Here is a 144,179-nt window from a genome sequence, read left to right on the forward strand (position 1 = left end):
CCTATCGGTGTAGGGGAGTCCGAATGTATAATCGGACAGAAAAACAAACAAACCAAATCCATCCAGTGGAAAGCTCAGAACAGGCTGTCCAGGTCAAAGTTCTCCCCCTGAGTACAGCAACGAGAGGTTCGACCGGGAACTTAACCCACCAATATGTCTCTTGGATCCTGCTTCTGTACTGCACTACTGCCTGTGTACCAGTTCCCGGCTTGTTATTGGACTTCCCAACTGCATACTGATCTTGTACCTCGCTACTGCTAGTGTACCAGTCCTCACCTTGCTAACCTGCTTCTGGATTATCTTTCCTCCATCTCTGCTGTTTAAAGCCTAGTGGCTTTTCAGAGGGCTGCATCTTGCGGGTTCCCGGCTGCTAAGCCCATTCTGCCTTGCATCAGCTCTTGGTGAAGACTGGGGAATCAGGTAAACTCCGCGCCTTTGTTTGATCAGCGCTAAACCAGACTGACATATGTATCCATCACCACAGGACTCCCTTCCTGATAAACTCATTACAGCAGTCTGTCTGCTTCTCTTGTGTGCAGAGATGCCACATGGGTGTAATTTATTGACTAGTTGGACAAATGGAAAGGAACTGTAAATGCATAAAGTGTGTTTTGGCTTTCAGGAGGCATTTTTACCATAGCTGACTGTTGGGTCCCACATTCTCATTGCAGAGGCTCTAAAATGCCTGAACATTAAGAAAACACAATTACTCCATCTAGAAAAGTAGAACCGCAAGATATTTGTCTAGAGTAAGAGTGACAACGTTGAACTTTTGATTGTTTGCAGCTAGTTATTAAGTGTCACAAAATAAAAATAAAAATTTCACCATAAATGCTCTATTTCAGCCATGCATTTGAGACACACATCATCAGCTACTGAAGAAATACACATATCCCACCTTTGTACGGGGATGCCACATAATATGTGTATATATTCTCTGAGTATATTAGGGAGCATAAACAAACAAATGTGTACACTTTTAACATCTTTCTATTTATATTTCTACACATTTAAATTCCAGAAAAACTTCAACACACAGCAAACATCAAAATCCAGAATACACATAATTTTTTTCCCAGAATGTCAACCCAATAGCCCATGTTATTTATGCAGGATATTCTAAAATGTGTGCATAGTGTTATTTTGCTCTGTATTGTTGTAATGTTTTGCATTAATACTTTTTTTTCTTTAGTGCTACATTTCAATAGTGCAGTTCTTCTAAAGTAACATCTAAAATGAGTAAATCACTCTGCCTGCAATGTATTCATTGTCATCTTACATTTAGGAAGAAGCTTTTATGTGGAACAGTTATTTCAATCAGCAGACATTTACCCAGGAGCAGAGGATGCATATATATATATATACATATAAGACCCTACCTGTTTGTTATGGTCGTAGGACTCTACATCTGATATTTACCCAGTAAATGTAGATATTCATGCAAGTCAGACAAGCAAGGGTATTAGTTTGAGGGCATTTTGAAAGTTTTGAAAAAATGTTCAGCACAGACACTTAAATACAATTAAACAGTAATTTTTTCCTCACATTTGGCAATGGACCAATGGAGTTTTTCTTGTGTGACGGTGAATAAGTGATAGCAAGCTCAGACAGGAATTAATCCAGCTATTTCTTGAAATGAAATAAAGCTAATATTTTTGTGCTGCTGAGGAAGACCGCAATTATAACCAGGACCTTATGTTTGGCAGTTCTAAGCCAAACCAATAGTATAAAGATGGTTTAGAAATTCTGAAGCATTGTGTTATGTAGAGGCCAGGATATGAAGCATAGTTAGGGCTATGATAACTGCAGTCTTTTCTTATACTATTTTTGGTACAAACCCTGCATCTGTGTTGGGGCACTCTGCATTTCTGAAGGGGGGGATGAGATTTGGAAAATATCTTTCGTACAATATGCTGACTATATCTGATAATATTGACATGATTATATTTTATTGAGATTGCAGGAGGGTGCCCATCCTTCTTCAGAGTTTACATATGACATATCATCATCATCATCATTTATTTAAATAGCGCCAACATATTCCATAGCGCTTTACAATTGACATATGATATACACATATCCAATTCATGTATATGGATACTTTTATGAGATTATTTGAATCTGTGGATTCAAGTGTGACTTCAACATCTATTTACATTTACACCCTCCCATATACTTATTGTCCTCCTAGATACATATAGGTTTTTGATTCCCCTGGGTTCTCCCATGGCCCTCTACCACCACACTCTCTTTGTGGTTGGTTGTTAGCATACCCCTTTTGTTCTTATGTTTTAAGACATGAATTCTTGGCTGTAGAGACCAGATGACTTCCCTTTTTTGATTGACCAGATGCTATAGGCTACCTTTGTGGTTTTCCCTCATTGTTCCACAGGCAAGGTGTGATGGAAGCGGGGGTGCTAGCAACCAAGTTCGTTGGCCAACCGATGTCTGCTTCCTCTGTTGTCATTGCAATTGTGCTCTATTAATCTTCTCTCAAACTCTGTGTGGACACTGATTTCACTGGTCAGAGATGTGTTAGAAACAATGTTATGGGGTATAGGACTCATTGGGCCTGAGTCATTAACAAGAGCAAAGCAAAAAAATCAGTAACTTTGCACCTTGGCAAAACCATGTTGCATTGAAGCAGGACAGATATATAGTTTGGGTAGGGCATGTCCTAGATTAACTTTAAATTTCAGTGTAAAAATAAAGTTATCATGACAAAAAAGCCAGTATTTTCTTTATGTGCAAAAATAATAAATTAACTTGCACCCCTTGCATTGTAACATGGTTTGTCCAGGATCAATTTCGCTCCTTTTTTGCCTTTCTCTCCTTAATGACTCAATTATGAGTCAATGACTCAATTATGTTTAAATTATGTCAGGTGAATGACCCATAACAACATGGTGAAATAGACTTCAGTGACCGGAAGTATCTATGAGATTTTCTACTCATCTACAGTAACAAGCACTACTCGGATTAATGTTTAGCACAGCTGGTGGTAATCATGTGAAAACCCCATTAAGAGCCATTGTTTCATCCCCAATGGTGCAGAGGGATGTTAATTTTGGAAAGACTGACTTAAGAAGTAAAGCTCTGGTCAGGGTAAACTTGCTAGCTCTATTTGAACTTTTGGGAGTCGTTTACTTCGGAAAGTGTAACCTGCCATTTGTTACCCAATTGGTGATTGTATTTTTAAGCTGGTGTGTTCTGTTGATATTCCTGACTGTTAAGAATACTTTCAACACTTATTAAACACTTATTAAATAAATCTAATTTTATTTATATGTGGTGTCAGTCCAAGTGATATAAAGAACCCCATAACCTCACACATGGAATCCTCTTCATTTAGGTGTAATAATTGTTCACCTACATGTACCAACCATGGTTAACAGTGGGGAAATGTGGTCACAGACTATTTTATTAGTAGTGACCATGTAAGATGGGCACCCACTTCTCCGGGTTCATGGCCCAGTTTTCCATTTTGCCTAAATCTGTCTATAGCAAGTTGCTGTACTGATCTGTTAATAACTCTAGATAGTTTAGTGGCATCAGCAAATATGGACACCTTACTATCGAGACCATCTACAAGGTTATTAATAAAAATGATACACCACTAATAATGTTAGCCTTCCCTTTGTATTCTGTCTTTCAACCAGTTCTCAACATATGTACATAATTTTTACCCTAGACCTATAATACCTCATCTTATATGGAACAGTATAGAATGCCTTTGCAAAATCAATTGCACTACCAAGGTCCAGTTTAAAACATCCCATAAAATGAATCATATTTGTGAGGCATGACTGATTTACCATGCAACCTTGCTGACACTGTGTTATTAAATTGTTTTCTACAACATACAGTTTCAGAATCATATTCCTCAGCATCAGTTTAAATTAGTTACCCACAACAGAAGCCAGACTCACAGGTCTATAATTTATTGGTTATGATTTAGTTCCCAATCTTGTGGCACTGACCCGATTATGAGGGAGTCCATAAATATAAGAAATTGTAGTACACCAATGATTGAACTTAGTTCATTTAGCACATGTGAGTGGAAGCCACCTGGGTCAAGTAGTGTCTATCATAATCTTGTTTAGGTGTAACTGCACCTCTTCCTGTGTTAGACAAATAGCATTTAATATATTAACCTACACACTTCCTGGTATTGTTTCTTCTTTTGTCAATACAGAAAAAAGAAACATATTTAAAAAATCAGCTTTATTTTTATTTTCAACAATTATTGTTACTAATTTATCATTCGGTGGACCAATATTGAGACCTTTATTTTTCTTTCTGTTTATGTACCTCAAAAATATTTTGGGAATATAATGCTACCTTATCTCTAACACAAAATATCCAAAAACTGGGAAGAGTGGCCCTAACAACACCAACAATGCAGCCCCCCCCATTTACTAAGCTGCAGTGACCAGCAATAATGTGGTCACAGCAGTATTTCCTTTGGGAGTGCTAGAATCACTGCATGGTCCCTCAAGAACCATTGGAGGGCTGAGCAGATAAATGACCCTAAGACTAGTGCTACATGTGCTACCAGTGAGTTGGTGTACAGGGAAAAACATTGACCTCCTAGTACTGGGTGCAGTGGAGAAGAGGCCTTAAATGGCCTCTAGCCTAGTGTGACCCTATATAATGGGTGCTGAAAGAGCCAGTCAAATTCCAGGGTCTTATCTGCCCCTTGCTGGTGGCAGGTGAGGTTGGAGCTGTGAACAACATGGTTCTACCCATCCCTAATGCAAGCTCAAACTGTTTCTAGGTTTGCGGTGAAGCAAAAGTAAAGGTGCTCTTTGCTAAATTATAAATATCACATGAAAAGTCCAACCAACTATGACTTTAGAACCACTCCTTTCATTATAATATACTTTACAGTTTTGCTTTAAAAATACTGCTTAATTTAGTATTAGTTGGGGCTTAAATTAATCATGAAATGAGCAGAGTTTAGAAAATACTGACCTTGATCATTGTTTGTCTTTATTACTCCATAATGATGTACCCTCTGTTTTTTGGCTTGTAATAATGGCAGCTGTGAGATTTCTCAAACAATTTTCCCCACATGTATCCTGTATCCGATTGGTAAAAGTTTTATATAATCAGATACATATATTTGTATTAGCTATTAATCTACATCAGGAATATGGACTCTAGGAAAAGTAATATCCTAATGTAACTGAATGATAATGGCAAAAACCTGGACATATGAAAGCCCTGGACCTACATTGAGGAGAGTGTGTGAAAAGAACATTTTCACTTCCCTACCTTTTTATAATTGAAGAAGCTGTATTATTGAGTTTTACAAATTATCTAAACATTTTCTTTAGTAGAGCCTACTGCATAAATGAAGTATATCCATGACCTAGCCTGTGAAATTGGGACTCAGCACTCCTGTCAGTGTTTTCATTGAACAGTGTCTACAGTGTTGAGTGAAAATGTTGTGGGGCTCAGTTCTTGTATGGATACTAGGTGTTGTCAATATCTTTAGTCTGGTAGATAGAGAACCTCTGTATCTATCACTGTGGTTCAACCTAGGTAACCCTAGATGTAATCAAAGGGGAGGTACCCCACTTTGACCTTTCTTCTGAAATAGAGAGATTGGTGTGGTCATACCATTTTCCATTATAAAGTAGTGTCAGCATACTATTCTGTAAGTAGTTATGTTACATACAGTGACAAAATATTAATACAGTTACTACTACCTCTCTCCCAGAGGCGGAACTAGCAAACTGTGGGCCCCGGTGCAGTGAGGCGGGAAGAAGGGAATTGGGGTTCCCACAATCTACATCTGCCATGCAGCGGGCCCCATTATCTCCATGGGCCCTGATGCACCGCACCTGCTGCAGCAATGGTAGTTCCGCCACTGCTCTCTAGTATGTTATTTCTTTTTATACTAAAATGCATCATACCGTTATTGGCATGGTTATATGTTGTTGTGATTTTCCCATCTTTTATGGTTTCTGTGATATTTTCTTTGGTGTGTCTTTTGTGTTGTCTTTTAGTTTTTTAGTTCAAATGTTGCATTGATTTATTGCTGTGTGCTGCAGAAATATGGTTTTATGTAGTGTTATTGCAAAGCTGCACTTGGGTCTTTGCTGCATTTTCAATTTGCAGTACTTGTGCTTTGCTATTGTGGAGTTTTTCGTTGACATTGCCAGATTACATCTTTATGTTGTTGTTTTGCATTAATACGTTGTTTCTGTGACAGAATATAGAATGACTTTAATATGTGTTGTGTTCATTAAAAAATGCACAAGAATATGAATTTTATTGGACGTTACTATCACTGTAGTGTATGTTGAATGTCTTACAGGTATGTGAAGATAATGTTTACATACTTAAAATTTTTTTGGTAAAAATGTATTTTGACCCATGAACATGCATCTTCTTAACATGACTTCATATAGTTAAATTTTACCTGAGATGCTTAATGCATGTAAAAGAGAAATACCATTTATAAGTTATGTTAAAAGAGATTTACAGCTGTAATATAATATAAATGGACACGCATTTTCGTAGCACAACAGCAAGGGAGAGATAGAAATGAACACAATCTATCATTACCTAGTTGTCTGAAGTAAAATTTGTTTTCACTTAAGAGTTTAGAAAGCTTAAATAATGGGGAATATCACGGGGGACAGTCCCCTGCTGATAAGGAAATGAGTTGCCAAGATCTGACAAATTACCTTCAAACTCTGTCATTGAAGATACCTTTTTCCATGTCAAATTTTAACTTCTGTTGAATTTTTTTTCCTAGTAGCTTGCTGGGATCGGTTAAGTTGATTGCATGCCTGTTTTCTCTGTGAATATCTTAGGTATATGTTTTTCACCATCTTGTGAACTAAAGGTGATAGAGTGAATTTAAATCAGATAATAAAGTCCCTGCAATTTTCAGCAAATCGCCAGGAGGGGAATCTATCCTTATATCCCTGTGGGTTACAGCCACAGCATGTTCTCAAATTCTCTGCTATAATGTCGTTATCATGTTAAGATAAGCTATTGCTCTTTCTGAAATGAATCTCAATTAGATTATAAAGGAAAAGGAAAAAGATAAAAATCTATTTTTCTCATTCTACATGATTGAGATGATACTATTGACAAGAAGCAGCATGTTTATTAAAACCATTTAAGCATTATATAGTTCAGCACATTTATAGAACACCTTATTTATATGATCACGCCAGCATTTATTAAAGTACTGTAAATATTAACTAATACGGTATAATCAGTTATTCAACTTAAAGTTATATGTGAATTATAGAATAGAAAAACAGATTCAATTGAAGGATATTTCAAATTGTTTTACTCACCAAAATGTCTGAATGACTCCACTTGAGTATATAGGGACATATTTCAGAGCAGCAAGTGGCAGACCATTATGTTGGACCTGCCCGCAACTGTGTCATTTTTGTGTCAGTATGCAGGCAAGAAATGCCATGCTCAGACATAAATACATCAGTGGGCTGAAGTGGCAACATATTGGGATAGGAGGGAGACTCGACATTATGTAGAAAACCGTTCTCCAATAAGAAGATATAAGCATGAGAATGACAGCTGCTGCAGGGCTGGTGGAAGGTTTCTCGGTGGCCTAGGCATAGCTTTATCCCACCTTCTCTCCTCCCCCTGATTCTCAGTTCTCAGTCCCTCACACACTTTCCATTTGTAAAACAAAAATAGTAGGGCTTACCTTCTCCTGGCTGGCTGGTAAGGCTGCAGTCCATATACACTGATGTCCAGATGTATTGATGTCTGATGCAGAATGCTGTCCAGGATTCACTGTTGCGCAATGTTGCCAACCGGCTATTCTCACACATGCCCCCTGTCCACCAGCTATGCTTACACATGCCACTCATACCCATTAGCTTTTGTCACACGTGTCACCTTCATTCCACCAGCTTTTCTCACATGCATCCCTGCCCACTAGCTTTTCTTTCATATGCACCCTGCCCTCATCACCCAAGCCAGCTTTTTTTCACACAGCCCCCCTACCCACCAGCTTTTCTTAAGCATACTCCCCTGCCCACCAGCCTTTCTTAAGCATACTCCCCTGCCCACCAGCCTTTCTTAAGATTACCCCCTGCCAAACAGCTTTTTTTCTCACAAGCCTTCTTGCCCACAGGATTTTAATAAACAGCTTAATGCTATAAATATGTAATTTAGATTACCTTTGTTTATGTGTTAATGTATTCTGTAGATGTAAAATTAATTATATTAATATAGAACATGGGAGAGCCAAATTGAGCGTAAATATTAATAAAATAAATGGTTTCTCACACCTGAAGTTCCTTTAAATTAATATGTAGTGCATGGAGATTTCTGAACGTAACCCAACCCCTTTCCTGCCCCATTTTTTTTCTTTCTCACAAGGAGCTTTTTGCATTTGTGAAGATTTATGGTGTCAGTTAAAAATAAAGACTTTACATATGATTCAAACCTATGATTCAGCATAGTTGCCAAGATATAGTGAGCCAATTTCAAAATGCTGCAAACGCTTGGGTCCTGGCAAAGTGAATAAAGAACTTGAACTGAATTGCTAAGTTTCATCTTCTTCTTCAATTTCTCCAGCTGCTTTTCCAGTAGTATGTACTATGCTGAGAAGATGATGATGATGATGATGATGATGCAGCTAACTGCACTGTTGATGGTGATGGTGATGGTGACTTATCAGGAATTTGGTAGTGAGGACACATGACCTAAAATTGTCTGCTAAAGCCTTATGCATTTATGGCGGAAATTGAATGTACATTCACTGTAAACATAGCTGTCATGGCTTTAGTGATCTGCTGTGCAACAGGATGCTGGCTGTTATACTTATTTCCTCTTGAAGATACTTGCTTCACAGACAATTGTTGTTGTTTAAAACTATGCTTACTCTTCTTGGTCTCCTTCTGTACAGAACAAATAATAAAATTGTGAGAGTGCTGGCAGCAGATATAAATAAATATATTTATTAAAATCAATCATCAATCAATGCTCATTAATAACTTATATTTCAGAAATTAATTAATGACTACACACATTGGTATCAATAAATTGTATGTACCCTACTTAAAAAATAACTAACGTTCATAGGCACCCCAAACATGGGGTAATCAGTCCATATACATATTCGCCCTAAGGCAATTAGATGGTGTTCGGTAAGTAAATATAGTGGCATGCTTCACTCTTTGAGAAAGACAGTCCCAACAATACTTAACTGCAATAGACTTCCTCCACTGGTGTTTGGACAGAAACCCAGCATAGCTGAAATGATTTGTGGATCTGTACTATTGTATGTAGTACTATGTAGTGTCAGCAGCTTTGATAGTCTTGCTTCTTATCTGCACAACTCTGGAACGCAGAAACACAATCCAAACTGTTATTATATCTGTATTGGCCGGACAACTTAGAAGCCGTATGAAACCACGAAATTTGAGTAGCAATGTAAAGAGTCTCTTTTGACTGTAATGAGCAACTCATTCACAGTCAGCACGCCGGCATTGCCTGATATGGTTTACTATACTGCGGCTGGTCATATGTCTTTAACAGCCAATCAGTCTTCAGTAAACAAAGTGGTAAGCTAGTGACAACCTGCTCTGTCACTTATCATATGGGTAAGGTCTAACCAATACCATCATTTATTTATATTATATAGCCTTTTTGCTAATTCATTCATTTCAACCATACTTGCCAACTCTCCAGAAATGTGTGGGAACCTCCCGAATTCTGGGTTGGTCTCCCGGACTCCTGGGATAGCAGGCAATTCTCCCTCATCCTGCTTGCTTCCTAGTAAAGTAGGCAGGATAGGTACCTCCATGACGTGATTCGCGGTAAATCGTGTCATTTTGGCTCCGCTCCCCACGACAAAATGTCAATTCCATCACGTGTGCGAGAGAAAAATGATGCGATTGACTGCGCCCCACCTTCGCCCGCCATGCCCCCTGTTTGGCATCTTTCGGAGGCTCCCAACTAAAAGTAGGCAAGTATGATTTCAACTACGATAGATTCTAGCCTACACATCACATTAAAAATTATAATAATGAATAACTAGGTTAAACTATATAACACTAATGTAAATAATATAGAACAATAAATATAGTCATTGTTTCAACTATCCATTATGGAAAATGTATTATACAGAATTGAGATGTAGGCAGACATTGATTCCAGTACATAGGTTGTCAAACCCCCAAGTATAACCATTCACATAACAAATATTATTCATAATGGATGTTACATACACATAAATCCATTAACACGCATGTATACACGTATATAAATCAATAGACATTTACTAACATGTGTTGTCACATGGGCTGAGAAGGACACATACACAAGCGTACACGTAAATAAATATATATATATTTATATATTTGTCACAACTCTGAGACTAGAATAGCTGCTAACGTTGGTGCAGCTCTAGTAGAAGATGTGGAGTCTAACGCGCCCCCGGTCTTCCCCTGGAACCCCTGCAAGGAGGTATAGGTTTTGTCACAGGAGACACGCAGGTCGCAGTCCTTCCACTGAGCCGTTAGCGAGGTACGAGAGAGAGAGTAGTAGCTAGCCAAATCAGCAATGTGCAAGTGGAGATACACAGGGAAAAATATATGATAACTTCCAGGAGTATGCAGTTCACAGGGAGAATCCAAGAGAATGGTCACACAGGCTGGGTCAATAAGGAAGCACTGGAGAGCAGGTGAGAAGTCCGGAACAGCCAAATGGTGCACAGGAATAGGGCACAGGAACGCTGGAGCAGGGTGACCCAATAGTCTGTGTTAAATATCGCCAACCACCAATAGAAGTGTCGGCGGCGTGACGTCAGCGGCCGCTGGCAGAGATTTTGATAGTGTCCCATTGGCAACCAGATGTGACGGGGAAATGACAGACAACCGGAGGAGACAAGGAGCAGAGAGATGGCGCCTGAGTATATTACACACAAACCAGCCCACATAGCATACTATAATGTAATCTTAAAAATCTTAACAATTCTTGTTAATACATGTTACATGCTTACTCTCACACTGAATAGGTATGTGGTATGTATATCATGCATCCCAAATTGCTTCATGATCCTAAGAGAGTTTAAAAGGGCAATGCATAAACACCACATGCACATGCAATAGCAGTTAAACTTCTTGCTACAAATAATTAGATGATATCCATCTTCACACTACTACAATATATGCCATCAAACCCATCTTAACACTGCTACCGTCAAAACAAAATAAATATTATTCAACTCTATCATTTCATTAAGACAGTGATCTCCCCGTCTATTGGTCGTACATATATGTTCTATTGCTTTTATCTTTGGGTTCTTAAGATCTCCATTTTGATGCAAATTAATATGATGAGATAAGCTATAGCTTTTCACTTTCTTTAGGATATTACGTCGGTGGTCAAGAAATTATAAATATAGTGTACATCACAAAGTGGGACCGAAAATTCAAACACTTCTCAACTGGGAATTTCTCTTTTGAGATAAAAGAGGAAAATGTATTGCTTTTATAGTCTACAAAGAATTCTTGGGAGTAACAACTCTATTTTTAGTATTAAATTTCTAGCCCTCCTAAATACAGTATTCTTAATATGAGGACCTGTTAAATGAGCCAGCTCTAATATGGCAGATTGCTTGTTAATAGTTGTGCTAATGTCTGTGGCTCAAACATTATACTGAGCAACAAAGACCATTGATCAGTCTATCCTCCATCTCCTTATCACACTTGTCTTCTGTACAGTAGTATCACCCCCAGCAGCAGCAACAGCAGCTGTAGCGCGCAAGGCTGTCTCTTAGGTTTTATGGATTGCGTTTGGGGAGTCAGTTGAAATTGGAAAATTGCATGCTGGACTGCATACCAATAATGAGGAGGAGGATGATGAAGGTGTTGATGGTGAGGATTGCATGAGGTGTCTATCCTTTCAGCTGCTAGCTGATGCTGGGCTACACAATTTGCCACTTTTTCATAAACTACTTGAATGACAACTAATTTGCAATAAACAGTGATCTAAATCTCATTTGTAATAATTGAAACAGAGAGGACAGACAAAAAATAATAAACTCAAATGTAATTAGGTTCACATAACCATATAACACAATTGAAAAAAAATAATAATACTATAACTAATATATTACATAAAACAATTCATTCAAAGCAAATGGAAACCTTTCCACAGCATAGATATAAAAGTGATTACATAAGATTCCATTAATAATTTGCATAAACAGGAGCATCCTCCTAAATGCTCAAGGTCTCTTTTCTTAAAAAAAAAATAAAAATGTAATATCCTGTATAAGATCTAAATTCCTATGGAACTTCAAACTATTAGCAAATCGGCAGCAAGTTGTCAATCTTGGAACAGCTGCCAACTCTTTAATTCTTAATTATAACATAGTGACAATTCATCCTATTTTGATACTGTTGTTCAAAAGTCAATAGTATCCGATAGCACTCCACCAATTATAATGAAAAGTATCTTAGACTTACCAATTCAAAGAATTATTTATTTACCCAGGTCCTGGGAAAGAACGATCCAAAGAGCTGACATACACAATCAAATGCAAATTCACTGAAGTTTCGTAACAGTAGTCTCCGTGTTTCCACAGAGGTCTCAGCTGCTTATTTAGTTACCCAGACCCTGGGATTGAACTCTTAATGTAGCAGTACCAAAGGTCCTCCTTTGTATTGATACTGAAGGAAGGTGGCCACCGTATAAAAACCTCTCTGCTTTAAGCAAACACACACATGACTGTTATGAATTCCACATTCATAAGGATTCGAATGTTAGAATCATTAATGAAGCTAATCAGAGCGGCTACTCTTTTAGATCATTTAGTTTGCTTTTCTCTCCACTAGCAGTAGCTGATGCGATTTGTTCTGAAACAAACTTTTTCAAGGCATAGTGGATTTTTCTCACAGTCCTCCTTATATAGTGATAACCAGTGAATCCACATGTTCAATCACTTACTCAAATTAATTAAATACTTATTAAACAACATATTTCTCTCACTAAAGCGTCATGAATAAACTATCATACTAATGAAATAAAAGATCTTTCAAATTCAAGAATCTATATATACACCTATAATTTGATAATTTCAGTACATATCCACAACAAAAATAATAATGACAATACTAAAAATACATAAAAATGTATCAATAAATATATAGATATATAGATGTGTATTCACAATAAACACGTATTCTATGTTCTCCTTACAAACTATTATTTATAGTGGAAAATGAAAATCATTTCAATCATTATATGAAAGGTATACATTTTACAATCATATTTACTTATTTCATACTTACATAGAAATTACTAATATTACCAGTCCAATAAGGGTATTAATAATAACTCCATTCTGTAAACATATTACTACTAAATAAATTATCTAAAAATAATAAACCCCACAATTGTTCATTTATTCATTTGGTGTCTCACGTCCACATTGCTTTACTCTAGTTTATATTTTCCTTTTCTTTTCTTTTCAAGTCTAGGGACACTAATTTCCCTTATCAATGTTACAGACCATTAAAATAAAGGAAGATAAATGTTACTCAGTGGCTGTAGGTTGGACAAACATGACCTCTTTGCATACTTTCTTTTGTGGAAAGATCAAATATTTTACTGGTGGAAAATTAAGGAGATTTTCAAAGCACAAATTTAAGAAATTAAATTGAGAAATCCTAAACCAAATTACTGTTCTCTCCATGCAGGACAATCTAGGTGATCGAGAAATGTTCACATATGTCCAAAAACAGTTTAAGATTTTTTCAATAAGTGTAGAGCAACATTATAAAATTGAATCAACCATTAACATATCGCTGATCCAATGTCATTTGTCGTGTATTCTTATTTTATAATTTTCCATTTAAATATACGTTATGCAATAACATTACAATTTCCATAAGGTATTTTTACAGGGATGATTTTTTTTGTCCATTTCATACCTAATAATCTGGAAACTGATAATCCAGTAGTTAAATAAAGGCCAAAAGCTTTTTTCCACCATTTCTCTTAATTAAATGGTGCAATCCAGAAACTATTCGCCTCCTCCCCAGAGTATAGTGGGATATACAGCATGCAATACTATTTGATAAAACATAGTAACATATAATAACATATACAAATGTACATGTGTATATTATAATACACACAGGTGTCCAAAAAAACATAATCATATTATCTTGAATTGAACCTTTCATCAAATTCTAACTTTTCATTTACACCTTCTGAATATAAAGTTTGAAATTTAAACATCTAGAGTATCTCCTTTTGGCAGAGTTTCTGAAATCGATCCCCTCTAATCATATTCTTAATATGTACCACTTCTATCCTTTTCAGTCTCTTAGGATCACCTCCATGGACCATTGAAAAATGTCTTGCTACACTATGAGTCTGCACATGTCTCACAATATTCCTCCTATAGTCTCTAAATTGTTCTTTAAGGCCTCTGGTTGTTGTGCCCTCATACTGGAGTGAACATTGCCACTTCAAAACATAGCAATATACATCGATTTACAATTTATAAAATCTTTAATAAAGAATTGTTTTTTATTTGCAACAGAAACAATCAAATATACTTTATTTCCAATATAATTACATGTTAGACACACCGATTTTCCACACCTATAGCACATTATAGGTTTATTAGAGAACCAAATTTCCTTTGTACATGAGTCCTTTTTAATTTCTTCTCTCAATTTGCTAGGCGGTAAAATTGATCCTGAGTTAGCATTCTTCTTAACAATAATCTGTGGTCTATCTCCTATTATTTTGCCCAGTATAGGATCTTGTTTCAATATGTCAAAACTCTTATTTAATACATTCCTAATTTGATACAGTTTATCATTAAATTGTGATACAAAGGGGATCCAACTATTGCCTTTAGTTATATCATTCTCATTTTCTTTACTCCTACTTATAAGTCTAGGAACCAGAGCTTCTTTAAGTAATGCCTCTGGATATCCCCTATGTAAAAATGTAGACATCATAGTCTTAGCTTGATCTAGAAAGTCTAAGGGGTATATTTACTAAACTGCAGGTTTGAAAAAGTGGAGATGTTGCCTGTAGCAACCAATCAGATTCTAGTTATTAATTTAGTACATTCTATAAAATGACAGCTGGAATCTGATTGGTTGCTATAGGCAACATCTCCACTTTTTCAAACCTGCAGTTTAGTAAATATATCCCTAAGTCCTCAGAACAGTTTCTTCTAAGACTATTAAACTGTCCTTTAGGAATATAATGTATCCATGGACTATGATGGCTGCTATTAAAATAGAGGCAATTACAACTATCCACTGGTGTATTGTAATTCTTAAATACTATTCCCGTGCCCTGTGCTGAGAGAATAAGATCCAAAAAGTTAACAACAGTACTATTATACTGTGAGTGAACTTTAAATAATAATTATTACTATTTAAGAAACTATTAACAAAATCTTGTGCCTATTGTGAATCCCCATCCCAAATAATAAAAAAGTAATCTAGGTAATGGCCATACAGCATTAGGCATACTGTCTGCCACCTTTTGATAAACTACTTGAATTAACTCTCTGCAAATGACATAACAGGGAGGAGGTGCCTATATGATCAACGTCCCTACCTCTACTTATTGTGGCATCAGAAAGTCTACAGATGCCTTCACAAATGTTGTTTGGGTTGGGATAAAAATACTTCTAAACATAATGGGTCTGATTCATTAAGGAAAGTAAGGCAAAAAAATAAGTAAGTAAATAAGTAAGAGTGCAAATTAGTTTAATATTTTGCACATATGATAAATATCTGTCTGTTTTTTCATGTAGGACACAAATTCTTGATAGCTTTATTTTTACACTGATATTTGAAAATGATCTAGGACATGCTCTGCTCCAATAATAAATCTGCCATCACATTTTACATTTACCTCCCCCTACAATGCAACATGGTTTTGACAAGGTGAAAACTTACTACTTCACCTGCACTATTGACTATTATCTTCTGTTTCCATAATCCGTGACAAGCTGTGTTTCATCTTGGCTAGGTATGTCTGGACTTTGCTTATTCCTGTGCCTCAATTCTATTACTAGTAGAGACTTTGATTATTACATGTGCAGCCTGTATTATTGGATGTTGCTGACAATTACTACTCTTGCATGTCTTCATGATTATCGGTTGCAAATTACTCAAGTCTTCATTGAACTCTGTATTAATATTTTATAATAAATGGTAATCTTTGTTACCATCATTTGATGTCTGAATTGGATCCTTTTTCTGTTATGTAACTTGTTCTCTAACTGTCACTGGGAGCTTTCCTGGAGGGCCGCGACCTGCAAGGTGGAAGCCGCAGAAGTCCATATTCCCTTGCGGGAATCCCTGGTGAACACCTTCCATTTTGTTAAACTCCGCGCCTCCAGGGAAGTTCAGTCAATACTCATTGTGACAACGGGATCTCACTCATATATTTGTGAGCTAACCTGACACCAGGAAAGCATTCCTCAGTTGGATCTATTATGCTTGGTGGACCAGGCAATCCAGGAGGTCCATTTGATCCTTCTCTGCCCTTCTGTCCTGCAGAGATAACCCAGGTAAACCAGGTTCACCCTTTTAACCCCTATCTCCTGTAAAACCAGGTGCACCTGCTGGTCCAGAAACGAGTTGACCTGGTAGTCCGGGATTTCCAGGTATTACAGGTGCACCTTTAGCAGTGTCTCCTTTATTCCCAGTGACGGTTTCCTGGCCCTCATGTATTACGATTCCTGGAGGTATTTGTAGTTCAGGTTCCCCTTTACCCCCTTTTTGTCCATTTTGTCTAGGAACTCCATGAAATCCTGGGCTACCTGGTATTCCATCAAATCCATGTTCTCCATTTTCACCATCTTTCCTAGGTTTCCCTCTTGGTCCTGGTTTCCCAGACACTCCTTTTCACCTCTAATGCTTAATCCAGGATTTCTCTGACTTCCTTGATCACCTTTTTCTCCCACTATACCCTTTTCACTATACCATACTGAACCCTTTGACTTGTCAATGGATGCTGGACCTTGTGGACCTAGGGGGCCTAGAGGTTCTGGCTCACCCATCTCAACCTGTGGTCCATGGAAGCTTAGACCCATTGAACCATTTGCTCCTGGTAGGCAAGGTGGACCTGGTGATCCAGTATGATCTGGTGGTCCAGGTGGACCTATTGGACCTTCTAAACCTGGCAATCCAGGAGTACCTAGTAAACCATTACTTCCGGGAAAACCTTTCTCTCCTTTTATCTGCAGTCCTTGCATATCAATAACATCTCCAGGCTCTCCCTTCAGTCCTGCTCTTCCTGGAGGGCCTGGACAGCCAATTAGCCAGGAAGTCCAGGAGGTCCAATTGGTCCTCTTTCACCTTTTGTGCCATTGCAACCTGGGATTCCAAATATGCCAGAAGAGCAATTATGTCCAGGTATGTCAGGGAGACCAGGGTTTCCTGGAAATACAGCAGCTCTAGAAGGGCTCCTGTTTCTTTTAATACCTGACAGTCCTGGCTCACCTGTGTCACCCTTCTGAACCAGTGGTCCAGGTACCCCTTCTGGTCCTTGAAAACCTGGAAACCCAAATACACTAGGTCCACACCTACAGATCACTTTGTTGTCCTGAACATAACATATTTTAGTCCTTTTGCTCCAGTGCAATTACATTTGCTTGTTCCACATCCATTACACGCCTGTTATGCTAGTACTGACACTGATGGCCAGATTAACAATTAACACATTTATCATTTTAAGATCTTCAATTATCCCCCTCATCCTCTGGCACATTAGCAAGTTCCAAAGCAGCACCCTCAATTTCTATGTCTAATTCATCATCATTATTACTCATCACATTCTGAAATGGTTGAGAAATTTTGGAAGGACGCTGCTCTCTAATTAGAGTACCAGAATTTTAAATGTCAGACTTGCATAAATAGCACTTATGGATTCCTTTAGACTCTCCTCAGGATTCTGTGAGTGCCCAATTTGTTCTTCAGTTTCATTGTTCTTTTCATGCACTGATGGGGCTGTTTTGGAAGGGACAGACCTACACTCTGAGTGAGAAGGTGGTACATGGTAAATTAAGGAAGATGCATGACCATGTTGACCACTTTCTTTTGCAATGTTCATTATAGTATGTGGAACAGCAGTAGCAGGACCCCTTGTTAGGGCTCACAACCACCAAGATGAGCTTTTAGAACAGATTAGAGGTCTTCACCTTTAGCAGCCGCCTTTCCCATAGAGCTTTATATGCTCACAGGTACTTGGATGCCCCCAGGTCTTAAGCTCTGAGTAGTAAAAGCTCATCAATGATGGCCGTAGCGCAGATGGAACCAGAGGTCAGAGGTCTGTAGCAAAACAGGCAAAGTCCAGAATACAAGCAAAAGGGTCAGGGTCACAGGCAAACAGGCAAAGTCCAAGGTACAGTCAAAAGGTCACAATGGAAGATCAGGCAGATAGGAATCCAACAGTAGGTCAGCAACAGCACATGGCTGGAAACGCTATAACCAGCTGGGAGGTCCAGTCCTCCCTGCCTTAAATACCCAGAGCAGCCAATAATAACAGGGCAGCCCAGCCTGAGCTAATTAGCCTCAGGAGGCTGATAATAAATGATCTCCTAATGCCCACGCGCCCGGCTAATCTCCCCGCCGGGACGCAGCGTTTTGACAGCTCCGCGTCTGACTGTTACCCTAGCAATGGCCGGGCTGGAATCCGGAAGTGACGTCAAGGAGTGATTGTCAAGGAGATGGCAGGGGGCAGAGGAGAGTGAGTCATTAGCTATTATCATTTTTTTGGACAAATTTTCATGCTCATCAGAAACTTTTCCCTTAATTCTTATTTCAAGAGCTGATTTTTTGGGGGATTGACAAATACTGATTGGAAGTTGACGACACTTTATTATTACACTTTCTTCCTGCATGATTTTTTTTTACTTGTAGAAGTTGAAAAAGTACTACTGCTGCCAGTACTTGTACTGGGATAATCCTGGTCTGGAGACTGATCAGTAGTTGACAAAAGAAATAAAGCTACTTGACAGGAAAAGAAGCAATGTTACCTTACAATGCTTCTGACACTGCTCCACAATATAATTCAAATTTAGACAATTGGTTCTTTAACAAAATGTTTTGTATGTTCTCCTCAGTCACCCTATTTTTTGACCACTTACTAGTAAAGATGTCACTGATATTGCCATGAGCAAAATTGCATTCAAACTGAAACACTTGTGATTTTAAAAGCAAGAAATATATACATTTTTTGGGATGTCCTGCTCAGAGTCAAAGAACTCCTTTCTCCTCTAAATAGATAATTTTAAAAGCTAGAGAGAATATTTTTTTGCCCACTCCTAATTAGTTTTGGAGGTAGAGTAAAACATTTGTGCAGTAATGCACCTAGATTGATGATAAAGACTTATGTCTGACAATAGTTTAAAGTTTGGTTAACTTACATCTTTTGAAATGTTCTTCCTCAGCGCAAACAGACAGGGTGTGTCTGTCTTAGTGCAAACAGAACCACTGATGGGAGTTTCCTCTTAAAGGGAAGGTGGGTGTGTCACCTGCCCATCAAGCTAAGGTTGTGGGATGAGCATCATGTATAAAACCCTGCTTGTTTCATTTGTCCAGTGAGACCAATGCTGGAGAAGCTGGCTGGTCTTGAGAGAGCTGGTCTATGTCTAGCTAGCGTTTAGGGTCTCCAGAATTGCTGTGAAATCTGTACAGTGTCAAAACATTTACCATCCTGACAATAAAACTAAATAAAAAGGAAGAAGTTGTTCGCGTGTGCTTCAGCAGTAACGGGCTCTTGCCACAATATATATATATATATATATATATATATATATATATATATTAAAATCATATAACATTGGACAAAGACTTCAAGGAAAGACAGTATGATTGTTTCACTGATATATGTTTTTGTTTCTTCCCATTTGAAGTCTCAATGATTTGAGATAAATCAATACAGTGGGAATATGAAAGAGGTAGTTTGGTATAGCATCAGTTTCCTCTATCTCAATATTCGATGAACACATATAGCTTGTTATAATATAAAAATGAAGTAGCTTTGCCATGTTACATTATCAAAAATTTACAACATAACATATCACTTATGCACTTTTACATAAAATGTTCAATTATTGTGTTGAAATGTCTAATACATCCATTTAATAAAAATGTTTTAAACACATTCATTTATATATTAGTCTTTTGGGAGTGGAAACTTTTAATGTCATTTTATTTTAAATGAAATTGGCAAATATTCATGGTTACTTAAATGTTCATTGATTTTGGTAATGGTTTTGTAATATTTCTGTAAAATAGTTGACATACTGTAGGTAACTTTCAATTTAGATGGCAACTAAATGCAATCTTCATTATTCATGTGGCTTTTCCCATAACTAGATGGTCTCATAATTCAGGGAATTAACCTCTGCTCTTATAAAATGAAGGTTTTCATATACCTGTATTTTTAATAATCTGCAATTTTTGAGACCCCTGGAGCCGAAAGATATTTTTTAGACAGAAGGAGGTCTTGATTAGACTACAGACTTTGGGGAATATTATGGTTGTTTTATATAACTGGATATTGTAAAGTAATATAATATATATGCTGGGATATCCTCAATATCCTATTGAGGATATTCCAGCATATGTCAAGACTGTTCATCTTTACCTCACGGTGCGCATGTTAATACACCTGTTACCTATATATACCTGATTTACACTATGAGGCGCCCCGCCTGTCTTCTGTTGCAGTGATTATCTTCCTCTTTCTGGACTGACCATCTGGTTCCAGGCTTTCACTGCCTTCCACTCTTACAAGAGTGAAAGTGTTTTTTGGACTTTTTTACAATTAGAACTGATTTATGTACAATTATGTATATGGTGTTTAACAGTGATACTGTTTCCTCCTCCTTTTGACTATCATCGAGGTGGTAAATAGCACCAAAAATAGCTTTACATTTTGTATATAAGTAAACAAAGTAAATCCTTTGTAACTCTGGTGGCTGGCACAGCCTCCTTTTAGTAACAGAGTCTAGCGACCTTCTTGGTCTTTACCAGAAGACTGTGTAAGGTGACCAAGCACAACTTTGCCCTGGCTGCTTTAATAAACAACTGAGCATTGCAACACAAGCCTAAAATGATGGTCAGAAATATTCTTTTAATCACCTGACTCATAACAACAGATAGGTGATACTGGTCTTAACCCAGATAGTGGCTAAAGCTTACACTTTATTAAACTCCATAACTGAAAGCACTAGCATGGTTAAATCTATATATACAGTATATATATATATATATATATATATATATATATATATATATATATATATATGTATATATTTATATATATATAAGAAACGCCAAGCAAAGTGTATAAAAAATGGGGGGAGGGCAGCTCTGCTTCTATCTGGTATTGCGATGCACACGTTTCTGGAAACTATTTAAAGCAAGATTGTATTTTGCCTGTAAATCCTGAAGAAAGAATGCTCTGTCATTCAGAAATGTCAACTTCTACTATGTCTGCAATTTTGCACAAGTTTTGAAAGCAGAAATTTATTTGAATACAACAATGTTTGTAATCAACTATTTGTTGATATATTGTATGCTTAAAAATTTTGAATGTCACTAGGGTAAAAAAGATGGACTTTAGCATGAGTGTCAGTCCGTGCAAGTATTTTTTATAATATTGGGATTTTTTTTTTGGTTTCCTTATTGTGACAAGGCACCTACATTAAACTGTAGGTGTATGAGATCATCTGCCAACAAGGGAATCACTTGACCCATAGAACAAACATTGTCATTTACTGAGGATGAGGCATATTGCATACTATTTAAGGATGGTGTGGACAGCATTGATTATCTTCATCACAGTCTTTTAGAATTAAAGAAAAAATGAGAAATAGAATATGTCTTACATGGTATTACACTTTTGGATTATTTCTGAGAAAAAAGATTGCAATGTGAATTCACATTAAAAATGTGCTAACAATAGACAGATTTCGTCAACAATTTAGCAGGTGGTGGGTCGCAGTACTTAACAAGTGTTAATTTGACTTGATGTTGTTGGTTATCGAGGTGACAATAAAAGAGTCAATCAGAGCACAATTTGAAGACATACACAAGTCTATGCTGGAAAATGTTACTACTACAAATTGGATGACAAAAATCCACACAAAATGTGAAGCATACACATAAGACTTTAAGGGGCATATTCAATTAGGTTTTCCTGCGCAGTGTTGATGGTACTACGGTTAAACAATAACAAGGATTTTCCTACGCAACCCTAAGGGGTGCACACGAAAATCTACGTTATTGCGGTACCATGGATTGACTTGGGAAACCAGAAACCTAATTGAATATGCCCCCAAGTAATAGAAAATCCAACATTGAAAGGTCAATTAGGAAAACAAATGGATTTCAAGAATGGAGGCTGACAAAGAAATTAAAAGATACCATGAAGGGCGGTACAGGAGATTCTTCAGGAAGGTGAGGCTCTAACAGTGAGGTCCAGATATTTCACAGTAACAGTGACCTCAATGTGACAGAATCTGATGACCCCTTAAAAAGTAAAAACAACCCTTTGGGGGACAGGACAAAGGCACAAGAAGAAACTATAGGAGGACTTACACGAGAGAGGAACCAATTTAAGAGGCTACAGAAAACCTCCACTGACAAATTTCCATGTAAATTTTGATTACAAGAATATTATAAGCATGAGACAAATATGTTTTAGTTCAACATTTCATCCACAATCATTAAACCCATGAATAAAAACTTTACCGGCTGTTAGATGACTTTGTAATACGATTCCGTCAAACATCTATAGTCATTCACTATAATTTGTCTGTGAAAGAAAGAAGAGCATTGGAAAATCAGCATCAATCATAAGGAAGGGATTATTACTTGTATTGCGGATAGAGGGGGCACTATTGTTATACAGAATAACTCAAATTACATACAAGAAATCATTAGGCAACTGGCTGAAACACAAGTATAAAATAAACTGTCTGGAAAACCAACAGTACAATATAAAAGGAATTGGATGAACGATTATATTCTGTGAAACAGAAAGATTTCTTGGAAGAAAAGACAAAGCACTTAAACGGGAGTTTCCCATCAGGGCTATATGCTATTCTGTACCAGCAAAACAGGATAATGAAACTTGAAGCAAGTCCACCCTACATGTTTCGTGCAAAGCACTTCATTCACCCCTGATGAAGTGCTGGACACAAAACATGTAGGATGGTCTTGCTGCAAGTTGCATTATCCAGTTTTGCTGGTTGCTCCGGACCTGTAACAGCACTTTAGGTGACAATACAGATAAGATACTATTTTTATTTATTATTGCAAGTGTTTTTAACCGTTGCGATAATAAAATCTTTTTGCAACTACCCCACACATGTATGGCTTTTTCTCTGCTCTTCATAGAAATTTACTGTTCCTTGGACTCATATCCTGATGTGGGATGACTTCAGGAGCAGTACAGATAAGCCTTTTGAATTTTATTAATTGTAAACAGTTTATATGAGAACTATACACATTTTATTTGTGTTGGAAAATTACTGCATTATAAGCGCTCTCTGGTTCTATTTTTATTTCTATTTCTAGATTGCTCCTTTGCTGGTTGGTGTGTGTTGAGCTGAAGTAGCTGTTATTAAAATGCACTTTTAACCAGGGCCATCTTAACAACATTATGGGCCCCCGGGCAAAGCAGTGCAGCGGGGCCCCTAGATATAGATATATAGATGTATACAGATACAGATATAGATATATAGAGATAGAGATAGATGTACTTGCTCAGTGACCCTTGTAGGTTTTTTCTGCAGGTTTTTTTCTTTTACAGGATTATTTATTCTCATTAAGAGCTGTGCCTATGGGGCCCCCTTGCCCGTGGGGCCCCCGGGCAGCTGCCCATCATGCCCAATGGAAAAGATGGCCCTGCTTTTAACATTGGAGCAGTGATATCAGAACTTTTTGTTTATATATATATCTATATATATATTTTTCATTTTTTATAGATTTCTTTTTCAATTAACCTATCAATTAAGAAGTCCTTCATCAGTATGGTCCATACAAATTTTGCAAAGAGGAAATCAACTATTCGGATGTTATAATACAATGCAAAGGAATCACATCAATGCCTCTGTATTTCACAAGTAAACTGATAGGAATACATTAGTTACAGTGTCAAGTCATCATCTGGATGCCTTAAAACCTGGATTGCTTATTCACAGATGGCCAGAGTGGCTAGGATCACTAATGAAAACAGCACACTAAGTACTCAATTGGATGAGATTATAATTTATTTATTTTTTATTAGTGGGTATTCATTGACGGAACCTCGATAAGCAAAGGAAAATGTTTTAAGTATGGAGAGGGAAAATATACTCTTGGGTAAAAAATGCCAGGAAAAGAAATCCAAACAGTATAAATTCACAACGGCTAGCCTAGTAGTACAGAGTGCTACAAGAGTATTGTGGCACATTGTAAGTCGGAAAAGAAATTCCAGTACTTCAAAGGAAAAACATTCATGATATGTTTTGAATTGGTAAGAACATACGAGTTTGTTTAGTGCTCACAGATATTACAGCTTTTGACCAACTAAGGGACAGTAATTTTATTATTAAAAAAGCACTGGGATGCTACAAATGTCCAAATTATGTACATGTAGGTAGAAGACCTGAACTTTAAACACCCTCATACATGTAAAGTTTATATAATCAAACATCTAGTTACCTGTAGTGCCTGATTTGTCATTTATGGTTTTATATGCCCACGTAGTTTATTCTACATGGAAGAGAAAAACAGACAAATTAAAGAATGTATGGTGATGCACAGCTTGTGCATTAGAGTGGCTATCGAGGATAAAACAAATGAACAACCAATGGCCAAGCATTTTAAAGAAGCAGACCATAGTTTGGTGAATCCTTGACCACATACTGTCCTTACAGAGAGGGGTGATAGAGCAAAGTTTCTATTATATTTGTATTCCTGATAGATTCACCATTTGAATACAATAGCTCCTAATGGACTTAATAAGAAAATGACATGGAAGAGGTCTCTTTGGCAACATGGATACCCCTCATTATATGTAACAGCCAAAATGTGGAGAATTAACTGATGGTTGTCCACAACTTACTTGAAGATCTACTTCCTGATTGAACATCAATGAACATTGAATATTCAGCAATGTCACTGATTGACTAAACTATTCTTGGATGTCACTGATTGTGTTGAATTATACTCATTGTGATTCTATATGCTCTAGTTTAAAAATAGCATTAATCTGAGCAAGTTACTACAAGAATTTAGTCATTCATCATTTGTGACAAGTATATGCCTTTTGAGGCATGCTGATTGGAGTGCATTTGTGGAAAATCAGTGCATGTTGGGACATGCTTCCACTAACAAAGGATCCTTTTTTAGAAAGAGCATTTGTTTTGTCTAGGTGGACAGGATGGCCCTGCTGTATTAAAGAACATAAATGCTGATACGTGCCATATTTTGTGTTAAATTGCTCTGCTCTTGCCCAGAAATGGACTATATGCCAGAGAATTCAAGTGTATGCAATTCATCTAGAGCACAAAGTCTCGACTCTTATGACAGCCTACGATTTCATAAGCGGAATGGGGAGGGGAAGGTTTTTGTGCACGTAATCAATGTACAGTAAGAACGTGTCAAGCTAGAGTTCAATCAGCTTCCAATTTAAGCTTTGGGCATCTCTAAGGTACATGTTTTTCAGTCATATCATTTGCATCAGCTATAGGGCAGATATAAGTGCTGAGTGATAGTGATGACAGTCGGGTATGCATGCTAGAACATGTATTTGCAAATAATAATTTTCATCACTCACCTATTTAATGAAAAGATTTTACGCTATATTTGGCACTTCTATTTTTTTCTTTATTGGAGATTTTATATATAAACATAATTCCACACAGAAATGCAAAGCAAAGGGGTCACTGGCAGGTTAACCTGCTTCTCTCATATGAATGCTGTATAAACATAAAATAAAGAAGGAATTGGTTGAACGATTAGCGTCTGTGAAACAGAAAGATTTTTTGGAAGAAAAGTCAAAGCACTTAAACAGGAGTTTCCCATCAGGGCTATATGCTATTCTGTACCAGTGAAACAGGATAATGAAATTTATAGCAAGACCACCCTACATGTTTCATGTAATATGGTCTTGCTGCAAATTGCATTATCCAGTTTCGCTGGTTGCTCCGGACCTGTGACAGCACTTTATGTGATAATACAGATAAGATACTATTTTTATTTATTATTGTAAGTGTTTTTAATCGCTGCGATAATACAATATTTTTCAAACTATTCCACATGTATGGGCACTTGTTGTGGCTTTTTCCTCTGTTCTTCATAGGAATTTACTGTTCCTCGGACTCATATCCTGATGTGGGACGACTTTAGGAGTAATACAGATAAGCAAGCCTTTTGAATTTTATTAATTGTATACCGTTTATATAAGAACTATACATATTTTATTTGTGTTGGAAAATTACTGCATTATGAGCGCTCTCTGGATTTATTTATATCTTTACTTCCAGCTGGTTGGGGTGTGTTCAGCTGGAGTAGCTGTTATCAAAATGCATTTTTTACATTGGAGCACTGATATCAGAACTCTCTCCCTCTTTTTTTTTTTTTTTTATAGATTTCTTTTTCAATGAGCCAAGCAAATGAGAAGTCCTTCATCAGTATGATACATACAAATTTTGAAGAGAGGAATCAACTATTTGGATGTTATAATACAGTGCAAAAAGATTCACATCAATACCCCTGTGTTTCACAAACAAACTGTTAGGAATACATTAATTACAGTGTCCAGTCATCATCCGGAGGCTTTAAAACCTGGATTGCTTATTCACAGATGGCCAGAGTGGCTAGGATCACTAGTGAAAATAGCACACCAAGTACTCAATTGGATGAGATTATAATTTATTTTTTAGCATCAGTGGATATTCATTGACGGAACCTCGATAAGCTAAGGAAAAAGTTTTAAGAATGCAGAGGGAAAATATTGGCTAAAAGATGCCAGGAAAATAAATCCAAACAGTATAAATTCACAACGGCTAGCCTAGTAGTACAAAGTGCTACAAAAGTAGCGTGGCACATTGTAAGTTCGGAAAAGAAATTCCAGTACTTCAAAAGTAAAACATTCATGGTATGTTTTTCAATTGGTAAGAACATAGGAGTTTGTTTAGTGCTCACAAATATTACAGGTTTTGACCAACTAAGGGACAGTAATTTTATCATTAAAAAAGCACTGGGATGCTACAAATGTCCAAATTGTGGACATGTAGGTAGAAGACCTGAGGGGAAAATGTATCAATATGCGGGTTCTTCAACACCCGCGTGTTCAGCCTCTTCCGCGATTAAATTTCAAGCGGCGCTGCATTGTAAAGGGTTAACTTCCCTTTACAATGCAGCGCGGCTTGAAATTTAATCGCGGAAGAGGCTGAACACGCGGGTGTTGAAGAACCCGCATATTGATACATTTACCCCCTGAACTTTAAACACCCTCACACATGTAAAGTTTATAAATCCAAAAAAAGTTCCACACAGAAACGCAAAGCAAAGGGGTCACTGACAGGTTAACCTGTGTCTCTCATATGAATGCTGTATAAACATAAATACTAGTAACTGTACTTATTTTGATCAATAAATAGTTAAAATTAACTTGCGCTATAGATAATTCTACTTGTCAGCATTCTCCACTCTGAATCCAACCTTTAATAGTAGACACACATATATATATATATAAATAAATGAGGACCATAGTTAAAAAGATATCATGAAAGTCCATTTGTAAGACTTAAATAAAGTTTCTAAAATGTAAAAACATCCATAGCGTGCCCTTTATTAAACACACTACTTTTCTTTTCTTCTTTTACCATACAATTGGCCATTTGTTCTGCAGTCTGAAGGGATCAGGCGCTATTTATTTTACTTACTTGGGTTGCCGATCGAAGGGTGTTCAGTCTGTGACTGTCCTCTGGCTGGTTGGCTGCCTGTCCTCTGGCTGGCTGTCTTCTGGTTGGCTGTCCTCTGGCTTGCTATTTAGCTTGGAAGCAGGACATTGTAAATGGAATGAAAAGAGGTAGCCAGTTCCTCTTTCTACTTCCACTTCCTATAAGGGTGCTGCAATGGTAAAAACTTAATTTTAGTGTACTGCCCAGGTGAAACACATCCACTGAAATGTGCAACATGCAGGGGAATACTTATCTCGATGGCCAGGCCGACCTCAGGTATACCAGCTAGCACCTTGTGCAATAATGTTTGGAAGGCTTTCCCCCAACGAAGTTTAGAAATTATACTTTTATTAGTAACTGGAAAAAAAATAGCTAAAAAATACATTTTCAGTAAAGAGAAAAAAAAAATACCAGGGCATTTCCAGGATGTAATTAAAATAATGCAATGTAATTTATTATTACTATATATATATATATATATATATTACACACACACACACACACACACACACACACTGCTATATGGACAAAAGTATTTGGATGCTTGACCATTACACCAACAGGGACTATAATATAATGGCATTGTATTCAAATACATATAGTTTAATGTGAAGTTGGTCCCCCTTTTGCAGCGATAACAGCTTCCACTCTTCTTGGAAGGCTTTCCACAAGATGTTGGAGTGTTCCTGTAGGAATTTGTGGCCATTCATTCTGTATAGCTTTTATGAGGTTAAGCACTGATGGTGGATGAGAAGCCCTGGCTTGCAATCTCCATTTCAGTTCATCCCAAAGGTGTTCGATGGGGTTGAGGTCAGGGCTCTGTGCCGGCCAGTCAAGTTTTTCCCCACCGACCTCATCAAACCATGTCTTTGTAGTCCTTGCTTTGTGCACTGGGGTACAGTCATGTTGGAATAGAAAAGGGCCTTCCCCAAACTATTGCCACAAAGTTGGAATCATAGCATTGTCCAAAATGACTTGGCATGCTGAAGCATTAAGAATATCCTTCACTGGAGATAAGGGACCTGGCCCAAACCCTGAAAAACAGCCCTATACCATTATCCCTCTTCCACCAAACTTCACAGTTGGCATAATGCAGTCAGACAGGTAACGTTCTCCCGGTATCTGCCAAACCCAGACTCACAATCAGAGAAGTGTGGGAGACTAGAAGGCTTTAAGAAAAAGGTGGGTTTTTAAAGCCAGTTTGAAACTGGACAGATTAGGGGAAGTTCTGATGGAGGGAGGGAGCTTGTTCCAGTGGAGGGGGGCAGCGCGGGCGAAGTCTTGGATACGCGCATGGGAGGAGGTGATCAGGGGGGGAAGATGCTCCTCTCAGTGCAGCTCCTCACTGATAGCATCGGAATGTAAAATAAAGAACTAGGTACTTGTATCAAACACGGCTCTGACATTAAGTTTTAAAAATAGTTGTAGAGTATAAAAGAATCACCCATCATATGCATAAAGTATAATAACATCAGGCATAAAGCAATATTTTAATAAATGACACAGTCAAGACGCTATTCTCTTTTGTGTTCATTACGTTATTATATTGTGTAAATAGAAAATAATGCAACTTTAGCATTTACCATCAGCACTGTCAAGTCTCATCTCCTCACTATCTCTGCGTTTTTGTGAGGCACATAAACACTTGCTAAGACTGACGTATGCCTGGCGCAAATACTACTGTTTTTGAGCTGGATGCATCTTCAGATACATCCTACTCAACATATGCATGTATTATGGAAGTATGAATTAGCAAAAATCTATATTACCAATTGCACAGCCTATATGAATTAACTAATGAACTTGAATTTTATGTTTCTGTGCTTGTAAGAGAATGGAAAAACACATATTGCACAATAATAAGACAAAAACACTTTAGATAACACAAGATAAGAACCAGGGGCCTGATTCATTAAGGATCTTAAATTAAAAAAATTCTTATTTCAGTCTCCTGGACAAAACCATGTTACAATGCAAGGGGTGCAAATTAGTATTCTGTTTTGCGCATAAGTTAAATGCTGACTGTTTTTCATGTATCAAGTATTTGTGTGCTAGCTTATTTGTACACTGAAATTTAAAGTTGATATTTGTGTGCTACATGAAAAAACAGTCAGTATTTAACTTATGTGCAAAACAGAATACTAATTTGCACCCTTTGCATTGTAACATGGTTTTGTCCAGGAGACTGAAATAAGAAGTTTCTTAAGTTAAAATCCTTAATGAATCAGGCCCCCGGTGTTTAGTAAATTTCCAGGACCTTTTAGATGAGATAATTGCAACAATAAGGGACAAAATAATGGCCAATTATCTATCAATTTAATGAAAATGAATGATAGAGGCTTTGAGTGTCAGCATTGACAGAAGTTGAGAGGGTTTGGTATTGGCAACGATGGGTAACATTTTCTATAAAAAAAAGTGCTAATTCCACTCTTTAATAATAAATTTCCACCTGGCTGTATATCAACATCATTTGAATTTTGGAAGAAGGCTGGTATTTGATATCTTAATGATATCACTAAAGATCTATCCTTTTCTTCATTTGATGACCTAAAAACTAAATTTACTATCCCCAATAAATATTTCATTCAATACCTGCAATTGTGAAACTTTCATTCTACTAATAAGTTATCTTTATGTATCTGACCATTAACCCTTTTTTGAATCACTCTCCCTAAAACAATCTTCAAGTAAAGGTCTCATATCCTTACTATATTAGGAGCTTAAAGTCCAAAACACAGAAGATAGAGATTCACATGAACGGGCATGGGAGGAAGATTTGGGGGAGACTCTGGATAAATAGAATTAGGAGGAAATAAGAACTAACACTGCCTCCAGTTCTATTTGTGTAAAAATAAAAGAAAATGCATATAAACTTTTATATTGAAGGTACTTAGTTCCTACTAAATTAAATAAAATGTTACCTGACTTATCTAATAGATGCTGGAGAGGTTGTGCAATAGAAGGATCCTTCCTCCACATAAAGTGGCAATGCCCCAAATTAACCCCGTTCTGGCTGGAGCTCCGAGACTTTCTGTCCCAAATATTGCAAATTGACATCCCCTCTCCCCCAGGTTTTTCCTCTTATCACTTCCATCTGCTACTGTCCGTCGAAAAAAAATATTCAGACATATCGCTACAGCTGCCTTGTGTCAAATAGCTACTGATTGGAAACAAACTAACACTCCGACATTACAAAAGATTATTTATAGAATTTGATGCACATATAAAATGGAATATATGACCAGCTTTCTTAACAATATGTCTAAATCGTTAAACAAAATATGGGCACCATGGGCTTCCTACTTCCATATCCAAAAGCCCTTGTCACGGCTAAGGATAGTTTATGGATCCCTTTTGCCACTACTTGGATGTTATTAGCAGTGGATGGTGGAGGTTGAACAAAACACAGAAGATGTTAGTAGCGTTGCAATATAGTATATTGATAGATGGTATAACAGCAACATTGAAAGATATGTACAACTCAGCAAGCTGAGTACACGACAGTTCACAAAATACAATGAAATCACGAAAGAAGTTCAGTTGGTAACCAATAGCAATGGCATGAAGATTGAATGCACATAACTTGAATAACTGAACTGGCAACTAGCTTGGCAATATATTCTTAATAACAGTCCAGCAACTAATAATCAGCAGAGTAATAATAATAGCTTTGCCAAACATAGAATCACAGATGACAAGGTAACTTGATTGTAGTTCAGTAAAGAATACAGGCAGCCGAGCAGAGAGGTAGTTGAGCCAATCAATATGAGTGCAGATGTAATAGGCAACTCACGAGACAGTTCAGTGTGCAAATGTAAAAGTCCAATACACAGGTAACAGCAGTAGCAGATTCAGTAAGCAGTGTGGAACTACAAATCCCAGGTATGGTGAGGTAAATTGCAGGAGTCCAGCCAGCAGGTAACAGCAGTAGTAAATTCAGCATACAGCGTGGAACTACAGGTACCAGATGAAATGAAGTAATTTGGCAGGAGTCCAGCCAGCAGGTAACAGCAGTAGATTTAGCCTAGACCAAGGTAGACTGAGTAACACGAAGATCAGGCAATGAGTCCATAACCTTGGGAGGTTCATATAGTGCTCCAGGACCAATGAGGTTAAGGGAGTGGTTCAGATCACAGTAGCTAGGAGCACCTGTGAAAGTAATGTCTCTGAAAGAGAAGCAAGCAGAATCATGGTTCTTAAAGGGAAAGTCACAGAGCCGGGACCTGACTATAGGACCGGCGTTTGACACTTGTCCAGGTGCAGATAAGATACGAGGTAGCGTGGAGCGGTCTGCGGCTGACAGGTATTACCACTGGCGTGGAGTAGAGACTTGTCCAGGTGCAGGTAAGCGACCACAGCAAACAGGAACCACGAACAGGAACAGAGAACTCCTTAGTACCTCAGAGGAATGAGGACCAAGAACAGGCAAAGGTAGTAGGGCAGCAGGTGCTTTAAATAGTGAGAAGTAATTAATCATCCAATGAGGAGAGGAACAAGGTTTTAGCAGTCTGTAGGTCTGCACATGCACAGACCCCTGGTTAAGATGTCGGACGGCGGCGGCACAAGACAGGCGCCGGCAAGGCGGAGAAAGACCTAGGTCTTGAGCCAGAGGAACTAACAGTCCGGTGAGTGACATTACTATTATATTTGAATGCTTATATATTTAATGTCTTGATAACGTCATTATCTGATATTACCTGCTGAACTTTGAATAAATAGAATTGATACACAAAAAGCCCTAATTAAGGTGCGTTATCTATTGTCATCGAGACCCTAAGCATGCTGCTTTGCTTAAAATTTTAATTTGAGCTGTTCATCATTTTATTGTATAAAAAAGAACGGAGAAATTATATTGTAAATCTGTTCATCTCAATCATTATGTAAGGGAAGATTAGGAAATCTTACTCGGTATGTTCTGAGTGCATATGCATCCAACTCTAAATGAGCTCCTTATGGTACTCACTTTCTTTTTTCCTTTATGAACTTTTTACTTGAACATGAAATATATAATATGCACTGAAACTCCACTGCAATGTTCCTTAAATCTGATAATTACATTATAGTAGAGGAATATTTATTGAATTGCAGCCTCCTGCATTCCTTAAGGTCACACCACATAGGTTCTAATTTGTGGTGAAACCTTTACCTGTGACAAAATAAATCAGGACTGACAGCACTCTAACACAAATCTCCACATTTCTACATAGGTGGATGCTTTAAAAGGTAATCCTGCTGTAACCCTGAAGCAAGTGTCAACAATGATAGAAACCAAAACTGATTTCCATAGTTACATTGTAAAATTTAAAAAAAAAAAAAAAAAGCACAGGTCCTTCATCTTCAATCTTTCATAAATTCTAATTGTGATGACCCACAGAAAGACAAAACATTAGAACGACGGTTGTCAATTTTTCCTCATAATGGAAAAATACATTTCTTTCTGAGCTAAAAAAGTCAATAGAATAAATTATGTGGATCAATTTCCCTCATTTTCTCCTAATTAGAGCAACTGATACCACTTTTTAAATGACCTCATGATGTAAGGTGTTTCGCAGCTTTACTGCTCTTACAGTAATGTACTTCTTCCTATACCCGATGGTGCTTGGTTCAAAAAGTTTCAAACCTTTGTATAGACCTGAGATATATTTAGATGTACTAGTCAGATCACCTGCAATTTACTTTTTTTCCAAGGTAAATAAACCTAGTTTTTCTATCAATTTATTTAGTGTTTTTGTGAATAGGAGCATTGTCATCCTGGAAGACAGCCCTCCCATCAGGAAAGAAATATTGCAATATGGGGTGAAGATGATAAGTAAATCTTTCACAGTTGTTTATAGAAGTATTTACACCATACATGTATCATAATTTTGACTTCTGGTTTTCACTGTTAATATTTTGGGGAATGCAATGTTTATTATTCCTGTTTTAATTGTGTTTCAGTGTTAATCAACTAAATTTAAAAAATTATGAATGCATGTTATATAATTTGGTGTTTATATGGCATTTGTTTTAATTTAAACAAGTCATAGAAGAGAGGAGAGGGCGGACAGTGAGAAGAGAGGATGCCAGAGGAAAGAGGAGTGGGTGCCAGGGGACAGGGTCCCAGAGGAAGGAACATGGTGTCAGTAGACATGATTTCAGGAGAGTAGGTACGAAGGGAGTGCTGTCAAGGAACAGGGAATTATCTCAGCAGAGAGGGAGAGTATACCAGGAAAGAGGGACCCAGGAGATGGGATAAGGTGTTCCATGGTGTCCAGGGAGATAGTGCCAAGGAGTGGGATGGGGTGCCAGCAGAGAGGGTGAAATAGTTGTGTTAAAAAAAATGTTTATTTACTATTGTTATTTTCCAACTTCTGTGTCTTTTTGCCCTTTATTTCTATGTTTCATTTTCTCTTCCTGTCTCACTTACCTGTCTTATTCATCTCCATGTGGATCTGTTTCCTCTCACCCTTTCCATGAAAGTTACAGATTTGCTTAGATACTTCATTATGCTGCCCTGCAAACCCTATAAAACTACTGCACTGGTGTGGGCAGGAGTCTGGGAAAATTCACTTGTTGATCTACCACTCACACAGGCTCTTTTAAAATCCACTGGGAAATGAGCTTTTGGGTTTTTAAGATTCAGATCAAATTTTGTGGTTTTAACCATTAACATAAGTAAAATGCCTTCAATAGGTTGTTTTGGGCTTCTTTGATTAAAAAAACCCCAAAAACAGAATTCCTATCTGTTATATTTTTTATTCAGTGACTTGTATACAAGTTTTCAAGTAGGAATATTTTCCAGATTTGAGTGTAGCATGTTATTTTATTGCATAAACATGAGGAGCCTGAATCATTAAGGAACGTAAATGACAATCTGTGCCGTCATTTTTTTATGCGCATTCCCAGAAATGAACCATAAGCCAGAGAACACCGCAACGTTCAATTAATCTTTGAGCACAAAGGACTCTTACTACAGCCTACGATTTCAGGGGCAGAAAGGGGAAGGGACATGGCGTATGCACGCTGTCAATGCACCGTAAGGGTGTGCCAAGATCGAGCACACACAGCAGCATCCAATTCAAGCTTTGGATACCTCAAAGGTATATGATTGTCAATTGTATCACCTTCATCAACTACAGGTCTGGAGTAAGTGCCAACTACTAGTGATGACGGCTGTGTATGCAAGTTAGAACATGTATTTGCAATCAGGGGCAACTGCTAAGATGTATTTTATGTACAGTAGACGTTCATAACATCCTAATGTATTTTATGGAAGCAAAATTACAAAAAAGTAACTTTTTTTATTTTTTAATGTTTTGTCATTAATGTTTATATTATTAACAGGGGGCATTAATTGAATTGTTTTTTTTTCTGTGCTTTGTTTTGGGACTTCATATTCCACATATGTATTGAACGTATCCTGCAGTGTCTTGTCTGTTAGAGTAGAGCGGACCAAACCCATATTCATCAGCAGACATATCTTCAGATCTGCTTCTTGTTGCATACGGATGTGCGTATATATAATGTAAGTGTGCGATTTTTGCGTTTCTTGATGAATGAGGCCTGATAAGTTCTTCCAATTTATCCTATAGATATAAACCAAAGATTTATAAAGGTAAACTAACTAAAAGATATCTATTGCCATATGTATAAACCTTTAACTTTAGAGCAAGATGAAACCTGTCTGTTTTGTTACTAGCTCCAATGAAGCATGTTCTCTAGGAAAAAAAAACCTAATTTGCAATTCTGCATTAAATAGTCTAGTTTAGAAAGAACATCAATTTACACAGTTCACAGACTTTTATGTGAAATTTATGGATTGACTATATTTTAGTAATGGTGTCTGACATTTCAAGGGTAACATTCTTAGTCTTTTATAAAAATAACTAAAGTATCCATATAGAAGGAAATAGCAGGTTTTAGCATTAATCATCTCTGAAGAAAATATATGTTCATGACTTGAATATGCTGTAGATTATTATTAACATTATTTTTTACATTTATTTCTATAGCACCATCATATTCTGTAGTGCTTTACAATAGAAAACAAACATAGTAATAAACCAGACAGACAAAGAGGTAAGTGGGCCCTGTTCACATTCTTACAATCTATATTTTTATAGGAGTTTGTTACCTGAGGTTAAGTGCCACATATTGCATATTCATTCAGGACTGGAGCATCATATTGGAAGATACATGGTTTCTCTCCAAGGGACACCATGGAAGTCAAATGAACAGGTAAATTTTTCTTCAAAATATTACAATTTAGAGTGTAATTAGTAGGTGGATAACTTAAATCTCACATGGGAATCCTTTGCCAGCTCTTTTCACTCTGAAATCTAATTCCTTCAAACTATTGTCATACATGGAGGTGACTAATTCCTTCCTATCTGCTAAAGGATACATTTATATTCAAAGGACTAAGTTTCAGGAACCAGGGTTATTCACCATAAGGTGGCCAACTCCCCTATAGCAAACTCTTCACTCTTCATAAAAAATGTTTGGTTAGCCCCAAAAACGTGTTCTGGAGGTAAACTACGTTCAAAGAAGATATAAATAAAATATTAAAGGCTTGTAAGTATGTTTGTTTTGCAGTGTTCAGAGCATTTCAATAGGAGTGGTAGATGGTAGATAGCAGTATATGTGAGGAAATCATTAGAGGTACGAGATTTACGCCTGAGAAAGCTTTTGAAGATTTCGTGTTACTTTAGTGTGCCATGGCTGTTCAAGGGCTGATGCTGAATGTGTTGGAGAGAGTTTGGAAACTGTTGAAGAATGGTAGATTTTGACAGCAGAGTGGTTAATGAACTGTGGGTGAGCGTGTAGATGATAAGGTGATGATCCAGGAGTGGTAAAGGAGTGATAAGGAAATCAGAAACTGAGCATAGTCTAGAGAAAACAAGATCAAAGCAGTGACCATCTCGATAATTAGAAGATTCAACCACTAGGAGAGGCCCAGGGAGGAGGTTAGAGAGAGTAGTTTGGAAGCAGCACTGGAACATGGATTAGCAATGGGGATGTTGAAATCACCCATGATGGTGGTGGAGATGTAGAAATATAAGCCCTGCAGTGAAATTTTAAAGCAATTATTGGTGTGGTCCAGGGGGAGGGGGGGGGGGGGGGTGATAGATTACAGCAACATGTATAGAGAATCGATTAAAGAAATGTGAGTGATGGGACATTTGGTAGAACTGTGAATGTGCACTGTGGGAAGAGAAATAGTCCAACCCCACCTTCTTGTTTGCCTCTAGGTCTGGAGGTATAGGTAAAATGGAGGCTACCATATGAAAGGGCTGCAGGTGAGGCAGTGTCTGTTTGTGTGAGCCATGTTTCTGTTCTTTTCAGAAGGTTGAGGATGAATCACCTATAATATCACCTGGAATAGGTGATATATCACCAGCTAATAAATATAAATATACAGTTCTAAAAGTATGACCAGTCAATCAATCAATCCATCAATCAATCGAGCTTAATTTAGAGTTAGGAGCAAATCCAGCTAAATGGTGTAACTCTGAACCTAGACAAACCATGCTGCGGTGAGGTGGGGAGACAAGCCCCAAACAGACTCTCATTTCTGTCTCCAAGCGCCCACAACACTCCTCGAGTTGTTTAGGAACCAAACCACCTGGCTAAAAATGTGAGACATAGTGAGACTCATTTAGAGGCAGATATATTTGAACCCTGTATGTATGTATAAAAAGATGGATGGGAAAAAATTGTATTTACATGCATATGTTGAGTCGGACATATCTCAATATGTGTCTAGCTCATGGTAACATAAAAGAAGCGTAGAGATATCATAGAAATGTGGTTGACATGTTACTATTAAATGCAAAATTTGCATTACCCTATTTGTACATAATGTAATAATATAATAAAGTGTACACAAGAGAGAATAGTATCTGGGTATTTTCAGTATAAGATATAATTAAATACAAACACAAATTAAATAAAATATGAATGTTGTTTTCCCCTTTTAAAAATTCAACGGGAATCTTCCTTCAGAAGTCCAATTGGAGACAACAATTAATTAATGCGAATAGTTGCGATGCTAATATTGTAAGTACTATCAGCTGGAGGAGTCAATATGCAATTATCCAAGCAGCTATGTAGTGCTGCTGAACATCATTATTTCATACCTTTATGTCAGCCCTCCAGCATGCCAGTCAATGATACCAAAAATGAATATACAGATGTATGCGAACACACATATGCAGTAGTAAAATACATATCTTATCCTCAAAAAAATACACACGTCCAACTCTAAATGAGCCCCCTTATCTTCAGAATGACTTTTGAAGTAGTATATCAAACAGTTAAAGTAACTCGACAAGTAGGAGAATGATTAACTACTGAGACCCAGGAAAACCTATATGAACCTATATGAAAGAAGGGAGAAAATGGAACTATATCTTTCAAAATTCTATACGACTTATATTTGAACTTGTGGACCGGCATTTTTTGTTCAGATCATGTTTATATGAAAAATATTTTATACTTTGAAGCTGTGTAATTGTTTCCTTTATAGGTGTCCTATAACATTGAATTGGAAGGTATTTCCCAGTAAATATTGAGTTTTTTTGTACCTTTTTGAGTTTATATTTATTATTTTATTTCATCACTTTACTCAGACATTGTTTATTTTATTTTAATGAAATACCATGCATTCCTATCAACTTTTGGAATAAAATTCTGTTCTTTTATTCTTAAATGCATTCACAAAATCATGACAAGGGTCAATATATTCTGGATGTGTTTGCTTGTTGTTGGTTTATTTCAATTAATAGTTCCCCATATCATGCATTCTCTCTCTCATGGGCTGTTTGCTACATGCTGTCTTAAATGTAATCACAAAAAAAAAAAAATTTTGTGTATATGACCATGCTCAAGAAACGTTTGGTTTTAAACTTTTACTACAAAAAATAATCAAAATAATTTAGCATGGTATTAGAACAAAATATCCTGCTTGTTTTAACATTGTCTAATTTTAATTTGTGTTTCAAGATAACCTGACCATTGTGTGGATTACATTTTACAAATCAGAATTTTTACCACCGTAACATTTGCTGCACTTTGAGAAACTTAACAGTGAGAGAAATGGAAAATTAACATTTTATTGTTGTAACATTGATGATATATACTCTATAATTAAAAGCATTAGATATATAAAAAAAAATATTCATGTTGTCCCTTTAACAGCAGGTATTTGTATTTAAGCATTATATTATCTATGCTTAAAATTAATGTCCATTTTTGTTTTCTATCCAGTGGAATTCAACAACTTGTTCCTCAAATAATATTAATCTTTCATATTTTATACAAAACTAATTGTACTGAGCATCTGGCATTTAAATCTAAAAATAAGTTGTAGAAATGGGAATATCATTACTCCCACACTACACTAGAAAAAGTACAAATTGAATGACAATGTGAGGGAAAATAGAAGGATTTGATGATATAGTATGAGAGAAGCAACACCCTATCCCTAGGTACTCACAAGTGTAAAGACTTTGATCAAACAGTGTCTGGAAAATTCCATCTACAGTGTGCCTGAATCATCTTGTCATGAAGGAAACTGCTAGCTCTTAAAGTTAGTTTAGGATAATGGAATTGAACTTGTTATTTGAGCCCAGAGGTGCAATCTTTATTTTCCAAGATAGTTTTATAGCATAACGCAATTAATCTGACAGATTTAACATTATAAATCCTTGGAAATCCAAATTTTAAAAAAAGAACATAAGCAGCTTCATATTCTGTAATATTGTGAAAGTGCCTATCATTTAAATATGAATTTAATTTTACATTTAAATATACTAACATCGGCAATCAGGCATTTATTCACAGTATATAGTGGAAAATAATGGCAGCTTGGTGAGTTGCTTGTACACATATAATTACATTACAAAATTTGAAATATACAAAAACTAACAATGACATCAATAAAATCAAGTATACAATATGAAACATGTCATTAAAATAAAAAAGTCAATTATATAACACATTTAGAGTTTATAATCTGAATTCACTAAATGATCAATTGTGTTTCATGCAATACATGTTTTATGTTGAGCATTTATTTCAAATCATTTTGCTAGATTGGTTTGAGTATTCTGCACAATTTTACAATACATGCTAAAATGTTGTTCCAATGAGTGGGTGATTGCTAAGGATGCTTATCTTTCCCTAACTGTATGGTTTCTACTGCATAAGCACATATTTTAATATTTAACTAGGTGTTAAGGGCATGGTAGTTTTCATGTTTAAAGTAATAACGAATGTGCAGAGAACTGGAGGTGTAATCTGGGATTCTATGCTAGCTGAAGTTTTATTTTAGATACAGAATATAATTACTGTTTTTATGGTATAGAATGCCAAGCTCAGCAATGCTACTTAAGGGACTATCCTCTTTTACACTCATGAGTGCTGCATAAGATCACACATGTACCTTCTATCTCATCTTCTTTCCTCAGATGCGCAGCTACACATTGAGGGTCATGCCTCCTGAATTCAGCAGCCACCAGATTTTAAAGGAAAACTCAGTTCACACTGTAGTTACTGAGTAACAGGTATTGTGATTTGTTGTCTAGCTACCTATTTGTCTATTGACTACTGATAACTGACCTGACTTATTCCTGAATATTCATGTGCATGCTAACTGACTGTCACTACGATTTTCTGTTACCATTGTATACTGTCTTTGCCTATCTTCTTAGAATGCTTGCCTGTGTCATGCTTTGAATTCTTTGTAGACAAATCATTGATTCAAAGGTTCACATGTAAATGAAGTTCTGATAGGTGAACCCTGCCCACTTCATATACCCCCCTCTAGGGAGAACTTAAACATTATCAACTGCATTACAGAGTTTACAGCTACTGCTCCTGTATTGTCAATGTACTGAAATATCTCAGTGGATCAGTAGTGAGACCACAGAAAAAAAAGTAATGATCAAAAAATAATGTATGAGACACTATGAAAATATATTCATCAATCTTAGTCATTTATCTGACAATCTGTGTATAACAGTCCAATATAATTAATATATAAGATAGCCAGAATAAAATAACTGCATACTTTGTTGATGACTGTATATAGCAAAATAGTTTCACAACAGAGCATAAATGCACCATGGACGGTCACAGAATTCTAAAAACATAAATGTGAAGAAAAGCAAAAATAACACAAAAAATATCACAGAAATCCAAAAAACAGAAAAGGCAGAATTCTTGTATTCCTTTTTTATTTATTTTTATTTAAATAAAGATATTATCCCCAATTAGCAAAGCAGAACTTGACCCTGTACCCCTTGAATTCCAAACATTCCAGATAATATTGTTCACTTTATTTTTCAGGCTTTAAAACTTAATGAAATGTGAATGAAAGTGGGAATGGGCCAGGTTTTCAAAGTCATGTCAGCAATTCAATCTTTGATAACCTGGCCCATTCAGCCTTTGATATCCTAGCTCAACACTCATATTTATGTCTGGCATAGACCTTGCTTCTGGCTAACGATTTAGTACTCCTGTGTTACAGCTAGTGGTTATTGACATGAACTTGCAGAACAGATGACAAGGGTCTAACCTATAGCAGCCGCCTTTCCCATAGAGCTTGGTGAGCTTACAGATACCTGGATGCTCCCAGGACTTAACTCTTGCTTAGCGTAAGCTTATGGGCAATACCGCAGCTGGAAGATAGGAGGCAGTAGCAAAGATGGAGCAGATGGTCAAAAGAAGGCCGAGGATCAGAAGTCCATAGCGGACAAAATGGTCAGGTACAGGCAAAAGGGTCACAGCTGGCATCAATCATGATTATCCGAAGAAACAGGTCCAAAGGTCAGGGCAACCAAAATACGAGCAGAGTCCAATATCAAGCCAGGGTTCACAGCAGAGGGTCAATTAAAGATACTGTAGTGTCCACAGAAAAAAATGACAGAGCTTGTCAGCAACTGACAGAATCCATACTATAACCAGCAGGGAGCCTAAGCCCTCCCTGCCTTAAATATTCAATCTGACCAATAAGATGTCAGGGTTCCAGCATGCATAATTACCCCCCAGGAGGCTGCTAATTAATATGCACTGAATGCGCACGTGTCCAGCTGCCCATGTTTATCGGGATGCGGCGCTGATTAGAGAAGCGTCTTGGACGTCACCAGGAGAAAAGTATAGTGATGTCCTGGTTGTCATAGTGATCTCCGGAACACGGCTGGAGTGTAAATACTGATCGATTTTCATAGGTGTTCTCTGTATATTGTGTTTTTCTATATCTGAGCAGTTTCTTTCTTCAATATAGAAAATGATCATAAAAAATTACATTGAAATAATTTCCGATATATATAATGATCACGTAAAATTATATTGCTTAGGGTAGTATTCAATTATACTACAGAAAGAAAAAAATCCTAGTTTTGTAGCTGTGAAGTTTCATAACATTATCTTTAAATAAAACTAACTTGTGTTCTCAGTTGATTTTTCTTTGGCTTCCTGTAATTTAGGATGAAATGTTTTACAAAATATTGTGTTCAATTACTTCCAACATGAAATCATTTATGAGTGACATTTCTTTGGCAAAACAAGCCATTTAAATCTGGGTGCAATGTTCTGAGGTTTGAAATTGCTCAGTTTACATAATCTTGTTAGAATTTTGTTTGTACATTCTAACACAAAGAAATCTACAGAAAAATAGTCTTTTACACTGTAAAATATGTCTATCTATCAAACGATCGATCGAGTGATCGATCTATCGATCTGTCGATCAATTTATCTATCTATATTAAACAAAAGTTCTGTAATCAGCGCTCCAAATGCTAATTCCTTAAACCAGATAGCAGCTACTCCAGCCCATTCTCCTCAACCAGAAAAGGAGTAATCTAAAAATGCAAAAACAAACAGAGCCAGAGAGCATTCCTAGTAGGGATGTGCACCGGCCACTTTTGGTGTCTCGTGTTTTGTGTTTTGGGTTCGGATTTGCTTGAGGTTTTGGGTTCAGATTTGTTTCACAAAACACCTGACGAAAGGTTTTGGTTCGGATTTAAGGTTTTGGATTCGGATTTATTTTGAAAAAAGCATAAAAAGTGTTAAAATCAAGTTTTTTTTGTTTATTTTCACTCCTACGCTATTATTAACCTCGATAACATTCAATAACAATCATTTCCACTAATTTCTAGTCTATTCTGAACACCTCACAATATTGTTTTTAGTCCAAAACGTTTCACCGAGGTAGCTTTCTGGACTGCAAAGTGGAGTGGTCCCGGTACCCAATTTGGTACTAGGGCCACAATACCTCCTCCGACTTTCAAGTGTAGTGTTTCTAAGTTATAAACCCTACAGTAGTTCGGGCACGTCAATACCTCTTGTTTTAGACGACCATGGTACTGAGCATTCATCATTGAGATCCCATCAAGTATGTGAAAGACAGACAGGGTCGAAGTGTTATTTGTTGACTTTGTTAACCAAAAAACTGTCCCTGTTGCAAATGTTCGTGCAATGAAGAGTGACTTTTTCATTTAAAGGCTCAAGCTTTCCAGTGTAGTGTTTCTAAGTTATAATCAGTACAGTAGTTCGAGGACGTCAATACCTCTTTTTTTTTTTATTATGACTGGGCATTTAACTTTTGGTTTAATTTGTTTAATTGGTTTTAATTTTGTTTTACTTTGTGCTCATGGCAAACGACTGTTGAACTGTCACATAATGCCAAAAAATGAATTGCAAGACGGAATTGTCCTTGGGCCCTCCCACCCACCCTTATGTTGTTGAAATAGGACATGCACACTTTAACAAACCAATCATTTCAGCGACAGGGCCTACCAAACAACTGTGGCTGAAATGATTGGTTTGTTTGGGCCCCCACACCAAAAAAGCTATTCATCTCTTCCTGTACAAACTCAACTGGCTCTACTGAGGCAAGATGTCGTCCTCATCCTCAGATTCCTCGCCCCCTTCAGTGTGTACTTCCTCATCCTCACATATTATCAATTCGTCCCCGCTGGACTCCACAACCACAGGTCCCTCTGTAGTATCTGGAGGCCAGTGCTGTACTTGATTGAGTAATTGATAATTCATTTTTATGAACATAATTTTTTCAACGTTCTGAGGAAGCCACCTCCTTCGCCGCTCACTGACCAGGTTCCCCGCTGCACTAAAAACTCTTTCCGAGTACACACTGGAGGGGGGACAACTCAGGTAAAATAGAGCCAGTTTGTACAGGGGCTTCCAAACTGCCTTTTTTCCTGCCAGTAACAATATGGACTGTCTGACATGTGTATTTGGATGGTGTCAGCAAAATAATTCTCCACCATTTTTTCTATTGTGACAGCATCCAATGCAGCGACAGTAGACATGTGTGCAATGGTTGGCAGGTCCTTCAGTCTGGACCAGATGTTCTCAGCATCCCCGCCAGCGGGTCTTTTATGAAAACTGAGCTTTTTCCTCGCAGCCACAGGTGTGGAAGAAAATTAAGGTGGAGCTGTTGGCATGTCACGGTCCTCTTCAGAGTACAATCTCCTGACCAGCAGGTCTTTGCACCGCTGTAGACTTGTGTCCGCCGGAAACAGAGACACAACATACACTTTAAACCGAGGATCGAGAACGGTGGCCAGAATGTATTCCTCTGACTTTAAAAGAGTGACCACCCTAGGATCCTGGCAAAGCGTACGAAGGGCTTCATCCACAAGAGCTACATGCTTTGTGGAATCGCTATGGTGTACCAGCTCCTCCCTCACTTTCTCCAGCTGCTTCTGCAAAAGCCTGATCAGGGGAATCACCTGACTCAAGCTGGCAGTGTTGGAACTGACTTCTCGTGTGGCAAGTTCAAATGGCTGCAGAACCTTGCACAACACGGAAATCAGTCTCCAGTGCGCTTGACTCAGGCGCATCCTCACTCCTTTGCCTATGTCGTAGGTGGCTGTGTAGGCTTGAATGGCCTTTTCCTCCATCCTCTGCAGCATATAGAGGGTGGAGTTCCAGCACGTTACAACCTCTTGTTTGAGGTGATGGCAGGGCAGTTTCAGACTTTTTTGATGGTGCTCCAGTCTGCGGTAGGCACTGGCAGAATGCCGAAAGTGTCCAGCAATTTTGCGCGCCACCGCAAGCATCTCCTGCACACCCCTGTCACTCTTGAGGTAATGCTGCACCACGAAATTAACAGTGTGTGCAAAACATGGGACGTACAATGTTACTGCCATTGTCTGACACCACAAATCCCCATGAGAGTCTAAGTGGGGTAAGCCACTGGGAGATAATTTCCCTCAGTTTCTCTAATATGTTGTCAGCGTTGTGCCTCTTATTAAAGCCTGTAATACACAATGTTGCCTGCCTTTGCACGAGCAGCCGTTGTGTAGATGCTGCTACTGATGCAGCTGCTGCTGTTGCTGCGGAAGGCGATGCATTTACCCAGTGAGCTGTCACAGTCATATAGTCCTTAGTTTGCCCTGAACCACTTGTCCACATGTCCGTGGTTAAGTGTACAGTGGGTGCAACCGCATTTTTAAGAGCACTGAGGACACTTGCTCGTACTTCTCTGTACATCTTTGGTATCGCCTGCCTAGTGAAGTGGAATCTCGACGGGATTTGGTACCGGGGACACAATACCTCCATCAACCCTCTGAATCCCACTCCACTGATGGCGGACACCGGGCGCACGTCTAACGCCAACATAGCAGTTACAGCCGCAGTTATACGCTTTGCAATAGGGTGACTACTATCGTATTTTGTGGTCATGGCAAACGACTGTTGGACGGTCAATTGTTTTGTGAAAGACGTAGCGCTATTACGACGTCCCCTCTTGGAAGATGACCGACTAACAGCAGCAACAGCAGCAGTGGCAGTAGTAGGCGTACCGCTGCAGGATTCCTTGGATGAATCCCGTATTGAAGAGGACTCAGTCTGGCTGGTGACTTTGGCTGCAGGACTGAATCTGATGGAGATCGTGGAGGAAGTTGACAAGGAGGGTGTTGCTGGTGTGTATCCAACAGGACCAAGGGATTTAGGTGTCCCTGTACCGATGACGGTCCTAGCCCCAGTTCCTGAACTAACCACTGAACTATGAAGGTTATTCAAGTGACGTATAAGGGAGGATGTCCCTAGGTGGGCAAGATCCTTACCCCTGCTTATTTGAGCTTTACATAAGCTACATATGGCCATACATTGGTTGGCCGGATTTGGATAAAAATAACTCCAGACCGAAGAGGTGCATTTTTTGGTCTTCTGACCAGGCATGACAATGGGCTTTTTAATCCCATGGACATCAGCTGTTTCCCCCCCTGGTGCCTCATTTACAATAACCACATCAGCATCCTCATCATCAAGTTCCTCCACAGCGCCAGCTACATCAATAGCCTCCTCCCGAGCCACCTCTTCCCGTACAGTGATGGGAAGGTCAGGCTTGACAACTACCAACACCCTTGGACTCGCCTTGGGGATTTGTGATAATTTCTCTTTAGAAGGCAGAGTTGTTTGCTGTTTTGTTGCTGACAGCATAACTCTCTTCAATTTTTTGTAGGGGGGGAAGGAGGAGGAGGGCTAAGATTCTTGGGTGAAGCTGAACCACTAGTCATGAACACGGGCAAGGGCCTAAGCAGTTCCTTCCCACTCCGTGTCGTAAATGGCATATTGGCAACTTTACGTTTCTCCTCAGATGATTTTAAGTTTCTCTTTTTGCTACTTTTACTGAACTTGGGCTTTTTGGATTTTACATGCCCTGTACTAGGAGATTGGGCATCGGGCTTGCCAGACGACGTTGATGGCATTTCATCATCTATGTCATGACTAGTGGCAGCAGCTTCAGCATTAGGAGGAAGTGGGTCTTGATCTTTCCCTACTTTATCCTCCAAATTTTTGTTCTGCATTATATGTAGCACAAGAGAGTGTACCCCTAAGCCACACACACTCGGCAAAGCCTTTAAAAATGATATGCGGCACAGGAGAGTACCACTGGACTGGAGTTATACAGCAGTACCACTGGACTTATACTGCTGAATCAGTGAACTTTGTAATATTGCAGTACCACTGGACTTATACTGTAGAATCAGTGAAATTTGTAATATGGCAGTAACAATGGACTTATACTGCAAAATCAGTGAACTTTGTAATATTGCAGTACCAATAGACTTATACTGCAGAATGTGTGAACTTTGTAATATTGCAGTACCACTGGACTTATACTGCAGAATGAGTGAACTTTGTAATATTGCAGTACCAATGGACTTATACTGCAGAATGAGTGAACTTTGTAATATAGCAGTACCACTAGACTTATACTGCTGAATCAGTGAACTTTGTAATATAGCAGTACCAATGGACTTATACTGCAGGATTGTTTTGGGATATTTATTTATTTTTTTTTATAATTTTTTTGTAATTTTTTTTATAACTATTTTTGAAATTTTTTATAATTTGGGAATAATGGGGAAATAACAATGCCCTTAGAAGGACAGAGCACAGGACACAGCACCACTGGACTGAACAGGACACAGCACAGGACCCAGCAGCACCACTGAACTCAGAGGGACAGAGCACAGGACACAGCACCACTGGACTGAACAGGACACAGCACAGGACCCAGCAGCACCACTGAACTCAGAAGGACAGAGCACAGGACACAGCACCACTGGACTGAGCAGAACACAGAGCACAGCACAGCACAGCACAGAACTGAACAGCACGAGATATAGCAGGACAGAGGACCACCTAACACACTCTCCTTCTACCCTGATCAATGCCCGAGTGAAGATGGCGACGACTAGCGGGGAATTTATAGGATCCGAGTATCGCGAGATCCGACAGCGGGATTATGACTCAGAGCCTCGGTTTCAGTTTTGCAGTTGGCGGGAATACCCGGATCTGTCTCGGATCCGTCTCGGATCCGCAACGTTCGGGTGGGCTCGGATTTCAGAAATCCGAGTGCGCTCATCTCTAATTCCTAGTATAATACTTAATACTCAAATATCATATAATATGTAAAATTTCATGGGTAAATTGCATACAATTAGTAATAACAAACAAAGCTTACCAGAGTAGATCACTTGCTTATCTCTCTCAGGTCTGCTTGGACTTAATCGCATAGAGCCTGACTCATTAAGGAGACCAAAGCAAAATGAAAAAGAGTTACTTTGCACCTTGGCAAAACCATGTTGCATTGGAGGGGAAGGTAAATTTAAAATGTGATTAATAGTTGGGGTAGAACATGTCCTAGATCAACTTTATATTTCAGTGTAAAAATACAGTTATCAAGTATTTGTGTGCTACATGACAAAAAAAACTGATTTTTCTTTATGTGCAAAATAATAAACTAATTTTCACCACTTGTATTGTAACATGGTTTGTCCAGGATCACATTTACTCCCTTGTTTTGCCTAGCTCACCCTAATAACTCGGGTTCATAATCTGCAATCCAGTACTAAATGACCTGGAGAAAAAACAACAAGCCACAAAAAGTGGCCTCACATGTATGGAATCTTCTAAAGAACATTTAATTAATCATGTCACCCCTAATTTAAGGTGCCACTCCTGACAAACTTGTTTAACAAAATGCATAGGGTTGATTCCCGCACCCTGTATTTTTACATTATTTGGATGGGCAATTTACCTGTTGGCCCTCCGGTGACATCATTTCTGGTCTGGTCCTGGTGAGTTGCTCCATATCGGACAGCTTGCAGCTTTCAGCATGTATACAGGTAAGCAATGACATTTTTGTAAAGCTTAATGTAAGGGTTTTTAACAGTTTGTGCAATTAGTCGCTTTTTGAAAAATTCCACACATGTGGCCACTTTTTTTGGCTTGCTATTTTTTCTCCAGGGCTTTCATTACTGGATTAGAGATTATGTGATTTAAGTCCAAGCAGGTCTGAGAGAGATAATCAAGTGTTCTTTACTTATAAAATATATTCCATATTATATGGTGTTTGAAAGTTTTATACTATGAGCACTAGGGATGTGCACCGGCCACTTTTGGGGTTTTGGGTTCTGATTACCTTAAGGTTTTGGGTTCTAATGGGTTTTGCCAAAAAACACCCCCCTCAAGGTTTTGGGTTCTGATTTTTTTTAAAAAAAGCATAAAAACTACTAAAATCCTGTTGTTTGGTTTGCTTTCACTCCTACGCTATTATTAACCTCAATAACATTAATTTTCACTCATTTCCAGTCTATTCTGAACACCTCACACCTCACAATATTGTTTTTAGGCCAAAAGGTTGCACAGAGGTAGCTGGATGACTAAGCTAAGCGACACAAGTGGGCGGCACAAACACGTGGCCCATCTAGGAGTAGCACTGCAGTGGCAGACAGGATGGCAGTTTGAAAAACTAGGCCCCAAAGAGCACATAATGGCAAAAAAAGAGGAGCAAGATGGAATTGTCCTTGGGCCCTCCCACCCATCCTTATGTTGGGGAAATAGGACATGCGCACTTTAACAAACCAATAATTTCAGCGACAGGGCCTACAAAACTGTGGCTGAAATGATTGGTTCGTTTGGACCCCCACAAAACGAGCTGGCAAAGAAAAAAAAAAGAGGTGCAAGATGGAATTGTCCTTGGGCCCTCCCACCCACCCTTATGTTGTTGAAAAAGGACATGCACACTTTAACAAACCAATCATTTCAGCGACAGGACCTACCAAACTACTGTGGCTGAAATGATTGGTTTGTTTGGGCCCCCACACAAAAAAAGCTATTCATCTCTCCCTGTACAAAGTAAACTGGCTCTACTGAGGCAAGATGTCGTCCTCATCCTCATCCTGCAGGATCAGTGAACGTAGTTATTATATTGCAGTACCAATGGACTTATAGTCTTATACTGCAGGATCAGTGAACGTAGTTATTATATTGCAGTACCAATGGACTTATACTGCAGGATCAGTGAACGTAGTTATTATAATGCAGTACCAATGGATTTATACTGCAGGATCAGTGAACGTAGTTATTATATTGCAGTACCAATGGACTTATACCACAGGATCAGTGAACGTAGTTATTATATTGCAGTACCAATGGACTTATATACTGCAGGAACAGTGAAGGTAGTTATATTGCAGTACCACTGGACTTATATACTGCAGGAACAATGAACGTAGTTATATTGCAGTACCAATGGACTTATACTGCAGGATCAGTGAACGTAGTTATTATAATGCAGTACCAATGGATTTATACTGCAGGATCAGTGAACGTAGTTATTATATTGCAGTACCAATGGACTTATACTGCAGGATCAGTGAACATAGTTATTATATTGCAGTACCAATGGACTTATATACTGCAGGAACAGTGAACGTAGTTATATTGCAGTACCAATGGACTTATACTGCAGGATCAGTGAACGTAGTTATTATAATGCAGTACCAATGGATTTATACTGCAGGATCAGTGAACGTAGTTATTATATTGCAGTACCAATGGACTTATACTGCAGGATCAGTGAACGTAGTTATTATATTGCAGTACCAATGGACTTATATACTGCAGGAACAGTGAACGTAGTTATATTGCAGTACCACTGGACTTATATACTGCAGGAACAATGAACATAGTTATATTGCAGTACCAATGGACTTATATACTGCAGGAACAGTGAACGTAGTTATATAGCAGTACCAGTGGACTTATATACTGCAGGAACAGTGAACGTAGTTATATTGCAGTACCAATGGACTTATATACTGCAGGAACAGTGAACGTAGTTATATTGCAGTACCACTGGACTTAGCAGGACAGAGCATAGGACAGAGCACCACTGGACTCAGCAGGACAGAGCACAGGACACAGCACCACTGGACTCAGCAGGACAGAGCACAGGATACAGCACCACTGGTCTCAGCAGGACATAGCACAGGACACAGCACCACTAGACTCAGCAGGACAGAGCACAGGACACAGCACCACTGGACTCAGCAGGACAGAGCACAGGACACAGCACCACTGAACTCAGCAGGACAGAGCACAGGACACAGCACCACTGAACTCAGCAGGACACAGCACAGGACACAGCACCACTGGACTGAGCAGGACACAGCACAGCACAGCACAGTACCACGAGAAAGAGCAGGACAGAGGACACCTAACACACCCTCCCTCTTCCCTGATCAATGCCCGAGTGAAGATGGCAGTGGCAAGCGGGAAATATAAAGAATCCGGATCTCGCAAGATCCGATGGCGCGGTCCTGACGTTAAGCCTCATTTTCAGTTCTGCGATCGGCGGGATTACCTGAACAGTGCTCGGATTGGGCTCGGATCCGCACTGTTCGGTGGTGTTCGGATTGCGAGAATCCGAGCCCGCTCATCCCTAATGAGCATTCTCCGGCTCTGTTTGTTTTTACATATACTGTATATAGTCACACTGACACCCGGCAGAAGACGGACACAATAACTGTTTAGGTGCTTTTTCTTATACGCATCACCAATAATACGCAGGACACTCTTGTCAAGATGACACCATGCAAGCCTAGCTCTGGCTAGACATAGACCTCCTGTCTAGTAACCAGTCAAATCACTCGGCATGTGTCGCACCGCACATTCCAACAATACAGGTTTAAATACAATCAACCCCTCCAAATGGTCTAATTACCTCATTAGACCCTGTCTTCCACCTGTGTAAGTTCAACCGACGAATATCACTTTTGCAGAATTTAACCCTATCTGACAATCTATCCTGCAGATTGAACTATGGCAGCCTACCACATATGCCACCCCTAGCATCACCAACATTGGTGCAGTGGTCCTCACAAGGAGTTCATATTTCCTAACCAGGGATCTGCATTCTGATGAAAAATTCCTGGCCTATGCTCGGTCACAAATTTGAAATGCAGCAATGCTAAAAACCAAGTAACTTTGGCATTCACCTCTCTGTAACTTTGCACCCATCACAATGGTGCATGGTCTGTTATCTGTGGCACACTGGATTGGGAGGCCCTCTGTTTCCACAATAGTGTATTTCTACTTTCTAGAGAGTAACTTACGACTTAAACACAAAATCAGGTTCTCTAATCCACCTTTCTCCTGTGACAGCACAGCCTCTAAACTGACCAAAGAAGCATCAGTTTGGAGAAAGAACCTCTTGTTAAAGTCAAATGCCCTGAGCACCAGAGATGAAGAAAGAGCTTGACTGGACAATGCTTTTTCAATCAATCAATGAGCTCAGCCATTCTATTGACAAAATGACTTATGAATTTTCTACAATAGCCCACTAAGCCTATGAAGGTTTGCAACTGTGATTGCTTTTCTGGCCTCGACCAATTCCTGACTGCTTCCACTTTATACAACTGTGGCTTAATTAAACCCTGTCCCAGTACATAGCCTAAGTATTTGGCTTCTTTCATTTCCAACGTATATTTCTCTGGGATAGCTGTTAACCCTGCCGAACTTAAAAAAAGCTAAGACTGCCTTACTTAAGTGTAACTCCTAGTCTGGAGTATAAATTACAATGTCATATAAGTAAGCAGACACATAAGCTGTATGTGGCCTCAACAACTTGTTCTCAGCATTTCAGAAAAGAACATTTGACCTTGGTACTATAGTCCCACACTTATTTCTTAAATCAAGTGACACCGACACCTGCCCACTGAATTATCCCACAGTAGTCAAATACCTACTGCCAGCTACGTTTGCTACCATTTTGATGACCTGAGGTACCGGATCAACGGTGCACTGATAGTCATTGACTAACTGTTTAAATTCATCATCAGCACAAACAATCCTGTTATCTCCCAAAGAAGTCACAATCTGTGGTTCACTTAAAGCAGTATGTTCCAGAATGGAAGCAAAGACATTTCTATTTTGGTGTATCATTTTGTTCACCTAATGTTTCAAGGCCTGATGATAGGGGACATGTTTAGCAATATCACCAACATTGTTAGCCAATTTAAAGCCATGCTGTAAAGTCACATCATTGAACTGTTCATGTGCAAAGTTCTGCAAAGGAAACAATTCTGGAATGTAAGATGAGTGTATACCCTCCCTAAAGGCAAGGCAGGATCCTCTATAATTTCACCAGCTGGTGCGACTATCGGCTGCTCCGGTCTGGTTAACCGACGGACACCACTGTGATATCTTGATCTTTATCCTTTGTGACGCCTTCCTGGTTGTTGGTTCCCAAGGTTTGAGGTCCTTTAACTGTGTTTCTTTAGGCAGGCTCTTTAGAATCGGACTTTCGTGAGGTGAATCAATTGCATATATGTCCGTCCGAGCTTGCGAAATTGTGGGAAGTCAAGTCTCACCCTAGAAGAAGCAGAAAAGGCAACTTAGGGGCTATGACAGCCACAAGCTTTACATTTTGACCTTTAGCTGTCATGGCCAATAAATTACTTTAAAAACGCTTGGTTGCCTCATGTATGCAGAACACTTTGATTCTGTGCAACCGCGAGACCTTGACTCCAGCCAGGACTGAGATGGAGACCAGTGTAAGCTTACTCCCAGAATCCACATCCACCAGTATAATCTTGTTCACCTGTGCAGAGACTTTAATTAAGGAGGGACCACCGGTTGCTAAACTTTGAGTACAACTTGAGTACAACTACTTAGAAAGACAGGCCCAGCGTGTGCAAGTGACCAGATTTTGGAGTCTAGTGCACTCAGTTTTAAAGTTCCATGCAATTGAAACATGCCTGATCAGACACCCTCACAGCTGGACTATGTATAGCAGCAGTGTTCTCTTTGAGGATGAGGACTTGGGGATCATACATTTGGACACTCTCATCCTGTGGGGCATATTCAATTAGCATTCAAGGCTGTACGGGTTCTGATACAGCAACATCTATGGGGTGTGCACTGAAATACTAATTGAATACCCCCCCCTTAGTGTTTACTAAGTCCCTTATCTCACTATTCAACTGTTTATTGAGTTTTTCTAAATATTTCACAGAGGATGTGAAGGCCACGGCTTTGACCTCTTTATTGAGAGCCTCTGCTTCAGCTCGGTCACATTTCTCAGCATATTTCAAAGAAAGAGTCTTTTCTTCAAGGAGCAATCGTTTAAGCTCTTTATGCTTTACGGCCAGATGAGGCCTTTCTAACTTACACTCCACAAACCCCTTTACATATTCTTTCAAATGAACTATGTCTTGCTCTTTCTCTGATGCAAACTCTTTTGCAGTATATTGAATAGCCTTAATTTCTTTCCTCTTTCCTCATTTGACTTTTGCAAGTCATACAATTCACCTTCCAAGGATTCAAAACAGGTTTATGGACAATGTTATCCTTTTATCACACTATTGCTTTAGGTTTCATATTTCTTTTTCAAGCCAGTATTTCCCAAAAACTTTCCTCCATGCAATCAAACTCTTCCCTGGCCACATTTTCTGCTCCATGTAGTTTTTGCACAAAACAAGAGGTTTTTTAAATTTACCTGCAAACTCCAGTACAAGTTTTCCAAAGTTTCCTACTGGGACTGAGCTCCAGACACATCCGTATTTATTTTTGGCACACTTTACTCCTTTTCTTGCCCATATTAACTGAAGTAAAAACAATTTGCATTGGCAGCAACTACTCTTTGTTTTATTGAAGCCTTTAAACAACAAATGTGTTCTTTACATACATCCAGGACATTCCATAGGTAAATAGCCAAAATTCTTCTTACCGATTTCTGGACCACACCACACTTTCAACTTAGTGAAACAGCAGGTGTAGCACTACAATAACCATAGGTTTTTAAATCTTTTGCTGTGTTTGCAACACAGAGAGTTTTTTGATAGTTGTATTCAACATTGTATCTGTTTGGTTGGGTGGTCTGCAGCACTTTGGCTAACAGACATCCGACTTCTAACTCCACTAGTGACACTGACATCTGTTAGATGACAGACACATTGACTTCTTCTTTGAATGATTGTGCTTTTTATTGTACACATCATCATCATCATTTATTTATATAGCGCCACTAATTCCGCAGCGCTGTACAGAGAACCCATTCACATCAGTCCCTGCCCCATTGGAGCTTACAGTCTAAATTCCCTATTATAGACACACACTCACACACACACACAGATAGACACTAGGGTAAATTTTTGATAGCAGCCAATTAACCTACAAGTATGTTTTTGGAGTGTGGGGGGAAACCGGAGCACCCAGAGGAAACCCACGCAAACACGGGGAGTATATACAAACTCCACACAGATAAGGCCATGGTCAGGAATTGAACTCATGAATTGAACTCATGACCTCAGCGCTGTGAGGCAGAAGTGCTAACCACTAGGCCACTGTGCTGCCCATCACCATTAATATACTGTACACTCTTGTCAGTATGACACCAAGTGATTCTAACTCTGGCTAGAAATAGACCTCCTGCCTAGTTACCAGTAATCTTGCTCAGCATTTGTTGCACAGCACAATAAAACAATATAGGTTTAAATACAATTAACCCCTCCTCTTTTACCTCATTTGAACTTGCATTCTTCTTGTGTATGTTCAACCTAGTAATATAACTCTTATATCTTTTATTCAGATATGTAAGCATCCTTCAGTCAGCAAGATTTGCAGTTCCAGCAAACAGACACCAATTTCCCGTGATCCTGTGTCTTGCTAAACATTTTCATATATATATATATATATATATATATATATATATATATATATATATACACACATAATTATGACACTCAACAGGAATTTTCTAATTTTACCAAAGCTTTTAAAAATTTGGTGGTGTAATATTTATTTTGGTTAAACTACTCACAAATTTGGAGATTCATGGGAATATGACATATTGAAAATATTGAAGAGTTCATAATCTGGGAAAGGGAGTTTATCATCCAAAGAGTAGTTGCATAAGAGAAAGTGAGAGCGTGCACTACAGTCTATGTCACATGGTCTCCCTCTGTGGAGTGTTGACTTCACTGACAAGGTAAGCAGGAATTTGGTGGTATTAATAATTACCAATGAGCCAACCTACTAATCTAATGACCACTAATTAGTGACTAATTAATAATGAATTAGTAACTAATTAGTTGTCATTAAATTAGTAGTAAGAGGTCATCACATTCCTAGAGAGGGGTGATTTGGTTATGTGGGGGCCTGAGTGGCATGTGGAATAAGTGGGAGGTTTGAGTGGCATATGTAAATGTTTGAAGGGAGTCTTGCAGTATATGTGGTATCTGAGGACATGTGGAATATTTTGGAATTAGTGTGGACATTTTGTGTCGATTGTGAGGTCTGAGTGGCATGTAGAAGCATTTTGTGGAAAGTGGGGGTCTGAGGGTTGCTAGTGGCATTGGAAATTCTGAGGGGCATGTTAGGGTATTTAGAGACAAGTAAGTGGCTGATATAGGACTGTGTGGATTATTTTGAGGCTTTTTAATTGCTTAAATTAATGCCAATGTGCAGCCCTTTGAAGGTTAGAGAACCACACATGAGGCCCTTGAATTATATCTAGTTGACATTCCTGTAGATGTTCTACATGGATAATCACTTTTTTGCTAAATGTTTTCTATAACATTCGGGTTAAAAAATTCTGCATTCTTGATGTTATATTTTGTAATGTATTTTGATACTGTTTATTGTTTATTCGTTTTCCTGTTTTTTCTCTACACTTTACCTACTTCATTTTAATTGATTGATTCAATAAATGTTTATTTGTTTAATGTGATTTACAACTAATCATTTCATCTTTTTAGTCACACAATCAGCTGCTCTTTCTTCAGGGCCTGATTCATTGAGGAACATAAATGCCAATATGTGCCATATTTTGCGTTAAACTGCACTGTGCATGCTGTCATAGATTGCGCTAGGGGTACCATCTCCTAGAGTAGATGGCTGCACTTCACATGTAATCAGCCAAATATGTCACACCAGTCCAGTGCTTTAGTTTACAAAGCCTCAGCTAGTTTTATTCACTGGCTTGGAAATAAACAAAATATAAACAAAATTCCTGCCTGTCTGGCTTCTAGTACACAGAAATTCCCTGTCTAAAGTGAGGGACCTAGTGTTCCACACATGTACAAAATAACAGAACTTATTGATCACAAATTGCAGTATCTCTTAGGAGCCAACTGACTTCCTTCCCTGGTATTAAGAGACTGATTAAGCTGCCTTGCAGCCTTTTACCAACAACATGCAGGTGCAACTCCTGACTACCAGCAGATTGTCTTGGTAACTTGGAGAACCCGGAATGGACCTTGTGAATGGAGTCCTTCCTTCTCTCTCTAAACATACCCCAGGGACTGTCATACTAGCTTTTCCTAAAGTTGAAACAAACTGAGAAACTTTTCCTAAGCAAAACATTCTGCCTGGAGTTTTAAAACACAAATGACAGAAGTTTAGGACTTATATTCCTGACATTAACAATTTTCTCAGTGCTTCTGTCACAATACTCAGAAATGAAATACGCCAGTCAAGTGAATTCAAGTGTATGTTATTCATCTTTGAGTGGAAACGACCCTTACTACAGCCTATGATTTCATGAGCGGAACAGGGAGGGGAATGGGCATTCCAAGCTCAAGTGCACACAGCAGCGTCTGATTCAAACTTTGGGCAATACTAAGGTACGTGCTTTTATGTTGTATCACTTGCACCAGCTACAGGTCAGGTGTAAGTGCCGAGTGATGTTCGCGTATGCATGCTAGAACATGTGTTTTCAATCAAGAGCACATGTAAATATAAATGTTATGTACAGTTGGTATTAATAACATCCTGATGTATTTTAGGGGGGAAGGGGGTTTCATATTTTATCATTCATGACAATAATTGAATTTTGTTTTTTCTGTACCTTCTGCTGGAACTTTATAGTCCATATGTATTGAACATATGTTGCAGTATATTTTGTCTGTGTCAATATGGCAAGTGCTCTAGACCCGTATACAACAAGAGACATTTTTTCTGATCTACTTGTAGTTGAATATAGACATGCCTATGCCCAATTTATGTGCATTTTTACAAACACGCACAATACGTTCATTTTGCATTCCTTAATGAATCAGGCCCTCAGTGTTATTATACCTCACCATTCAGTCCAATCAGAATACTTATATTTATGACATGAAAACCACACACTTTTCCACTGACCTATTCTTCCAAATAGCACTGGACCAGTCATGTGTGTTTAGCCTGCTTTTTTGTACCGTCTCAGCTTCATTAATATTTTATTGAGGTTCACAGCTGCTCCTGCAATCTTTATTCTCTTATGTTTGTCTTCTCTTTATTTAAAGGTGCATTAAAGGAATGGAGCTCCCTCTGGGTTAGTCTGACAGCCCTGACTGAAAATCGGGGCTGTTTGATATTTTGAATCTGGGTACGAGCGGAAGAACCAATGGAGGAGCTGCAATCACGGAACACTGAAGCATCGCATTAGTCCTTACGCTCACACGTCTATGTGTGTTCACTACTTGCAGTGATAATGCAAACATGCAATGAGTCTATGAATTTTAATCAAAAGATTTATTCATATGTGACAATTTAATGGAGTGATTTTTACACATACAAAACACATACAAAACATTTCATATTGATCTGATTTGCTGTCTTGAAACTGTGAAATCAGGGATTAATATTCATTCTGAAACAAGGGCCAAAATGACAAGATTGCAAGCTGTGTGACCAAAATGTAATTCTATACAGTAGTGTGGTTTTACTAACTTAGCATGAGTTAAGTACCTCAAGGGTCCTTAACTCAAGCAAAAGGTTTTGTTTATTGTCCTGATAGGGAATGTATAATTGCTGTGGTACTGTAATATATTTCCCTCTCTGCTACACCAGGCATCATCAATTATTTAGTATTGCATGTTTTTATACATCAGTCCCAAGATAGAAATAGCAATTGTTACTTTAATTACGCTATATATTGCCACAATTGACTCATTAATTATTTATCTGGTCCATTATTCCAGAGTATCTCTCGTTGTTTTAAGAATATTAGAAACTGATTAACATGTAGCTCTCTCTCTCTCTCTCTCCCTTTCTCTCTCTCTCTCACTCGCGCTCTTTCTCTCTCGTGCTTTCTCTCTCTTGCGCTCTTTATATGTGTGTGTGTGTGTGTATATATATATATATATATTTATATATATATATATATATATATATATATATAATGCTAATTTGCTTTGAATCTACAGGTCACATGTCTGTTGTTAGTTATGGTCCTCATTTAGAATTAGAAGTAAATCCAGATAGAAGGCTGCAATTTTGCACCTTGGCAAAACCATACTGCACCTTGTGTTGAGGAACATTTTAAGTGTGTGGACGGATTTACAGTTGGGACACCTGTGTGCTACATGCAATAACAGGCAGTATTTTCCCTGCATAGAAAAAAAATTGCATTTCCATCCTTGACATTGCTACATGGTTGAGCAGGTGCAAATTTGCACCCTTTAGCAGGATTTGCACCTAATACTAAACAAGACCCTATAACTAGAGTGCATTTTAACATACCACACTAGTTGTACTCTCCTTCTATGTTTATTATCTATCTATCTTAGACATGAAACAATAATTTAACACTATTTGTAAACATTGAATGCTTTTTACATAAGTGTGATTGATTACAAAGACATGTATGTAATTATATTATGGCACATCCTCGGTTCATTCATGTCTGTCACTGCACCTGAGGTCCTTTCGCCACTTCCTGTTCTTTCTTCTCTCTTGCTTCCTAACCCACTTCAATTGGGTTTTCATCCTCTGCACTTCACTAAAACCACAGTCATCAAAGTGATCAATAAGCTACTGATAGCTAAATCTAATGGTGATTTCTCCCTGCTCAAACTTCTTGAACTCTCTGCTGCTTTTGACACAGTTAACCACCCTCATTTCCTTGCCACCCTTAACTCCCTATGCCTATGCAGTGCTGTTCTCTCATGGTCAACCAACTATCCCTCTGGTCATTACTTCAGCATATCTACCTCTGACACAGGTTCCCATCATCTTCTTCTCTCTGGTTCCTGAAGGCTTGTTTCTTGGCCTTTTGTTTTTCTCTATTTACACCTCCTCTCTCTGTGCATTAATCTAGCCTCAAATACTACTTCTATGCCAATGATACTTAAATATATCTCCTCTCCTGTGACCTCTCCCCATTTCTGCTTTCCTGTGTTTCTGACTACTTCTCTGCCATCTCCACCTGGGTGCCCCAATGATATCAGAAACTCAACATGTCCAAAACGAAACTCATCATCTTCCACCAACTCAGTACCCCACCCTCCTCCATTTCTTCCATCTCTCTAACAATGGAAAACTTCACTATCTCTCTTCTCTAGGCAGGCTACTTGGAAATACCTTTACTCCACCCTCAGCTTCACTCCGTATTTTCATTTTTTCACACAATCCTGTCACATCACCCTTGTGTCACTAAAACCCTCCTTCACTCTCTTATCATTTCCAAACTTGACTACTGCAATCTTCTCCTAACTGGCCTTCCCATCACCCTACTCTCCCCTCTTCAATCTGTTCTAAATGCTGCGGTGAGATTTATCTTACGCCTCCATCACTCCTCCTCTGCTGCCCTATTTTCCAAAGCTCTACACTGACTCATCTTTCCTCCATACTTCACTTCAAGCTGCTCATTCTCATATTCTAAGCCCTCACTAATGCCTCTACTCCACACATCTCTGACTTAATCACGAGATACACTCCTGCCCCCCTTTAACTCTGACTTGGTTCTGTGCCTCTTCTCCCACCTGATAACCACCTCTCACTATCATCTCCAAGACTTATCCCCCACTGCTCCTCACTCCTTCAAAAGCCACCTTTTCTCCTTGACCTATGCCACTACTACCTGAGGCTTCTCCCTCTGCATCCACTTTCTTCCATTTCCTACTTACTCACTTTGTTTCAACTTCTCCCTGCCTTAAGACTGTAAGCTCTCATGGCCAGAGCCCTCTCTTCCTTCTGTCTCATGTCCAACCTATGTTGTCTTCCTCGTTTGTACCAGTCCTGTGCCATGTTTTTTATGCTTAAGCTGATTTTATATTATCTTGTAATCTTTTGTTTTATGCATGTTTTACCTACTATGTTTTCTAATAATGTCTGAGCAGTGCATGGGGTCTGTGGTGCCTTACAAATAACAGATGAAGGTCTGCTTTTATTACTCAAAAGAGCTTGCATCACCTTTTCTTTAGATATCGTATTGATATTGTATTATGAATTTCAAGCTTGCTGTTTCCGGAGATATTTAAGCTGTTGTATTAGCAGTACTACAAGATTTTAACTTTGCTAAATTAAACGTTGGAAAAGCTAAAGAATGTTAACAAATTATTATATTATTTATAACAACTGAAACTTGTCTAAGAAATATTTCAAACGAATAATTAAAGATACAGTTTAAATGCAGTACTTACATATAAAAAAAAATGTCATTTTTGATTTATGTATTAATTTACAACTCCATTTAACTGTGAACTACATTTTATAAGTTCACAATTAATTCTCATTTTAAACTTCTCACAATTCTTTTACATGACAGGTGAAAATCTCTTGAGAGATACTGTTTCTATAATAAATTAAAATATCTAAGCTGTCCTTTTAAAAGTTCATCTGTAGATAACTGCAGACAAAACTCTACACATAGATTTATATTAATACATTGTAAATGATGTCACTATGTTTTAAAATCAATTCCAAATAAAGGGCTATAGAATATTTAGTTAAGACCCTCCCCCAATATATATTTAAGCAAAACGAGTCTGTGCCCCGCATGCTGCCTCCTCACCAGCTTGTCATTTTTCTCAGCCTGCTGTGCAGCCTGTTTGAAATACTACATGACTGGTGCAGTCCCATAAAAGATTAACAGCAGGACAAGGATGTGATAGAGGGCAGTTCCTGCATCTGAAATAAGTGGTGGAACAGTGTTTAGTGTCCATTATAAAATAAAAGCAAAGGGATCTTCCTGGCTCTCAGCACTGGTCATACATTTCAGAGGACTCTTACTGTTGAAAGTAATAAATAAATAAAAATGGACAACATGTCCATACCAATCATTTACCAAACCCACTGCTACATTGGTCAGCACAGCGCTGTTGTCTCTATGGTGGGCCTGCCTCCGAGAGACCACCAATACTACGCTAAAATGCAATAGTACTCATCCTGACCCCCTTGGCTGTATGTCCTGGGGTAATGAGCAAGACTGGGACACCAAGTGTCCTAGTATAATGGACACAAGTCCCTAAGATACTTAGAAGAGTAAAAATATATAGAAACTCAAAAATGACTCCCCAAACCCTTATTCACTACATTATTAAATTTAAAATTATTATTCTGTCATAGCCCAAATGGGAAAAAATAAAAAAACCTGAAAAATCTGCCTCCCCAAAAAGCCCCCCAGACCTGCACATTAATGTCCCTGGGACTTGCATTTGTCGCAGCTAAGCACAGTGGAAGTTTGTGATTGGCTGGCATTAAACAAGAGTCAAAGGAACTCCCATTCTTGATCATTTTATGACAAGGAGTCAATAAGGACACTTATGGGCTGGAGCTGTTGGCTTCACTGCTGCTCTGGGTCCCTGGCAGTCGCCTCATATAATCTTACTATAATCTACTCATGGGTGTGTTGCTTTGGGTGCAAGGGGCCCACATGTCAAGGCAACTGCGTGGATCTCCCTTACCTCATGGGCCCATATACACTACACACCCTGCAGCTATGATCAATAGAAGCAAAATATTGACTGCAGGAATTTCACTTTTGTGAAATCTCTGTGATTTGTGACCGATTAATATATGTTCCACTCCAGATCATAGAAGGAACTGACTTGGCAGCAAACCATTTCTTTAAGATGTCAAGCCATCAAACAGAAGTTTATCTATTTTTAAGAGGCCAAAGTTATGTTTACTATGTTCAAACCACTTTCTCAGATTTAGTCTGTTAGATTGCTAAAGCATAGAAGGATAACATCTGTTTTTTTCACATTGTATTTATTGATTTAAGCAACATTGTTCAGTATACTATAAACTACATTCACTGGTCATCCTTTCCAGAAAAAAATTTCCACAGCACATTTTGTTCTTTAGTGGATATTCACAACACCTAACTTTTCTTTGTTTTTCATTTTTACAGAACAGCACATTATAAAAGGCAGTAAGTACGTGTTAGATATCAAATTATATATCCAGTCCTAAGTCACTAAAGTCAATTATAAAATGCAGTATTGTTTCCAGTCCCATTTAGGCAATGCACAGAAATGAAAACACATTTCTCTGAACACCGTCACTGACTGTTGCAAGATACAGTTTTAATTAATTTGACTTTTACTTTCTCATTTACAAAATTTGGCACTCTAAAGCTGAAATTAAATTTTGATGTCCTATGATACCATTTCTCTTCTTTATTATTATTTTCGTGCTGAAGGAACACTTTAATTGAATATATTATCATCTGGATAACAACTGCAAACCTGTAAAATTAATGATGCAGTTTTTATTTATATGCACATCATTGAGAGAATTTTAATGGAAATCAAAATGACAGTGTAAAACACGTAAAATGGGTTCACTAAGTGTTTAGCTACAGTTACTTGAGCCTTAAAAGAAAACCAGGTCACATTTAAAAAGAAAAAGACAAAAAGCAAAATAAAGCAAAACACTATACACAATAAACCTTACCTGACAGATACTAAATTCATATAAACCCGGAACATTTTTCTCCTCTGCTATATTGGAAGTTAACTTAATTTTGTTTTAGCTACTTCTGGTAGCACATCTACAATGTAGCATCAACAGACAGTATTGTCTATATGGATTATTGTAACCGTTTTTCAAAAAACCTTTGACATCATTCCTACAGGGGTAACAGTATAAATATGTGCAAATATTCGCCTAGCAGGCAGTGCTTGTTTTAAGACGATGGTTATTGATTATTTTTTCAGTGGTTAAGATAAATAAGCTCACCATAAATACAGTTTTACTGCACAGATTTATGAGTTATAAAACAATGTTCACAGTGTAAACAAATTTGAATTCCTTTAACCAACACTCTCAACGAACCACAATTGAGAAAGATACACTTTTAGATTACTAACCAAAGTGAAACAAAGAGTATATGTGCAAGCCATCTTTTTATTTTAATTTTTTATAATTTGAAAATGAATACTGCAAGACTTTGAAAGGCACATGTGGTTTTTGCACAAGCAGAAAATCTGTAGAACACCAAAAATATATGAAAGTGGTTAAAAACATTAGGGCAGGACAAAAATATTTTGAAAATGCTGTATGACCTGGATTTAGCAAATGTTTTTTTTTTTCCACCATTATTTAAAAATGCTAGGTTTGAAAACATTAATTTGAGTCAGGGATATTCATGCACATACTTCTTTTGAAGAATAGCCAAGCTCATTTCATAGCAGGGGGTATCATTAACACTGATCACACAGATCAGTCATGTGGAATGTTTACTGAAAACTTGCATCTGGGACCTTTCCCTTTGAGCAGGGAAAGATAGCGCAGCATATTATAAAGCTGCTGTACCAAACGTCAAGAAAGTCTTGTAAAAAGCAGCCACAATTACCAAGTAATTAATAAAGCACGCCATGGTCCATATATTTTATAGTATATACTCTATCATTGATATCATTTTCTCCTGTGTAATTAATTTCCTTAACAAATCCTTAAATGACAATGTCATCCTTTAACACTTAATTTTAACAGTTTTGTATCACATTTTTAAATATATTGAAAGTGTAATAAATATATTTATTGAGTGCTTTGTTTAATGTTGCTTTTTAGGCAGTTCTTATCAAAGAGACGATTTTATATAAAGTACAAAGCTTAGGTCCACCACATCAAAACATATTAACGAGCATGATTTATATGCTTTTGGTATATTTTCTTGTATAAGGTTGACATTTCATAAAAATAAGGAATGGAGCCAAGATGTGACATGAAAATATTGTTGTATTTGGTAAGAAGGTAAGAAGTTTTCGCAGGAAGGGTTATCAGAGAGAGAAATCATAAAATAGATAGAGGTTAAAGCTTTATTTGCTGAAAAAAATTGATTTGTCTGAAGGTAAAGTTTGGACAAATGTTGCAAAATTCACATAAACTGTATCAAATTGTACAGTAGAGACCTGATTTAGGCAATACAAGATTTAGTGAATAAAAAAATGCCCGCTGTGAAGTCAGACTCGTCACAAAAAAGGTTACATAAAAAAGGTAAGAGCAACACAGTGATAGGCAACCTGATACACTTCAGGGACTGTGTGAAGATACCGGGTTTAATGTAACCCTCTGTGCCGCACAGTTGCCCTACCCAGTACCTATCCAAGGTTCAAAATCACCCAGGCAAATATCTGAAATAAAATAAATAAGTTTATTTAAGAAAGTGGTAGCACCAAACAACAACAAACATATTTAAATAATAACCTGCAACAGATAACACTACGGTCTAGCACAGACAACATACAGGGTATAGTGAAAACACCTCACCAGTATCCTAGCCACTCTCAGGGACTTCTGTTCATCCATTCAAGCTTCTCTCCCTCTCTATTTTAAGGCTACCAGCAAGGTAGTGGTTCTGAGTCACTGTCACTCCGCTTTTGGCAGACACACAGCTCCCCAAGACCTGGAGAGGTAGATCAGGGCAAAAGCAGTACTCCAGGGACTGATTGTCCCTTTCCTGTCAGATCAGAGATCTGGATCTCAACGCCAACCTGACTTCAGCTATCACTTGGTAGTGAATGCCAATTTGCTGTTCTCTGGAGTTGGTATTTAAAGTGGTGCAAAGGTTGTTGTGGGTGTGGTCATACTATTTGGGGCATAGCTATGCATCATTGGGGTGTGGCTAGCAGGTGAAAAGTGCTTGGTCACCCTCCTACACAAAAAAACCCTGCTTTGTTGTGTACACCATTGACACAAGGGTGTAGTGCCTGCTTGCCGGAGTGTGACATATGTTTTAATACTCCTGACTTTCAGGACATCTAGCACCATAGTGTAGTATAGAAAGAATGCAGTGTGTACATAAAGAGTTCACAGTCTTGGCCTGCCCCTTAGATTGGGTAGAACAGTCACCAAAAATCAGGATTGTCCCACTAGAATCACAACTTTTGACAGACTGTCTCACCTGTTCTTCTCACTTTCACCATCTGTGGCTGCTGCTTTTTTTAGTTGTGGCTTGTCTGGATACTGGAATGTTGGGGGCCCTATTTGAAGAAAAAAAATGGGTACATTTAGAAAATTACAACCAGCCCCGACGGTAAATCAATAGCACCCACGATTAATAATTAGACCTTCCTCCAGCCCCATTAAAATATTAGTATTCTTATTTAATAAATAAACCTATTTCCCTCACTGCAAATAGCCCCAGCAATAAATTAATAGTATTTACATTTCAGAAATATTCCCGCAACCATCACTGCCATTAAAAAATTCATGCTCACATTTAATAAAGAGACTTCATTCTCCCCAAACTCACCCCCACATTCAATAGCCCCCAAACCACCCCATCTTAAATTAATAGTCCCCACTATTAAATTGCCCCACCATCACCCCACAAACAAAATAGCACCCATTAATTAGCCACCACCTACCTCACACACACTACATGACCACAAGCCCCCTATGCCATCACATACACATTACTGTGCTCCTTCATCACAACCATGCTGTGCACCCTTATGATCACACTGCTCCCTCCATGCTGCTTTTCCCCACTTCTTCATCACACTGTGCCTCTCTCTCACCCCTTCTTTATCACTCTGTGCCTCTCTCCCACCTCTTCTTTATCACACTGTGCCTCTCTCTCACCCCTTTCTTTTTCCCTCTGTGCCTCTCTCTCACCCCTTTTTTTTATCACTCTGTGCCTCTACCCCCCCCTCTTTATCACTCTGTGCCTCTCTCTCACCATTCTTTATCACTCTATGCCTCTCTCCCCCCTTCTTTATCACTCTGTGCCTCTCTCCCCCCTTCTTTATCACTCCATGCCTCTCCTCCACCCTTCTTTATCACTCTGTGCCTCTCTCACCCCTTTCTTTATCACTCTGTGCCTCTCTCTCACCCCTTTCGTTATCACTCTGTGCCTCTCTCTTACCCCTTTCTTTATCACTCTGTGCCTCTCTCTCACCCCTTTCTTTATCACTCTGTGCCTCTCTCTCACTCCTTTCTCTATCACTCTGTGCCTCTCTCACCCATTTATGTGCCTCTCTCTCACCCCTTTCTTTATCACTCTGTCCTTTTCTGCTTTACTCCCATGAATGTTTTAACTTGTAAAATTGTTTCCAACAGAAAGTCAGCAATGTAATCCATTAGTTTTTAGTCAATATACTATAGCTGGGAAAGCAGATCAATTTAACATATCTTTTAAGGAGAGGAAACTTGACAGAACAATCAATTTATTACTTAGCACAGTGTTTCTTAAACCCAGTCCTCATGACCATTAACAGTACATGTTTTTCAGGTGAAAAGAGAAATAATTATACCACCTGTGGATATGTTACATTGTATTACTCTGTAATGAATACACCTGTGCTAAAGCAAGGAGATATGGAAAACATGAACTGTTAGGGGTCCTGAGCACCCGGTTTAAGAAATAAACCAAAAAGTATACTGAAGGACATTTCTACAAATATGAAAATAATACATTATACAGTTAGCACTTGTCAGGTGCCGTCCCTCCGCTCCTTCGGGACAGTCACCTGTCATTTCCTTCACATCGTCTGGTTGGATACTTCCGGCAATACTGCTGGCTCTGCTGCACATGCGTGTCCCATTGCTAGGCAACCGGACGCTATCAGGATCTCCAGCGGCGGCCGTTGACGTTACTCCTCCGGCACTTCTATTGGTGGTTGACGCTATTTAAGACCGACCCGGCCTGTCGGACTATTCTCTTGGATTCTCTCTGTGAACTGCATACTCCTGGAAGTTACCGACCCAGCTTGTCTGACCATTCTATTGGATTGTTCCCTGTGTATCTCCGCTGCTTGCACATTGTTGATTTGTCTAGCCTGACTACTCTCTCTCTCTCGTACCCCACTAATGGCTCAGTGGAAGGACCGCAACCTGTGCGTCTCCTGTGGCCAAACCCACACCTCCTTGCGGGGGTTCCTGGAGAAGACCGGGGGCGCGTTAGACTCTGCATCTTCTACTAGAGCTGCGTCAACATTAGCAGGTATGTGTCATGGGCACTAGGAGTCTTTGCCCAGGATATCACCAGATGATGATCTTACCAGAGTAGTGTGGGTTACACAGTGGTCCTCTGGTAGCAGGGTGACTAGCGGCACATATGACTCAGCAGATGGTGAGAGGATGCAAATAGAAAAGTCAATGACTAGCAGCAATCTGGTTAATGATTAGGTAGATATGAACACGAGGATCTTGATGGACGTGAAGAAGTGCAGGAAGGTAACAGGGAAGTCAGTGGTCTGCGTACAGCAAGTTGTACCACTGCTTATGGTGAAGAGACTTGTCCAGGTGCAGGTAGGTAGCGGGGGAGTCAATGGTCTGCGTATAGCAAGTTGTACCACTGCTTAATAGGTGAGGAGGTGTACAAGTGTTGATGAGTGGAAACATAGAATGTAGACACTGAGAGCACAAGGAACTTGATCCCAAACAATATGCACAAGTCTATGTTGGTGTGGCAGGTGCTGCTTAACAGAGACAAATTCACTACTGGAATCCAGGCTAATAGCAGAAGGTCAATTAGCATATGTATCTCACAACTGAACAAAGAGGTAAACTTCCCAGCAGATATGCGGAGTAATAACACAGTCTCAGGGAGATAGAGGATTCCGTGGGTAAGTGGAGAACAGTCCAAGCGGATATGCAGTAAACGAATACAGTCAATAGAAAGTAAGCATACCGCGGTTCAGTTGAGCAGGCTGTCCACGAGAGGATACAGGAACAGCTGAGCGGCTGCACGCCAGCACGAGTAAAGAAACCACAGGTGAGTGGTAGCGGTAATCAGGGTCCGGGTCAGCACACAGGCAGAGAACTTGACACGGGTAGAACAACGATGAGCAATGCAGGAATCACTGGAGATAGCGAACACGAGTAGAACACTGGAGGTAATAGTGGACTGGAAGCCGCAGATGATTAGAGCAGGAATCAGCAGGGAACTGAAGACATAGTAGAACACGGGAGACTTGTAGCGGTCTGGAAACCGGCAGGAATCAGCAGGGAACTGAAGACATAGTAGAACACAGGAGACTTGAAGCGGTCTGGAAACCGGCAATGAGTTGAGCAGGAATCAGCAGGAAGCTGAAGACATGGAGAAGTACACAGGAACACCTTCAGAGACTCACAGGGAATGAGACTCCAAGATCAGGCAACGAGGTAATGAACACAGGTGCTTTAGATAGGGAGCATTGCCTGATCAACCAATTAACTAAAAGCAAAGGTCAGAGGAGTTCTTAGGAACTGCGCATGCGCAGACCATCAGGATGGCGGGCGGCCACGGTTCAGGATAGGTGCTGGCAGGAATACTGGAGAGCCACGCACCAGTGAAGAGGCACTCACGGTCCAGTGAGTGACAGTATGCTAGTCTCAGAATTGTGAAAGCACTACTCATATATGTGGTTTTATAATTGAGTACAAACAAAGAGTTATGATCACTTGGTTCATGTACTGTTTACTGTAAATGATTAGAACATTACAGATGTCAGAGGAGTTCAGGTACCTTATAAATAATCAGAAGATTAATTAAGTTATTGCCAACGAAGAAGATAAGCAATTTGGTAGCTAGAGGCATGTTTTATACCTTACAATATTTGTATAGACAATGCATTATGATGTCAGAATGATCTGTTCTCCTAAATATACTGTTATTTACAGAAATTTATGCACATATTAAAATGACTATTGCATATTTGGTAGACAATTTTACATATACATCAAATTAGATGGACTAACTGGTGACTTGGCATAGAAAATGTCAGGCCTTGCTGAAGATGCGAGTTGAAGAATGCCACTAACCGGTATTAGCACTACTGAACTAGCAGGTGCGGAGTCTAAAGTACCCCTGGTATTCGCCAGGGACCCCCGCAAGGAGGTTTGGACTTCGCTGCACAGGGCACGCAGGTCGCGGTCCTACTAGCCAGTTGCCGGTGTAGTGATAGAAGGGTCAGACGGTCTGGGTCAAGCCAATGCAAGGTACAAAAGGAGAATCCAAATGTGTAGTCAGACAAGCCAAGGTCGCAGGAACAATATGGGACAGGCAGATAGGAAGATGGTCGACAAGCCGGGTCACAACAGGAGAGCGGATAAACAGGAGAATGGTCAGGGGAGCCTGGTCACAACAGTAAACAATAACTGGAATGCTGGAGACAGAAACTTGTTACTCTGGCACCCTAATGGCACCAGAGCCAGGTTTAAATAGGAGCAGCTGGGAAGAGATTGGAGGAGCCAGAGAGAGGCACGCTACGTGAGAGGTAGCGTCCCGTTGCTAGGCAACGGGATGGAGCAGGGCGCATGCGCCCTACAGGGAGCTCCAGCGGAAGCCGCAGTGCATCTGTTGTTAGGCAACAGAGCGCACCGGCTAGAGGAAGCAGGCATCCGTCCCCGTATGGCAGGGGAACAGCGGGGACGGCGCCTGACAGAAAACCTATATTACTGTTATTGTACGATCTAGAGAAGATAATGATGGAATGGCTAGCAGCAGTAAATGGCTGTGACACAAATTTTGTGCCTTCTGGAATATACTTTATTTTCAGGTGGCTGTTTCTCTTTACTTCAATTACCAATTATAAAATGAATTTCCTCCTTTAAAAATCTAGTTGTAATTTTCCAATATGGATAAAATATTATCAGAAAATGTGGATCTAAATATGTTACTTTCAGAAATCCATACTTTGATATTTATATTTTGTCAAATGAAAGAAATTGTTGTTGCTCGCTCCCTAATCCTATTAGGGACACAGCTACTGATAAGCCTTTAGGACCAAGCTAATAGAAGTCTTCTTCTATAGCAGCCGCCTGTCACTCACCGGACTGTGAGTGCTTCTTCCCGGACATTTAGGAACCGTGGCCGTCCTCCATCCTGAGGGACTGCGCATGCGCAGCCCTTTCTAAACCTTCAGTGTATGTTCCTTTAACTTAATTGGCAGATCAGGCAACCTCCCTATATTAAGCACCTGTGGTCAACACCACGTTGCCTGATCTTGGAGTCTCATTCCCCATGAGTCTCTGAAGGTGTTCCTGTGTTTCCTCGTTTATTCAGCCCAGCTGATTCCTGTGGTTTCCAAACCACTTCTACCTCTGTGGTTTCCAAACCACTTCTACTACTGTGGTTCCCATACCACTTCTACCATCTACTGTATCATCGTGACTGTGAGCTGATTCCTATCCGCTGCCTCCGTGCACTACAGTCTTCTAACCACTTCAACTCTACCATGTATTATTGGGACTGTTAGCTGATGCCTATCCGCTGCCTCCGTGCACTACAGTCTTTCATCCACATCCACTCACCTGTTCATGATTGTGACTGTTAGCTGATTCCTATCCGCTGCCTCTGTGCACTACAGTCTTCAACCTGCAACTCGTCTGTGTTTCATCATCGTGACTGCTAGCTGATTCCTATCCGCTGCCTCCGTGCACTACAGTCTTCAACCTGCAACTCGTCTGTGTTTCATCATCGTGACTGTTAGCTGATTCCTATCCGCTGCCTCCGTGCACTACAGTCTTCAACCTGCAATCCGTCTGTGTTTCATTGTGACTGTTTGGCTGATTCCTATCCGCTGCCTCTGTGCGCTTCAGTCTTCAGTTCTTGTCTACTCTCCCGGGTTTCCTTGAGTCTGCTGCCACTATTGCTACCCGCTACTCTCCGTGATCAACAGTTCCAGTTCAACTCTGCTCTCCCGTGTTCCATCGTTACTGCACCTGCTGGTTGCTATTGGCTACCTCCGTGTTCCCGCAGAGACCCGCTGCTGCTACTCCTCAGCGCTACTCATCCATCTGCTGCTGATCCGCTCTCCACGCTTTCCTGTGTTCCCTGCTGGTCTACCTACCGGTGCGCTGCACCTACTAGACCACCTCTTCACCCATCCAGGGACTTTGCATCCTGCCGGCCTCCTGCCGTTCAGGTATCTCTGCACTCCTGTCTGACTGCCTTCTCCTGAACCACGGTATGCATACTTCTCATTGACTGTGCTGTGTATTGCATACCTTGCTGGACTGTGTTGGTTCTCCTCTGGAGTTTGCTATCCGCTGAGTCTATTGCCATCATTGACTGTGTTATCTCGTGCTGGATTACTTCAAGAGACTTTCTATATTGGCAGTGTTGTTCAGTCATATATACATTTATATTGTGCATATTACTGTGGATCAAAGTCAAGGTGCCCGTGTATATCTTGTGTTGCAGTCTCTCCCCGTGCACCTCCTCACATATATATTCAGTGGTACAACTTGCTAGTGGCAGACCACTGACCCCTGTTTCCAGTTTCACCTGTTCCAGTATCCTCTCACATAGCAGTGGTACAACTTGCTAACGCAGACCACTGACTCCCCGGATACCTCCACTTGGATTCCATTCCTTCACTCAGACAGCGGTACAACTTGCTATCCGCAGACCGCTGACTCTCATCACCTCCTCGTTTCTGTTGGACATTCCTCCTCACTATAGCAGTGGTACAACTTGCTACCGCAGACCACTGACTACCTTCACGTGTCCTTTGTCCATACAGTTCCTCGTGTATTACTACCTCCATATTGCCAGTGCTGCTAGTCATAGACTTTCCTGAGCATCTCATCATCTGCTATTTCCTGTTCCGTGATCACCCTGCTACCAGAGTACCATATTACCACCTATACTGCTCTGGTAAGCCTATCACCTGGTGATCCCTGGGTAAAGACTCCTAGTGCCCGTGACACCGCCTTTCCCATAGAACTATATACATTCGCTGGTACTCGGATGCCCCCAGGATTTATCTCTATGGTAGTAGAGGCTTATCAAGATAACCGTGGTGCAAGATAGAATAACTGGAAGACTGGAGGCGGAGGCTGAGGCCAGACCTGGGTAGCGGAACCGTGGCCAGAAGAAGGGTCAGAGTACAGGCCGGAGGTCAGGGCTGGCAGCAATCAAGCAGGGTCACAGGCAGAGAAGCGAGATCCAAAATTCAGGCAAAAGGTCAAGGCAACAGGCAATCAGGAAAAAGTCAGAGTTCAGGTCAAAACATAGAGTCAACCAGGATTGTCAGGATACAAGCAGGTCAGCAACACATAGGAAGCGGACGCTCTAACCGGCAGAGAGGCTAAGCCCTCCCTACCTTAAATACATGTAAGGGCCAATCAGAAACAGGGAGGCACAGAAGGGAGAATTAGCTCCAGCAGGATTATAATTAATTGTCTGGAATTGCACACATGCCCGGCTTCCCAGCTGGCGAAATGAGGAGCGTCCCGGAAGTTGCCATGGTGACACCTGTAACGAGAACCGGAAGTGACGCCCCGGTCGTCATGATGATGGCCGGGACACAGCCAGGGAGCCGGGGCAAGCCTCATGACAAATCCATCAGTACCATTTGTACAATGAAAACTGGATCTTCCCACTGCATATATACTCCCATGTATTGGTCAGAAAAACAATTGATGAAATCATATCTTTATTGAATAAGCCATCAGACACTTTTATTTTCAAGTCATATTAAACTAGTACTGTATTACTAGTTTTTTTTTTTAATAGAGCAAAACTTTAGATGAACAAGGTGAACAAAAAAAAGGTGGTGCAATCTGTGTCATCAACTGATGCTTGGTCCAGCCAAGTTTTTCTTTATTTATGGTTCTTTGGCCCATCACTTCTATTTGATTATGTATTCCTGTACTTGTGCTTTTAGCATTCTACTAAAGTATGTATATTCTCCACACAGGCGACTTGGCTCTAAAAAGCTGCAATACTTTTATGACATTGTTACACAACAGGAGCATTAATGTAATGTCCTGTGGTTTCTAAATTTGCTGCTTATAGAATGATAAGCTATTAATTGACAAGTGTGTTTGCAATTATTAATGGATGAAATAGAGAAGTAGTGTTCCATACTTTGCTTGGGCCTAATTTAGATTTTATAGATACACTGGAAAATGATGTAATTTAGCTATCATTCCCAAAAATGTTAAACTAGAGTACAATTAGATTATGTTGACTTCAATTTGTGATAGCATCGTAGAGGGAAACAAATGAAAGCTTTTCTAATTAGAGCTTCATGTAGTACATTATAAATGGTTAAAATGATTTGTACCTTAAATGGAGGATACTTTGCCAGAAATATCCTGTACATAGTGTTAACACTATCATTTTACCCTTGCAAGCATAAACATTGCCTTGCTTTACCTCTTTTCTCATGCTTTTGGCTCACAAGGGTGAGAACCATAAAGCAACTTTTCAAATGGATGATAGCCAAGTAGTTGGTAAGTGGCTAATTAGTCACTAATTAGCATCCCTTGAAAGAAAACTTCAGTGAAAACTTGACTGAATTAATATTTTCATCCACAACTATTTATTAAGTCATAAGAGGCCGCTTTCAAATTAAGAGCTTTCTATTCATGCTGAGTCAAAGACCTTGCCAGTGCACTTGGGTTTATTTAGGTAATGTATGTCACTGAGCATTGCATATGCATACTAATATGCCAGCATAAGATGTTGGCCCATAAACATTTAAGTGGCATGAGCTAAAAGATGCAAACTTCGTTTAGTTACAATCATTAGCTTACCCAAAATTTTGAAATTCACATAAGCTTTCCAATTTTTAAACATGCTGTGGCAATATTACGTTCTCAAATTACGCCTAAGCAAGTAAAATAACGGTATTGGTTAGATACAATACAGATATAAAAATCAACAGCAGCTTGTACTTTTTATGTCACCCCAGTGGAAAAGTAGTGCATTGGTATATAATGAACATAACTTCAGACGTAAAATGGAGAGGCGGTTCAGAGGCTTGCCAGTGCAACTTGTGTGCAATAGGGAGGTGCACACACAATTGTGAATTGTGGCACATTTACTAGGGCTACCGCCTATGTTGAGTAGACTACAGATATGCAAATTAGGGGGTATATCCTTTGCAGCTACTAGAGCCATGGTCTAAAGATATGTGCTAATGATCATAATCATCAGCATGTGTCTTTACTAGTAAAAGAGAACTAGACCTCTCCCACATTGAAACCAGCACCAGTGCTCATAGCCTGGGCTGGCTATCAGTTCTATGTGCTGTCAAACAACATAGGATTTTCCAGCTAACGTTACTACCAGTACCAGTACAAGGCTGTGCCAGGCTAGCTGGTCATACTATAACATGGAGACCCATAGCACGTCATAGTGCTATTCAGCATTGAGCTGCCCCTATAGGGAAAATTACCTATATGCTGAACAGCACTGGGGGTATATTTACTAAACTGCGAGTTTGAAAAGGTGGAGATGTTGCCTATAGCAACCAATTAGATTCCAGCTGTCATTTATTTACTACAGTCTACAAAATGACAGCTAGAATCTGATTGGTTCCTATAGGCAACATCTCCATTTTTTGAAACGCGCAGTTTAGTTAATCTAGCCCTGGCCCTCATCCCAACCACCCTGGCCACTGGGTGTTGCAGTAATGTATAAAAGTTATAAAAACGTTAGTTTACTGTGTGCTGGGACTTGTAGTTCCAAAGTCTGGCAGCCATTAACTGCTTGGGCATGTTAGCACTTTTAGAACTATGTTCATGGCATGCTGGTACTTTTTTTTAATTAGTTATAAAAGGGAAGAGAGGTTTTATGATGATGGTAAGATTAATGGACTTTATGGGGGACATTTATCAAAATTGTTGCGAATGAATGAGTTATTGCCTACAGCAAAATCACCCTTTGTTTTTTGTCAGAAATGTCACTCAAAGTGTTCCCCTTCTTAAGTATTATGCAGATCTGGCCAGTTATTGAATTATTAAGTTATTATACATCGCTTACATATTAAGCAGTGATGTACAGAGAATAGTAAATCACTCACATCTCTCTCTTTCTCTCCCTCTCTCTCTCTCTCCCTCTCTCTCAGAATGTATTTTGGTTGTGAGAGGAAATATGAAAATATTGGGAGAACATTCAAACTTCCCATAGGGCCCTGGTTGGAACTGAATCTTTTTCTCCAGCTCTGTGATGCAACAATGCTAAGCATTATGCCTCCGTGCTTCTTGGCCAGTTAATAGCTCTATCACACTATTTTATATATAAGGACCATTTAAATATGTGCCTATCTCATCAATAACTTGTATTTTTCTCTGCTATCAGTGTTTAGGAACAGTTTAATATGTTTTACTAGTTCCATGCTGGAGGCGTTGACAGACCAGAGATCAAATGCTGCTATGACTTTAATCTACTCTTTTATTGATTTGTGACTGCTAGCTCTCCACACTTGTTCTATGAACCCAGCATGCAGAAGACCTACTAACATAAAGTTCATATAACACATGGAACACTATGTAAACCTAACAGAGTAAATAACTGAAGAAACACTTTGTTTTTAACATAATATACATGTTTATTCTATAATGTTTCCCTCAAAAGATATGATTTTTCTGACTTTAATATGCCTGTAGATTACTTAGTTTTTTAGCTGAACAAGAAAACAACCTTCAAGGAGCAGTTTTAAATATGGAAACAAGGATAGCTGATATCAAGTGGCTCATGTAGAGTCGTATTCATTTGCATACAAATTGCATTTACATACTGCACACGTGCACTAAAAATGTGTTATATACTGTATATATGTATGTGTCTGTATGCAGATTTTGTCACATTTTATATTTACAACATCTTACAACTGCAGAGGTATAGCTGGGGAGGGTGGAAGACTGAGTACAGTAAGGGTGTGTTCATGTAATTGAAACTGAAGCAGACCTGAACGCAGACTCATATTCACAAATAGGAGGTGCTTCTCTTGAGGGTGCTGGACGGATGCTGATAATGATCAGCAGAACTAACTAGCAATTTATGATTGGACAATTGCATACTGAGCCCTCCAGGTGATAGAACTTTAATATTTAGTGTGGCTGCTATATTGTATGACGTAAAAGCATACTTGCCAACTCTCCTGGAATGTCCGGGAGACTCCCGGATTCCAGGTAGGACTCCCGGGAGAGTATGGAAGCCTCCTGCATCTGTCCACTTCCTTCCTGAAGTGGGCAGAATTAGATCCAAAATGCTGCAATTCTCTGGCAATCGCGGAATTTTCGCCGGAAAAAGGATGCATTTGCACAATTACGTCACGGGGCGAGGTCAAAATGATGTGATTTGCTGAACCCCACCGCCCGCATGCTGACCTCCCTCTGGCAGCTCCCGGACGCTGACATCAAGAAGTCGGCAAGTATGAGTAATAGCAAAACTATGGAGATGTTCATGTCTTGCGGGTGGGACCATGCTAATTGTGTCATTAGACCCCACCCACTACTATACAACACCAATTTTGGCCTCTTAAAGCAGGGGGCAGGGGCAGGATGATGCAATTAGCCCCACCCCTATCCACTTCACCAAGTGGGCAGGATTTGGGAGGTTGTGCTGCTGTCCCGGGAGTACGGGAGAGCTCCCAAAAATTTCAGGAGAATCCCGGACATTCTGGGAGAGTAGGAAACTATAAATAATAGCTGTCTATTTGCATTATTTAAGTGACATTTACATTGGACTTCTGCTGGAAAGAAGTTTATTGTTCAGTTTTTAAAAGGGGACAGAAAAGAATTAAATTGAAATGTATTTAATTGAAATGTATATAATTTAATTTGTATTCTGTATTTGTGTTTACATTTCATTATATTGTATTAATAATAGTTTCAAGTTAGTATTCTCTTTTATATTTCATCATATTGTTAAAAGAGTGTGGTAATGAGTGCATCCAGGAACAGAATATGAAGATAGTGTGAGCAATTAAGGTGTAAACACAGGATCTTTAACAGTAAGTATAAACACTTTTTACTCTTGACATAAGCCTGGAACATATGCTAGTGTTGAAGAGCTGGACACATCATGAGATGTATGTGTATTTTATTGGTTTCAACATTTTACAATTTTTTAAAACTATTTTTTTTACCCTTTAATTTCACGAACTAAACCTCTGGATGTAATATAGTATATATTTTTTATCTCCTATGGTTCCTGGGGAGCAGACAGCCACCGGCCCATCTAGTCACTGGCCCATCTGGCATTTGCCAGAACTGCCAGATGGCCAGTCCAGCCTTGGTGGCTACCATGGGGGGTTAATGTGTCCTAGAAGCAGCTGAGTTGATTCACTCAACTGTAGCTGGTAAGGCTGATGTCTAGCCTATTTATACTCACCTCTTGTAATCAGATCTGTCTTGATCATTGTTTTGCAGTTCTTGTTGTGCAGCTCTGGATCATTGCTATTCCTGGCTCCTGTATTTCAGCTCCTTACTATATCTGCCGTTTGACCTCGGCTATTCCTGACCATGCTCCTGACTTGCTGGTACCCTGACCCATGGCTAGTCTGACCATTCTGCATTTTTGGAATCCTGACACTGGAAAGTTTAAAGAACTTTGCTTGTTATTGTATCACCATTGTTCCTGTGTGATAATACAGTGGGATATACAAGAGAACCTAATACATATAATATATATGTTAAAAATCTTAAAATATATAAATGAATCATATACAAAATAGATAATAAATACAATAAAAACTAGATATTACTATGCAAAAAAGCTAACAATATAATTTTAGAGTAGAATGGTAGAATGGCCCTTTTCTCCATCCTATCCTTCTCCTTCAAAATGATATTGTTAGCTTTATTGCCTAGAGGGATAAGAGATATGGGTGTGGAGGTGGGGTGGAGAAGGTTATCACTACTGCAGTGTGTAAGGTGGGTCACTGGAGAGTTTTCAGATTGACATCAATATTGAGTCCTTTGGGTGTAAGGGTCTTCAGGGTGTGGATCTTCCTTGGAAATTTGTGTAAAAAAATATCCTCCTCTCTATGGTTACGCTATCCTTGAAGTATTGGAAGGGATGTTCTGATGGGTCATAGTTGTGATGAGGTCAAGAGTAATCAGAAACTCTGTGAGATTGTACTTAATTTTTCTGATGTTTCCAATTTGTTTGGATATTCTATTTTTCAGATCTCTGATACTCCACCCTATGTACTCTAAGCCACAGAGGCATTGCAGTTGGTAGATGACTCCTGTGATTTCATATGTCATGTTTCTCTGATTCTGTAGGATTGGTTTCTGGTGTATGAGATGAATTTCATGGTTTTATGGTGGTTTGTTTTGTATGCTTGGTATATGTTGCAGTAATAGAATCCAATATCAACTAGGTTTTGGTCCTGTTTCTATCAGTGGGGATGAAACTTGATGTATGTTATTCAAGTTATGTGCTTTCTTGTAGATGATTCTTGTTTTTTTAGTGTTCAACAATTTTTCATCTTGAAAGTGGATGTTTTTCAGGATGGTTTCCAGTTGTCTGTGGTGGTTGTTGAATTGAGTTGTAAACATCAGTTTCTTTTGTTTCTGTTTTGGGTTCTCTATTTGTGTAGGTGAGTAATTGTTCTCTCTCAATGGTCTTATTTTTTTAAAAAAAATCTTTGTTGAGTAGTAGGGGGTTGTAGTTTTTTGTTGGAACTTTTCTTTCAGGTTGTGGCATGCTTTTCAAAGTTTTGGAAGGTTCAACAATATTTTGTTGTCTCTTGACCTGGCCTCCAGGATGTTCTGAAGCCAGAGGTGATGGTTGCTGTCAGCTGTGATGTAGTTACTGTAGTGTACTGGTTTGATACTTGTCTTGGTGTATAGGATTCTGTCTTCAATGTAGGCAGCAAGGTTTAAGAATTGTATTTGTGTTTCACTGATGATGGTGGTGAGGTTGAGTTTGTTGTTGTTGAAGGTTCTAAGGAATTCCTTAGCAGATGAAGAAGATGTTGTGGAAGTATATTTGCAAGAGTAGGTGAGGTGGGGTTTGTTGTACCATATATCACTTTTTTTCCATTTTGAACTAAAGGACTGGAATCTCTGAAACTTCTATTTAGGCAGCAATCACTCCACAAGAACTCCAACCCTCACAAGCATAGACAGTCTATACCTTTTTCCAGATAGCAGAGACAGCCTTCTTGATGCTGCACAGCAAATCAATATTGCATTTTTTGAGAAGCTTTATTCAAATGCAATCATGCAAAATTTAGCAGAGGTGAACTGCTCACCGAGGGCATGGACAGGTACCCCGGTATTGAGATACCTGTCGCAAGGAACATAGACTAAAAAGCATGTAAAGCACTAAACAGCAAATTAGCCATGAACTGTTAGGAAACATGGTGATCACCACCGAACGCCGGGTCAGTTGTCTAGTGACAGTATCTTGCATCCTCTCTCTATTAGGTTGCAGCATATTGCCCCTATGTGTTAAGATATATGGCGATCACTGTCACAAGCCAGATCAGCTGCCGGCATCGGCTCCATTACAGGCGGATTGTGCACTGGTGTCAGTCAGGTTCCATATATGGTTGCAGGATGTTCACTGCTACACACCTGACTGGTTGCCTGGTGACAGTATCAGCGTTCTTTCCTTCTGATGCAGCTGACGCTACTTAGTTTTCAGTCAGTTGCTATGTAAATAACATCCAACCTCTTCTCAGCTCTCAGCTAGCTGCTAGGCAGTGTCAGCTGTCTATTTGCTTCTAATCACTTGATGCACTTGGGCATCTAATCACCTGCAAACTCTCATTGATTACTCTAGCTTTATAAACCCTTTCCTTTCCCAATGCTGATGATAGTTCCTGCTTGACCTAGTGTGCCTTTTTATCCTGATCTGATTCTGTCTCTTGGTGTTTGACCCAGATTGTTTAAACTGAATTGCTGTCTTCACCTACTCCAGGTTTTGCTTGTTTTATGAATCTGCATTCAATCTACCTGCCCTGAACTCTGACTTGTTAAATGAAATCGCTGTCTTCTCCTACTCCTGACCTTGGTTTGTTAAATGGATCTGCATTTGTCTGTACCTGCCTGACCCCTGGCTTGCTACTTCGAATTTTTGTCTTCTTCTGCTCCTGACCTTGAATTGTTTTATAAATTTGCGTTAACCCTTGCCAATCCAGTTATCTGTTTTTGACTCTTCTGTTACCATCTAGGTTGCTCACTACCTCCTTCGGTGTTCTGTCCACTCCATTTGCGGTAGTGTGATCTACAGCTATTACTATTCAAGCATAAGTCCTGGGTGCAACTGAGTACTGTGGAACAGTATTGGTGAATACCTTGCGAAGCTTGAATGCTGATGAAGGTATTTAAAGTAGAGGGAGCCCAACCTCCTGCTGTAACTGTGAAGGAAGTTTAGGAAGCTTATGTTAGCTATTAAATTTCCTGATAATAATTGTTCTTTTCAGAATATATCAAATAGGCCCAAATCCTAGAGGACTCTGAAATGTTGCACTTTGAATAATGTATGATTTGATAGCAGTCTTTCCACGATTTATGACCTACACAAAAATGAATATAAATGTTAAGTAATTGGTAATTATACATTATAGTTTCACATCTTGCAGCAACAAAAATTATGTGAAAAAATGATTTTATTATTAGTTTTTGGTAATGTGACTAACTTAAGGGCACCACTCTGAAAATAATCCCTAATGTTTAATGCAAGCAAAATTTAAATTAAAATAAAAGAACATGCACCAATGTGAAGAATGTAGTAAAGCAGCCCATTATTTATGTTCAGTCTGTGAAAAAACCCTAAAAGATTGCTACCTTGGATATAAATGTTCATTAGAGCTGTGAAGCTATTAATTACAAAGCAAAAAAACAACACAATTTTATTTGTGTGCTTCACAGGGCAACAACATAGAGAGTAGGATGCACAGGCATTCCAGACCTGAGAAGAGGAGAAGGTTCCAGCAAAGGAGGGGTCACAGGAGAAGAATTGCCATTGTGTCTGAAGATAAATAAATGTAGCATCTTCTGCTCTTTGCAAACCATTTATATTTATGTAGCCAAAATACTGTAGGCGTTAGATGAGTCAATGGTAAAAAAGTACTTCTTATGAGTGCTCCTAAAACACAAAGAAATGCAGTCTGCTTACAACTAGGGTGCCATTCCACCCAAAAGACAAAATAATATTACAAATAATATTGCAAATGATCAAAGATATTGCATAAGTCAGTTCAACTTGATATCAAATCCAAAGGGGCAAATTCCAAATCACCTTTCAGATCATTTTTTTCCTGACATCAAGTGGTGATCATGTGTATATATATATATATATATATATATATATATATATATATATAAGAAGACAGTGAATCTGTATATATTATTACAGTAATTCTATCATTTTAAAATAAGCATTGTCTAAGCGATCTGTGTTTCCAAAGAGCAGAGTAATTTATTTTAGCAGATGCAAAATTTAGCAGTTCAATACATAATTATAATACAGTACAGCCAATACCAAAAAGATACATACATACCGCGCCCGCATGCACTCGCTAAGCTGCGCTCCCACTGGTACCAGCGTACAGTACTTCACTCCAGAATACTGTGGTCAGAAAGACTGACTTGGTACCAGTTAGAGCTGTATTAAATACACTCAATGTTACAGAGAGAACAATGCAGATGACGTGGCTTGCTTCTATAAGCCCAAGCTTCAGGAGGGTCCAGTGTAAACAGGTCAAAGGCTAGTTCAAACAATTCCCTCCAAGGGTGAGGGTCAACATTCCAGATGATTCTCCCGCCCAGAAACCAGTTTAAGCTAGTCTATTTAGACATTATAGTCAGTATCACTTTAAACATTTATTTCCCTAACATCGCTAACTAGAGTATGCAATGTACGATCTCTTCGGCGAATGAACCAACTGCTGATGAATAGGGGATTAAAATGATACTAAACAGGACATGTTTCCTATAACCTGAACCTCAAATAACACTAAAATCATAATATATAAACTAATCATAAACTAAATACTATCTGCTCATAAATCACTGTGGAATGGAACCAATATAAATATGAAATATATAAATAACGAAATAATAGAGTGTGAGATTGTGCGTGATCGAGCCATGCCATGTGTAGCATGGCATACTGATCGCGATCGCATGGTAAAACAATATTAACCAATATACTTTTGTTCATCCAATTATACGACTGCGACAATATGGTGAAGCAATTCTAAGTTGATATATAGTCAACAAGTTCGCCACCATTAAAATTACAACAATAATGTAGATTATGATCTTAAATCTTCAAAAAAATATGATCCACTCAGGTGAGCTCCTTCATCGTAATTGCACCTACATCAGCATAGATCTCTGGTGATCTCTTTCTCTTTCCTTGGTAGTTTCCCTCATAAACAAATAAAACAGTAAAATTGCCACTAATGATATATTACCCTTTTAATCAATGCCTTTATTAAAGCTTAAAACTCAAGTTAAAACAATTAGCAATAGCATATCTAAAAATCTATATAAGATGTTACAATAATGCTCTTACCAGAAGCCTTTGAGAATGACAGCATGTGTACTCAAATAGAGTCCTGGGAGTGTATACTGCAGATGATAATTATTCTCCTTTTTGGGGTTGGTGTTTAAATGTCTTTTGTTCCAGCCATTGTGTTTCACCCTTTGTCTAGGGTCTTTTTCAAGCCAAGTGGGAACTTAGGGAATAGCCATCTTTTTATAGTGAGCTAAACCAATCCGCATCTCTGTTCAGGTTTCCATGGTAACCTGTTTATTCAGAAAACTTAATTCTTCTAATATTATACACATAACAATATGCCAAAATGAAAATGATCCCTATTGGAAGGATTGGACATGCATTATTAACCTTGTCACTTGTCTTGCCTCTGCTGTGCTATGAAGCTATGGTTGCCATCTCACAGTACTAGACAGATTTTTTTTTTAAAGAAATGAGGATTTGATACATTCAGGCCACAACACTTCCCTTTAAGTAGAGGATATATGACAGATTGTGGAGTATACCCTGCTTTACCTGTAGAATATTTGATAGCCACAAATTACTGTTTCTTTTTATGTATAACATCGATAGACAACCTTCCTCATATGCTTACACAAAAATGTTTTATGTCCCATGACCTTCACACCATCATCTTCCTTCACAAGACTTAACTGTGATGGACAACACAACACTTCATTCCCAGAAAAAAGTGATCCCGCATTTTGGGACTGAACCAGAACAAGATGAAACAACTGTAAACATCAGCTGAGTCTGAGTTCCTGTCAACTCTGCCTCTCCGCCACTCACCTCAACCCCTTCAACCACCATCCATTGACACTCTGTATGTGGCTTTGGGGGAGTTCGGATGTATGCAAGCACAATTCATGATTGACTTTAGAGGACAAATAAGAAGTATCACAAATCATCTGAGAAAGGCTGTACAAAATCTGCTCAGATTACTAGAGTTAGAATAACTAATTTATTCACTTGCATGCATGGATATCAGGATGGTTAAATTGACATCTGCCATCAACTTAATAGCTGCAGTTATAGAAATGACCTCAAAGACACAACATCAGTGGAATCCAGCATTGCTAGTACCCCATCTACTTCTGTACAAACAACCGTCCCTTGCTTGGGTTTGTGTACAAGGTGTGGATGCAGGAGAGGAGAGAAGGGTCCAGCAGTTTTGTTGAGGAGCGTTTTCTGCCAAAAAATGTACTAGTTGTGCACAATACAATTAACAAATAAAATTATAAACCAAGATAATGGGTTATTGTATAATTTACTAAGACAGGGGTGAGTAGAATTAATAAGAGCTGAAGTAAGAATGAAAGAAATTAAAAACTGAGGCTATGCCACATAACTTAAGTTATCTCTCTAAGTTTAAAAATTCTGGGATGTCTACACCCATCTGATGTCATTAGGGGATGGCTAAGGAATAGTCTATAAAAGTGATGGGCAGAGGGTAAATCAGCCTCTAGAGATCCAGAAAGTTGGATAAGAACACTGTGCCTCCCCTACCTGTCCCTAGTGTATTGCTTCATTGCATTTGCTCTTTCTACTTTTTCTTTCCCTTCCCTTTCTGTTGTGCTCATTGTGCTGTACCTCTTTTCCTCCCTGTGTTTCCATCCTCTTTGATAATGTTTTCCATTGTGCCCTTTGCCTTCCTGGCATTCCCCCTACAAGCAGTGTTTACCACCTCCACTGATCTGTTTCCTCCCCCACCCATTCCACATTGCATCCATGGCTGCACCCCATGCAAGCTTTCATTCCCTTCACCACCCTCTTAATTCATCTGCACTGGAGAGCCCTTGTGGAATCTCCAACAAGAAGGGGGACTGGTCTTACACACACCCTCCATTTGCTCTTTAGTCTCCCCCCTCCCTACAGTTAAAGGACACCACTTTACCTCCAGGAGGTGAGCAGTCGCATCCAGGACCTGTATCTCAGCCCACAGTGGAAGTATACTGCTATGCCCCCAGTGTGAATGTGGTTCCTGTTGTCCCAGCTACCAACCACCCCTCCAACTGCCAACTGCCTGACTATCAAAGGCAGCCATCTGGTTTGGTCACGGCCTAGTCAGTGCACCCGGAGCCTGGGAGGCGCTTGGGGACACACCGGCAATTTGACAACAAAATCGGAAGTGATGGCCATCAATTCCAGTTATTCATCGTCTAGAATGAGACGCCAATGGTGGCTCACTCCACCAGGAGAATAGTGACTAAGCCCTGGGCACCCATTTTGGCTGTTGGGCATAGTGTTGTCACCCTCCCTAGCACATAAGAGAGGCGGTGGGAGTAGTTCCCGCCCCTGTCAGATTCCAGAGCAGAAGGCACTCTGTCAATCATGTGACTAAGGGGATTAGACTTGTCCCCAAGCTTCCCACCCCCACCACCAATGGCTCAAACATATTACATTCTCCTGCACAGCACATAAAGAAAACAGGAGTTTGTTAACAAGGTGCACTAAATATCCCTTTGAATATCAATTGTAAATATCACAGAACATCCATTTAAAACTTAACTTTTATTGATAATAAATCTTAAAGAATGACCTGCGAAATATTAAAATAGTATTGTGCTACAGAAAAACAAAGCATATGAATTAAAATAACTGGGTGCACTTAATCTGTTCTCTTGGATTGTTCGGGGTTAAAGGTATATAGCAGGCTCTTTGCTTTTAATTTCTAGTTATTGTACAATAGTTATGTACTAAATCAATATTGGGCTACCCCCCACTTATAATACCCACAAGCAAAATGGATCACTGACAAATGAAAAGCAAACACAGGTCTTAGCCCTCTCAGTTCAGCACACTGCACAGTCCCAGGCTTTTACTGAATGTGTTGACAGCTCCATGACCCTGTTCATATTCTCACATCCTTGGGCTTTGGGCTATAGAGTCTAGTTACGTGATAGATCTGCTGAACTGAGTAGTATGTGATAATGCATGGGAAGCACAGGGGACAATTGTCAGATGGTCCGTGAAGGGGGGGACATGCTCTGCGGAACTACAGGTTTCATCCCTTAGTGTACAAGGGTCCTGCTCCCTATGCATCTAAAACCCTACTGCATGCATGTCACCTACATGGCAGTACTGGGGAGGGGCATGTGAGTGATTCAACTAACCAGTTATGCTTTCAGCGTTTAAAACTGCATACAGGACATAACCAGTACATACAAAGCGTGTCCCTGAGAATGCTGACTAAGGCTATCCATCTACTGAGTAAAGTGGGGACCTGGGTTGGATGCACCTTTCTTAATGGTTCCCAGTGGACATTCAATTATGGGGCACTTCCCACAACCCTCCCCCTTAATACTCCTTGGTACTGAATTGGCTGTCTTCCTATCTGACAGGTGGCGAAACGTAGACCTTGGACAGTATCCTTGAAGAGTGTGCCTTGTCCTGCTCCTCCCTTCGAGATGGTCCATCAACTTCACCATGATCCTTGCTATGCTTATGAACGATTATGAAGGTATGAGTTGCAAGTCTAGGTTCTACCATAGTACACATGCTTATAGCTGGCAGTCATGTGCAAACCGCTATGTGATTTATGGTCTCTGCCCTGAGTGGCTGAGATTCAGCTTGCAAGCAGAGATCAATAGGATGGCAGTCACATCACCCACAGTACAACACAGATCATGTACCGTCATCGCCATTGCTTTGTTTTATGTCATTTTAATTTTCATGCTGGGTTTCCCTATATATACTATCGCTTGATATCAGCTGTGGCCATTTTATTTGTGGAATCATTTTGCAGATGGTCGGGTATCCAACTATTGTAGATACTGATCTGCATTTAAGCTAGGTAACTTTTTGAAGGGGTGATCGATACACAGATTTTACACACTGTTGACCAATTACCAACACATTACACAGAAGTGTTAAAGGACCATTTTGAGCATCTGTGTTGGAAAAGGAGTGGGATACTCTATGACATGCATTTCTTAACTGTTATTCTCAGGGGATTTCCTATATATGCTAGATTACCTCGTGAGGCGGATTCATTTTCTTAAGGGTAGTGCCCTCTAATATATCCTCCGGCTTAGTATGTTCAGGGCGTATAAAGTATACTATAGCATATTAACCTTATTCTTTGCCAGCAGGTCTGTTCATGATGATTCCACTACTAACACAGTGGCAGTGACCTGTTTTAACAATGATGTGAAGGGGCAGCATCACTCAGTTTTTTACTGTACAATGGCTTTATCTGCTGGTCTATCTGTGCAAAAACATATAGGGCATCATTGTTCGCCCCAGAAAATTTTGCCAACTGGGTGCCATTATGAAATAGCTGGGTAGGGGTAATGTAATACTTTGCAATACTATTGGAAAATGTTAAATGTTAAAAGATAATTGCCCTTACCTGCCAGGACAGGAAACACTGGTTTATTATAGTATAATAGGACTCTGTAGTGCTCCAAGAGCCAGGTGGCAAGCACGCAATCCATAATAGGTGCTGGGGAAGCCTGTGGGCATGCATTCCTCCGCTGCCACCAATCTGCCCGGAACACACTACCAATGCCTTTGTCTTTGGGATTTGCTTATGGGGTTACACCTGATTGCAGTGCTCAATTTTTTTCGCACCTATCACACTGCTTATAGATTTGCTGGATTGCCCCCCAAACAGCACTCACACACCTGCCTACACTTAGGTTCTACCACCACGTATTGAGACAGGGCAATGGGACCCTGATATACTGTCCCACAATTCTCCTTGTTGTTCACCAGTTAGCAATGCACGGGCCAGCCATCAAAGGGTTCACATTAAACAGATAACAAACAGATATAGGTGAAGTGTATGCGTTGAGCTGATACTCATTTTCTCTCATTCACTGCGGGACAGAAAGCATGCTTCAACATATGGTATGCCATTCATTATCCTAGTTATGAATCTGTTTGATCACTTGTTCTGTTTATTGGAAGTGCGTTTTGGACCTGGAATTATATTTGCTTGTATAACATTCAACAAGCCCTCATGTGATCGGTCACTTAAAGTCTCATCATGTGCCAATAACCACTAGAGTATCTAGACATAGCTCACCCTTGGGGGCCTTTGATCCTGCTCAGCTCCCCCTAAGGGTGGCTATGTTATTGTAAGGATTGTCTCATTTTCAGTAACGAAGAGAGCCTGGGGTGATGGATACACATGATAACCTGGTTTAGCGCCGGCCAAACAGAGGTGTGAAGTCTAACAGGTTCCCCTGTCTTCACCAAGATCCACCGCAAGGCAGGATTGACTTTTGCAGATGGGAACACACAGGTTGCAGCCCTTTGATCAGTCACTAGGCATAACACAGCAGAGAGAAAGGGAAATCCGAAAGCAGGTCAGCTAGTCAAGGACTGGTACATTGGCGGTAGTGAGATACAAAATCAGTATGAAGAATGGCAGTGTCACGGTTTGAGTCAGGAAGGGCCTTGAAGTCTGCTCAGGTATAAACTACCCCTAGAGAGGCAGGGAGTCTAATGGAAGAGAGGTTTTCACACAGAATCCCGCCAGGGGATATGGACTTAGCGGCTCTCTGGGCACAGGTCGTGATCCTCTAGGGGAGAGATGAGCGAGACTAGATGGATGTTCAAGAGATAAAGGTGGCAATGTGGATATGTCAGAGCACTGAGGCGGGTAAATGGTAGTTCTAGATAAGAAGAGAGAGCGCAACAGTCTATGGGGTGAAGCTGCACCAAGGTTCTGGTGAACAGGATGGCCCTGGAGTAGGATCGGAGGAGAGGCACAATGGTCTGCAGAGAGACAGCAGTGTTTAGACCACAGAGGTGATACAGAAGTACATAGGAGAGCTGCAGGATGATGAAGTGCTGAGGTCCTGATGAGCTGGAAGCCCTAGAGCAGGCTCAGAGGTGATGCGCAATGATCTGCAGCGTGGTTGCTGAATCCAATGAATAACGAGGTGGAAGCATTAAACAGGAGCCAGAGGAGGAGACGTCTTAACAGGTAAGCAGACCTGAAGATCTGGCACCTTAGTAGGGAGGAAGGTGCTTTAAATAGACAGGGCTTAATTATCCAATCAAGTGAATGCAGGAAGTTTTGAAAAGACCAGGGGGCAAATCAAACTGAGAGATTTCCAGCGGGTTTGAAAAACCAATCAGATTCTAGCTATCATTTATTTAGTACATTCTACAAAATGACTGCTAGAATCTGATTGGTTGCTATAGGCAACATCTCTACATTTCAAACTCGCTGAAAAACTCTCAGCTTGATACATTTACCCCCAGGTGTGCACGTGCTCAGTTCAGACCAGTAAGTGAATGCAGGGAGTGAAAACCAAGGAAAACAGGTATGCATAGCAACCAGAATGAAAGGTTAACTGGTGCAATGTGTGACAGAAAGTTCAATAATAGGCAGTACAAAATCATGATCCGAGAGAGTGTAGTCCAAACAAGCACAGACTTGTACACAAGGGGTTAACAGGCAGAAGCACAATCCAAGAAGGAATCATAAGGAAAGTCAAGGTCAGCAGCAATAGAGCATGACAGTAAGTCAGTCTGGGTATGAATACCTGTTCCTCTGACACAGCTGCAATGTCAGAGTGAGCTTATGTATTCTGCAGATTTGAATATGCCGCCAACCAGCTATGATGATGTGACTGCCCAAACCAGGAAGTGCTGACTTCTACACAGAGGCAGAGGAAATCAGCAGCACAGGAGTGTGAAGCTGGCAAGTTTTGTGACAGTAATCTTTTAGTCCTTGGGTCTGCAGAGTCACAGAATGAGCACAGTCGGCTATTTTTGGGCTCCCATACAATGCTGTGGGTGATGTCATTAATCCTGTGAGAACGTCCTTTGTTTTGAAGTCATTGTCATTGCATGCTGGCTTGCGCATTGGACATTGGATTCATTTGATATACGGTATTTATAATGCAGTCCTTTACAGCAATGTAGTCCCTGATGATTGTGATTTATTCACTACAGTTATATTGTTTTATACACAGTAGTTGCTCTGCAGTTCCTTATGATTATGCTTATTCAATACACTCACATTAAGGGTTAATCTTTATAACCAGAATCCCCCCGCCCCCTTTCTTTTCACTACACCTCATTATATTAAGAAGTTATCGAGCAAACAGTCGGTTGCAGGACAGTTTTTGTTGCCACATGGCACAAACTTTGTTAAATTCAGGTGCAACAATTTTGCATTGAACCATTATGTTCTCAGCTTTGCCCTGTCTGCTATGCCAGCTACTCTCACTGACCACTCTGTGAAGCTCAATGCATGGCTTCTGTACTAGACCTCCCCCCTTTTGTCAGATTAGAAATGAGATCCTTTGCATACAGCACTGCAGAATATGTCACCTCTAATTCAGGACAGAAGCAAACAGGAGGGATCCATCCATACAGGTAGACCTGAGTCCCTAATCTCTATACCAGAGTGTGCTGCTTTTACAGTTTCCCAGAAAAAGGGAACATTCCCCATCTCTTGTTGCATAGGTAAAACCGGTTCCAGTGGTTGTACTGTGATTTTTTATGATGGGACGTAACATAAGGGATATGGTTTATGCACTGTTGACAAGCAGTACTTAGGATTGGTGAGACCATGTCCGCAGTGGTAGATGGCGCAGAATTGCAATGCATCCTGTGATGGTAATGAAGTCCCTTGTTTTTATGTGTGTGGCTTCTCCACTAACCTGATGTCAGGCGCCGCCTCCGCACCCCACATAGGTGCCGGAGATGGTCTCCTTCTATGTGCCTCTCCCGTCCTATTGCCTAGCAACAGGACGTTCTTACGGCCACCTGACCTCGCGGAGCGCACATGCGCAGTACGCCGCAACCCGTTGCCCTAGGAGAAGGACGCCAGTTCTTTTCATAGACGACGATCGGCTGTGTCTGATCGCCGGAAATCCTCTCTCCCAGCTACATCCGTTCCCAGGGTATTTAAACCCCACTCTGGCACCATTAGGGTGCCAGAGTATTGGTTCTCACCTCTCTAGCTTCCCTGTGTTTGTTGCTGATTACTGATTACTGAATTTGGCTTGTCTTGACCCTTCTCCCGGATTACCCTCTGTACCTTGCTGCACTTACTGTATTTTGACCCTTGGACCGTTCCTTACTATTCTCTCGCCTATCTCCGTGGTACTGCGCTTCCTTGGTTCTGATCCAGCCTGTCTGACTACGCTTTTCTCGCTGCATTGGTGACTATCTGGGAGAACCGTGACCTGCACACCTCACGCAGCAAAGTCCATACCTCCTTGCGGGGGTCCCTGGTGCACACCGAGGGTGTGTTAGACTCCGCGCCTCCCAGTTTAGTAGCGCCAACACCAGTCAGTGGTAATTCCTGTGAAATACGTGACACCTTACTTTCTTTTCTTCCTTTGCAGTGTTTCTACCTTCGGGTGACACAGGGCTTTGGTCACTTGTTGCTTTTGGAAGCAAGGGCGCAAAAGAGATTATGGGCTTGACATACCTTAATGCTTCCCTGTTTGGATCTGACCTGGTGTGGATACATTCCTTATGGCCTGACTTGGTCCTCTGCTGGTCCGATGTAGTACCCCAGGGTTTTGGGGGTATTTTCTATTTAGGGGTGGTTAATTGGGTGCAGTGATCATTTACTTTGGGTGGCCAGGTTTGGGTGCCCATTGAACACCTTTGACTTACATCCCAGTGTGCTCACCTGTAGGGTTCAGACAGGGTTCCTTGACCAATGGTGGTCTGGGTTTGTTTATGGGGAAGATTTACAGACGTTTAGTTAATTTTTTATTATGTATGGTGGCGGACCTCTGGTCCTGAGGATCACGGCATGGACAGAGAATTCAGTACAGTCAACAGTCATTGCCCACTACATAAAGGCAGCTGCCTCCATTTGAAGAGTCGGCTATGGTCTCGGTGCAAGTATCGCCCCTGTGGGTTGGCTTGTTGTTGCACTTCTTTCAGCCCAGGGGGGTTGCGGGTTAGGGAGTGCCCAGGATAAGTGATCCTGGTAAGATAGGTGTCATGGTCATCTGTATTTCTTGATCCAATTTGGGACCCTTGGGGGTAAATGTATGAACATGCGGGTTCTTCAACACCCGCGTGTTCAGCGTGTTCGGCGATTAAATTTCAAGCGGCGCTGCATTGTAAAGGGAAACTGCATTGTAAAGGTGTTGAAGAACCCGCATGTTCATACATTTACCCCTTGGTCTGGCTGAAGTAGGAGTGAAAAAAAACCTGGAGGTCTTGATGAACTCTCTTCTCATCTAGAGTATGCTAAGTATCACTTGCAGTATGGGAGTTTGCGCCAGAATACAGAACTGAAATCTGCTGTAATAACACTCTGGAACTGTTCATGGGAACTCAATCCTGGCACCTGTAATCATGCACACGGGGACTGGAACCCACTATTAAGAACTCAGAATGTAAATGTACAGAAACTCAGGACAGAATAAGCTGGAACTGGAGACAGGAACTCAGAACCGTGACATATCGAACTCAGGACTGTGCGACAGCCACAGACCTGGAACCCACACACTGATACATAGAATAAGAAATAAGCCGTAGAGACTCAGAACCAGTCCCAGCAACAGAACTGGTGATACTGGTAAAACAACAGGTTCTGCAGAATAAGCACTAGACAGTACAAACACTCTTGATGAATGCAGAATATGAGCAACTTGGAAATGCAGAGTACTTGCAGAGTGATGAACTCTGGGTAATGCAGGAAACATGTAGAAAAATATGCACTTTGGGATTACTGGTATTTGTAAAAAGATGTGTACTTGAAAATGCAGGTTACTTGCAAAGTGATGATTAGCTGGAGATGCAGGATGTTCACGAAAGATGATCATTTTGTAAAAGCAGGGTATAGGAACAGTGCAGGAACAACTTTAACCTGGAGCCAAAAACTATCTTCAGGAGAGAAATGTGTTGTTCTGGCAATGAACAGATCTCAGCAGCAGGTTTAAATAGGGTGTTCCAAATAGCTATTGGTTGAACAGTTCATGTGGTCACAGCTCAATCTGGTTGGTCTGCAGTGATCCTCTGACTGCATCCAAGATGGCCATGCCCATGTAGCAGAACAAACAGTAGGGGGTAAATGTATCATACCCCGGTTTTTTCATCTCGCAGGAGATCGGCGTCTTCGCATCTAAAATTTAAAGGGGCGATGGCTTGTAAAGAGTTGCCACTGGACATTTAGACTGGGGCTTAGAATGAAATTTGAGGTGGAGTTTTTTGATGAGAGATGGAGCATGAACATCAAAATCTTTGATCCAGGCCCTATCTTCTGGACCATAGGCCTTCCAGTCGACTGAATATTGTAAGAAAATATGTTGATACAGAAAGTCCAGGATCTTTTTCATTTCGTATTCTTCTTGATCTGCTCTTTGGGAGAAATTAGATTTGGTGTGTAAAGCTGATTTAACACCAGTGGTTTTAAGAGAGAGATATGGAAGGAGTTGGGTACCTTGAGGTGATGGTAAATTTCGTTTGTTGGACATTGGATTGCTCACCTGGGAGATGTCATATGATCTTAAAAGTGAGGATGTGATGGACAGGAATGCTGTAGGCAACCAGGAGTGGCCTGGATAGCCATGATATGACAGCGACAGACACGGTAAGTGGTGCTAAGACAACGATGTGTGACACTAAATATGTGCCCCCATTGTGGATATTGAAGGGAGAGTTGACCAACGTTTGGGATATCTGGTTTGGGCCTTTGTCATACTGCCTGCTCTTTTTCTCCTCCACCATATTGGTTTGACAAATAAACGCCTTTATTTATTTGCCACAATTAGGTCTCGTTTCAATTATTTAGATAAGTTAAATAAGGTATTAAGACATTTAATTTGAGAGAGAGATATCAGCCATTAAGCATTTTAATCACATATAGTCATATATAGGCAACAGAATACCGCATAGCTTCAGTGCGACATAAATAAAATGTAGACTTGTCATAAATGAGACACAGAAGATCTCTGACCTGTCTGCCATTAATTCTAAATACAGGAAATGACGGCGCTTCCCATTGACATCACTTAATATAGCGACATAGGAATTTCCTTATTTAATCTGCAATGTAAGGACCTCTTTTGTCCATGGCTATAGGAAGTAGTTGTTCGCAGTTATTTTGTCCAAAGTATGCATTACCAACCCCTATGCCTATAGTTTATATATTTTTTGGCAGTGCCATTTTTTAAGTTTTTTATTTAAAAGTATGTACAATAATAAATTCAGAATAAAAAACAAATGTCCTGTATATTAACAGAGAAAGAATTGTGGAGACCAAATACTGTTGTACTTTTACCTTATGTTTAGGGGAAATTATTATTATTAATTATTTATAAGGCGCCACAGATTCCATAGCACCATATACAGAAGCAAGTAACAAAAAGATGAGGTAATACCAGGGGAGGGCTGGCAGATTTCAGCCCGGGGGGCAAGCACACAGCAGCGGCCCATCCTTAAAGGGTGGTTTTTGGTACAATATATATTTATCTATATAAAAAGAGGCTTTTTTAGTGTTGCTTAATCCATATATACATTTTTATGCCCATGCCCAGAGCTGGATTAAGGCTCTGGGGGGCCTGGGCACTTTAGACTGGGTAACCCCCAATGATGTAGCATGGTTATCATTTTAGACAAATACACAGGCAATACTGTGTGCACTACTGTTAGGTGCACACAGTTCTGCCTTCACGAGCAGTACACAGTGAAGCGGGACATACCTTCCAACTGCCCATGAGGGTTTACATTCTAAAGGGAGGGGTGGTCAGAGATAGTAGGACCAACTGGGAAGAAAATTTAGATGGCAGACAAGGAAGAGAAGGTGATGGATAGAATGGTTAGGAGGTGGTAGGATAGACGAGCCTCAAAAAGTGAGTTTTGAGTGAGTGTAGGAATGAAGTTTGGTGGAGAGTAGAGCGAGACAGGGTAGGGAGTTCCAAAGATTAGGGGCAGCATGGCAGAAGTCTTGGAGGCAAGCATAGGAGGAGGTAGTGAGAGGTGATTTGAGGCGGAGGTCATAGGCAGAGCGGAGTGCCCGGGTAGGTATGTACCTTGAGACAAGGTCAGAGATGTAACAGGGAGAAGTGTTGGTAAGGGCTTTGTAAGTGAGGGTAAGGTGCTTGAACTAAATTCTGAAACTGTTAAGAAGCCAATGAAGGGATATACGCAAAGGAGAAGCGGAAGAGGTGCAGTGGGAGAGGAAGATGATCCTAGCAGCAGCATTCTGTATGGATTGAAGGTCAGGTGTGCGAGAGCAAGGAAGGCCAGCGAGAAGTAGGTTGCAATAGTCGAGACGGGAAATGATGAGTTTCAGGAAGTGCTGTGACATCCAGGCAGTTACAGTAGAGAGACAGCTAGATACCTGGATTAGGACGGCAGGAGAGAGGTCATGGGAAGAAAGATAGATTTGCGTGTCATTAGTATAGTGGAGATATTGGAGGCCACATGATTGAATGGGCTCACCAAGGGAGGTGGTGGAGAGAGAGAGAAGAGCAGAGGACCAAAGACAGAGTCTTGTGGGACTCCAATAGAAAGGGGAAGAGGGGGGAGGAAAAATCAGAAGCAGACATGCTAAAAGAGCTGCCAGAGAGGTAGTAGACAAACCAGGGGAGAGTTGTTTTGCGAAGACCTAGGGAGTGAAGGGTGGTGAGGAGAAGAGAATGATCAACGGTGTCAAAAGCTGCAGAGTGTTAGGAACCCCTCCAGCCGGCACAACACAACCCGGAGTCTACTCTGCCAGTCAGGTGTTCACTGGAGCCCCTGATGGTGGGGACAGACTGGGCTGCAGACTGACAGAGGGTCGTGAAGTGTGTACCGGCTGGGGAGAACCCAGGCAAGAAGAGTCAGGTCCACGCAGAGGTCAAAGGCCGGCAGCAGGTAACAGTAATGAAGAACAAGCTGAGGTCAGAGGTCACAGGCAAAGTAGCAGAACGGGTAAACAAGCCAAGGATCAGGGTCACAGGAAACACAAGCGAAGTCCAATACGAAGCCAAGGGTCATATACGGGAAGTCAAACGTAGATACAGGATACAGGAACTGGAACAAGCAGGTCAGCAGACTGGAGCACAGAAGCTATAACCGGCAATGAGGCAGCAGACCTCATTGCCTTAAGTACAGACACAGACCAATCAGCAGTTGAACACACTCCTGCAGGCTAATTTACTAGTATCCAGCAGGGCCAATCAGGGCTTGCCCCTGACCTACACAGTTGCAGGCTAATGCCTGTTAATAAGCCTAATCAGCCCACAGGCTGCCTGCTATGCGCATGCGCCCGGCTACCAGCACCGCCGGGACGCAGCGCTAGTGTACTAGCGTCTGGCCGTTGCCCTGGTAACGGCCGGACAGGAAGAGGAAATGACGTCCCGGTCGTCAAGGTGACGGCCGGGACGCTGGGGCGCATGAGAAGCGAGCCGCGGCGGCTGTGAGTACCGCCGCGGCTCGTGACAGTACCCCCCCCCTTGAGGAGGGGTCGAGGGACCCCGACACCCAGGTTTTCTTGGAAATTTCCTGAAGAATTCCTTCAATTGTTTGGGAGCATGGAGTTGTCTCCGCGGAACCCAAGAGCGTTCTTCTAACCCGCGGTTCCTCCACTGTACCAAAAAGTGCACCTGTCCTTGCACTTTTTTGGAATCCAAGATTTTCTGAACACTGTACCTCTGTGGCTTGCCTGAAGACTGGGCTTGAGCTGGATAAAGAACTGGTTTTAACAGAGAACAATGAAATGTGTTTGAAATTCTTAACGAGCCCGGAATTTTTAACCTAAATGCAACAGAGTTCACCTGCTTGATGATGGGAAACGGCCCGATGAATTTAGGGCCCAACTTCTTGCAAGGTTGCTTCAGCCTGATATTTTTTGTAGACAGCCAGACTTTCTGGCCAACCTTAAGAGAGCAGATGGTACGGTGTCGGTCCGAATTTTTTTTTTTGCAACAAGTGCGGCTTGTCTTAGAGATGAGTGCACTTTCTTCCAGATAACTCTGAGATCCCTGGCAGTGGAACGGATCTCCTGGATACCAACGGACTGGAGAGAATACAAAGAGTTCGATCTGGGGTGAAAACCATAATTGCAAAAAAACGGAGAGGTTTTGGTGGAGGAGTGACAGGAGTTGTTACAGGCAAATTCCGCCCAGGGCAACAAGGAGGACCAGTTGTCATGGAACTCCGACGTGTAGCATCGCAAGAACTTCTCCAAAGACTGGTTAACCCTCTCCGTCTGCCCATTTGATTGAGGGTGGTACGCTGATGACAAACTAATCTTGATTCCCAGGAGGGTACAGAATGATCTCCAGAACTGCGCAATGAACTGAGAACCCCGATCGGAGACGATGTCTGTAGGGAGTCCATGGAGGCGAAAAATGTGTTGAATGAACAGGACGGCCAAATCTCGAGCAGAAGGAAGCCTGGCTAGTGGAATGAAATGCGCCATCTTGCTAAACCGGTCTACCACAACCCAAATGGTATTGTGTCCTGCAGAGGGTGGTAGATCAACTATAAAGTCCATGGATAGATGTGTCCAAGGTTTAGCAGGAGCGGCTAACGGAACTAACTGCCCTACCGGGCGAGTCCTGGGAACCTTGTTCCTGGCACAAACTTCACAGGACAGGACGTGACTTTTGACGTCGGCAGACAGAGACGGCCACCATACGGTACGGGAAAGTATCTCTAGTGTTTTGTAGATGCCAGGATGTCCAGCAGTCTGACTGTTGTGTGCTTCAGCAAGAACTGTCTTCCTTAAATGAACTGGGACAAACAACCGTCCTACCGGAGTGTTGTCAGGAGCCAACTTCTGAAACCTTTGTAAGGTACAGCTCAGATCTTGAGTTAATCCGGCATGGACCATGGATACAGGAACAATAGGCTCTGGGTTAGTGACTGGGGCATGATGTGCCAGAAAACTTCTAGACAGAGCGTCTGCTTGAATATTTTTAGAACCAGGACGATAAGTGATAATAAAGTTAAATCGGGTGAAGAACAGTGACCACCGAGCCTGACGGGGGTTTAGGCGTTTAGCTGACTGAATGTACTGCAGATTCTTATGATCCGTTATAACGGAGATCTGGTGTGCAGCGCCTTCCAACCAGTGTCGCCATTCCTCAAAGGCCCATTTAATTGCTAGTAATTCTCGATTTCCCACGTCATAATTGGTCTCTGCTGAGGAGAATTGGCGGGAAAAAAAGGCACATGGATGCAATCGGTGAGTCTAAGGATCCTTTTGTGACAAGATAGCTCCAGCACCGACGTCAGAAGCATCTACCTCGAGAATAAATGGTACCTTTGGGCCCGGGTGTCTAAGGACCTGAGCGGACACAAAAGCTTCCTTTAAGGTTTTAAATGCATTTATTGCTTGCCGTGACCAAACAGCCGGATCACCCCCTTTGCGAGTCAAGGAAACGATAGGAGCCACAATGTCAGCAAAACCGCCAATAAATCTCCTGTAATAATTGGCGAATCCTAGGAATCTCTGGACCGCCTTGAGGTTATTGGGTTGTACCCAATCCAGGATTGCCTGGACCTTGGTGGGGTCCATGGAGAAACCCTCTGAAGAGATTATATAGCCAAGAAAGGATACCTTCTTAACCTCAAACTCACATTTTTCGAGTTTCGCGTAGAGATGATGTTCCCGTAGTTTCTGTAGGACTTGTCTGACATGACTCCGATGTGCCGGCAATGAATTGGAATATATGAGAATGTCATCTAAGTAGACAACAACAAAGTGTCCCAGGAACTCACGTAACACCTCATTAATCAAATCCTGGAACACAGCAGGAGCGTTACTAAGGCCAAACGGCATGACCAAGTATTCGTAGTGGCCCGATAGCGTGTTGAACGCCGTCTTCCACTCATCACCTGCTCTAATGCATATGAGGTTATAAGCACCACGAAGGTCGATTTTAGTGAAGACCGTTGCTCCTCTTAATTGATCAAAGAGTACAGAGATGAGAGGAAGCGGATAGGTGTTTTTAACCGTAATCATATTCAGTCCGCGATAATCGATACATGGTCTGAGTCCACCGTCCTTCTTGGACACAAAGAAGCACCCGGCCCCTACTGGAGACTTAGATGGCCTGATGAAGCCTTTCTCCAGATTTTCATCAATGTACTCCTGCATGGATTTGGTCTCTGGACCGGAGAGAGAATACAAACGTCCCTTGGGTAGTTTACTACCTGGAATTAACTCGATGGCACAGTCGAACTCCCGGTGCGGTGGTAGAATATCAGCAGCCTTTTTAGAGAAGACATCCCAGAAGTCATGATACTGAGAGGGAAGCTGCTCCGGAATGGACCGAACCACACGTAGAGGTACTGTCAAACAGGACTGTGAACAATGAGAGCTCCACTGGACAATCTCTCCTTTTGCCCAATCTATGACAGGGTTATGACAGGATAGCCAAGGATGACCTAGAATCAAAGGCACTGACGGGCATTCAATGAGACGAAAGACTATAGATTCGGAGTGGAGAGCCCCAATCCTCAATTGTAGTAGCGGGGTCTCCCAGGTAACCTTACCGCCTGGCAATGGAGCACCATCTAAGCCACATACCGTGATGGCGGATTTGAGTTTAACCCGCGGAATTCCAGCAGAGCGGGCAAACTCGAAGTCCAGGAAGTTACCTGCAGCTCCACTATCAATGAAGGCCGCCAGACCCACCGAACAAGCACTGAACGTGAGCTGTGCAGGAACCAATACCGCATTTTTTTGGGAGACAATTTGTAGACCTAAGTGAACTCTCCCCTCGTTCCCTAGGCATGCTCGTTTCCCGACTTGTTTGGGCAAGAACGGGAGAAGTGGCCTCTTGCGCCACAGTATAAACATAAGCCTTGTGACCGTCTCCTGTCTCTTTCCTCAGAGGAAAGACGGTATGCTCCCAATTGCATTGGTTCCTCACCCTCCTGGGAGATAGGAATGAAGGCGGATGGAGGTGATGACGTTTCCTTTTCAGTTTTCCGCTCTTTATATCTCCTGTCAATTTTAATGGAGAGGTGCATCAGATCCTCCAGAGAGCTAGGAGACGGGTATTGCACCAGCGAATCTTTAATCTGTTCAGATAGGCCGACACGGAACTGACTACGTAAGGCAGGGTCGTTCCATCCACTGTCAGGTGACCATCTACGGAATTCCGCGCAGTATTCTTCTGCTGACCGTCGGCCTTGTTTCAAGGACCGTAGATGAGCTTCTGCGGAGGCAACTCGATCCGGGTCATCATACAGTAAACCCAATGCCTCAAAGAAGGAGTCTACGGACTGCATGGCCGGACTGGTCTGTGGCAAAGAAAACGCCCAGGACTGGGGGTCACCCTGTAGAAGGGAAATAATAATCCCAACTCGTTGCTGCTCTGAACCGGAGGAGCGGGGTCTCATCTGAAAATAGAGCTTGCAACTCTCCCTGAAGTTCCGAAACAAGGTTCTATCTCCGGAGAACCGATCCGGTAAATTCATTTTGGGCTCACAGATGGGACCTGGAGGAGGTTGTGAAGCTTTTGTGGCTTCTTCTTGAACAGACATACGCTCAGCCAATCCCTGCATCATCTGATACAAAGACTCAACATGGCCTGCTATGGTTTGTGCCGGAGACGGTGTGGATCCACTTGCATCCATCCTAATCTTGTCTCCGTGAGTGGGCCGGTTATAATGTTAGGAACCCCTCCAGCCGGCACAACACAACCCGGAGTCTACTCTGCCAGTCAGGTGTTCACTGGAGCCCCTGATGGTGGGGACAGACTGGGCTGCAGACTGACAGAGGGTCGTGAAGTGTGTACCGGCTGGGGAGAACCCAGGCAAGAAGAGTCAGGTCCACGCAGAGGTCAAAGGCCGGCAGCAGGTAACAGTAATGATGAACAAGCTGAGGTCAGAGGTCACAGGCAAAGTAGCAGAACGGGTAAACAAGCCAAGGATCAGGGTCACAGGAAACACAAGCGAAGTCCAATACGAAGCCAAGGGTCATACACGGGAAGTCAAACGTATATACAGGATACAGGAACTGGAACAAGCAGGTCAGCAGACTGGAGCACAGAAGCTATAACCGGCAATGAGGCAGCAGACCTCATTGCCTTAAGTACAGACACAGACCAATCAGCAGTTGAACACACTCCTGCAGGCTAATTTACTAGTATCCAGCAGGGCCAATCAGGGCTTGCCCCTGACCTACACAGTTGCAGGCTAATGCCTGTTAATAAGCCTAATCAGCCCACAGGCTGCCTGCTATGCGCATGCGCCCGGCTACCAGCACCGCCGGGACGTAGCGCTAGTGTACTAGCGTCTGGCCGTTGCCCTGGTAACGGCCGGACAGGAAGAGGAAATGACGTCCCGGTCGTCAAGGTGACGGCCGGGACGCTGGGGCGCATGAGAAGCGAGCCGCGGCGGCTGTGAGTACCGCCACGGCTCGTGACACAGAGAGGTTGAGGAGTACAAGAAGGGAGAAGTGAGCATTGGACTTAGCTGTGAGTAAGTCATTTATAACTGTAGTGAGGGCAGTTTCAATAGTGTGAAGGGGACGGAAGCCAGACTGGAGAGGTCCAAAAAGAGAGTGGGAAGGGAGAAAGTGGGTCAGACGATTGAAGACAAGTCGCTCGAGAATTTTAGAAGCAAAGGGAAGTAGAGATATGGTGCGATGGTTGGCAAGAGGGGATAGGTTAAGGGAAGGTTTCTTGAGAATAGCAGAGATAAGAGCATGCTTGACGGCCGAGGGGAAGATACCAGTTGAGAAAGAGAGGTTAAAGAGGTGAGCAAGGTGACAACAGGCATTCTAAGAGAGGCAGTAGAGGAACTTGGAGGGGACAGGTTGTAGAAGACGAGGAGAGAAGAGAGAGGATCTCAGGCAACGTTACAGGAGGGTAGGAGTAGGGAAGTCTGACAAGAACAGAGATTGTGGATAGAGTCAATTCTATCTTCGAAGTAGGTGACAAAGTCAAAAGCGGTGATGGTCATGAGGGGAGAAGGTGGGGAAGGATACGGTACAGAATTAATGGTAGCAAAAAGCGGTCTGGGTTTATTGGACAGGGAGGAGATGAGGGATGTGAAATAGGTTTGTTTGACAAGAGAGAGAGTAGAATAGTAGGAGGAAAGGATGAATTTATAGTGGGTGAAGTCAGCAATGGAGTTGGATTTCCTCTATTGGTGTTCAGAGGACCGGGAGCACTTTTGGAGGAGGCGAGTAAGAGGGGAGTGCCAGGGTTGAGGTTTAGATTGGTGGGGATGAAAGGGGGTGGAGAGGACTGCAAAGATGATGGGGTTAATGCTGTTGATGGGACGCAGTGTGCAAGTGACTTTGGGTAGGACAGGTGGGGCAAGGGGTAAAGAGAAGGTAAATGAAAGGAGATTGTGTTCAGAGAGGGGGAAGACAGAATTGGAGAAGATGTCACAGAGAAGGGAGAATGCTAGGTCCAGGGAGTGACCGTCATGGTGGGCAGCGGAAGTTGTCTATTGGGAGAGGCCAAGGGAGGAAGTGATAGTGAGGAATTTAGAGGCAGCAGTAGTAATAGGAGAGTCGGTAGAAATATTAAAATCCCAATGTTAATAGTGGGAAGATCGGCTGTGTATGAACAGTGTGCAAGGGGGGAGCAGGGGAGCCAGTTAAAGATTTCTGGGTAAGTGGAGCAACAAGTGTGTTTTGAAGGCAGGAATACAAGCAACAGCATAAGTGAAATCAACCATAATTAAACAGCAGCTGCAAGATTTAAGGTTGAGAAACAGATCAGCAGGGTGTGTGCAGGCAGTGCACAATGCAGGTGGTGGAGTATTTCAGAGCTCCCAGATGATAGTTGAATGTTTTTCTCATGTAGCAGTGAGTTATTTGAAAAGAAGTGTAAGTGGGTTAATACTTTTGACCACAACTGTATATCAGAGCAAATGTCTCAGAGTGTGGCATACGCAGGCAGTATTCGATATGTATTCTTCAAGAGAAATAGACAAATGTACACCACATAGCAGAAAGTCCATACAAATGATTAGGAATCCTGGACTACAGTCAGCTGGGAAGTAAGTGAGCTCATATTAGGGCAGGGAAATATGGGCATATATTGTTTATATGAGCTAAAGTCAAGACCCCTAACTGTTTCTAGCAAGTTTTACAGTAGCAGGGTTCCACTATTTTGGTTAAAAGGAAACTTCACCTTTTGGTTTCATCGCTATTTTATAGGATATATTATCTGTTTAAATACAGGAAATAGAAATAGACAGTTCCAATGCCCAAAGTACAAGTAGGTTGGCTGTTCATTCACAGGTTAGTGAAACTAAAATACTGCACCAAGCAAAAATAAATATACAGAAGAGTGCCAGTTCTGCGGTAGCACTGGAGTCCCCTGTTCTTCATTTTTTTAATCAATAAATCATATATTTTATATATCCCTGTCATTTCAAGTTGCATCTGGTGTGAGTTTATTTTCATACATTGGCACACACACCCCTGGCCTACTACAATGTTCTCAGGTGACTTGGGAAATGTGCAAGGATTGGATGCAGGACAATACCATGGTGAGAACTAATACAATCCATACTGTGAATGTGTTTATTTTTATAAGTACTCTTCCAGGGGGCACTAAGGGACAATTAATTTAATAGTTACCTCTGTAAGACTCCTCCTGCTGGTGGCGCAATGAAATGAAGGGTAGTGTATACACTATACATGTAACCAGTCAAAGTCCATAGCTCTTCAAAAGAGCAATATGGATGAATGCTACTGTACAGCATTTGCATCAGTCCCTATTTGCTCTGTGGGGGAGGTGGGTATATGTTTTACTGAAAAAGGGTATTTCAAATGGTGATGATCCTGTAACAATGCCCATGAATGGCTATGAAAGGCTGCACTATTTTGAATAACAATCTCCTATTGATTGCCTTCTGTCATCTGTAAAAGCAATTTAATTATTTTCACATAGATTTTCTTGAGGCTTCCAGCTTTAAAGCCCGCTGAAGTTACCCGATGACAGCTGTCACTCCTCAAGTAAATGTTCTGAAGTAGCTATTAATCAATAAACTACTTTCCCTCTCTTTTCCAAGTTGTGTTTTACAACTTGGTGCTCCTGATTCATACTTAACAAAGAACTTCCTCTTTTCCTTCACACACACCACCATATTAGTTCACTATCTCAGGTATTTTGGTGGAAATCTAGGCACAGCTGTGTGAATTGAGGCATACCATGCCACCTAAAAAGGTTTTGCCTGGTCATATTACATTTTTCTACATTTTAGAAAATTGGCAAAGCTCATGAGGTGGACACACAGTTAGACACAATTAGCTCTTCAGATGTGAATGGGATACCTATTTTGATAAAATAATTTGTTTTGTACTGTCAAGAAAAAAAATAACAAAAAATTGGCTTGCCTGTGCCTATATATGTCTATTGTGCCTTACTTGTGGCATGTTTGCACTTACATGAAAAAAGGGACCACTTATCATCTTACAAATATTTAAAAATACTTATCCTGCAAAATGAAAGCTTTTTTTTATATTGTCCATAGTAAGCTGCATAATCATGCCAATCAGTGAGATATGCCACCATATGTCCTATTCCACCCGACATACTGTGCAACATTTACTTATTCCACCTTATATTGGACACATCCATGCACAACTTATACAAGTAGGTTTTAAAAATATATTTGTGATGCCACAATGTCACTTGTGGGACACTTATTCTGTGCCTCCATATTGTTTTATTGTCTGTGAATGTGAATGCCATCAGACTGTGTACACTATGGGACTCATTTAGATTCAGATGCATTTGCAATCCGAACAAATGTAGGAAAAGACACAAGCAAGGAAAAGTGTACTTATGTTTATATGATAAGTCACACATACCCGAAGATCAGGGCTTTCTTTCCGACTGGGCACGATGGGCAGGTGCCCGGGGGCCCAGTGGACAAGGGACCCCGATCAGGACTCATATGAAAAAGAAAAAAAAATACGTACCTTATGCGATCGGTCAGGTGGTGATCCGGCTCCTTCCCTGGTCCCCTCTTCCGTGCTGTGCTCGCAGTGAATGTTGGGCGTGACAACATCATCACGCCCGACATTCACTACGAGCACAGCACAGAGGAGCGCAGGACATCGATGAAGAAGAGAAGAGGATTGCACTCGGAGAACAGGGAGATTGAAAGGTAACTTAAGGCGGATTTGAAAAAGAAAGCGATATATATGTATGTATATATATATATATATATATATATATATATATATATATATATATGTGTGTGTGTGTAAATATGTGTATAGCAATTATGATACAAAAGGGCGAGTGCGTGACAAATTAATAGAAATGCAAATCAAGTTAAAAAAGTCCTTATATACACTTTCAAAGTACAGGTGGCTGCCAGTTCCACCGAAATACCAGATGGTGTAGTTGGAAAAAATCTAAAATAGAAACAGAAGGACAAGGCGCACAATAGTGTACTATTTTAGCAACACAGTTGTTCAATGCTATACATATGTGTGTAATCTTTTAATGCTTATCTGTGTGAATTCAGTTGATCTGTATCAAAACAGATTTCCTCCAAGTCCAAGTGATACCAAAGAAAATGTTTCTCAAAAGTGGCAAACAGTGCACACCATCCCCACTTATGTGTAACTGCGTACCAGATATACAGTCTTTAGAGCTCATCTGTATAGATTCCAATAATCTGTATCCGGGACAGGTTTCCTTCAGTCTCCATATAATTATATATATATATATATATATATATATATATATATATATATATATATATATATAAAAAGGGGCCCCGGTGCACTGCTTTGCCCGGGGGCCCATAATGTTGTTAAGATGGCCCTGCTCAAGATGCATTCAATTTTAAAGTAGTAACATTTGTGATAGACATACGTCAGGTGTCCAAGTATGTATATGTACACCCCACGATAACACAGAGATATGGCTTGACAGTGTTAGTAGTAAATGCTAAAGTTGCATTACTCTATTTGTATACAAAATAATAATATTGTGATATGTCAAGAGACAGTATTGTCTTAACAGTTGCTAATAATATCGAAAGTCAGTTTACAATACAAAATGTAATTAAAACAAACATATCCACATCTGTTGTTTACAACCTTAAAAATCAAAATCAAATGGCAGTCTTTTCTCTGCGATAGTAGAAACGGAAATTTCAATTAAGTAATGTGAAAAAACAGCTGTGACTTCATATAATATAGCTGCCATGATTATAAATTATGTATTACCAGCTGGAGGGGTCAATACACACTCAACCAATCAAAAGCGGCCAGATAGTGCTGCTGATAGTACCTATCATTATTGTGTGTTGTTGCACCAGCCCATTAGTACCCGCAAGAGATAAAAAAAAGCCATATTTTGGGATGTGTCCTATTATTTTGTCCCAATTATGTGAACACACCCTTACTGTGCTGTAAGCTTGCCACCCCTGCCTACCCATTCTACCACCCTAAATGTAATTGGATGCATTTAAACAATGTGCAAAAAGCCTACATACATATGCATGCGCATGCATTTTTGTTCTGCATGTGCAGTACGGAAAACCTTTTCTTAGATATAAAAACTGGAACTATATCAAACTCTTAACTTCTCTGAGCTTTTAGAGTTCATTTTCTTACTTTCAGATATTTCTACATTTTAATTTAATCTGGGCCTGGTTGTATTAAACTATTGTATCACAAATAAATAACAAATGGCGCTGGTGAATGCAGAGTTTATACATTTCTGCTAATAATATTGCCCATGAATTTGTGACTATTTTAAAACCATTATTCATCTGATTTACATAAGGAATTAACAAACTTGCTCACAGACTGGCCACTTTCACTCATCTCTATATTATAGTTCTAAGTAGCACATACAAATATAAAAAGAAAAACACTTAAATCAATAATAAAATCATATAAAACACATTATGAATATAAAATAGGTAAATAAATATGTAAATCATTAACAAAAAGTCTTGTCTATAGGATATTGGTAGTACAGATACAAAGTAACTAAGTGAGCTGCTGATCTTTTTGTGTATAATAACATAGAAATGTATTCACTGCATAAATATGAAAGAAAATAAAATAGGTAATTCTGTTCACACTGTTCCATTCACCTTTACTCTTTCCACAATTATCATCCTTGTAAATGTCATCACTGTCAATACCCCAGTACAGGCTATATTAAAGGCAACCTGACACACCATTGGACTTACAAACTTGTCTTTATGGTTGTGTAATTTTGGGTGCAATACTCTCATTCTCCCTTATTCTTGTGTATGCCATACAATTTTGGACATTTGCTTTTGAATTACAATGGAACAATGAGACTGTATTTACCGCATTCTGGCAATGTGTCTCAGAATAAAAATGTACAGAACCTTATTTTCTGTAATAATTTCTTATCACAAAACATTCTATGCAATGACATACTTACTGGACATTGAATATAACATTATACAAAAATAAATCCTTATTGTTCTCTTGAAAAGAACAATGGCTGAAGGATCCATCCATTTTAAAACTAATACCATGACCTTCAAGTTACCATTATATACAAAAAACATATTCTAATCCACTACTCATTGGCATGTCATGGCTTCAGATGCATGCTTCTATTTTGGAATGGAATTTTGGGCAAATTTTTCCCTGAAGTCCCTGCTTGCTTTCACAATTGCCTTTTTCTTTCTGGTAATATGGCCATGTGTTCAGAGAACAGAAGGCTGAGTTGTTGCACCCTGTATCTTATATTTGGCTGAACTAAAGATGTGATACTAGAGATGTGCACAGACCCTCATGTTTTGGTCAAAAATCTTCATGTGTTTTGGTTTTGGATCTGGATTTCATTAAAAGTTGTGACAAAACAGGTAAAAGCACATGATTTTGACCTGTTTTTGTTCCTACATTAATATTTATAGCATTAACATTGATTTACAGTTGTTTACAGCAGTCTATTTTCTAAAGATCAAGCGAGTGGCTGGCTAAAATTAGTGATAGAGAAGCGGTACAAATAAATGGCAGTTTAATAAAATACAATCCCTATGAAACATAGTAGCACAACAGTGACAGACAGGATGGCAGTTTAATAAAGTAAAGGACACCTTTAAAACATAAAGGTAGAGCACTAGCTGATAGTATGGTAATTATAGAAAAAAAAATCCCAGTATAGGCCAACCGCACAGCTAAAATGGTCTGAGTAAATCATTGAAGCATATAAAGGGTGGATTTCCACCTCATTACTACCTCTGGCATCAGTTGGCAGTTTTTTTTTTAAGCTACTGCAATGATCTACATGTGGTCGCTGACTGGCGAAAATATGCAGAAATTACAGGCCTCTCCTGCACTGACCTCTGTTTTTTTACGAAATTCTGAACAACTAAGATTTGCGTGTACAGCATTGTACAATTCCTATAATACATAATGGTAGAGCACTTCCTGATAGGATGGTCATTTTAGAAAAAAAAATACACGCCTGATCCAGAAGTGGACTGGTGCGAGAAAGACCACAGACCCCAATCTTTTCAATGTTCGGCAGCATATGTCATGCAAAGTAAAGTAACAGTAAGCAAGGTGGCGGTTTCATCAGAGGTAATGATCTAGGTGTGTCTAAGGTGTCTTTAAAGAGCTGGAACACATATTTCACTTTTTCTCAAATACGTACGGTTTGCTTGCCGAATCAATCTATTAGTTCCGATCACATGATAAGGCAGCCCATCGGGGAAGGGGGGGGGGTGTATGCGTTGCTTAGCAACCTCCTAGTCCTAAGCTGCCAATCATAATAATTTGGATGAGGATATTTTGGCTCCACCAATCATATGGCTGTTTAGCCATGTTACTAAGTAGAAAAGAAATCTATTCTTCATAGGACTCTTGATTCTTATTGAGTCTAACTGAGAGATCGGGTAAATAGTATTATTATTATTATTATTAGTCTTTATTTATAGGGCGTCACAAAACTTCCGCAGCACCGTACAAAAAAGTACAAATATTAGCTTAATTGGATACCTTACAGCCTCTAATAATCATTAAAAAATAACATAATAACGATAAAAAAGTAAAAAAAAAAAAAGAATAATGATGACTAAAAGTTCATCTTTGGTCCAGTTCTTTTAGCACTAAACATTTATTGAAAAATATAATCATTATTGACAAATAATAAAAAAAAATATAATACAATTAAAATTACAATACAATTATTCAATTACATAGTCGATAATTTGATATGTAAGATGTCTGGCAAATACAGTAATTACTAAACTAATAATTATAAGCTACAAATAATATCTATAAATCGCAGTCTGTATACAATACATTCTGCATAAATGAATGTGCGATATGTGGTAACCAATACGCCACTATGAATTCATCTAATTACAAAAAAATATCTAACCTTAGATAGTTATAAGCTCATTGGCAGTATCACCACTGTATTAATCTAATCACAAAGAATTGTTTTTCTAACCATAGATAGTTATAAGCTCATCAGCAGTAAACACCATAGTCAGCATGAAATGCAGACTGTTAAGAAACCTACTGATATAATATCTACATACACATTGGGAATCCATAAACCCATTTGAAGATATGGAGACGATCCAAACAAATTTAGATAATACAATTGAGGCCATCAAAGTACTCAGGTGTTAAATAATAAATAGCTGTCACTCAAAATCATTTTTTCTTTCAACGTAACAAGTTGCCAATAGTTGCGCCCCTGGGGATTACCATATAAGGACCACCTTAGTGCTTACTATATATCCCATGTAATCTCAGATATTATTAAATTCCAACGTATTGTTTAACCCATAAGGCGAGAGAGTCTTTAATTTAAAAATCCAATATGCCTCTCTCTTCCATAGAAGATTAAATCTATCGCCTCCTCTGTTAGTATTTTCTATCTGTTCTATAGCTTTAACTCTCAGATTTGTTATATCAACTTTTTGCCACATGCTCATGTGATTTGAAAAAGTATATGTCTTAACTTTGTTTAATTATATTTCATCTATGTTCCAAAAAACGAACATGCAGTGGTCTTATTGTACTTCCCACATATTGCATGCCGCACCCACAGTGGATTAGATACACCACATAGTTTGACCTGCAATTTAAACACTAAACACAGAAATAGTAAACCTTTCTTTAGACACATAGGAATTGAATACACCTGTTCCATAATCTGCCGATTTACACATTATGCATCTAACTCTTCCACACCTATAAAAACCATGTGGTCTTATAGATAGCCAACTATTCAGGTTAATCTCTTCTGCAGAATCCAACTGGGACTTGTTTAAACACTTCTTAACTATTTTATTATTATGATTCTCCTTGGCACTAAAAGCACTTGGAGTCAATCTTTCTTTCAAATTGCTTGCTCTCCTAAAAATAGTATTTTTATCTTTATTAATTTGTGGTCCTATCAGATCATCCATTTCTATGATTGAAGAGTTTTTATCAATGATATTTCTTATGTTTGTTGAATAGCTATTGTACTGTGTTACAAACACCAATGATCTGTCTTCTGTATCACGTTTGGGTTTTACTTTATGTGTCAAGAGAGATTCCCGATTTGTTAGCTCCACTTGTCCTTGTCATCCTTGTCTCAAAAAGGACTGATGTAGTATCTGAGACTGCTCTCTAAAAACTTCCATATCTGAACAGTTTATAAGAAGTCTGAGGAACTGACCTTTTGGAATATTTGTTTTCCAGGTCCTGGCATGACCCCTGTGGTAATGTAGATAATTAAATAAATCAACTTCTTTTGTATAAGTTATCGTTTGCACTCTGTTGCCAATAATCAATAGAGTAACATCTAGATAATTAATCTGTAGTGGATCTTGAACACTAGTGAATCTTAGTCCAAAATCATTTTAGTCCAGATGTGACACAAAATGGTTAGCAGAACTATCGTCTCCATCTCAGTCGAAAAAAGTTATCTATGTATAGGCCATAAAGAACCAGGCCCGCCCTGGTTCCTATGGCCGTACCCTTAATCTGCAAATAATATTGAATAATATTGAGAATCAAACACAAAATAGTTATATTTTAAAATAAATTCAATGGAGCATAAAATAAATTCAACCAATAGTCCATCAAGTACATTATCAGTTTCTAGAAAGTGTCTGACGGCTCCAAATCCTCGACCATGAGGAATATTAGAATAGAGAGCCTCGACAACGCATGTTAGGAACCAATAAGATTCCTTCCACTGGATGCCATCAATAAGTTGCAAGAAATGGGTAGTATCCTTAATATGTAATTTCAATGCCAAAACTTATTTTGTAAGATTGTATCAACAAAAAAATGATAGATTACTGGTGAAAGAACTGACCCCAGAGGTAATGAGTCTCCCTGGTGGTGCTATCAGAGTTTTATGTATCTTCGGTAGCTGATAAAAGGTTGGTATTATGGGATATCTAATATACAAAAAAAATCTAATATTTCCCTAGTGATAACACTATTGGTGAGAGCTTCTTCCAAGAGTTATCTCAATTTTGCTGATATAATAAGGTGGGATCTGTCACCAATGTACAATAAAATCAGTATCATTCAGTTGTCTGAGGGCTTCTCGTTTATAATCTTCAACATTTTGAATGACAAGGCCTCCACCCTTAGCCATGGGTTTAATAATCATGGTTTAATCTGAGATTAAGTTTTTTAATCGCTGATCTCTCATTCTTAGCTAAATTATCTTTAAAAGGTTCATTATTCACTTTTTCACATAAATTTTGAAAATCTTCCATTGTGTTTTTATAAAAACTTTCTATAAATGGACCTTTGTTTTGTAACAGATAGAAATTTGATTTGTTCTTTAACATTCTCTGAGACACCGGGGCATTAATATCATAAATTCCAATATCTACGGTTGTTGGGAAGAGCCCGATTCTTCTTTTAACGATTCCAAATGTTGAAGGATTATATCATCATTCTTATCTAAAAGTATTGGTATGTCATCGGTTGGAGATTTTTAAAGGGTGTTAAGGGCAAAATACCACTTGCTACTTAGATTCCTAATGTATCTATTTAGATCCACAAATATATCAAAAAGATCAGGTTTTGTGGCCTGGAGCGAACTTTAAGTATTTTTCAAGAAAACTAATTTCATGCTGTGTAAGTATTCTATAGTGAGATTAAATACACCTTTCTTTGTTACAGGAGTTTTACATTTTTGGACCGATTTAATGGCTCCTTCTCTACATCCTCTATCTCGTCATCTCGGTTTCTTTTTATATTCTGGCGATTTTGGCCCTGAATACTGTAAGTATGAGTCCTGACTAATTGACCCCTGTCTAAAAAAATCAAAGGGATTCTTAAAGGCCTCTGATCCTCCTGGACTCCTATTATCTAGTCTCTTCATTATGGGTCTGGCACCCTTCGTCTCATGTAGAGCTTGATCTTCCTTGGATATCTCTGTCTCCTGCAAAATGTCATATCTGTTGGAGTGATAGGTATCACTCTTCTCATTTCTACTGCTGTCTCTTCTAGTTCTCCTATAAGGAGAATCAAATGCACTTTGGGAGAAACTAGGTATCCTATATGGGGGATAATGCTTCTCACGTCTTCACTCACTAGTTGGAAGTAACAGCATTATATAATGACAGGTGTACTGTCAACGTGAGGATCCTCATTACCCCTTTATCAAATATATTAAGGGAATTTAAGAATAATATCTAATTACACAGCGAGGATTGGTGATTTTTACTGCCATTTTAATTTTTTGCTATTATTTCATACTCGAGTAATTTTTAATTTTCTTTTTGTAGTTTTATTTTGCAACTAGCGCCATTCAGGTACAACTTAGGGACAATAATATTTTAAAATTAATTAATAAAATGTATGTTTTAATAATAATTAATAGTCATTGAGTGTCCCTGTTAAACATGTTTTTCTACTGTCTGTCCTTTTGTTATGCAACATTTAGCCTACATGTATAGGATGCACCAACCCAGAAGTTGGATAGTTATATTAACGAGTGATTTTGTATTGGGTATATGATTACCTGGTGCGTCGGTATTTAAATTTCTAAATAGATACAATTTTGCACCTACTTGAATGAACTTGCTGCAAATGATGTAACAACAAAGAGGTGCCTGAATGATTTATGTCTCTACCTCTACGTACTGTGGCATCAAATGTTGTCTTGGTTGGGACAAAAATATTTTCAAATACAAGAGGTGTTTTTTTGGTCTTATGACATGTCATGTCAATGCACTTATCATGGAGATGAGGTGGTACAGGTGGTGGCTGCTTACTTGGACACAACCATCATAATCCTCCTTATTATTATCAAGTACAACACATTTATCCTTTTCAGATCCACAATTACCCCACTCATCCTCTTCCACATTAGTAAGTTCCAAAGTAACATGCTCAATTTCTATGTCTAAATCATCATCATTTCTATTCATCCTCCCATTTCCAAATGGTTTTGGAGAGGCTGCTCTATAATTGCAGTGCTTAGACTATCCTCAGAATTCTGTGAGCGCCCAAAATGTTCTTCAGCCTCAGTGTTCTTTTCTTGCACTGATGGGGCTGGTGCATAAGAAATTAAGGAAGATGCATGACCATGTTGGGCATTCTCTTTTGCAATCGGCACTCTAGTACATGTAAGAGCAGTAGCTGGACCTTCACTATTGGGTATGTTCTGAATCTTTTCTTGCCTCTGGGTATGGTGTATGGAATGTTAGCTATTTTCTTCTTTTTTTTTTTACAAATCACCATATTCATCAGAAACTTTTCTCTTAATCCTTACATCAAGAACTGATGTTTTCTTTGACAAATAGTGTTTGGATATTGAACATGCTATATTACACTGTTTTCCTGCATGATATATTGCATGAGTAGAGGTTGAAAAATTACTACTACTGACAGTATTGGTACTGGAATGCTCCATGGATCTGTAAACTGATCCATGGCTTATATAAGGAGTAAAGCTACTTGAAATTGAAGCTTTAAGGAGGGAATATTACTTTACAATTCTTCCAACACTGCTCTACAATATAATTCAAATTTATACAACTGGATCTAAACTAAATAAATACTTTTTTTTTGGGGGGGGGGGGGTACTGCTGCTCAGAGTCGTAGACACCGTCTTCTTTGTCTGCTTATTAGTAAAGATGTCACTAATATTGTCCCTCACACAATTGCATTCATATTGAAACACTTTGGATTTTAACAGCAGGAAATATATTTATTGGGTGGTGTGTACTGCTCAAAGTCAAAGAGCAAACTAATTCTCCATTAAATAGTTCAGATATCACTGATACTACCCACACAAAATTGCATTCAAATTTAAATACTTGGTATTTTAAAAGCAAGAAATATATATATATATATATATCCATTATTGAGTATGCTGCTCAAAGTTAAAGAGCACCCTGTGTTTGGCCGCTTATTTGTAGAGAAGTCATTGATACTGCCCCTCACACAATTGCATCCACATTTAAATACTTGGGATTTTGAAATCATCATCATTTATTTATATAGCGCCAACATATTCCGTAGCGCTTTACAAATGGGGACAAACACAGTAAACTAATAACTGGGTAAAATAGACAAAGAGGTGAGAAGGCCCTGCTCACAAGCTTACAATCTATGGGACAATGGGAGTTTGATACATGAGGTTAAGTCTACATTTTGTATTTCAGCCCAGCCAGACTGCAAAGGTAAAAGTGATTTGTAAGCTAAATGATCCCGTCACACAGCAATGTTGTTTAGGGGGTAGTTGTCTTGTGTGAAATTGTGTAACGGGTGGTAATACGGTAATCTAGTGACGTTAAGAGGGTGGTTCAGGAATATTATAAGCTTGTCTGAAGAGGTGGGTTTTCAAGGAACGCTTGAAAGTTTGTAGACCAGAGGAAAGTCTTATTGTGCGAGGGAGTGAATTCGATAGAGTAGGTGCAGCCCAAAAAAGTCAAGACATATATACTGTTTTTGGGTGTGCTGCTCAAATGTAAAGTACACCCTAATATTAAATTGCTTAGTAGTAACGATAAAGCTGATACTGCCCCTCAGACAATTGCATTCACATTAAAACATTTGGGATTTTAAAAGCAAGAAATATATATTTTTGGGGGTGTACTGGTCACAGTCAAAGAGCAGTCTGTTTCTTGGCCACTTAGTAGTAACAATGTCACTGATAAATCCCTTCACACAATTGCAAGCAGATTGATACACTTGTGATTTTGAAAGTAAGAAAAATATATACATTTTTTGGGTGTGTGCAGCTCCCAGCACCCTGTTTTTTGGTCGCTTAGTAGTAAAGGTTTAGGTTGAAACACTTTGATTTCAAAACAAGAATGAATATTATTTTGTCCACTCATAACTAGCTAACTAATTTACTATTACAACCGCTAGCCACTGCTTGTCTACACTTCACTTTGTCACACCCAATTTATCAGCACACAATTCCAACTGACTGATCTGTAAATAAGTTCTTAAGAGTTGTGCAGTAAAATCCCAGCTACTTTAATATAAATTGTCTCTTTCACCCTGTCCAAACCTTTACAAGTGACTTTCTGAGCTCAGAATGGCATCAGACGTCTTACCCACATACTATGATTTCTAAAATGGCAGCTAAGAATAGTAGGGAGGTCTATATATGGAAGATATCAATCCAAAACTGGCAAGATCTGACATATTACTGGAAACTACATTTTGCCTTGTATTCAGATCTGAATTTGGCGCAAGAAACAGAGTCATGACATGATACCACAAATTTCGGATCTGTCGGATTTCTCCAAATTCAAACTGTTGAACTCTACTTGATACATTTCCCCTATCTCCTAACTGGTCGTGTATATCTTTAGTTTTTTCCTGAAATTAATGCTGTGCCTGAATACATCAATGAGAATCTAGATGGATGATTAATTTCGAGATCTACTTTCTGTGTCTTTTCACCACTTTGTTTAAAACACCTGATATTTTGGGCAATGTGTAAAGAATGGTTCTACAATGCTTTTGCAACAACAGTCTCTGCCAAGTTAGAAAAGTTTGTGAATCAACCTTTCATGTCTCTTCATTGAAACCTTTTAGTGATCAATCACTTCTCTTTAAACAAGAAACCCTCAAATGTGTTTTTATTAGTTTGATGTTATTCACATTCTGGACTGTAGAATCTGTTGAGCAAAATTATTTTATTTTGTTTTCCTCAAGAAAAATGCACTTGGGCCACGGGATCTGATGCCCACACACCTCTTCTCATATATAAAAAAAATCCATCTAACATCATTCTCTCCAATCCAACAGGAGACGTCTTGTGCCCAACCATAGGAGACCTGCCCTAACAAACCCGTCCTTATACTTGCATGATTTTGCAAGCCCACATTTTAGCAGCTCACTGTAGATGTGCACTCCCAAATTATCATTGGCTTTAATGAACTCCTGGTGATGTGGAGCTTCTGTGTTTGGATTTTGACTTCCTGTTTCTGACCCCACAATATACAAGTGTTCCATATAGTGATGGCATGAACCATGGAGAGGATCTATGAACTGGCAGTTCATTTTAACATTATTATTCCCTTTGGCTCCAGTCACTTTATGAAGACATGTGTAGTGTTATCTGGCCACTGGCCAGGAGACTGGTAATATTAAAGTATTCACATCAACCTACTGCAAGGATACTCGGAAAGAGCCCTCTCCACAATGACCAAGCTTATAAAAATTTCTATTTGGTGTTTTTAAATCACTCAGAAATATCACTATGCACAGTTTCCAAATATGAGAAACATCTTACAAGATGATGTTTACATAACTTTCAAAGTCATAATTGTACTTTTTTTTCACAGAAGGTTAAAATGCAGAACATGCCCCTAGGCAGATCTTCAGGACACAGTGCAATCTTTCTCTGAGCTTTGACCAGTTGGAGCTGTATACATATAATGGAACTCTGTTCTGTGAATATTAAAACTGACAAGCAGCTGAGGCAAACCAACTAAAAGAGCAAGACTTTTGAAAATAAAAATCAATATTGCTTGAATCTTAAAGATGATAGTAGGATTTTTCCTAACTCATTAAATTTTACACTTCTGTGCTAGCTTCTGGCTAGATGTGTTCAATTCTCCTTTGGTCAAGTTGTATAATTGCAAATTAATAAATTATATTAAATAAATCCACTTTTTTTCCTATATTACCTGATTCCTGTTGACACGAATGTCATAATAGGTGTATTTTTTGTTTATTGTTCTGTACTGTCTCAGCCTATAGTCTACTGTTTGCTCTGTGTACGGCGCTGCGGAAACCTTGTGGTGCCTAACAAATAAATGATAATAATAATATTATGGCAAACACCAAAAGATTTCCATACTGTAAATTTTTAGTTCTTATGGGTGGCACTACCACTACTTATTGTTAGAAATGTATAAATGCAATTTTCAATAAAGTTGTCAACATTTACTTATTATTTCTATGTCAGGACATATCTAGGCTTTTGATTATTCTTTACAATTACTTTATATTATATGACAGTTACTCTTTATGGCATCAAAATAAATGATAAAAAAGCAATACCATGAATAACTCTCAGAAAAGATTCTGTGTTGCATGCCCACACTTATTCACTTAGATATAAAGTAGTATATCTGATGGATAAAAAGTCAAATAACACAGACAAATAATGCAAAACAGGGTTAAAAAGCATAGTTATTCAGTAAAATAAGGTCAAAATGAAATCTCAGTGTTGGGTCTTATTAAGAGTTACAAGCAAATCCGTTTTTTTTTTTGCATGTAGCACACAAATACTGAGTAGCTTTATGTTTACACTACATTTTAGAGTTTAGTAAAGAGCCTGGGAAAATGGTTGCGTGATTCTTTCAAAACCCTGCTGCATAGGGGATGTAGGAGAGGTAGGACGAATCAATATCAAAAACTTTGCAGCATCTGATTGATCCCTCCCACTCACACCTCTGCCTTCCACAGCCATTTTAAAGTGACAAACTTGAATGTTTTGCAATTTTTTTGCTATTTCTATATTGCAGAACGGGAAGAGTCCTGGGAAAATTATTTGAATGGTTTAGCCACAGTGGTTACAGGGAGGGGACTGAGCAGATTAATGGCATTTAACTAATAGGTGGTAATGCAGCTTTAAAGGGATGTCAAAGCCCAGACTAAAGTAGCCAAACAGATTAGTAAATGTGTTTATTTACACCAGAAGGTTGCAGAAAAGTGAATAATTTAGAGATCACCTGCTTGACGTTTAAAGAAAAATCCATAAAAAACTTGTGTTCCCTGTTACATTTTTTTGTACATGTATAATAAATCCATTCAAGAATCATATATTTAAAAAGCTAGGCAAATGGATACTTTAAGAAGGAAAACAAAAAAATGTCAATGTTGCTAGTACCCTTAAATTATATTTTAAGATAACTAAGTAAATATATAAAGGCAGATTATCATCATCCTAATTTATTTATATGGTGCAACAGAATCAACAGCGCCGCACAATCAGCTAAAGATAAACAGAAAACATACAGGGAAGTAAGGGACAAGAGAAACAATAGAATAAGAGAAAATATCAATACAGATGTTGACTGACACATGTCAGTATTCACTTGCATCCTTCATCATCCTCTACCAGCCATATTACACACAAATTGAGCTCATTCTCAACATTTTCTAATTGCAGATATTAACATAATTCTCTAACTGAAATGTATTCAAAAATGAAGGGGGAGGTGGTGTTCCACTACAACAATTGCCCAGAGACAAACTGATGAGAAATTCCTACATTTAAAGTAGGAAAATCACCTATTACTGATATTAGGAAAACATATTTTTGTCTTTTGGTATATAAATAGCTATTAGTGGTACAAGTAATTAGGATGTGGAGTGCACTTTAAGGGCTTGATGCTGAGTTGAATGTACTCTTGTTTATGTAGCATAAAATCTGCATATTTGTACTATGCATGCCCACAGAAAAATCTGCATGCATATGTGCATTTGTAGATTTGCTCACATCTTACACTTACCACTGTGAGAGATGAGATGGGGGATTGGAGTGAAGGTACAGTTTTAGATAGGCCAAGTGTAGTAAGAGCATGTATACTTAATTGCACAGAGATGCCTATACACCTGTCAGTAGCCATATCAATTGTGGGGGCCTGGGGGCTTTAGCACTGCACACTGATGATGATGAGGATGACAGTCACCAACACTAGCTACTTCTGATTGGTTGATTTTCAAATTCCTCTATGAGGCTGATAAGTGATTTTTTTAATTGAGTCTGCATATATTATATTATTTTATGGCCATGTTTTAAAATGTATTTTTTTTACATCATTTTGTATGCAAGAAGGAACATTATATCTGCTGTATTATAGAGTTTTTTTTTATTTAAATCAAATTGAATAGCATATGCATTTTTCACTATCAATATTTTTTAAAAAAAAAAAAAGTATTGTGTTCTTATGACCTGGTTGTGTATATAAGTGTATATGGGTATATTGTGCCTTTTGATGCAGAACTGGATGCATGTTGCAATGTCTATGCCTCAGCATAGGGTTGTAAATACTCTTTTTTTTTTTACATGCAGATTTTTAGAGCTTAATGTTCATACGTAAATATGGCTAAATCACCATCTACCCCTAAATGTTTAATATTAAAAATTGTTTGCATGATATTTTGGCTAATAATACCATTTTCATACTGCTGCCCCGGCAATATCCCTTGGTTGTTAACCCGGGATATTGCCGGGGCACAGGGCAGTATAGATAAGAAGATTCCCGGGTCGGGCGGGTTCATACTGCACCTGCCCGACCCGGGTTTTACAAAAAAAAAAGTGTAAAAAAAATGATTTTAATTAATAAAAAAATACATAACAAATGTTTACTTACCTTATTTTCAGCCAGCGGTGCATCTAGTCCATTAGAAATGACGTCATTTTAGTACCCAGAGGTCCCCCTGACAGCCGGCAACGCACCAGAGACACCGCTGGCTGAAAATAAGGTAAGTAAACATTTGTTATGTATTTTTTATTAATTAAAATCATTTTTTTTTACATTGACATTTTTTTTTTTACAGTATGAATGGTGAGACCCGGGAATTACCCCTCGCAAAATCCCGGGTCTAAGTCCCGGGATTTTAGACCCGGGATTTTGGGGTTGGACTATTCATACTGCACCAAGACCCGAGTTTTTCAGCGTGCCCCTGCAAAAACCCGGGTTTTTGGTGCAGTATGAATGGGGTATAAATGGCTAATGGATTTGCTGTTGTGTACTGTTTATCCAGGGTAGAGTCAGACGACAGAGACAGAAAGGAAGCCAGCCTGACAAATGTTCAAATTGTGGTGTTTGCCTTCTTCTGAAGAAAATAGCGCTATCTGTTCATGGACATTGCTTTCTTTTGGGTTTCAAATAAGGCAAGACGGTTATAACAACTTACTAATCAAGTGCGTGATTCATTAAACGAACGCAACATAGACATAAGTTGCATTTTTAAAAAGAGCATGCAACTTGAACATACTGTTGTTCTGGGATATTCAAAAGCAAGCGTATCTCTAGATACGTTTTGATTTGAATCTGGGTGGAAGTATGATCTGCCCAAAAAGTATTTGCCATACATAGACACATAGAACAGACTGCAGAATACACACATGATCAACAACAATAAAAGGTCAAATATCAGAACACATAATAAAATGTTTTGATCATAAAATAAAATAACAGTATAGTCATTTAAGTAAATATAAATATTTACTTTGAAAAATTATTTAATTTTACACTAATTGGATAAAGATTGTTTCGATGCATACTATACATACAATGTGTTTTAATAAAATATCTTGCATACAACTTGTTTTCAGTAGGAAGAGACAAACACACAAACATGCTTTAACCATAAATTATGCTTGAAATAAAAGAAAATATATAAAAGAATTATCATGAACACTCAGAAATAAACCTTTGATTAACAGATTGACCTCTGAGCTTCCAAGCCAATAAGGAAAGATACCATATTGCCATATTTCAAGCCAAACAGGTTACATTGATCTAAAACCAGTAATGGAAAGTCAATTAAATAGAGATCATAGGAACTGCTTCCAATACAACAAAGGACTTAGTTACTCTATTTTTTTACAATCTAAGAAAAACTAGAATTAATTTTTTTTATTATAGTTACTTTTAGGCAACTAAAACATTTGTTGATACCAAACTGCTCCTATCATAGCAATGCAGAGCAGTTACCTCTCTCTAGTGCCTGCTGTGTGGCCATCTGCTGGATTATAACCCTAACAAGATGAGCGTTCTGCAAACATACATACTAAATTTCAAAGGGAATAATTAAAATTGTCTGTCCTACGTTCAATCACTATTTTTAATTCATTGCATTTAAAATGCTATTTTAATTTGTGACCTAATCACACTAATAATATTTTAGACCAGCACATTGGGTTTCTATTTTTTACAAAGTAAGAGTCACATTACAGTTATTTTTCTATTGATTGTATTGCAATATAGTATATCACAGTGCAGTTGGGGCATTTGTAAATTTATTACAATTGAGGATTCTAAAGAACAATACATCCTTAAATCATATTTGTATTGGAAAATGTATTATTTTTTCTTAAAATGAATTGGAAGGTTGTACGAAACAAATGTTCACGTTGGCACGAATCTGTTGAGCTATTTGTTCATGCATTAGGGTTGGTTGTAATTATGCTGTGTGTGACGCATAGTTAGTTGTAGGGATTGATTCCAGCCTAGAAGAAAATTACTTCCTGGGATGTTTCAATCTGTTTTTTCTAACGGTTGATGTACTTCAAAATGAATTAAGTAATACATTTATTTTGAAAATTGTTAAAGTGAAATATTTTCATCTTGCTTATTTATTCTATTTTAAGTTGTTTTGCTCTGTATCTTTTGAATAAATCATTTACTAATTGATACACTTATACTTCTCAAAGGAGATGTGTGATTCCTTCACTTTTAGCAAAACATTGATCTATATTCATACGCTGCATCATTTCAATGCGATTTTATTTCATATGCTGAAGTAGTTTTATTGTATGTGATAACTACAGTATCATCCCACTAAATACATATATGAGTTTTTAACTATGTAAATCATCAGTGATGCTATTTGCTATAACATGTGCTTTAGAATACATGATTTTATGCAAGAAAAATATTAAAAATAACTTCTTATAAGTCCCATGGCTAATTTTATTATTTAAATTTACCTTTGATCTACCACTCTTTGTGCCAGCATCCCAATCCTCGTTCTTATGTAGCACTGGACTGCACCAGAAAGAAGCACTCTGGATATTATCATCTTTCACAGAAATCTTACTTTCCTTTCCTGTTTCCTGCCTGTAATTGGAAGTAAAAACCACATGAACATGGTAAGTTATGGTATTCTGTATGTGATAGCTCTCTCTCTCTCTCTCCCTCTAATATTTTTTGTTACCATTGTAGGTATAAATATGCAAATATATGTACATTTCAAAAAAAAATTTTTTAAAAACAAAACACTGCAAAGAAAAGAAACATTATATGGATTCAGCGATATAACTACTGAGGTAGCAAGGGCAACAACTTCTACAGGGCCTCACAGCTTAGGGGGGCGGCAATCATGCCCCTCAGCTGCTGGGCCCTGCTTTTATCTGCAGTGTTTGCCTAGTGATCTCCCTCCTTTGTCACTGCAGACACCACAAGGGATTACTTCTGTGCATATGGGAAGGAAACTATGGAGTTCCCTATGCTCTGAGCAAGAATTTAAGTAAAGAGCAAGAATAGCACCAGAGGAAAAGGAGGTGGGCTTGTTAAATTAAATGAGTGGCCCTAAATACCTTTGTGGCTCCTTCAAAATTTTACTACGGGCCCACAAAAGTTTTAGCTATGCCCTGATGATTACTGATAATGTTCCATCATTTCTATTTTTTTTATAAATTCTTTATTTTTACAAAACCGAGAAAAAGGAGGTATATGACAGAGGTAGTGATTTACCATAATCACTTGTATTTTAAAAGTTCTTTGCAACTGAAAGTTGAGTTAACCAATGATGAATGTTCTGTCTCAGTATTAAAGAGTTATGTTTTCAAAACTCATAGCCATGCAATATAAAGCACAAGTGCCTCATAACCTCAGTTTAAACTATCATGATTACATGGCGAACAAGTCACTTCACTTCACAATCAAGAGCACCATTTCAGCTCTGTTAAAACCAAATGCCACAAACTTATTGCTGCAAAGGTTGACCATAACTCAAATTATTCTGAATAAAAAGTTGAACAGCAACTTATTGATTTCTGCTTAGTGAAAGGTCAATGCCTAATGCATTTGATATTTAACTTTGGTATTATAAATTGCATTCCTGTTTCTTAACAATTAACAATAGAATATGTCCCGGCAAATAAAGAATGATCTCTGTCTTTAATGTAAAAGCCATTTACTCATGTACTGTAAGCCTTCCTGTCTGGTAACAGAAGTAACTTCTTAATGAAAATAATGATTCAGACTGATACCTTTTTATGATTCTCACTTTCAAGAATTTCAGATATTGTTCAATATTGTCTACAGATGAGCTACTCTTTCAAAACTGATTTGATATAAATTTTGACTTGTCAATCATATTCTATTTCTTTCAAGTAAAGTTGCACCAAAAAAAACCTTGATTTGAAAATATTGAGCCATAAATATTAAAAAACATTTAATACACTCAAAAGATATGAAAAGATGCCCTGAAATCACACCCTCCTTCTTATATTCTTTACTTTCTTTTACCTTATCTGAACTCCAACAGGTGGAAAGACCATCCTCTTCTCTCCTTACATTACCTAAAAGTGAATAACTATACATAGTAACATAGTTGTAACATAGTAACATAGTAACATAGTTGATGAGGTTGAAAAAAAGACACCAGTCTATCAAGTTCAACCTATTTTGAATCTCCTGCGATCCTGCACTTATATTTGAAATTGATCCAGAGTAAGCAACCGCCAATCTGTTTCAATTGTGAAAATCCCCCCAGACTCAACATTGCAGTCCTCTATTTTACCCTATATCCACTATTATCCTACATTTTAATTAATGGTCATATCCCTGGATACACTTTTCTGCTAAAAAATTGTCTAACCCTTTCTTAAACATATTCATTGAATCCGCCATCACAACCTTCCCTGGCAATGAATTCCATTCTATCTTCAAAGAATTCCTCTGAATTAAAGGCAAAAACAATTTCTCTATTTTGTTACTATATATTGATAACTTTCGGGATAGCATCTCTCTGGTGACCACTTTCACTTGTATATTGGAAGGCCATTTGTATGCCTGATATAAGAGGAGGTCTTATTGGTCCTTGACACCTGTGCTGAGAGGAGCAGATACTATGTTTCCTTAGGAGTTGTTCTTATTCCCAGGTAATTCTGTGTGTAAAGCTGCTTTCTGCATGAATATGCATCACTGTTTTTCAATCCTGCTACTCCTAAAGTGTAGGACTGACACACCTATTGGTAATGCAGATATATTGAGTAATGAATGATTTATTTAAAAATAAGCATATGTAGTACTACTTGTTTTACTTGTGATTCCATGATAAGGCCTGGGAAAAATGTACAGTTAGTAAAGTTACATAAATGGCTTATCTGTATGCATTAGGAAGTGCAAAGTTATAAAGCACTCAGGAAGAACACACATCAGCAACGTGCAAAACCTTAATTTGCACAGAAGATTTAGTCCACACATTAATTCATCAAATATATGGAAAGGTGTTACATTGCTGTGACTGGCTAAATACGATTACCACAAATCCGACACCGAAGGAAGCCTACAAATAAAATCTGAATTGACTAAAAAACAATGTCGGAACCCCGCAGGTTAAGTGTTTAAACACTTAACCCGACATTGGCACTTTAAATTAACATTCATAGAGGTCGTGATGAAGTGAAAGTGTAATACCAGAGAGCTGTCCATTCGGAATACGTTGCGGTCAGCATGCTGGTGCGATCGGAGATCTGCAGCGTCGGTTTGAGGTATGTCTGTTTATATTGAAACAGGTTTTTTTAGCCAATTCGGATTTTATTTGTAGGCCTCCTCGGTGTTGGAATTTTCAGCATCGTTAAAGCGTACACAACCCGGCTAAACAATATACAAACAGAAGTGATTGAACACTAAACTCTAATAATGAACTAATAACATACTAAAAACAATGGCAAAGTACATGGGCATCCACAATTTTATTAAAATGTGCTGTAATAACCTTATATTTATTTTAGATTTTACACTACAAAGCAATATTGCAGATATTCACTATTGCATTCAGTATGTTTATATTGCTTAAATTATTTTCTTGCACATTGGCTTTACACTTTGATGATATCTTAAAAATTACTCTAAAAATGAAAATATAATGATTGTTTGTAAGTAGTAACATTACTATTTTTTGTGAAGGTTTCAGTGTGCATTTCTTCACAAACACCAAATATTGGATGTTATGTAATGTTTTAGAGAACAAAGATAAATACTTAAAACTAGCATGCATAACCAAACTGATAGCTAATTTATATGCTATTGTAGAAAGAACTGAAATAGTTTATGCAATACTAGTACAAATAGAAAATAATTTGTAACTGTCACTGATTTGTAATTGCAACTCCTTGCAGAACATATTAACTTGTATTCTTGCCAAGTTGCAGCTAACTGAAGGGTATTGAAGCTTTATTTGCAATACATTTTGAGGCAAGTAGAACACACAGGGAGCCTGCACATCATATCACAAATTCATCAGTTTCTTGTGTTTTTTTTTTATGTGGATAACCATCTTCACATTGGATTACATATGACTAAGAAATAGTGAAGATGTTAAGTAAGTATTTATAACGGTTGTATAATTCTTTTATGGTGGTATAAACAAATTATTACTTATGTGGACATTATTTATTTAGGGCATTATGTATTTATTTAGGATTGAGAGCATTACTTCTTATGTGGGAAGCACACTTATGGCAATACAAGTGCAAGTACACACTGGCACCCAGTTCTACAAGTGCAAGAGCACTCATAGGCTGCAAGTGCATGCTGGCTCTGCCACAAGAGCTTGCACTATATTTTGACAGTGCTACCCTAACACGCAACAGCCAGGGATACCAGGAGGGTCCTAGTGCTAGTCAGCATTAGGCATTCTCTCTCTAGGTGCTCCAATGTGAGTCAGGTATTCCCCAAATCTCATTTTCACAGGGTTATCTTTACCGTTTTTTTAATGTCTTTTTATGCAATTTGTTTATGTCTTGACCACCCCTCCATCAGTGTATAGCACTGCTTAGTATGTCAGTGGAGAATAACAAGAATAAGTGCAGGGGCCAGGTAATAGTAACACAACTTGAAATTTAAAAACATATTAAAATAAATAAATACAAATATATTTACATATATACTATATCTATATCTATATCTATATCTCCATATATCTATATCTGTCTATCTATCTATCTATCTATCTATCTATCTATCTATCTATCTATCTATCTATCTATCTATCTATCTGTATATATATATATATATATATATATATATATATATATATATATATCCCGGTCACAGATATCATATATATGAACACCCCATAAACTTATGCATAATCTGCACATAATTGTCAATTACAATTTCAAAATAGTCCCTGCAACCTGTCGAACCAAACTATCCACCATGTAGAATTTGAAAGTGATTTTAAAGATAAGGGTGGATAACAGATACCTTAATCATGTCTCAAACACAGTTTTAGGTGAGATACAATGCCCTTTCCCTACTGCAATCCCTCTCTCACAGGAAATGCAGAGTATACCGCTAACGAGAAAAATATAATGTGATATGGTTACATTGACAGTGCTACCACCAGCAAAATTTCTAAGGCCTTTCAAGATGATACAGATAAAGTGGTTTCACAGATGTATGCAGATCTACTGCAGCTCAAGGAGAGGATTGCTAAATTAAAGGTTTTAATGGATTTCTTGCAATCATGGGTCCCAAACCCAGAGTTGGAGAATATGTTTATGGAGGAATATATAGAAAGAAATAGAAAATGGTGCCAAATTCTGTGAATCAGGGGAAAACCAAAAGACTTACCTGACACAGACATTAGAGAATCTATTTGCGGATTTATTCTCTTCTATACTCCCAGATAAATTTAGGAAATGTGGAGAATTGACATAGGGTGCTATGTCTGGGCAGCCAATCAGGGTAGTCTTTTTCTGGCTGAGCGGTGTAAGAGACCATTCCTGATTGGTTGCCCGGCTATTAAGTAGGTGGGCTCTTCAGATACTAACTCATTTTTCATTGAGTGCTCCTCATGAGAGTAGAAATCCAATATGTTGCATTCAAGTGTTTTCTTTCTTCTAACAATACCACATGTATTATGTTAGATCAAGCAATGAAGTTAAATGTAAAAATTATGTTTTTTTGTTTTTTTATTAAAGCAGTCATATTAATTTATAATTCAATATCAGGGGTACTACTTAGAATTATTATATTACAATACCTGGGGCTTTACTTAAAATTATTAGATTACAATATCGGGGCACTGCTTTTTATTTTATGAATAATAAGGACAGTTATATTTATTTTATTACTATTGGAGACATGAATACTTAATTACTCTGGTATCCACCTACCAGAGGTACCAGGAAAAGCTAAGTGCTATTCATCATTAGACAGGGACTCTCTAGGTGTGGTCTGTTTGTCTTTTGGGGTTCCCTTAGAGGATTGAGACCAATTCTGAGTAGCTAATATATTTGGTAAAACTGGATGTTTCTCATCCAGTTTTACCATGTCTTTTAGTCTAAACCACATGCGGTTCATCTGAAGCCACAAAAACCTCTCCAGCAGGCACTTCAAATGTCACTTTGTTTCAAGATTAGATTCCTAAAATTGAAGCATGCTTGATAAATAGCCCACAGCTTTAGCATTTCAACATACAAAGTTATTTATTCCCTTATACACCAGTAAATCAATACATGTTGAATTACAAAGTAATTAATCCCGATCCCGAATATTACACCATCTCACATTTTAGATTTTTTTATATCATGTTTTCAATTGTATGGGGTGCAACAGCTCAAAGCTAATTTGTATTCCAATATTTAAAAAATAAGAAGAAACAGTTATCCTCTTACTGTGTACAAAGTGACAATTAATATGTTAAACTAATTTTATTTCTATTTATTTAAAACATAGGGTCCGCACATCAAATTTGATTAAAAGTAAGTCAAATATTGGCAAGTAGTGTGAATAATAAATATGAATTATGTATTAAATATGGTCAGGTATTGTTTAATTCATATTCATGATTATATACTCTCAATATTTTATAATAAAGTCGATTTAGTTTACTTATTAAACTGATTGTGATCATTAAACGTTACTTCCTAGCTGTTACTTCTCTGTGTGTATTGTTTTCAGATTGGTGAGACTTAATATACCTTATATCACACAAGAGTATGTAATGTGTTTTTCCTTATTTTATTTAGTCCTGATTAAAGACACAATTTTTAAGAGTGAGTCTCAGGTTTATATTACCATATTATTAATGTATTATGATGTGATTTTATGATAATGTGCCTTTAAATTAAAAAAGAGGGTGTACCTTGATAATAATGTGTATTATTCTACCTCACTTTTACTAGACCCCTAGGCAATAAATTTTGACTATCTCCTCAATTTAACTGTACCTGATATTTATCTGTGGGATTTGTTTTCTATTTCTCTTTAGAAATGCAGATGTTTTGTAAGTGCAGCACATTTGGGCCTTTTATCGCAATTTACACTAATAAATGCCGCCCATAAAAATAGCATATTTACGCCCATATACTGAGTTGGAGGTATCTCAAAATGGTTAATGATCTTTTCTACAGGGGTAATCAATAGACCAGGCTGTCAAATCCATACATACTGTAGCTGACTGATGGTACACACTGCTATGTTGCTTAAATTTCCTGTGCAACTCATTTGATAGCAATACTTCATAACTTTGACTGCTAGCTGCTGTCTAGGAGTGGGGATACCCTTTTCTTGTGTGTAATTTCCTACAGTAAAGAAGAAAACTCATATTAATTCATAAGCCTCCACTTGACTGGCTCGTTTCTGCTACCACTAAGAAACTTTCTGTAAAACTCCACTACTTTGCACTTCGGAAACTGCAAAGAGGCGCATTATAAAAGCAAGCAGTAAGGACTGGTAGACAAATTCAAAACTTTGTCAGTTAATGAGCTACTCCAACTCACTAGCAAATGGCACCTTAATGAATTCGAGATTTATTAAACCCCACCAAAGTTGACTTAACTACACAACCTAGCTACAGTGCTTTTACATCCCATGACTTATCCCTGAGTGATACAATAACAATTAACTTTTCCAAAACCTGAGATGGGGCCCCAAAAAATAAAAAATAATAATATTGTTTCTCCTATGCATCTCTTCAAATCACAATTGGCTTCTCCATACAGCGCCAACAACTTGATCTATACAGATTTCCAGAGGGAAAAGAACCATCCAGATTATCTAACATGATCTGTATCTTCCCGATGTGCATCTTCTCCATTAGTTGATCAAGACGATCCTCTTACAGTTCGCAAAGTGCAGCAATTGTGTCACATTCAGATCTGAGTTAAAGTAAGATCTGAGAACTTCCCTTAGAGAAATAAAAGAGGATATTATGGACTTGGGATGCTGCATGGATCACATGGAAAGCAAGATGGAGGAGCTTGTGGATTCTCACAATGATCTTATAAATGCTCATGAAGCATTACAGAATAAAGTGTCTGCTATGAAAGATAAATTAATGGACTTGGAAGACAATTTAAAAAGGAGCAATATTAAGTTCAGAGGCATTCCAGAATCAGTTACCTATGCAGGATTAAATGATTATGTTAGCAACATCTTCAGGAAACTACTTGCAGATAATTCTGATGCTAACTTTCCAAACCCTAGAAATGCATTTGACAGCTCTCCCAGAGACATGCTAATGATGCAATACTTTCAAATTGAAGGGCTGCTGTTATGAGCCATAGTGGCTCTGTCATGAGCTGTAATGGCTCATTTCCTTTGTCCCAGGGCTGCATCCTAGCTGTCATAGCAACAGCCAGGACATTACTTCCATCCTTCTCGTCTTTGTCATCACCATGGCAATGGCCGGGACACTTAGTTAATAAGCACTGCATCACGGCAAGTGTGGTAGCCAGGTGCATGCGCATTGACGTGTTTTCTATTAGCATCTGGGGCTCATTAGTGTGTTGCTGGCGCCTGACTCCTGATTGGTTACTTTTAGTATTTAAGGCAGGGAGGGCTTAGCCTCCCTCTCGGTTATAGAATCTGTGTACTGCACTATTGCTGACCAGCTCTTGTCCTTGCTATCCTGTGAATACTTTGCTGCTGACACAATTCCTATTGTGACCTTTGGCTTTAACTTTGATCCAGCTTGAATGCTGATTGCCCATAACCTTTGCCTGTTTACTGGATTACCCTTGTCTGCAACCTGCTCTGACTTTTGGCCTGTTCTTCGCATTCCTGCTCGCTACTGACCCACGACCTCTGGTTTGATTCCGTAACCAGCCTTTAGTATTCTATTATCCCCCAACCCTGCACTATTCTGATAAGCTTTTACTACCCTAGAGCTTATGGCCTGGGGGCATCCAAGTACCTCCGAACAACATTAGTTCTGCGGGAAAGGCGGTACTAAAGACCTCTATAGCCGGTTCTAAAAGTTTATCTAACAACCATAGTCCTAACAGCTGCTAAAACATCTGATTCCTCAACTATTTGCAGATATCTCACCAGATGCATTATCCAAAAGATGGCTCTTGCAACAGGTGACAACAGCAATTACAATAACGAATATCTCTTATAGATGGGGTTTCTCAAATAAATTGATTGTCCAATATAATGGTATCACATCTATACTATTTTCTCCTGAAGTTGGAATGAGAACTTTTTCAGAAATGGCACACTGTTACAGATGAAGAGGCCCTACATTTGCTTCACCAGTTTGCAAGAAATGGCACTTGACAGGCTGAAGGAAATAGACTCTTAAGGAACAAATAAATTGTCAACTGCATTTCTGAGTATCTTTCCACTTTGTTTTTTTTCTTGCCTGTTCTTTGTGTTTGTTTCTCTCTCTTATTTTTTAGCGATTGCTAAGTAGTTTTATCTCAACTACGCCTCACTCCACAAATGACTGGGTGTATTCAGCCGATAATTATTACCTGCATTTTGTAAGTAAATTAATTATTATACACCTTACACACAAGATGAACTTAGATGTAAACCCTTTTTCCGTGTCATGGCTGGTGTTTGCATATACAGCTGCCCTCGTTTTCATTTTTATATTCATCTTTATTTTCATTCGATTTATATTTTTTTTTATACACTCCATTTTGGGATCTTTAAGCCAAGTTTTAGTAATAGTATACTTGTAGTGAAATATCTACTTTTCAAGTATTATTGTGTCCTTAGTTAGTTTAACAGTTTTAACTAGATTTAATAAGTAGTGGGGGACATGCCACGTCTTCCAAATAGATACCATTTTGTCACATATTGCCCTGTTCTCTAGTTCTCTTATGAGGACACAATATTACCAATTACCTGGTCTGACCATGTACCACTGTTACTGTCATGGAACATGAAATCAGCTAAGCTCCCTCCCAGGCCCTGGCGACTAACAAACCACCTTCCTAGAAATGAAACAGGCTTTACAGGACTCGCTTGAGGTATTTATGAAAACCAACAAACCTGAAGACACCTCTATTTCTACCTATTGGTGTATACTTAAAGCCTAGATATTGCCTTGAACCTTAGAAAAGCCACCAACCAACTCTTAAAATATTTAGAAACCAAGATTATATCTCGAGAGAACTGACAAAAGCAGCAACCCCATAACTCTAATCTCAGAAAAGAACTAAAGAAGACTAAGGTACATTTACAAAACTTTTCCATAAAACAAATCCAGAAACCTCTTTTTTGCCTTAGCCAATTTTATAACACTCTAGGAAACAGAGTGAATAAATTACTTGTGTAAATTAAGGGGGTATATAGTGGAAAAAACAGATTAGGTGTATGTTTTATGCAAAACTGTTCAAATAAACTAATCCCTTGGATACACTAGTTGCTTTTTACAAACAACTTTACAATTTGAAAGAAGACCCCAATACTATTCAGTCTTCTGATGTTACCATTAACAAATTTCTAGAAGGTCTGAATTTATCCCATACGAAACCTGAAGTAATAACCTTTCTCGACACAGTTTGGACTATCTATATAAAGATGCAATTAAATCCCTTACTAAAGCTATAGTTCCTGTCCCAGGACATAATTCTAACATACATTAATCCTGGTCCTTACTATTCTCTGCAATGAGGGATCTGTCAAGGGCCAGTTCCCAAAAGAGACGTTAGAGGCACAAAGTATAGCTATTGAAAAACCTGGCAAAGACTCAGTATACATCCAGAATTATCTCTAGCCTATTGTAATGTTAAATATGGATATCAAAATATATGCTAAATTAAATGTGAGTAAGATAGGATTCCTTATTCCTAGTTTGGTAAATGCAGACCAGGGGGTAAATGTTTCAAGCTGAGAGTTTTCCGGCGAGTTTGAAAAACCAATCAGATTCTAGCTATCATTTATTTAGTACATTCTACAAAATGACAGCTAGAATCTGATTGGTTGCTATAGGCAACATCTCCAGTTTTCAAACCCGCCAGAAAGCTCTCAGCTTGATACATATACCCCCAGGTGGGGTTTGTCATGGGTAGTCAGGTCCCTGATAATACAAAGTGTGTCTTCAGTATCTTAGTAGCACATGCTAGGAAACAACAACCATTAATCTTGCTTTCTCTGGATGTGGAGAAGGCATTTGATAGACTACATTGGGTTATATAAAACTGTTTTTTGCATAAGATATTATCAGCGCTATATTGATTTGCTTCCTAATATGTACACACTAAAAGGTGGTTCTCCCTCTTATAATCAACAGAGTATATATATAAATGGTGTACATACATAAGGCGCCAATCTTAGAACACGTCAGGGTAAGAGGCAATTTTCTTTTCCTTAATAACCATCAATGGTAAAATGTGATTCTCACTAAAACTCAAAGAGAATCAAACATGGTGTAATATATTCTTTCAAATAAAATGAAAATAGAATATAGAAAATCCCTATATACACCAAGTGCCAATGAATGAAGGTTACACCCGGAAAAAGTGAAATCTGTATATCTTCTGTTCCACCTCTATTCATATTTGTGCTTGCCATTGAGTTGTAAGCAGAAAAAGATCAGAATGTCAAATGATAACCTGGTTGTTTACTTTAATGACACGCAGTATAAGCTTTGCCTGTTTGCGGACAATATAATGCTCTTCGTGTTCTCAAATTCCTGTTGCCAGTCTGTGAATGTGCGCCCCATTGCTAGGTAACGGGTCGCAAATCTCATTTCCCCTGTCAGCCGATTTCAATTTACTTCTGCATGTAGAGGCAGACACTGACACCCATGGGGTTCCAGAGTATTCGGTCTATTTGTGTCCTACTACAGCATTATTATTGTCTTTTGATTCCCGGATTTGACCTTGGCTGCTTTTGACCACTCTACTGGATCCTGATTCTGCTCTATTAATTTCCTGGCTTGAATCTTGCTTTCCTGACTATTCTTGTGGATTTCGAATTGGGATTCTCTGGTTTGACATCTGGCTTCTTGCAGACCCTCCCTTTGGTTTCTAATTTGACTCCAGTTTGTCTTCTTAGTACGGACCCGGCGAGTTTGAATATTGTGTTCCCCTACTGCCTCATCAATGACTGACATTGAGGTCCGCAACCTGCACGTTCCACGCCGATAAGCCCATACCTTTCATACAAGCTCCTGCAAAGTCTGCAAGGTCTCGTTTCCCACCTTGATTCTCATCAGGGCACCCAGGCACATCCTCTGCATCGTCCTGCTTCTCCAGCCTCTACTGCCACTGCTGATGCAGCCACTCCTTCAGGGACTTAATGTGTTCCACCACCTGACAAATATGATGGGGATCCGAAAAAGTGGCGTGGTTTCTTAAATGAGTGTGCTGTCCAATTTGAACTGTATCCAGGAAACTTCTCTTCTGAGAGGAATAGGTGGCATACATGATTAATCTACTCACAGGAGAGGCGCTCGGCTGAGCATCCCCTCTCTGGGAGTGTAGCTATCCAATTTTACAAAACTTGGCCTGCTTCATTGAGACCATTATGAAAAAGTTTGACGAGCCTGGTCGAGTTTGTTGTGTAGTTTCCAGTCTTTTAAAGCTCTGACAAGTTTCTCCTGCCGTGGGTCAATATGCTGTGCAGTTTCACACTTTCGCCTCTGTGGTGAGGTTTAACAATGAGACCTTGGTTGCCACTTTCTGGCAGGGTATGGTGGATTGAATTAAGGGCGAGTTTGCATCCAGGAAACTCCCTTCAGACATGGATGACCTTACCTCCGTCCGTATTAAGGTGGACATCTGTATCAGGGAGCGTACCCAAGTGAAAGAGCACACACACGGATCCACTCCACATTTGGCACCCAGGTTCCAGGATACGACTTTGGCTCTGGAGGAGCCCATGCAAATTGGTCATTCCCAATTTCAATTGAAAAATGAGAGAGGCAATTCAAGAACAACCTGTGTCTCTATTGTTCTGATCTGGGTCATCTCTTGTCCAACTGTTTCAAGAGGCTGGGAAATGCAAGATCCTAGTGAGTTCCAGAGAGGCCGATTTAGGATTCAAAGGTCTTGCCCCCTGTGTGCGAGATAACCCTGACTTTCTTATGCTAGTCATCATACATTCCTTAAAGGGTCCTGTTCCTCTATCAGCTTTTGTGGTCTCTGGGTCTGCAGGAAAAAATCTTTCCTCCTCCTTGGCACCTAAAAAAATGGAATCTTTGTCACAACCCTAGTCGTTGACTGCCTTCCAAGCTCACATTTAAGTAGTAGTCAGAAAGGCATGGCACATCTATAGGTAGATGCTTCTTCAGTGGGAATTGGGGTCATCCTGTTCCAAATGGATTCCTAAGAGAAATTTCAGCATTGTGGTTGTTTCTCCAAAATATTTACCTACAATGAAAAGATTTACTGGCAATCAAACCTGCCCATTAGGGATTGTGTCATCTCCTGGAGGGGACCAAACAACCGATCACAGTATTCATGGACCATAAGAACCTCACCTATCTCCAATCTGCTCAATGCATATTGGTCATTATTCTTAGCCTGATTTAACCTCATTCTTACCTTTTGGCCTGGTACCAAGAACTCGAGGGTGGATGCTCTCTCTCTCTTTCATTTAATAATTCTGACCACTTAACGACTCCAGAACTGAGTCCCATTCTTGATACCACCAGCATCATCGCTCTAACTTGAACTTCCCCAAAGGCACCTCTGTTGGATGTTCTTACTTCAGCCTGCATCTGTATATCAAGGTCTTTAAATGGGTTCATAACTCCAAATTTGCTAGTCATGATGGGAAGAAAAAAAGCCCAAGTCTTCAGATATTACTGGTTGCCCACTGTTCACTCATATGTTCATATCACATATTCAGGCCTGCTTTGTATATGCCCGACATAAAGTCCGTCGACAGTTACCTTTGGGTCCTTAAATTCCGCTTCCTACTCCAGACAAACCCTGGTCCAGCTACTCTATGGACTTCATCAATCAGTCGAAGATTCAACACCATTTGGGTTGTAGTGGACCATCTTTGTAAAATGACACACTTCATTCCGCTTAAAGGACTACCATCCGCTTTTATCCTCGCTATCCTTTTTATCAAGGAGATATTTTGCCTTCATGGGTGTCCACAAGAGGACATTTCAGATTTAGGGGTCCAATTTGTTTCCAAATTCTGGAGAGCTTTCTTTAAAGATCTAGGAATAGACGTTAAATTCCCCTCCGGATACAGTCCACAGGTCAAAGAGAGAGATTAAACCAAGATCTGAACTCCCTTTAAGGAGTTACTATTCTAAAAATCAATTAGACTGGAGTGGTCCCCTTGCCAAGGATGAATTTGCCCATAATAATCATGTGCATGAATCTATCTGTGCCACTCCATTTTTTTGTCATTTATGGATTACATGCTATACTATATGAGTTCTCCTCGCTCTCAAGTTCTTCTGTTCTTGCAGTAGAAACCTTGGTACAAGACTTTTCTTACATCTGGTCACAGGATAAAATTATAGACTGCTGGAGACTTCTCAGCAATACAAGCTATTCGCTAACCAACAACATAAACCGTTTCCTCTTCTTCAAGTCGGGGATAGACTGTGATTGCCTACACATAATCTGAGACTCTGTGTTCCCTCCATGAAACTTGCTCCTCGCTTCATCGGTCCCTTCCGTATCACGCAAGTGATAAATTTGCCAACTTTAAAGCTTCTCCTACCTTCCTCTCTCAAAAATCATAGCACATTTCACATTTTCTTATTGAAGCTCTTGATTCTTAACAAATTTTTCAAAGGACCATCTGTTCCATCTCCCATTTAGATGGATTCTGGGGAAAAATATGAGATTAATCGACTAATGGATTTCCAAACCTTCAGGGGACATCCACAATATTTAGTCAACTGAAAAGGTTATGGTCCAGAGTAGAGATCTTGGATCAATGAGGAAGATATTCATGTTCCACGTCTCCTGGCTAAATTCAAGAAGAATATTGAGACAAAGAGCCTGAGTCATTAAGGAGAGCAAAACATAAAAAAGGAGTAACTTTGCACTTGGGCAAAACCATGTTGCATTGGAGGAGAACATAAGTTTAAAATGTGGGGACAGATTTATATTTGGTAAAGGGCACGTCCTAGATTAACTTTAAATTTCAGTGTAAAAATAAAGCTATCAATTATTTGAGTACTACATGAAAAAACAGTATTTAATTTATGTGCAAAATAATAAACTCATTTTCACCCCTTGCATTGTAACAAGGTTTGTCCATGACCAAATTTACTCAATTGTTTGCTCTGCTCTCTTTAATGACTCAGGCCCAAAGTCCAGATGAGAGAAAGGGAATACTGTCAGGCACTTTCCCTGCACCCTCCTTCTGGTGCATGGATGATAACCTTCTCGCTGCAGAGCAGACGCGTTAGATAACAATCCCGCTGCTCCCTGTTGCCTGACTGCACATTCTGCAATTCTCATTTTCCCTGTCTCTGATCATTGACCTCACTGACTGTCAATTTCAATCTACTTCTACCTATACAGGCAGACTCTGACTCTGGGGTGCCAGAGTATTGGGTCTATTTGTGTCCTACTCCAGCATGATTATTCTGAATATTTTCTTATGTATTTCTGAATATAGGTTATCTAATATAATGTCACTTTGTAAGACTATATCTTCAGAATCTGCAAATATAGATTTATTTGTAATGGGCACAATAAACAGAAGTTTTCCACACATTACATTTAAAGTCAAAATCTATATAAGTTAGGGGATGCATCAGCACTGTTTGCTTCATTATCACTGACATTAGCATTGCATCTCTTCTTGTACAATGAGTAATATTAAAAATAGGGACATTTCCAAGGAAAATACATGCTTAAAATTGAAGTATGTCTGTGGGAATTATGGACAGCTGGCTTCTAATGATCATATTTTAATATATGCATCATCACATAGCCATAGTTTTGGAATTATCAACCAGAGAGCTAGTTTAGGATTACACACTAGTAGGAGTTAGGAGTTCAAGATTTCATGCTAGTGACTAGGTGTCAGAAACTCAGGATTGCACACTGGTGAGAGGTTGTCAGGTTGACAGGAACACAGGATTGCACACTAGTAGCAGAGGCACAAGAACTCAGGATTGAACACTGGTAGCTAAGATGCAGGACATTAGTAGTGCATGCTGGTGAGAAAGTGTCAGCAACTCAGATGTCACGAACTCAGCATTGCACACTGATTAGATGTTGTCAAGTTGACAGGAACACAGGATTGCACACTAGTAGCAGAGGCACAAGAACTCAGGATTGTACTCTGGTAGTTAAGATGCAGGACATTAGTAGTGCATGCTGGTGAGAGAGTGTCAGCAACTCAGATGGTACATCAGTGACAGGATGTCAGGAACTCAGTATTGTTTAATATATTTAGGTGACTGCAAAAGCTGTAAAAAAAAGTAAGTATTTTAAATCATAGTAAGTGGTTTGACAGTTGACCGCATTTATAAAGAGCACTGAATGTCCACTGCAAATTGCCTTGGTTTTGCATTGGTGCATCTAGATGGTCCACCCTGCATAGTTGAAGGTGGGCACCTACTCTCTAATCTCAGGAAACTAATGGGGAAATCTGGAAAAGTGAACTGTGCAAATATATACATTTCTCATAAATGTCTAACCTCCTAAAACTTTAGGACAACTTATTTCATTGATTAAAAGTTTTCCACTGAAATCTTGAAATCCTGATCCATTAATTTTAAGTTCTTAAAGGAATCGAGGAGATATCAGGGCTGTCTTTATTATAGGAGGCACTTTGTGTGTTTGAAACTTTTCTACATTTGGTAAAGTGTACCTAGAAGTGCATTTGGTGCCTGAAGTACAACTGGGATGTGCAAAATGTGTCCTATTAGAAGTATAACATGAGGCCTGATTGCCACTAAGTTCAAACTTCAAGTATTTTGTGATGGAAAAATGGCTGCATGTACTTCAACAAAGCAATGCATGCTCCTAAACTTGTACAATTTCCATCTCTTCGTCTCATTTTAATAATATTGCTCCATAATATGAAATATTTACTTCATACTTTGGAAGCAATGCACTCTCTCTGCCCAACTCCTCTTTTATTCCTTGATAGTACTTCCATCTTGCTCCACATACCCATGTGTTTTGCAGAAATCTAGGCTCACATGTGAAATTTGAAGCAGGCCATGCCACAAAATAACATTTTGTGCTGTATCTTAACACATCATCAATAAGACCCAGTGTGCTTGGGGTGCTTAAACCCTGACTACCTGACTTATATTGTGCTTCTTTTGTGCCATGTGTTTCTGACTACTGCTTAAATGTGAGCTTGGAAGGCAGGGATATGAGTTGTGCCCACAGCCCCTATCACTCCCAAACCCTTCATTATCTATGGTGGTGTATTCCCTATATATATATTAGAGTAAGTAACTACAGGTCTTCAGGCACAGTTAATTGCCACTTAATTAATTCAATATAAAATAACATATTAGGAAGCAAATGAAAATTAACATCTATTCTATGTATTTACCTAGTGGTTAGAAGGATAGAATATATAACCACACTTTGCTGACGGGTAAAAAAAATATTTCTACTAAAAGATTTAACTTGTGCTATCCCCAAGGCATACACATACGGTGTAGTAGGAAAACTGTATTTCCTTTGATTGAGAATCCATAAATGCATTTCCTGTCATCTTGAATGCATGCATTGCATAAGCACTAGACAATTACCTGCTTGGAAAGGTTTCATCATTGCATTATGACATAAAATCAATATCCCCACACCAGTAATAAGACCAATAGAGTGTAAAAATCTGAAACTTATAAAATATATACAATATAAAATATAGCACATAGGAAAAGATCACATTAAAATGATTTGTGCTCTGTCTAGCAGGAGGTCAATATGTTTGTTCTTTTTTATTTTGTAACTAACCATAGGTAAGACTAGTAAAAATAGATTCTGTTGAATATTAAAACTGTGTTGTTTCAGAAAATAATAGGGCACAATAGTGTGTTTTGCATTTTTGTTACTAATGAACTTATTTTGTCTTAAATTGTCTTTTCTTTTTACAGATACATAGACAATGAAATATATGCATGTATTTAAAATCACAAGCATAGCAGTAGTAGCCTTAACAATACAGTTTTATAACCAAATAATAAAGCATATTCTGAAGCATGAAATTACATTATGTAGAGGTTGCAGAGTTTGAATCAATAAACAAGAAAACAATTTGCTTTTGTAATATTTGTTATACTTGTATAGCTGGTGCATTTCAGTGCAACTATTTTTGCTGTAGCAATTTGAGTATATTTAAGAATTTGACTTATTATTATTATTATTAATAACAATGGAAGGTGCAGTGGGTTAGGTGGAAGTTAGTTAGTTAGGGGGAGCTGATATAACAATGAAAAATAATTATTATGCAGGAAAGTTATATGTCTTCTTACACAATTCTGGCTGTATGTTTTTTCAATTCAAAATTCAGCATTTAGGAGCACCCAAAGCATACACTCTGGTGTATTACCTTCATGAAAATGATTGCCGTAGCTTTATTGTTAAAATATATAAATATAAACAACAGAGCCTCCCTCCTCTAAATGAGCAATCAACATCACCTCTATAACCTGGACTAATCAACACTAAAGCAGAGTCACAATGAGCTTGGGTTCATTCTGCAAATACTGTATCCAGCTCCAGGCTATAGCACTTAATTAGTGGTGGGCATACCATTTTTGTTAAAGAAAAATGTTCTTAATTCTCTTTGTTAGCACAGTAACGATGCAAACTAATGCTTAAATCATCATCAGCATGTATCTTTACACCAACCTGTAGGGTCCCACAAATAATATACATCTGAAGAGGCATATCTGGAGATGCAGCCAAGTCTAACTAGGACAAGGGGCATGATTCACTTACATGTCCACACCCATACTACACTCAACCTGCATGTGCAGGGCTGCATCTGCAAGTTATTTTAAACTCTAAATACACAAATACAGTAAAACACATTTTTTTTGCACATAAGTCCAAATCAGACCCATAATGCTTAGTAAGGAACTTGAAAGAAGCATTAGCTAGTAGGGGGATACTTATATACAGAAAGACATATAATTATCTGATTACATCTCTATCCTTGCACCTGTACAAATAAGCTTGATCTATAAAGAGGAAATGTGCATAAAATGAACTATTTGCTTAATTAATGGATGAACCTTAAATGTATTGACTCCCTTGTCTTGAATATTTTTGTTGTTTCATTCATTAATGATGCAACAAAACCGTCCTGCAAACATCTCACCACTTACCTCTCTGAACATTTCCTCCTTGATACTCTCCAATCAGGCTTCCGCCCCTTCCACTCCATTGAAACTGTCCTGGTTAAAGTCACCAACGATCTCTGCTCTGCTAAAGCCAGGGGGTAATTCTCCATTCTTATCTTTGTGGACCTCTCAGAAGCCTTCGAAATCATGGACCACGCCCTCCTGCTTCACACCCTCCAGTCCATTTGTCTCTCTGGCACCGTCATTTCCTGGTTCACCTGCTACCTTGCCAACAGCTCCTTTTCTGTCTCCACCTCTGACACCTTCTTCCCCCTTCCACCCTTCCAGTTGGGGCCCACAGTGCTCTGTTCTTGGCACTTTAATCTTTTCACTTTACACCTCTTCGCTGGGTTAACTGATTAGCTCCTACGGCCTTCAGTACCACCTTTATATCGATGACACTCAACTCTACCTCTCATCTCCTGACCTCTTTCCATCCCTCCTGTCGAAGTCGTATAATTGGATGAACGAAAGTATATTGGTTAATATTGTTTTGCCGTGCGATTGCGATCCGTACGCCACGTAACACGTGGCATAGTGCGATCGCACGGTACAATACGCACGCACACACTCGCATTACAACATTTAGTTATCTATATAATTCATATTCATATCGGTTCCGTTACACTGTAATTTATGAGCAGATAGTATTTGGTTTATTATTAGTCTATATATATATATATATATATATATATATATATAATGATTATATGTACACTTCAGTGATATTCAAGGTTCAAGTTATAGGAAAGGTATCATGCCTAGTATCATTATTAAAACCCTATCCATCAGCAGCTGTCCGGTTCCATCGCCGAAGAGATCGCATATTGCATACTCTAGTTATTGATGTTAGGGAATAAACCTTTGTATGATGCTGGCTATGAAATGCTAATTTACTGAGATGTAACTGGAGCTTTGGCGGGAAGAAAGGAGCTCATCCCCTGGAGAAACGACCCCCACCTTTGGATTCCTTAGATTGAATCAGCCTATGACCTGTTTAGCCTGGACCCATCTGATGTCTGGACCTATAGAAGCAAGCTACGTCATCTCTATTGTTCACTGTAACACTGTACTGTATATATAATAGCTGCACCCCCACCAGCCTCAGACTTCACTGATCACAGTATTCAAAGGTGCATCACTGTCCAGCGGTGCCCGTGGTTAGCGCAGCGAGCGCATGCGATAGCAGCGGTATGTATGTATCTTTTGGTATTGGCTGTACTGTACTGTATCATAATATAATAATGTATTGAATTGTTGACTATTTACATCTGCTAAAATAAATCACTTTGTGCGTTAGAAACACAATACAATCGCTTGGGCAATGCTTATTGGAAAACGATAAAATTACTTTAATACTCCTCTCTAGGGTGTCTGCCTGCCTCTCTTCCATCACCTCCTAAATGTCCTCTAGATTTTTGAAACTTAACATTGCTAAAACCAAGCTTATTGTCTTTCCTCCTTCTAGAACCTCCTTACCCTCTGACCTCTCTATCACTGTTGACAATTCCACTGTTCCCAAACTTTGCTCCCTGGGTGTCATCCTCAACACCTCCTTCTCCTTTGCCCCCCACATTCATTCTCTTGCCAAATCCTGCCACTTCCAGTTATGCAACATTAATCAGATTCGGCCCTTCCTCTGCCAGGATGCCACCAAATCTCTCATCCACTCCCTCATCATCTCTCGGTTATACTACTGTAACCTTCTCCTTACTGGCCTCCCCCACTCTCATCTTGTTCCTCTTCGATCTATACTCAGTGCCACTGCTAGAATTATATTCCTTTCTCGCCACTCCATATCTGTCTCTCCCTTCTATCAAGCCCTTCATTGGCGCACCTTCCCCTTCAGAATCCTTTTCAAGCTCCACACCCTCACATTCAAGGCCCTCACCAACTTCACTGCTCCCTACATATCCAACCTCATCTCTATTCACACTCGATCCCGACCACTGCTATCAGCCAACAATCAACGCCTCTCCTCCCCTTTGATTACCTCTTCTCACTCATAGTTTCAAGACTTCTCTTGCGCTGTCCCCCTCCATTTGAACAGTCTACCACGTTCCATCAGCACATCCCCCAATCTAAGCAGTTTCAAACTGGCATTAAAAACCCACCTTATCTTAAAAGCCTAAGTTTCTACTGCCAATTCAATATATTTTTTCTAGTTTTCTTATTTTATATATATTTGTAGTCACTTTTTCCCACAAGATTATGTCAGAGGGTGGGTTGACAAATATTTTTGCCAGTAAAGGAAATCTATGATTATTTTGAATTCCTGGTACATAAATACTTCAATAATTCATACAGATGAGATTTGGTGGCTGATGCATTTATAAACCTATGTGGTATGAAGAGATGAGGTGGGGAAATGTGGCCTTAAGGAGCAAAAATGTTAATTCTGCATCTTTATAGTACCCCAAATATCCCCTTAATATGGTTGTCATTGCATTTTGTAAACTAAGTTCTGGAGTACCAGAGCTGAGTGGATAGTGCTGCCTTCAATCCACACCTCCTCCAATGAATTTTCACTATTTCACATTCAGCCTTCAGTCCTCATGTAGCAAAATAGAAATAATAACAAACCATAAATATTTTTATTAAGATAATTTTATAAGATCAGGACATGGGGGTCTTGAAAGACCTTCCCAAGAGTATGGGGGGCTAGTTTATTAATCCATGGTACCTCACAGCAAGAAGCAGGACTCAGGACTGATTAATGCCCCCAGCACCTGGCTAGGAGGCATTTTATTTTACTTATCCTCAACACACAACTTGGGCAGAAAGAAACACCCCTCTCTGACTACTTCTGCAACAGTGAGACCTAGAATTAGGTTTTGGGATTCACCTATGCACTTTTCTGGTATGGAAATATAGTAGAACACTCCTCCTCACCTCATGGATGACGGAGGATTTTAGTGCACAGAGAATGGGTTGGAGTAACAGTAGGTCACATGGTAATTATTACTAGCATTAAAATGCATTCACACCCGCACTACGCCCCGACTCCTCCTTTGGCCATGCCCCCTATAAAGGCAAGTTTGCAGGAAAGAGTGGGAATGCTCTTGTCTTTCCTCTATATTTGTCTTGATTGATAGACCCCATAGATTTAGAGCTTCCACTACTAATATTTATTATTATTAATTAAATTATAAGTCAGCAGGCCAACGGCAACAGTGCTGGTCAATGAAAGGTTCAGCTACCAGCCC

At 39.2% G+C, this 144,179-nt stretch overlaps 1 pseudogene; it reads right to left on the bottom strand.

The window, feature by feature from the left end:
• Window positions 1-16,484: 16,484 nt before the first annotated feature.
• Window positions 16,485-113,420, bottom strand: LOC142150777 (uncharacterized; annotated as a pseudogene).
• Window positions 113,421-144,179: the final 30,759 nt, after the last annotated feature.

Source organism: Mixophyes fleayi, chromosome 4 (assembly GCF_038048845.1).
Source record: "Mixophyes fleayi isolate aMixFle1 chromosome 4, aMixFle1.hap1, whole genome shotgun sequence".
Classification (NCBI taxonomy): Eukaryota; Metazoa; Chordata; class Amphibia; order Anura; family Limnodynastidae; genus Mixophyes; species Mixophyes fleayi.